Below are 144179 nucleotides of genomic sequence, written 5' to 3'. Positions count from 1 at the left end.
TGTACAGTACTGTGAGGGTTCTAGTTCTCATCAACATGTATAGTATAATCACTCATACTGTACAGTACTGTGAGGGTTCTAGTTCTCATCAACATGTATGGTATAATCACTCATACTGTACAGTACTGTGAGGGTTCTAGTTCTCATCAACATGTATAGTATAAATCACTCATACTGTACAGTACTGTGAGGGTTCTAGATCTCATCGACATGTATAGTATAATCACTCATACTGTACGGTACTGTGAGGGTTCTAGTTCTCATCAACATGTATAGTATAAATCACTCATACTGTACAGTACTGTGAGGGTTCTAGATCTCATCAAAATGTATAGTATAAATCACTCATACTGTACAGTACTGTGAGGGTTCTAGTTCTCATCAACATGTATAGTATAATCACTCATACTGTACAGTACTGTGAGGGTTCTAGTTCTCATCAACATGTATAGTATAATCACTCATACTGTACAGTACTGTGAGGGTTCTAGTTCTCATCAACATGTATAGTATAATCACTCATACTGTACAGTACTGTGAGGGTTCTAGATCTCATCAACATGTTATAATCACTCATACTGTACAGTACTGTGAGGGTTCTAGTTCTCATCAACATGTATAGTATACATCACTCATACTGTACAGTACTGTGAGGGTTCTAGTTCTCATCAACATGTATAGTATAAATCACTCATACTGTACAGTACTGAGAGGGTTCTAGTTCTCATCAACATGTATAGTATAATCACTTATACTGTACAGTACTGTGAGGGTTCTAGATCTCATCAACATATAATCACTCATACTGTACAGTACTGTGAGGGTTCTAGTTCTCATCAACATGTATAGTATAAATCACTCATACTGTACAGTACTGTGAGGGTTCTAGTTCTCATCAACATGTATAGTATAAATCACTCATACTGTACAGTACTGTGAGGGTTCTAGTTCTCATCAACATGTATAGTATAATCACTCATACTGTACAGTACTGTGAGGGTTCTAGATCTCATCAACATATAATCACTCATACTGTACAGTACTGTGAGGGTTCTAGATCTCATCAACATGTATAGTATAAATCACTCATACTGTACAGTACTGTGAGGGTTCTAGTTCTCATCAACATGTATAGTATAATCACTCATACTGTACAGTACTGTGAGGGTTCTAGTTCTCATCAACATGTATGGTATAATCACTCATACTGTACAGTACTGTGAGGGTTCTAGTTCTCATCAACATGTATAGTATAAATCACTCATACTGTACAGTACTGTGAGGGTTCTAGATCTCATCGATATGTATAGTATAATCACTCATACTGTACGGTACTGTGAGGGTTCTAGTTCTCATCAACATGTATAGTATAAATCACTCATACTGTACAGTACTGTGAGGGTTCTAGATCTCATCAAAATGTATAGTATAAATCACTCATACTGTACAGTACTGTGAGGGTTCTAGTTCTCATCAACATGTATAGTATAATCACTCATACTGTACAGTACTGTGAGGGTTCTAGTTCTCATCAACATGTATAGTATAATCACTCATACTGTACAGTACTGTGAGGGTTCTAGTTCTCATCAACATGTATAGTATAATCACTCATACTGTACAGTACTGTGAGGGTTCTAGATCTCATCAACATATAATCACTCATACTGTACAGTACTGTGAGGGTTCTAGTTCTCATCAACATGTATAGTATACATCACTCATACTGTACAGTACTGTGAGGGTTCTAGTTCTCATCAACATGTATAGTATAAATCACTCATACTGTACAGTACTGTGAGGGTTCTAGTTCTCATCAACATGTATAGTATAATCACTCATACTGTACAGTACTGTGAGGGTTCTAGTTCTCATCAACATGTATAGTATAAATCACTCATACTGTACAGTACTGTGAGGGTTCTAGATCTCATCAAAAATGTATAGTATAAATCACTCATACTGTACAGTACTGTGAGGGTTCTAGTTCTCATCAACATGTATAGTATAATCACTCATACTGTACAGTACTGTGAGGGTTCTAGATCTCATCAACAGTTATATAATCACTCATACTGTACAGTACTGTGAGGGTTCTAGTTCTCATCAACATGTATAGTATACATCACTCATACTGTACAGTACTGTGAGGGTTCTAGTTCTCATCAACATGTATAGTATAAATCACTCATACTGTACAGTACTGTGAGGGTTCTAGATCTCATCAACATGTATAGTATAATCACTCATACTGTACAGTACTGTGAGGGTTCTAGATCTCATCAACATATAATCACTCATACTGTACAGTACTGTGAGGGTTCTAGTTCTCATCAACATGTATAGTATAAATCACTCATACTGTACAGTACTGTGAGGGTTCTAGTTCTCATCAACATGTATAGTATAAATCACTCATACTGTACAGTACTGTGAGGGTTCTAGTTCTCATCAACATGTATAGTATAAATCACTCATACTGTACAGTACTGTGAGGGTTCTAGTTCTCATCAACATGTATGGTATAATCACTCATACTGTACAGTACTGTGAGGGTTCTAGTTCTCATCAACATGTATAGTATAAATCACTCATACTGTACAGTACTGTGAGGGTTCTAGATCTCATCAACATGTATAGTATAAATCACTCATACTGTACGGTACTGTGAGGGTTCTAGATCTCATCAACATGTATAGTATAAATCACTCATACTGTACAGTACTGTGAGGGTTCTAGTTCTCATCAACATGTATAGTATAATTCACTCATACTGTACAGTACTGTGAGGGTTCTAGTTCTCATCAACATGTATAGTATAATCACTCATACTGTACAGTACTGTGAGGGTTCTAGTTCTCATCAACACGTATAGTATAATCACTCATACTGTACAGTACTGTGAGGGTTCTAGATCTCATCAACATATAATCACTCATACTGTACAGTACTGTGAGGGTTCTAGTTCTCATCAACATGTATAGTATAAATCACTCATACTGTACAGTACTGTGAGGGTTCTAGTTCTCATCAACATGTATAGTATAAATCACTCATACTGTACAGTACTGTGAGGGTTCTAGTTCTCATCAACATGTATAGTATAATCACTCATACTGTACAGTACTGTGAGGGTTCTAGATCTCATCAACATGTATAATCACTCATACTGTACAGTACTGTGAGGGTTCTAGTTGTCATCAACATGTATAGTATAAATCACTCATACTGTACAGTACTGTGAGGGTTCTAGTTCTCATCAACATGTATAGTATAATCACTCATACTGTACAGTACTGTGAGGGTTCTAGTTCTCATCAACATGTATGGTATAATCACTCATACTGTACAGTACTGTGAGGGTTCTAGTTCTCATCAACATGTATAGTATAAATCACTCATACTGTACAGTACTGTGAGGGTTCTAGTTCTCATCAACATGTATAGTATAAATCACTCATACTGTACAGTACTGAGAGGGTTCTAGTTCTCATCAACATGTATAGTATAATCACTTATACTGTACAGTACTGTGAGAGTTCTAGATCTCATCAACATATAATCACTCATACTGTACAGTACTGTGAGGGTTCTAGTTCTCATCAACATGTATAGTATAAATCACTCATACTGTACAGTACTGTGAGGGTTCTAGTTCTCATCAACATGTATAGTATACATCACTCATACTGTACAGTACTGTGAGGGTTCTAGTTCTCATCAACATGTATAGTATAATCACTCATACTGTACAGTACTGTGAGGGTTCTAGTTCTCATCAACATGTATAGTATAAATCACTCATACTGTACAGTACTGTGAGGGTTCTAGTTCTCATCAACATGTATAGTATAAATCACTCATACTGTACAGTACTGTGAGGGTTCTAGTTCTCATCAACATGTATAGTATAAATCACTCATACTGTACAGTACTGTGAGGGTTCTAGTTCTCATCAACATGTATAGTATAATCACTCATACTGTACAGTACTGTGAGGGTTCTAGTTCTCATCAACATGTATAGTATAAATCACTCATACTGTACAGTACTGTGAGGGTTCTAGTTCTCATCAACATGTATAGTATAATTACTCATACTGTACAGTACTGTGAGGGTTCTAGATCTCATCAATATATAATCACTCATACTGTACAGTACTGTGAGGGTTCTAGTTCTCATCAACATGTATAGTATAAATCACTCATACTGTACAGTACTGTGAGGGTTCTAGTTCTCATCAACATGTATAGTATAATCACTCATACTGTACAGTACTGTGAGTGTTCTAGTTCTCATCAACATGTATGGTATAATCACTCATACTGTACAGTACTGTGAGGGTTCTAGTTCTCATCAACATGTATAGTATAAATCACTCATACTGTACAGTACTGAGAGGGTTCTAGATCTCATCGACATGTATAGTATAATCACTCATACTGTACAGTACTGTGAGGGTTCTAGATCTCATCAACATATAATCACTCATACTGTACAGTACTGTGAGGGTTCTAGTTCTCATCAACATGTATAGTATACATCACTCATACTGTACAGTACTGTGAGGGTTCTAGTTCTCATCAACATGTATAGTATAAATCACTCATACTGTACAGTACTGAGAGGGTTCTAGTTCTCATCAACATGTATAGTATAATCACTTATACTGTACAGTACTGTGAGGGTTCTAGATCTCATCAACATATAATCACTCATACTGTACAGTACTGTGAGGGTTCTAGTTCTCATCAACATGTATAGTATAAATCACTCATACTGTACAGTACTGTGAGGGTTCTAGTTCTCATCAACATGTAAAGTATAAATCACTCATACTGTACAGTACTGTGAGGGTTCTAGTTCTCATCAACATGTATAGTATAATTACTCATACTGTACAGTACTGTGAGGGTTCTAGATCTCATCAACATATAATCACTCATACTGTACAGTACTGTGAGGGTTCTAGTTGTCATCAACATGTATAGTATAAATCACTCATACTGTACAGTACTGTGAGGGTTCTAGTTCTCATCAACATGTATAGTATAATCACTCATACTGTACAGTACTGTGAGGGTTCTAGTTCTCATCAACATGTATGGTATAATCACTCATACTGTACAGTACTGTGAGGGTTCTAGTTCTCATCAACATGTATAGTATAAATCACTCATACTGTACAGTACTGTGAGGGTTCTAGATCTCATCGACATGTATAGTATAAACACTCATACTGTACGGTACTGTGAGGGTTCTAGATCTCATCAACATTTATAGTATAAATCACTCATACTGTACAGTACTGTGAGGGTTCTAGATCTCATCAACATGTATAGTATAAATCACTCATACTGTACAGTACTGTGAGGGTTCTAGTTCTCATCAACATGTATAGTATAATCACTCATACTGTACAGTACTGTGAGGGTTCTAGTTCTCATCAACATGTATAGTATAATCACTCATACTGTACAGTACTGTGAGTGTTCTAGTTCTCATCAACATGTATAGTATAATCACTCATACTGTACAGTACTGTGAGGGTTCTAGATCTCATCAACATATAATCACTCATACTGTACAGTACTGTGAGGGTTCTAGTTCTCATCAACATGTATAGTATAAATCACTCATACTGTACAGTACTGTGAGGGTTCTAGTTCTCATCAACATGTATAGTATAAATCACTCATACTGTACAGTACTGAGAGGGTTCTAGTTCTCATCAACATGTATAGTATAATCACTTATACTGTACAGTACTGTGAGAGTTCTAGATCTCATCAACATATAATCACTCATACTGTACAGTACTGTGAGGGTTCTAGTTCTCATCAACATGTATAGTATAAATCACTCATACTGTACAGTACTGTGAGGGTTCTAGTTCTCATCAACATGTATAGTATAAATCACTCATACTGTACAGTACTGTGAGGGTTCTAGTTCTCATCAACATGTATAGTATGATCACTCATACTGTACAGTACTGTGAGGGTTCTAGTTCTCATCAACATGTATAGTATAAATCACTCATACTGTACAGTACTGTGAGGGTTCTAGTTGTCATCAACATGTATAGTATAAATCACTCATACTGTACAGTACTGTGAGGGTTCTAGTTCTCATCAACATGTATAGTATAAATCACTCATACTGTACAGTACTGTGAGGGTTCTAGTTCTCATCAACATGTATAGTATAATTACTCATACTGTACAGTACTCTGAGGGTTCTAGATCTCATCAACATATAATCACTCATACTGTACAGTACTGTGAGGGTTCTAGTTCTCATCAACATGTAAAGTATAAATCACTCATACTGTACAGTACTGTGAGGGTTCTAGTTCTCATCAACATGTATAGTATAATTACTCATACTGTACAGTACTGTGAGGGTTCTAGATCTCATCAACATATAATCACTCATACTGTACAGTACTGTGAGGGTTCTAGTTGTCATCAACATGTATAGTATAAATCACTCATACTGTACAGTACTGTGAGGGTTCTAGTTCTCATCAACATGTATAGTATAATCACTCATACTGTACAGTACTGTGAGGGTTCTAGTTCTCATCAACATGTATGGTATAATCACTCATACTGTACAGTACTGTGAGGGTTCTAGTTCTCATCAACATGTATAGTATAAATCACTCATACTGTACAGTACTGTGAGGGTTCTAGATCTCATCGACATGTATAGTATAAACACTCATACTGTACGGTACTGTGAGGGTTCTAGTTCTCATCAACATGTATAGTATAAATCACTCATACTGTACAGTACTGTGAGGGTTCTAGTTCTCATCAACATGTATAGTATAAATCACTCATACTGTACAGTACTGAGAGGGTTCTAGTTCTCATCAACATGTATAGTATAATCACTTATACTGTACAGTACTGTGAGGGTTCTAGATCTCATCAACATGGTATAATCACTCATACTGTACAGTACTGTGAGGGTTCTAGTTCTCATCAACATGTATAGTATAAATCACTCATACTGTACAGTACTGTGAGGGTTCTAGTTCTCATCAACATGTATAGTATAAATCACTCATACTGTACAGTACTGTGAGGGTTCTAGTTCTCATCAACATGTATAGTATAAATCACTCATACTGTACAGTACTGTGAGGGTTCTAGTTGTCATCAACATGTATAGTATAAATCACTCATACTGTACAGTACTGTGAGGGTTCTAGTTCTCATCAACATGTATAGTATAAATCACTCATACTGTACAGTACTGTGAGGGTTCTAGTTCTCATCAACATGTATAGTATAATTACTCATACTGTACAGTACTGTGAGGGTTCTAGATCTCATCAACATATAATCACTCATACTGTACAGTACTGTGAGGGTTCTAGTTCTCATCAACATGTATAGTATAAATCACTCATACTGTACAGTACTGTGAGGGTTCTAGTTCTCATCAACATGTATAGTATAATCACTCATACTGTACAGTACTGTGAGGGTTCTAGTTCTCATCAACATGTATGGTATAATCACTCATACTGTACAGTACTGTGAGGGTTCTAGTTCTCATCAACATGTATAGTATAAATCACTCATACTGTACAGTACTGTGAGGGTTCTAGATCTCATCGACATGTATAGTATAATCACTCATACTGTACGGTACTGTGAGGGTTCTAGATCTCATCAACATGTATAGTATAAATCACTCATACTGTACAGTACTGTGAGGGTTCTAGTTCTCATCAACATGTATAGTATAATTCACTCATACTGTACAGTACTGTGAGGGTTCTAGTTCTCATCAACATGTATAGTATAAATCACTCATACTGTACAGTACTGTGAGGGTTCTAGTTCTCATCAACATGTATAGTATAATCACTCATACTGTACAGTACTGTGAGGGTTCTAGATCTCATCAACATATAATCACTCATACTGTACAGTACTGTGAGGGTTCTAGTTCTCATCAACATGTATAGTATAAATCACTCATACTGTACAGTACTGTGAGGGTTCTAGATCTCATCGACATGTATAGTATAATCACTCATACTGTACGGTACTGTGAGGGTTCTAGATCTCATCAACATGTATAGTATAAATCACTCATACTGTACAGTACTGTGAGGGTTCTAGATCTCATCAACATGTATAGTATAATTCACTCATACTGTACAGTACTGTGAGGGTTCTAGTTCTCATCAACATGTATAGTATAATCACTCATACTGTACAGTACTGTGAGGGTTCTAGATCTCATCAACATGTATAGTATAGTCACTCATACTGTACAGTACTGTGAGGGTTCTAGTTCTCATCAACATGTATAGTATAATCACTCATACTGTACAGTACTGTGAGTGTTCTAGTTCTCATCAACATGTATAGTATAATCACTCATACTGTACAGTACTGTGAGGGTTCTAGATCTCATCAACATATAATCACTCATACTCTACAGTACTGTGAGGGTTCTAGTTCTCATCAACATGTATAGTATAAATCACTCATACTGTACAGTACTGTGAGGGTTCTAGTTCTCATCAACATGTATAGTATAAATCACTCATACTGTACAGTACTGAGAGGGTTCTAGTTCTCATCAACATGTATAGTATAATCACTTATACTGTACAGTACTGTGAGGGTTCTAGATCTCATCAACATATAATCACTCATACTGTACAGTACTGTGAGGGTTCTAGTTCTCATCAACATGTATAGTATAAATCACTCATACTGTACAGTACTGTGAGGGTTCTAGTTCTCATCAACATGTATAGTATAAATCACTCATACTGTACAGTACTGTGAGGGTTCTAGTTCTCATCAACATGTATAGTATAAATCACTCATACTGTACAGTACTGTGAGGGTTCTAGTTCTCATCAACATGTATAGTATAAATCACTCATACTGTACAGTACTGGGAGGGTTCTAGTTCTCATCAACATGTATAGTATAAATCACTCATACTGTACAGTACTGTGAGGGTTCTAGTTCTCATCAACATGTATAGTATAATCACTCATACTGTACAGTACTGTGAGGGTTCTAGTTCTCATCAACATGTATAGTATAAATCACTCATACTGTACAGTACTGTGAGGGTTCTAGTTCTCATCAACATGTATAGTATAATTACTCATACTGTACAGTACTGTGAGGGTTCTAGATCTCATCAACATATAATCACTCATACTGTACAGTACTGTGAGGGTTCTAGTTCTCATCAACATGTATAGTATAAATCACTCATACTGTACAGTACTGTGAGGGTTCTAGTTCTCATCAACATGTATAGTATAATCACTCATACTGTACAGTACTGTGAGGGTTCTAGTTCTCATCAACATGTATGGTATAATCACTCATACTGTACAGTACTGTGAGGGTTCTAGTTCTCATCAACATGTATAGTATAAATCACTCATACTGTACAGTACTGTGAGGGTTCTAGATCTCATCGACATGTATAGTATAATCACTCATACTGTACGGTACTGTGAGGGTTCTAGATCTCATCAACATGTATAGTATAAATCACTCATACTGTACAGTACTGTGAGGGTTCTAGTTCTCATCAACATGTATAGTATAATTCACTCATACTGTAAAGTACTGTGAGGGTTCTAGTTCTCATCAACATGTATAGTATAAATCACTCATACTGTACAGTACTGTGAGGGTTCTAGTTCTCATTAACATGTATAGTATAATCACTCATACTGTACAGTACTGTGAGGGTTCTAGATCTCATCAACATATAATCACTCATACTGTACAGTACTGTGAGGGTTCTAGTTCTCATCAACATGTATAGTATAAATCACTCATACTGTACAGTACTGTGAGGGTTCTAGATCTCATCGACATGTATAGTATAATCACTCATACTGTACGGTACTGTGAGGGTTCTAGATCTCATCAACATGTATAGTATAAATCACTCATACTGTACAGTACTGTGAGGGTTCTAGATCTCATCAACATGTATAGTATAATTCACTCATACTGTACAGTACTGTGAGGGTTCTAGTTCTCATCAACATGTATAGTATAATCACTCATACTGTACAGTACTGTGAGGGTTCTAGATCTCATCAACATGTATAGTATAGTCAATCATACTGTACAGTACTGTGAGGGTTCTAGTTCTCATCAACATGTATAGTATAATCACTCATACAATACAGTACTGTGAGGGTTCTAGATCTCATCAACATATAATCACTCATACTGTACAGTACTGTGAGGGTTCTAGTTCTCATCAACATGTATAGTATAAATCACTCATACTGTACAGTACTGTGAGGGTTCTAGTTCTCATCAACATGTATAGTATAAATCACTCATACTGTACAGTACTGTGAGGGTTCTAGTTCTCATCAACATGTATAGTATAATCACTCATACTGTACAGTACTGTGAGGGTTCTAGATCTCATCAACATATAATCACTCATACTGTACAGTACTGTGAGGGTTCTAGTTCTCATCAACATGTATAGTATAAATCACTCATACTGTACAGTACTGTGAGGGTTCTAGTTCTCATCAACATGTATAGTATAATCACTCATACTGTACAGTACTGTGAGGGTTCTAGTTCTCATCAACATGTATGGTATAATCACTCATACTGTACAGTACTGTGAGTGTTCTAGTTCTCATCAACATGTATAGTATAAATCACTCATACTGTACAGTACTGTGAGGGTTCTAGATCTCATCGACATGTATAGTATAATCACTCATACTGTACGGTACTGTGAGGGTTCTAGATCTCATCAACATGTATAGTATAAATCACTCATACTGTACAGTACTGTGAGGGTTCTAGTTCTCATCAACATGTATAGTATAATTAACTCATACTGTACAGTACTGTGAGGGTTCTAGTTCTCATCAACATGTATGGTATAATCACTCATACTGTACAGTACTGTGAGGGTTCTAGTTCTCATCAACACGTATAGTATAATCACTCATACTGTACAGTACTGTGAGGGTTCTAGATCTCATCAACATATAATCACTCATACTGTACAGTACTGTGAGGGTTCTAGTTCTCATCAACATGTATAGTATAAATCACTCATACTGTACAGTACTGTGAGGGTTCTAGTTCTCATCAACATGTATAGTATAAATCACTCATACTGTACAGTACTGTGAGGGTTCTAGTTCTCATCAACATGTATAGTATAATCACTCATACTGTACAGTACTGTGAGGGTTCTAGATCTCATCAACATATAATCACTCATACTGTACAGTACTGTGAGGGTTCTAGTTGTCATCAACATGTATAGTATAAATCACTCATACTGTACAGTACTGTGAGGGTTCTAGCTCTCATCAACATGTATAGTATAATCACTCATACTGTACAGTACTGTGAGGGTTCTAGTTCTCATCAACATGTATAGTATAGTCAATCATACTGTACAGTACTGTGAGGGTTCTAGTTCTCATCAACATGTATAGTATAATCACTCATACTGTACAGTACTGTGAGGGTTCTAGATCTCATCAACATATAATCACTCATACTGTACAGTACTGTGAGGGTTCTAGTTCTCATCAACATGTATAGTATAAATCACTCATACTGTACAGTACTGTGAGGGTTCTAGTTCTCATCAACATGTATAGTATAAATCACTCATACTGTACAGTACTGTGAGGGTTCTAGTTCTCATCAACATGTATAGTATAATCACTCATACTGTACAGTACTGTGAGGGTTTCTAGATCTCATCAACATATAATCACTCATACTGTACAGTACTGTGAGGGTTCTAGTTCTCATCAACATGTATAGTATAAATCACTCATACTGTACAGTACTGTGAGGGTTCTAGTTCTCATCAACATGTATAGTATAATCACTCATACTGTACAGTACTGTGAGGGTTCTAGTTCTCATCAACATGTATGGTATAATCACTCATACTGTACAGTACTGTGAGTGTTCTAGTTCTCATCAACATGTATAGTATAAATCACTCATACTGTACAGTACTGTGAGGGTTCTAGATCTCATCGACATGTATAGTATAATCACTCATACTGTACGGTACTGTGAGGGTTCTAGATCTCATCAACATGTATAGTATAAATCACTCATACTGTACAGTACTGTGAGGGTTCTAGTTCTCATCAACATGTATAGTATAATTAACTCATACTGTACAGTACTGTGAGGGTTCTAGTTCTCATCAACATGTATAGTATAATCACTCATACTGTACAGTACTGTGAGGGTTCTAGTTCTCATCAACACGTATAGTATAATCACTCATACTGTACAGTACTGTGAGGGTTCTAGATCTCATCAACATATAATCACTCATACTGTACAGTACTGTGAGGGTTCTAGTTCTCATCAACATGTATAGTATAAATCACTCATACTGTACAGTACTGTGAGGGTTCTAGTTCTCATCAACATGTATAGTATAAATCACTCATACTGTACAGTACTGTGAGGGTTCTAGTTCTCATCAACATGTATAGTATAATCACTCATACTGTACAGTACTGTGAGGGTTCTAGATCTCATCAACATATAATCACTCATACTGTACAGTACTGTGAGGGTTCTAGTTGTCATCAACATGTATAGTATAAATCACTCATACTGTACAGTACTGTGAGGGTTCTAGCTCTCATCAACATGTATAGTATAATCACTCATACTGTACAGTACTGTGAGGGTTCTAGTTCTCATCAACATGTATGCTATAATCACTCATACTGTACAGTACTGTGAGGGTTCTAGTTCTCATCAACATGTATAGTATAAATCACTCATACTGTACAGTACTGTGAGGGTTCTAGATCTCATCGACATGTATAGTTTAATCACTCATACTGTACGGTACTGTGAGGGTTCTAGATCTCATCAACATGTATAGTATAAATCACTCATACTGTACAGTACTGTGAGGATTCTAGATCTCATCAACATGTATAGTATAAATCCCTCATACTGTACAGTAATGTGAGGGTTCTAGTTCTCATCAACATGTATAGTATAATCACTCATACTGTACAGTACTGTGAGGGTTCTAGTTCTCATCAACATGTATAGTATAATCACTCATACTGTACAGTACTGTGAGTGTTCTAGTTCTCATCAACATGTATAGTATAATCACTCATACTGTACAGTACTGTGAGGGTTCTAGATCTCATCAACATATAATCACTCATACTGTACAGTACTGTGAGGGTTCTAGTTCTCATCAACATGTATAGTATAAATCACTCATACTGTACAGTACTGTGAGGGTTCTAGTTCTCATCAACATGTATAGTATAAATCACTCATACTGTACAGTACTGAGAGGGTTCTAGTTCTCATCAACATGTATAGTATAATCACTTATACTGTACAGTACTGTGAGGGTTCTAGATCTCATCAACATATAATCACTCATACTGTACAGTACTGTGAGGGTTCTAGTTCTCATCAACATGTATAGTATAAATCACTCATACTGTACAGTACTGTGAGGGTTCTAGATCTCATCGACATGTATAGTATAATCACTCATACTGTACGGTACTGTGAGGGTTCTAGATCTCATCAACATGTATAGTATAAATCACTCATACTGTACAGTACTGTGAGGGTTCTAGTTCTCATCAACATGTATAGTATAATTAACTCATACTGTACAGTACTGTGAGGGTTCTAGTTCTCATCAACATGTATAGTATAATCACTCATACTGTACAGTACTGTGAGGGTTCTAGTTCTCATCAACACGTATAGTATAATCACTCATACTGTACAGTACTGTGAGGGTTCTAGATCTCATCAACATATAATCACTCATACTGTACAGTACTGTGAGGGTTCTAGTTCTCATCAACATGTATAGTATAAATCACTCATACTGTACAGTACTGTGAGGGTTCTAGTTCTCATCAACATGTATAGTATAAATCACTCATACTGTACAGTACTGTGAGGGTTCTAGTTCTCATCAACATGTATAGTATAATCACTCATACTGTACAGTACTGTGAGGGTTCTAGATCTCATCAACATTATAATCACTCATACTGTACAGTACTGTGAGGGTTCTAGTTGTCATCAACATGTATAGTATAAATCACTCATACTGTACAGTACTGTGAGGGTTCTAGCTCTCATCAACATGTATAGTATAATCACTCATACTGTACAGTACTGTGAGGGTTCTAGTTCTCATCAACATGTATAGTATAGTCAATCATACTGTACAGTACTGTGAGGGTTCTAGTTCTCATCAACATGTATAGTATAATCACTCATACTGTACAGTACTGTGAGGGTTCTAGATCTCATCAACATATAATCACTCATACTGTACAGTACTGTGAGGGTTCTAGTTCTCATCAACATGTATAGTATAAATCACTCATACTGTACAGTACTGTGAGGGTTCTAGTTCTCATCAACATGTATAGTATAAATCACTCATACTGTACAGTACTGTGAGGGTTCTAGTTCTCATCAACATGTATAGTATAATCACTCATACTGTACAGTACTGTGAGGTTTCTAGATCTCATCAACATATAATCACTCATACTGTACAGTACTGTGAGGGTTCTAGTTCTCATCAACATGTATAGTATAAATCACTCATACTGTACAGTACTGTGAGGGTTCTAGTTCTCATCAACATGTATAGTATAATCACTCATACTGTACAGTACTGTGAGGGTTCTAGTTCTCATCAACATGTATGGTATAATCACTCATACTGTACAGTACTGTGAGTGTTCTAGTTCTCATCAACATGTATAGTATAAATCACTCATACTGTACAGTACTGTGAGGGTTCTAGATCTCATCGACATGTATAGTATAATCACTCATACTGTACGGTACTGTGAGGGTTCTAGATCTCATCAACATGTATAGTATAAATCACTCATACTGTACAGTACTGTGAGGGTTCTAGTTCTCATCAACATGTATAGTATAATTAACTCATACTGTACAGTACTGTGAGGGTTCTAGTTCTCATCAACATGTATAGTATAATCACTCATACTGTACAGTACTGTGAGGGTTCTAGTTCTCATCAACACGTATAGTATAATCACTCATACTGTACAGTACTGTGAGGGTTCTAGATCTCATCAACATATAATCACTCATACTGTACAGTACTGTGAGGGTTCTAGTTCTCATCAACATGTATAGTATAAATCACTCATACTGTACAGTACTGTGAGGGTTCTAGTTCTCATCAACATGTATAGTATAAATCACTCATACTGTACAGTACTGTGAGGGTTCTAGTTCTCATCAACATGTATAGTATAATCACTCATACTGTACAGTACTGTGAGGGTTCTAGATCTCATCAACATATAATCACTCATACTGTACAGTACTGTGAGGGTTCTAGTTGTCATCAACATGTATAGTATAAATCACTCATACTGTACAGTACTGTGAGGGTTCTAGCTCTCATCAACATGTATAGTATAATCACTCATACTGTACAGTACTGTGAGGGTTCTAGTTCTCATCAACATGTATGCTATAATCACTCATACTGTACAGTACTGTGAGGGTTCTAGTTCTCATCAACATGTATAGTATAAATCACTCATACTGTACAGTACTGTGAGGGTTCTAGATCTCATCGATATGTATAGTATAATCACTCATACTGTACGGTACTGTGAGGGTTCTAGATCTCATCAACATGTATAGTATAAATCACTCATACTGTACAGTACTGTGAGGGTTCTAGATCTCATCAACATGTATAGTATAAATCACTCATACTGTACAGTAATGTGAGGGTTCTAGTTCTCATCAACATGTATAGTATAATCACTCATACTGTACAGTACTGTGAGTGTTCTAGTTCTCATCAACATGTATAGTATAATCACTCATACTGTACAGTACTGTGAGGGTTCTAGATCTCATCAACATGTATAGTATAATCACTCATACTGTACAGTACTGTGAGGGTTCTAGATCTCATCAACATATTATAAATCACTCATACTGTACAGTACTGTGAGGGTTCTAGTTCTCATCAACATGTATAGTATAAATCACTCATACTGTACAGTACTGAGAGGGTTCTAGTTCTCATCAACATGTATAGTATAATCACTTATACTGTACAGTACTGTGAGGGTTCTAGATCTCATCAACATATAATCACTCATACTGTACAGTACTGTGAGGGTTCTAGTTCTCATCAACATGTATAGTATAAATCACTCATACTGTACAGTACTGTGAGGGTTCTAGATCTCATCGACATGTATAGTATAATCACTCATACTGTACGGTACTGTGAGGGTTCTAGATCTCATCAACATGTATAGTATAAATCACTCATACTGTACAGTACTGTGAGGGTTCTAGTTCTCATCAACATGTATAGTATAAATCACTCATACTGTACAGTACTGAAAGGGTTCTAGTTCTCATCAACATGTATAGTATAATTACTCATACTGTACAGTACTGTGAGGGTTCTAGATCTCATCAACATATAATCACTCACACTGTACAGTACTGTGAGGGTTCTAGTTCTCATCAACATGTATAGTATAAATCACTCATACTGTACAGTGCTGTGAGGGTTCTAGTTCTCATCAACATGTATAGTATAATCACTCATACTGTACAGTACTGTGAGGGTTCTAGTTCTCATCAACATGTATGGTATAATCACTCATACTGTACAGTACTGTGAGGGTTCTAGTTCTCATCAACATGTATAGTATAAATCACTCATACTGTACAGTACTGTGAGGGTTCTAGATCTCATCGACATGTATAGTATAATCACTCATACTGTACGGTACTGTGAGGGTTCTAGATCTCATCAACATGTATAGTATAAATCACTCATACTGTACAGTACTGTGAGGGTTCTACTTCTCATCAACATGTATAGTATAATTCACTCATACTGTACAGTACTGTGAGGGTTCTAGTTCTCATCAACATGTATAGTATAATCACCCATACTGTACAGTACTGTGAGGGTTCTAGTTCTCATCAACATGTATAGTATAATCACTCATACTGTACAGTACTGTGAGGGTTCTAGATCTCATCAACATATAATCACTCATACTGTACAGTACTGTGAGGGTTCTAGTTCTCATCAACATGTATAGTATAAATCACTCATACTGTACAGTACTGTGAGGGTTCTAGTTCTCATCAACATGTATAGTATAATCACTCATACTGTACAGTACTGTGAGGGTTCTAGTTCTCATCAACATGTATGGTATAATCACTCATACTGTACAGTACTGTGAGGGTTCTAGTTCTCATCAACATGTATAGTATAAATCACTCATACTGTACAGTACTGTGAGGGTTCTAGATCTCATCGACATGTATAGTATAATCACTCATACTGTACGGTACTGTGAGGGTTCTAGATCTCATCAACATGTATAGTATAAATCACTCATACTGTACAGTACTGTGAGGGTTCTAGATCTCATCAACATGTATAGTATAAATCACTCATACTGTACAGTACTGTGAGGGTTCTAGTTCTCATCAACATGTATAGTATAATCACTCATACTGTACAGTACTGTGAGGGTTCTAGTTCTCATCAACATGTATAGTATAATCACTCATACTGTACAGTACTGTGAGGGTTCTAGTTCTCATCAACATGTATAGTACAATCACTCATACTGTACAGTACTGTGAGGGTTCTAGATCTCATCAACATATAATCACTCATACTGTACAGTACTGTGAGGGTTCTAGTTCTCATCAACATGTATAGTATAAATCACTCATACTGTACAGTACTGTGAGGGTTCTAGTTCTCATCAACATGTATAGTATAAATCACTCATACTGTACAGTACTGAGAGGGTTCTAGTTCTCATCAACATGTATAGTATAATCACTTATACTGTACAGTACTGTGAGGGTTCTAGATCTCATCAACATATAATCACTCATACTGTACAGTACTGTGAGGGTTCTAGTTCTCATCAACATGTATAGTATAAATCACTCATACTGTACAGTACTGTGAGGGTTCTAGTTCTCATCAACATGTATAGTATAAATCACTCATACTGTACAGTACTGTGAGGGTTCTAGTTCTAATCAACATGTATAGTATAATCACTCATACTGTACAGTACTGTGAGGGTTCTAGTTCTCATCAACATGTATAGTATAAATCACTCATACTGTACAGTACTGAAAGGGTTCTAGTTCTCATCAACATGTATAGTATAATTACTCATACTGTACAGTACTGTGAGGGTTCTAGATCTCATCAACATATAATCACTCATACTGTACAGTACTGTGAGGGTTCTAGTTCTCATCAACATGTATAGTATAAATCACTCATACTGTACAGTACTGTGAGGGTTCTAGTTCTCATCAACATGTATAGTATAATCACTCATACTGTACAGTACTGTGAGGGTTCTAGTTCTCATCAACATGTATGGTATAATCACTCATACTGTACAGTACTGTGAGGGTTCTAGTTCTCATCAACATGTATAGTATAAATCACTCATACTGTACAGTACTGTGAGGGTTCTAGATCTCATCGACATGTATAGTATAATCACTCATACTGTACGGTACTGTGAGGGTTCTAGATCTCATCAACATGTATAGTATAAATCACTCATACTGTACAGTACTGTGAGGGTTCTAGTTCTCATCAACATGTATAGTATAATTCACTCATACTGTACAGTACTGTGAGGGTTCTAGTTCCCATCAACATGTATAGTATAATCACCCATACTGTACAGTACTGTGAGGGTTCTAGTTCTCATCAACACGTATAGTATAATCACTCATACTGTACAGTACTGTGAGGGTTCTAGATCTCATCAACATATAATCACTCATACTGTACAGTACTGTGAGGGTTCTAGTTCTCATCAACATGTATAGTATAAATCACTCATACTGTACAGTACTGTGAGGGTTCTAGTTCTCATCAACATGTATAGTATAAATCACTCATACTGTACAGTACTGTGAGGGTTCTAGTTCTCATCAACATGTATAGTATAATCACTCATACTGTACAGTACTGTGAGGGTTCTAGATCTCATCAACATATAATCACTCATACTGTACAGTACTGTGAGGGTTCTAGTTCTCATCAACATGTATAGTATAAATCACTCATACTGTACAGTACTGTGAGGGTTCTAGTTCTCATCAACATGTAAAGTATAATCACTCATACTGTACAGTATTGTGAGGGTTCTAGTTCTCATCAACATGTATGGTATAATCACTCATACTGTACAGTACTGTGAGGGTTCTAGTTCTCATCAACATGTATAGTATAAATCACTCATACTGTACAGTACTGTGAGGGTTCTAGATCTCATCGACATGTATAGTATAATCACTCATACTGTACGGTACTGTGAGGGTTCTAGATCTCATCAACATGTATAGTATAAATCACTCATACTGTACAGTACTGTGAGGGTTCTAGATCTCATCAACATGTATAGTATAAATCACTCATACTGTAGAGTACTGTGAGGGTTCTAGTTCTCATCAACATGTATAGTATAATCACTCATACTGTACAGTACTGTGAGGGTTCTAGTTCTCATCAACATGTATAGTATAATCACTCATACTGTACAGTACTGTGAGGGTTCTAGTTCTCATCAACATGTATAGTACAATCACTCATACTGTACAGTACTGTGAGGGTTCTAGATCTCATCAACATATAATCACTCATACTGTACAGTACTGTGTGTGTTCTAGTTCTCATCAACATGTATAGTATAAATCACTCATACTGTACAGTACTGTGAGGGTTCTAGTTCTCATCAACATGTATAGTATAAATCACTCATACTGTACAGTACTGAGAGGGTTCTAGTTCTCATCAACATGTATAGTATAATCACTTATACTGTACAGTACTGTGAGGGTTCTAGATCTCATCAACATATAATCACTCATACTGTACAGTACTGTGAGGGTTCTAGTTCTCATCAACATGTATAGTATAAATCACTCATACTGTACAGTACTGTGAGGGTTCTAGTTCTCATCAACATGTATAGTATAAATCACTCATACTGTACAGTACTGTGAGGGTTCTAGTTCTAATCAACATGTATAGTATAATCACTCATACTGTACAGTACTGTGAGGGTTCTAGTTCTCATCAACATGTATAGTATAAATCACTCATACTGTACAGTACTGAAAGGGTTCTAGTTCTCATCAACATGTATAGTATAATTACTCATACTGTACAGTACTGTGAGGGTTCTAGATCTCATCAACATATAATCACTCATACTGTACAGTACTGTGAGGGTTCTAGTTCTCATCAACATGTATAGTATAAATCACTCATACTGTACAGTACTGTGAGGGTTCTAGTTCTCATCAACATGTATAGTATAATCACTCATACTGTACAGTACTGTGAGGGTTCTAGTTCTCATCAACATGTATGGTATAATCACTCATACTGTACAGTACTGTGAGGGTTCTAGTTCTCATCAACATGTATAGTATAAATCACTCATACTGTACAGTACTGTGAGGGTTCTAGATCTCATCGACATGTATAGTATAATCACTCATACTGTACGGTACTGTGAGGGTTCTAGATCTCATCAACATGTATAGTATAAATCACTCATACTGTACAGTACTGTGAGGGTTCTAGTTCTCATCAACATGTATAGTATAATTCACTCATACTGTACAGTACTGTGAGGGTTCTAGTTCTCATCAACATGTATAGTATAATCACCCATACTGTACAGTACTGTGAGGGTTCTAGTTCTCATCAACACGTATAGTATAATCACTCATACTGTACAGTACTGTGAGGGTTCTAGATCTCATCAACATATAATCACTCATACTGTACAGTACTGTGAGGGTTCTAGTTCTCATCAACATGTATAGTACAATCACTCATACTGTACAGTACTGTGAGGGTTCTAGATCTCATCAACATATAATCACTCATACTGTACAGTACTGTGAGGGTTCTAGTTCTCATCAACATGTATAGTATAAATCACTCATACTGTACAGTACTGTGAGGGTTCTAGTTCTCATCAACATGTATAGTATAAATCACTCATACTGTACAGTACTGAGAGGGTTCTAGTTCTCATCAACATGTATAGTATAATCACTTATACTGTACAGTACTGTGAGGGTTCTAGATCTCATCAACATATAATCACTCATACTGTACAGTACTGTGAGGGTTCTAGTTCTCATCAACATGTATAGTATAAATCACTCATACTGTACAGTACTGTGAGGGTTCTAGTTCTCATCAACATGTATAGTATAAGTCACTCATACTGTACAGTACTGTGAGGGTTCTAGTTCTAATCAACATGTATAGTATAATCACTCATACTGTACAGTACTGTGAGGGTTCTAGTTCTCATCAACATGTATAGTATAAATCACTCATACTGTACAGTACTGAAAGGGTTCTAGTTCTCATCAACATGTATAGTATAATTACTCATACTGTACAGTACTGTGAGGGTTCTAGATCTCATCAACATATAATCACTCATACTGTACAGTACTGTGAGGGTTCTAGTTCTCATCAACATGTATAGTATAAATCACTCATACTGTACAGTACTGTGAGGGTTCTAGTTCTCATCAACATGTATAGTATAATCACTCATACTGTACAGTACTGTGAGGGTTCTAGTTCTCATCAACATGTATGGTATAATCACTCATACTGTACAGTACTGTGAGGGTTCTAGTTCTCATCAACATGTATAGTATAAATCACTCATACTGTACAGTACTGTGAGGGTTCTAGATCTCATCGACATGTATAGTATAATCACTCATACTGTACGGTACTGTGAGGGTTCTAGATCTCATCAACATGTATAGTATAAATCACTCATTCTGTACAGTACTGTGAGGGTTCTAGTTCTCATCAACATGTATAGTATAATTCACTCATACTGTACAGTACTGTGAGGGTTCTAGTTCTCATCAACATGTATAGTATAATCACCCATACTGTACAGTACTGTGAGGGTTCTAGTTCTCATCAACACGTATAGTATAATCACTCATACTGTACAGTACTGTGAGGGTTCTAGATCTCATCAACATATAATCACTCATACTGTACAGTACTGTGAGGGTTCTAGTTCTCATCAACATGTATAGTATAAATCACTCATACTGTACAGTACTGTGAGGGTTCTAGTTCTCATCAACATGTATAGTATAATCACTCATACTGTACAGTATTGTGAGGGTTCTAGTTCTCATCAACATGTATGGTATAATCACTCATACTGTACAGTACTGTGAGGGTTCTAGTTCTCATCAACATGTATAGTATAAATCACTCATACTGTACAGTACTGTGAGGGTTCTAGATCTCATCGACATGTATAGTATAATCACTCATACTGTACGGTACTGTGAGGGTTCTAGATCTCATCAACATGTATAGTATAAATCACTCATACTGTACAGTACTGTGAGGGTTCTAGATCTCATCAACATGTATAGTATAAATCACTCATACTGTAGAGTACTGTGAGGGTTCTAGTTCTCATCAACATGTATAGTATAATCACTCATACTGTACAGTACTGTGAGGGTTCTAGTTCTCATCAACATGTATAGTATAATCACTCATACTGTACAGTACTGTGAGGGTTCTAGTTCTCATCAACATGTATAGTATAATTCACTCATACTGTACAGTACTGTGAGGGTTCTAGTTCTCATCAACATGTATAGTATAATCACCCATACTGTACAGTACTGTGAGGGTTCTAGTTCTCATCAACACGTATAGTATAATCACTCATACTGTACAGTACTGTGAGGGTTCTAGATCTCATCAACATATAATCACTCATACTGTACAGTACTGTGAGGGTTCTAGTTCTCATCAACATGTATAGTACAATCACTCATACTGTACAGTACTGTGAGGGTTCTAGATCTCATCAACATATAATCACTCATACTGTACAGTACTGTGAGGGTTCTAGTTCTCATCAACATGTATAGTATAAATCACTCATACTGTACAGTACTGTGAGGGTTCTAGTTCTCATCAACATGTATAGTATAAATCACTCATACTGTACAGTACTGAGAGGGTTCTAGTTCTCATCAACATGTATAGTATAATCACTTATACTGTACAGTACTGTGAGGGTTCTAGATCTCATCAACATATAATCACTCATACTGTACAGTACTGTGAGGGTTCTAGTTCTCATCAACATGTATAGTATAAATCACTCATACTGTACAGTACTGTGAGGGTTCTAGTTCTCATCAACATGTATAGTATAAGTCACTCATACTGTACAGTACTGTGAGGGTTCTAGTTCTAATCAACATGTATAGTATAATCACTCATACTGTACAGTACTGTGAGGGTTCTAGTTCTCATCAACATGTATAGTATAAATCACTCATACTGTACAGTACTGAAAGGGTTCTAGTTCTCATCAACATGTATAGTATAATTACTCATACTGTACAGTACTGTGAGGGTTCTAGATCTCATCAACATATAATCACTCATACTGTACAGTACTGTGAGGGTTCTAGATCTCATCAACATGTATAGTATAAATCACTCATACTGTACAGTACTGTGAGGGTTCTAGTTCTCATCAACATGTATAGTATAATCACTCATACTGTACAGTACTGTGAGGGTTCTAGTTCTCATCAACATGTATGGTATAATCACTCATACTGTACAGTACTGTGAGGGTTCTAGTTCTCATCAACATGTATAGTATAAATCACTCATACTGTACAGTACTGTGAGGGTTCTAGATCTCATCGACATGTATAGTATAATCACTCATACTGTACGGTACTGTGAGGGTTCTAGATCTCATCAACATGTATAGTATAAATCACTCATTCTGTACAGTACTGTGAGGGTTCTAGTTCTCATCAACATGTATAGTATAATTCACTCATACTGTACAGTACTGTGAGGGTTCTAGTTCTCATCAACATGTATAGTATAATCACCCATACTGTACAGTACTGTGAGGGTTCTAGTTCTCATCAACACGTATAGTATAATCACTCATACTGTACAGTACTGTGAGGGTTCTAGATCTCATCAACATATAATCACTCATACTGTACAGTACTGTGAGGGTTCTAGTTCTCATCAACATGTATAGTATAAATCACTCATACTGTACAGTACTGTGAGGGTTCTAGTTCTCATCAACATGTATAGTATAAGTCACTCATACTGTACAGTACTGTGAGGGTTCTAGTTCTCATCAACATGTATAGTATAATCACTCATACTGTACAGTACTGTGAGGGTTCTAGATCTCATCAACATATAATCACTCATACTGTACAGTACTGTGAGGGTTCTAGTTCTCATCAACATGTATAGTATAAATCACTCATACTGTACAGTACTGTGAGGGTTCTAGTTCTCATCAACATGTATAGTATAATCACTCATACTGTACAGTATTGTGAGGGTTCTAGTTCTCATCAACATGTATGGTATAATCACTCATACTGTACAGTACTGTGAGGGTTCTAGTTCTCATCAACATGTATAGTATAAATCACTCATACTGTACAGTACTGTGAGGGTTCTAGATCTCATCGACATGTATAGTATAATCACTCATACTGTACGGTACTGTGAGGGTTCTAGATCTCATCAACATGTATAGTATAAATCACTCATACTGTACAGTACTGTGAGGGTTCTAGATCTCATCAACATGTATAGTATAAATCACTCATACTGTAGAGTACTGTGAGGGTTCTAGTTCTCATCAACATGTATAGTATAATCACTCATACTGTACAGTACTGTGAGGGTTCTAGTTCTCATCAACATGTATAGTATAATCACTCATACTGTACAGTACTGTGAGGGTTCTAGTTCTCATCAACATGTATAGTACAATCACTCATACTGTACAGTACTGTGAGGGTTCTAGATCTCATCAACATATAATCACTCATACTGTACAGTACTGTGAGGGTTCTAGTTCTCATCAACATGTATAGTATAAATCACTCATACTGTACAGTACTGTGAGGGTTCTAGTTCTCATCAACATGTATAGTATAAATCACTCATACTGTACAGCACTGAGAGGGTTCTAGTTCTCATCAACATGTATAGTATAATCACTTATACTGTACAGTACTGTGAGGGTTCTAGATCTCATCAACATATAATCACTCATACTGTACAGTACTGTGAGGGTTCTAGTTCTCATCAACATGTATAGTATAAATCACTCATACTGTACAGTACTGTGAGGGTTCTAGTTCTCATCAACATGTATAGTATAAATCACTCATACTGTACAGTACTGTGAGGGTTCTAGTTCTCATCAACATGTATATTATAATCACTCATACTGTACAGTACTGTGAGGGTTCTAGTTCTCATCAACATGTATAGTATAAATCACTCATACTGTATAGTACTGTGAGGGTTCTAGTTCTCATCAACATGTATAGTATAAATCACTCATACTGTACAGTACTGTGAGGGTTCTAGTTCTCATCAACATGTATAGTATAAATCACTCATACTGTACAGTACTGTGAGGGTTCTAGTTCTCATCAACATGTATAGTATAATCACTCATACTGTACAGTACTGTGAGGTTTCTAGTTCTCATCAACATGTATAGTATAAATCACTCATACTGTACAGTACTGTGAGGGTTCTAGTTCTCATCAACATGTACAGTATAAATCACTCATACTGTACAGTACTGTGAGGGTTCTAGTTCTCATCAACATGTATGGTATAAATCACTCATACTGTACAGTACTGTGAGGGTTCTAGATCTCATCGACATGTATAGTATAATCACTCATACTGTACGGTACTGCGAAGGTTCTAGATCTCATCAACATGTATAGTATAAATCACTCATACTGTACAGTACAGTGAGGGTTCTAGATCTCATCAACATGTATAGTATAAATCACTCATACTGTACACTACTGTGAGGGTTCTAGTTCTCATCAACATGTATAGTATAATCACTCATACTGTACAGTACTGTGAGGGTTCTAGTTCTCATCAACATGTATAGTATAATCACTCATACTGTACAGTACTGTGAGGGCTCTAGTTCTCATCAACATGTATAGTATAATCACTCATACTGTACAGTACTGTGAGGGTTCTAGATCTCATCAACATATAATCACTCATACTGTACAGTACTGTGAGGGTTCTAGTTCTCATCAACATGTATAGTATAATCACTCATACTGTACAGTACTGTGAGGGTTCTAGATCTCATCAACATGTATAGTATAGTCACTCATACTGTACAGTACTGTGAGGGTTCTAGTTCTCATCAACATGTATAGTATAATCACTCATACTGTACAGTACTGTGAGGGTTCTAGATCTCATCAACATATAATCACTCATACTGTACAGTACTGTGAGGGTTCTAGTTCTCATCAACATGTATAGTATAAATCACTCATACTGTACAGTACTGTGAGGGTTCTAGTTCTCATCAACATGTACAGTATAAATCACTCATACTGTACAGTACTGTGAGGGTTCTAGTTCTCATCAACATGTATGGTATAAATCACTCATACTGTACAGTACTGTGAGGGTTCTAGATCTCATCGACATGTATAGTATACTCACTCATACTGTACGGTACTGCGAAGGTTCTAGATCTCATCAACATGTATAGTATAAATCACTCATACTGTACAGTACAGTGAGGGTTCTAGATCTCATCAACATGTATAGTATAAATCACTCATACTGTACAGTACTGTGAGGGTTCTAGTTCTCATCAACATGTATAGTATAATCACTCATACTGTACAGTACTGTGAGGGTTCTAGTTCTCATCAACACGTATAGTATAATCACTCATACTGTACAGTACAGTGAGGGTTCTAGATCTCATCAACATGTATAGTATAAATCACTCATACTGTACAGTACTGTGAGGGTTCTAGTTCTCATCAACATGTATAGTATAATCACTCATACTGTACAGTACTGTGAGGGTTCTAGTTCTCATCAACATATATGGTATGATCACTCATAATGTACAGTACTGTGAGGGTTCTAGTTCTCATCAACATGTATAGTATAAATCACTCATACTGTACAGTACTGTGAGGGTTCTAGTTCTCATCAACATGTATAGTATAAATCACTCATACTGTACAGTACTGTGAGGGTTCTAGTTCTCATCAACATGTATAGTATAATCACTCATACTGTACAGTACTGTGAGGGTTCTAGTTCTCATCGACATGTATAGTATAAATCACTCATACTGTACAGTACTGTGAGGGTTCTAGTTCTCATCAACATGTATAGTATAAATCACTCATACTGTACAGTACTGTGAGGGTTCTAGATCTCATCGACATGTATACTATAATCACTCATACTGTACGGTACTGTGAGGGTTCTAGATCTCATCAACATGTATAGTATAAATCACTCATACTGTACAGTACTGTGAGGGTTCTAGATCTCATCAACATGTATAGTATAAATCACTCATACTGTACAGTACTGTGAGGGTTCTAGTTCTCATCAACATGTATAGTATAATCACTCATACTGTACAGTACTGTGAGGGTTCTAGTTCTCATCAACATGTATAGTATAATCACTCATACTGTACAGTACTGTGAGGGTTCTAGTTCTCATCAACATGTATAGTATAATCACTCATACTGTACAGTACTGTGAGGGTTCTAGATCTCATCAACATATAATCACTCATACTGTACAGTACTGTGAGGGTTCTAGATCTCATCGACATGTATAGTATAATCACTCATACTGTACGGTACTGTGAGGGTTCTAGATCTCATCAACATGTATAGTATAAATCACTCATACTGTACAGTACTGTGAGGGTTCTAGATCTCATCAACATGTATAGTATAAATCACTCATACTGTACAGTACTGTGAGGGTTCTAGTTCTCATCAACATGTATAGTATAAATCACTCATACTGTACAGTACTGTGAGGGTTCTAGTTCTCATCAACATGTATAGTATAATCACTCATACTGTACAGTACTGTGAGGGTTCTAGTTCTCATCAACATGTATAGTATAAATCACTCATACTGTACAGTACTGTGAGGGTTCTAGTTCTCATCAACATGTATAGTATAAATCACTCATACCGTACAGTACTGTGAGGGTTCTAGTTCTCATCAACATGTATAGTATAAATCACTCATACTGTACAGTACTGTGAGGGTTCTAGTTCTCATCAACATGTATAGTATAAATCACTCATACTGTACAGTACTGTGAGGGTTCTAGTTCTCATCAACATGTATAATATAAATCACTCATACTGTACAGTACTGTGAGGGTTCTAGATCTCATCGACATGTATAGTATAATCACTCATACTGTACGGTACTGTGAGGGTTCGAGATCTCATCAACATGTATAGTATAAATCACTCATACTGTAAAGTACTGTGAGGGTTCTAGTTCTCATCAACATGCATAGTATAATTTTCTCATACTGTACAGTACTGTGAGGGTTCTAGTTCTCATCAACATGTATAGTATAATCACTCATACTGTACAGTACTGTGAGGGTTCTAGTTCTCATCAACACGTATAGTATAATCACTCATACTGTACAGTACTGTGAGGGTTCTAGATCTCATCAACATATAATCACTCATACTGTACAGTACTGTGAGGGTTCTAGTTCTCATCAACATGTATAGTATAAATCACTCATACTGTACAGTACTGTGAGGGTTCTAGTTCTCATCAACATGTTTAGTATAAATCACTCATACTGTACAGTACTGTGAGGGTTCTAGTTCTCATCAACATGTATAGTATAATCACTCATACTGTACAGTACTGTGAGGGTTCTAGTTCTCATCAACATGTATGGTATAATCACTCATACTGTACAGTACTGTGAGGGTTCTAGTTCTCATCAACATGTATAGTATAAATCACTCATACTGTACAGTACTGTGAGGGTTCTAGATCTCATCGACATGTATAGTATAATCACTCATACTGTACGGTACTGTGAGGGTTCTAGATCTCATCAACATGTATAGTATAAATCACTCATACTGTACAGTACTGTGAGGGTTCTAGATCTCATCAACATGTATAGTATAAATCCCTCATACTGTACAGTACTGTGAGTGTTCTAGTTCTCATCAACATGTATAGTATAATCACTCATACTGTACAGTACTGTGAGGGTTCTAGATCTCATCAACATATAATCACTCATACTGTACAGTACTGTGAGGGTTCTAGTTCTCATCAACATGTATAGTATAAATCACTCATACTGTACAGTACTGTGAGGGTTCTAGTTCTCATCAACATGTATAGTATAAATCACTCATACTGTACAGTACTGAGAGGGTTCTAGTTCTCATCAACATGTATAGTATAATCACTTATACTGTACAGTACTGTGAGGGTTCTAGATCTCATCAACATATAATCACTCATACTGTACAGTACTTTGAGGGTTCTAGTTCTCATCAACATGTATAGTATAAATCACTCATACTGTACAGTACTGTGAGGATTCTAGTTCTCATCAACATGTATAGTATAAATCACTCATACTGTACAGTACTGTGAGGGTTCTAGTTCTCATCAACATGTATAGTATAATCACTCATACTGTACAGTACTGTGAGGGTTCTAGTTCTCATCAACATGTATAGTATAAATCACTCATACTGTACAGTACTGAGAGGGTTCTAGTTCTCATCAACATGTATAGTATAATTACTCATACTGTACAGTACTGTGATGGTTCTAGATCTCATCAACATATAATCACTCATACTGTACAGTACTGTGAGGGTTCTAGTTCTCATCAACATGTATAGTATAAATCACTCATACTGTACAGTACTGTGAGGGTTCTAGTTCTCATCAACATGTATAGTATAATCACTCATACTGTACAGTACTGTGAGGGTTCTAGTTCTCATCAACATGTATGGTATAATCACTCATACTGTACAGTACTGTGAGGGTTCTAGTTCTCATCAACATGTATAGTATAAATCACTCATACTGTACAGTACTGTGAGGGTTCTAGATCTCATCGACATGTATAGTATAATCACTCATACTGTACGGTACTGTGAGGGTTCTAGATCTCATCAACATGTATAGTATAAATCACTCATACTGTACAGTACTGTGAGGGTTCTAGTTCTCATCAACATGTATAGTATAATTCACTCATACTGTACAGTACTGTGAGGGTTCTAGTTCTCATCAACATGTATAGTATAATCACTCATACTGTACAGTACTGTGAGGGTTCTAGTTCTCATCAACACGTATAGTATAATCACTCATACTGTACAGTACTGTGAGGGTTCTAGATCTCATCAACATATAATCACTCATACTGTACAGTACTGTGAGGGTTCTAGTTCTCATCAACATGTATAGTATAAATCACTCATACTGTACAGTACTGTGAGGGTTCTAGTTCTCATCAACATGTATAGTATAAATCACTCATACTGTACAGTACTGTGAGGGTTCTAGTTCTCATCAACATGTATAGTATAATCACTCATACTGTACAGTACTGTGAGGGTTCTAGATCTCATCAACATATAATCACTCATACTGTACAGTACTGTGAGGGTTCTAGTTCTCATCAACATGTATAGTATAAATCACTCATACTGTACAGTACTGTGAGGGTTCTAGTTCTCATCAACATGTATAGTATAATCACTCATACTGTACAGTACTGTGAGGGTTCTAGTTCTCATCAACATGTATGGTATAATCACTCATACTGTACAGTACTGTGAGGGTTCTAGTTCTCATCAACATGTATAGTATAAATCACTCATACTGTACAGTACTGTGAGGGTTCTAGATCTCATCGACATGTATAGTATAATCACTCATACTGTACGGTACTGTGAGGGTTCTAGATCTCATCAACATGTATAGTATAAATCACTCATACTGTACAGTACTGTGAGGGTTCTAGATCTCATCAACATGTATAGTATAAATCACTCATACTGTACAGTACTGTGAGGGTTCTAGTTCTCATCAACATGTATAGTATAATCACTCATACTGTACAGTACTGTGAGGGTTCTAGTTCTCATCAACATGTATAGTATAATCACTCATACTGTACAGTACTGTGAGGGTTCTAGTTCTCATCAACATGTATAGTATAATCACTCATACTGTACAGTACTGTGAGGGTTCTAGATCTCATCAACATATAATCACTCATACTGTACAGTACTGTGAGGGTTCTAGTTCTCATCAACATGTATAGTATAAATCACTCATACTGTACAGTACTGTGAGGGTTCTAGTTCTCATCAACATGTATAGTATAAATCACTCATACTGTACAGTACTGAGAGGGTTCTAGTTCTCATCAACATGTATAGTATAATCACTTATACTGTACAGTACTGTGAGGGTTCTAGATCTCATCAACATATAATCACTCATACTGTACAGTACTGTGAGGGTTCTAGTTCTCATCAACATGTATAGTATAAATCACTCATACTGTACAGTACTGTGAGGGTTCTAGTTCTCATCAACATGTATAGTATAAATCACTCATACTGTACAGTACTGTGAGGGTTCTAGTTCTCATCAACATGTATATTATAATCACTCATACTGTACAGTACTGTGAGGGTTCTAGTTCTCATCAACATGTATAGTATAAATCACTCATACTGTATAGTACTGTGAGGGTTCTAGTTCTCATCAACATGTATAGTATAAATCACTCATACTGTACAGTACTGTGAGGGTTCTAGTTCTCATCAACATGTATAGTATAAATCACTCATACTGTACAGTACTGTGAGGGTTCTAGTTCTCATCAACATGTATAGTATAATCACTCATACTGTACAGTACTGTGAGGGTTCTAGTTCTCATCAACATGTATAGTATAAATCACTCATACTGTACAGTACTGTGAGGGTTCTAGTTCTCATCAACATGTACAGTATAAATCACTCATACTGTACAGTACTGTGAGGGTTCTAGTTCTCATCAACATGTATGGTATAAATCACTCATACTGTACAGTACTGTGAGGGTTCTAGATCTCATCGACATGTATAGTATAATCACTCATACTGTACGGTACTGCGAAGGTTCTAGATCTCATCAACATGTATAGTATAAATCACTCATACTGTACAGTACAGTGAGGGTTCTAGATCTCATCAACATGTATAGTATAAATCACTCATACTGTACACTACTGTGAGGGTTCTAGTTCTCATCAACATGTATAGTATAATCACTCATACTGTACAGTACTGTGAGGGTTCTAGTTCTCATCAACATGTATAGTATAATCACTCATACTGTACAGTACTGTGAGGGCTCTAGTTCTCATCAACATGTATAGTATAATCACTCATACTGTACAGTACTGTGAGGGTTCTAGATCTCATCAACATATAATCACTCATACTGTACAGTACTGTGAGGGTTCTAGTTCTCATCAACATGTATAGTATAATCACTCATACTGTACAGTACTGTGAGGGTTCTAGATCTCATCAACATGTATAGTATAGTCACTCATACTGTACAGTACTGTGAGGGTTCTAGTTCTCATCAACATGTATAGTATAATCACTCATACTGTACAGTACTGTGAGGGTTCTAGATCTCATCAACATATAATCACTCATACTGTACAGTACTGTGAGGGTTCTAGTTCTCATCAACATGTATAGTATAAATCACTCATACTGTACAGTACTGTGAGGGTTCTAGTTCTCATCAACATGTACAGTATAAATCACTCATACTGTACAGTACTGTGAGGGTTCTAGTTCTCATCAACATGTATGGTATAAATCACTCATACTGTACAGTACTGTGAGGGTTCTAGATCTCATCGACATGTATAGTATACTCACTCATACTGTACGGTACTGCGAGGGTTCTAGATCTCATCAACATGTATAGTATAAATCACTCATACTGTACAGTACAGTGAGGGTTCTAGATCTCATCAACATGTATAGTATAAATCACTCATACTGTACAGTACTGTGAGGGTTCTAGTTCTCATCAACATGTATAGTATAATCACTCATACTGTACAGTACTGTGAGGGTTCTAGTTCTCATCAACACGTATAGTATAATCACTCATACTGTACAGTACAGTGAGGGTTCTAGATCTCATCAACATGTATAGTATAAATCACTCATACTGTACAGTACTGTGAGGGTTCTAGTTCTCATCAACATGTATAGTATAATCACTCATACTGTACAGTACTGTGAGGGTTCTAGTTCTCATCAACATATATGGTATGATCACTCATAATGTACAGTACTGTGAGGGTTCTAGTTCTCATCAACATGTATAGTATAAATCACTCATACTGTACAGTACTGTGAGGGTTCTAGTTCTCATCAACATGTATAGTATAAATCACTCATACTGTACAGTACTGTGAGGGTTCTAGTTCTCATCAACATGTATAGTATAATCACTCATACTGTACAGTACTGTGAGGGTTCTAGTTCTCATCGACATGTATAGTATAAATCACTCATACTGTACAGTACTGTGAGGGTTCTAGTTCTCATCAACATGTATAGTATAAATCACTCATACTGTACAGTACTGTGAGGGTTCTAGATCTCATCGACATGTATACTATAATCACTCATACTGTACGGTACTGTGAGGGTTCTAGATCTCATCAACATGTATAGTATAAATCACTCATACTGTACAGTACTGTGAGGGTTCTAGATCTCATCAACATGTATAGTATAAATCACTCATACTGTACAGTACTGTGAGGGTTCTAGTTCTCATCAACATGTATAGTATAATCACTCATACTGTACAGTACTGTGAGGGTTCTAGTTCTCATCAACATGTATAGTATAATCACTCATACTGTACAGTACTGTGAGGGTTCTAGTTCTCATCAACATGTATAGTATAATCACTCATACTGTACAGTACTGTGAGGGTTCTAGATCTCATCAACATATAATCACTCATACTGTACAGTACTGTGAGGGTTCTAGATCTCATCGACATGTATAGTATAATCACTCATACTGTACGGTACTGTGAGGGTTCTAGATCTCATCAACATGTATAGTATAAATCACTCATACTGTACAGTACTGTGAGGGTTCTAGATCTCATCAACATGTATAGTATAAATCACTCATACTGTACAGTACTGTGAGGGTTCTAGTTCTCATCAACATGTATAGTATAAATCACTCATACTGTACAGTACTGTGAGGGTTCTAGTTCTCATCAACATGTATAGTATAATCACTCATACTGTACAGTACTGTGAGGGTTCTAGTTCTCATCAACATGTATAGTATAAATCACTCATACTGTACAGTACTGTGAGGGTTCTAGTTCTCATCAACATGTATAGTATAAATCACTCATACCGTACAGTACTGTGAGGGTTCTAGTTCTCATCAACATGTATAGTATAAATCACTCATACTGTACAGTACTGTGAGGGTTCTAGTTCTCATCAACATGTATAGTATAAATCACTCATACTGTACAGTACTGTGAGGGTTCTAGTTCTCATCAACATGTATAATATAAATCACTCATACTGTACAGTACTGTGAGGGTTCTAGATCTCATCGACATGTATAGTATAATCACTCATACTGTACGGTACTGTGAGGGTTCGAGATCTCATCAACATGTATAGTATAAATCACTCATACTGTAAAGTACTGTGAGGGTTCTAGTTCTCATCAACATGCATAGTATAATTTTCTCATACTGTACAGTACTGTGAGGGTTCTAGTTCTCATCAACATGTATAGTATAATCACTCATACTGTACAGTACTGTGAGGGTTCTAGTTCTCATCAACACGTATAGTATAATCACTCATACTGTACAGTACTGTGAGGGTTCTAGATCTCATCAACATATAATCACTCATACTGTACAGTACTGTGAGGGTTCTAGTTCTCATCAACATGTATAGTATAAATCACTCATACTGTACAGTACTGTGAGGGTTCTAGTTCTCATCAACATGTTTAGTATAAATCACTCATACTGTACAGTACTGTGAGGGTTCTAGTTCTCATCAACATGTATAGTATAATCACTCATACTGTACAGTACTGTGAGGGTTCTAGTTCTCATCAACATGTATGGTATAATCACTCATACTGTACAGTACTGTGAGGGTTCTAGTTCTCATCAACATGTATAGTATAAATCACTCATACTGTACAGTACTGTGAGGGTTCTAGATCTCATCGACATGTATAGTATAATCACTCATACTGTACGGTACTGTGAGGGTTCTAGATCTCATCAACATGTATAGTATAAATCACTCATACTGTACAGTACTGTGAGGGTTCTAGATCTCATCAACATGTATAGTATAAATCCCTCATACTGTACAGTACTGTGAGTGTTCTAGTTCTCATCAACATGTATAGTATAATCACTCATACTGTACAGTACTGTGAGGGTTCTAGATCTCATCAACATATAATCACTCATACTGTACAGTACTGTGAGGGTTCTAGTTCTCATCAACATGTATAGTATAAATCACTCATACTGTACAGTACTGTGAGGGTTCTAGTTCTCATCAACATGTATAGTATAAATCACTCATACTGTACAGTACTGAGAGGGTTCTAGTTCTCATCAACATGTATAGTATAATCACTTATACTGTACAGTACTGTGAGGGTTCTAGATCTCATCAACATATAATCACTCATACTGTACAGTACTTTGAGGGTTCTAGTTCTCATCAACATGTATAGTATAAATCACTCATACTGTACAGTACTGTGAGGGTTCTAGTTCTCATCAACATGTATAGTATAAATCACTCATACTGTACAGTACTGTGAGGGTTCTAGTTCTCATCAACATGTATAGTATAATCACTCATACTGTACAGTACTGTGAGGGTTCTAGTTCTCATCAACATGTATAGTATAAATCACTCATACTGTACAGTACTGAGAGGGTTCTAGTTCTCATCAACATGTATAGTATAATTACTCATACTGTACAGTACTGTGATGGTTCTAGATCTCATCAACATATAATCACTCATACTGTACAGTACTGTGAGGGTTCTAGTTCTCATCAACATGTATAGTATAAATCACTCATACTGTACAGTACTGTGAGGGTTCTAGTTCTCATCAACATGTATAGTATAATCACTCATACTGTACAGTACTGTGAGGGTTCTAGTTCTCATCAACATGTATGGTATAATCACTCATACTGTACAGTACTGTGAGGGTTCTAGTTCTCATCAACATGTATAGTATAAATCACTCATACTGTACAGTACTGTGAGGGTTCTAGATCTCATCGACATGTATAGTATAATCACTCATACTGTACGGTACTGTGAGGGTTCTAGATCTCATCAACATGTATAGTATAAATCACTCATACTGTACAGTACTGTGAGGGTTCTAGTTCTCATCAACATGTATAGTATAATTCACTCATACTGTACAGTACTGTGAGGGTTCTAGTTCTCATCAACATGTATAGTATAATCACTCATACTGTACAGTACTGTGAGGGTTCTAGTTCTCATCAACAAGTATAGTATAATCACTAATACTGTACAGTACTGTGAGGGTTCTAGATCTCATCAACATATAATCACTCATACTGTACAGTACTGTGAGGGTTCTAGTTCTCATCAACATGTATAGTATAAATCACTCATACTGTACAGTACTGTGAGGGTTCTAGTTCTCATCAACATGTATGGTATAAATCACTCATACTGTACAGTACTGTGAGGGTTCTAGTTCTCATCAACATGTATAGTATAATCACTCATACTGTACAGTACTGTGAGGGTTCTAGATCTCATCAACATATAATCACTCATACTGTACAGTACTGTGAGGGTTCTAGTTCTCATCAACATGTATAGTATAAATCACTCATACTGTACAGTACTGTGAGGGTTCTAGTTCTCATCAACATGTATAGTATAATCACTCATACTGTACAGTACTGTGAGGGTTCTAGTTCTCATCAACATGTATGGTATAATCACTCATACTGTACAGTACTGTGAGGGTTCTAGTTCTCATCAACATGTATAGTATAAATCACTCATACTGTACAGTACTGTGAGGGTTCTAGATCTCATCGACATGTATAGTATAATCACTCATACTGTACGGTACTGTGAGGGTTCTAGATCTCATCAACATGTATAGTATAAATCACTCATACTGTACAGTACTGTGAGGGTTCTAGATCTCATCAACATGTATAGTATAAATCACTCATACTGTACAGTACTGTGAGGGTTCTAGTTCTCATCAACATGTATAGTATAATCACTCATACTGTACAGTACTGTGAGGGTTCTAGTTCTCATCAACATGTATAGTATAATCACTCATACTGTACAGTACTGTGAGGGTTCTAGTTCTCATCAACATGTATAGTATAATCACTCATACTGTACAGTACTGTGAGGGTTCTAGATCTCATCAACATATAATCACTCATACTGTACAGTACTGTGAGGGTTCTAGTTCTCATCAACATGTATAGTATAAATCACTCATACTGTACAGTACTGTGAGGGTTCTAGTTCTCATCAACATGTATAGTATAATCACTCATACTGTACAGTACTGTGAGGGTTCTAGATCTCATCAACAGTATAATCACTCATACTGTACAGTACTGTGAGGGTTCTAGATCTCATCAACATGTATAGTATAAATCACTCATACTGTACAGTACTGTGAGGGTTCTAGTTCTCATCAACATGTATAGTATAATCACTCATACTGTACAGTACTGTGAGGGTTCTAGTTCTCATCAACATGTATGGTATAATCACTCATACTGTACAGTACTGTGAGGGTTCTAGTTCTCATCAACATGTATAGTATAAATCACTCATACTGTACAGTACTGTGAGGGTTCTAGATCTCATCGACATGTATAGTATAATCACTCATACTGTACGGTACTGTGAGGGTTCTAGATCTCATCAACATGTATAGTATAAATCACTCATACTGTACAGTACTGTGAGGGTTCTAGATCTCATCAACATGTATAGTATAAATCACTCATACTGTACAGTACTGTGAGGGTTCTAGTTCTCATCAACATGTATAGTATAATCACTCATACTGTACAGTACTGTGAGGGTTCTAGTTCTCATCAACATGTATAGTATAATCACTCATACTGTACAGTACTGTGAGGGTTCTAGTTCTCATCAACATGTATAGTATAATCACTCATACTGTACAGTACTGTGAGGGTTCTAGATCTCATCAACATATTAATCACTCATACTGTACAGTACTGTGAGGGTTCTAGTTCTCATCAACATGTATAGTATAAATCACTCATACTGTACAGTACTGTGAGGGTTCTAGTTCTCATCAACATGTATAGTATAAATCACTCATACTGTACAGTACTGAGAGGGTTCTAGTTCTCATCAACATGTATAGTATAATCACTTATACTGTACAGTACTGTGAGGGTTCTAGATCTCATCAACATATAATCACTCATACTGTACAGTACTGTGAGGGTTCTAGTTCTCATCAACATGTATAGTATAAATCACTCATACTGTACAGTACTGTGAGGGTTCTAGTTCTCATCAACATGTATAGTATAAATCACTCATACTGTACAGTACTGTGAGGGTTCTAGTTCTCATCAACATGTATAGTATAAATCACTCATACTGTACAGTACTGTGAGGGTTCTAGTTCTCATCAACATGTATGGTATAATCACTCATACTGTACAGTACTGTGAGGGTTCTAGTTCTCATCAACATGTATGGTATAATCACTCATACTGTACAGTACTGTGAGGGTTCTAGTTCTCATCAACATGTATAGTATAAATCACTCATACTGTACAGTACTGTGAGGGTTCTAGATCTCATCGACATGTATAGTATAATCACTCATACTGTACGGTACTGTGAGGGTTCTAGATCTCATCAACATGTATAGTATAAATCACTCATACTGTACAGTACTGTGAGGGTTCTAGTTCTCATCAACATGTATAGTATAATTCACTCATACTGTACAGTACTGTGAGGGTTCTAGTTCTCATCAACATGTATAGTATAATCACTCATACTGTACAGTACTGTGAGGGTTCTAGTTCTCATCAACACGTATAGTATAATCACTCATACTGTACAGTACTGTGAGGGTTCTAGATCTCATCAACATATAATCACTCATACTGTACAGTACTGTGAGGGTTCTAGTTCTCATCAACATGTATAGTATAAATCACTCATACTGTACAGTACTGTGAGGGTTCTAGTTCTCATCAACATGTATAGTATAAATCACTCATACTGTACAGTACTGTGAGGGTTCTAGTTCTCATCAACATGTATAGTATAATCACTCATACTGTACAGTACTGTGAGGGTTCTAGATCTCATCAACATATAATCACTCATACTGTACAGTACTGTGAGGGTTCTAGTTCTCATCAACATGTATAGTATAAATCACTCATACTGTACAGTACTGTGAGGGTTCTAGTTCTCATCAACATGTATAGTATAATCACTCATACTGTACAGTACTGTGAGGGTTCTAGTTCTCATCAACATGTATGGTATAATCACTCATACTGTACAGTACTGTGAGGGTTCTAGTTCTCATCAACATGTATAGTATAAATCACTCATACTGTACAGTACTGTGAGGGTTCTAGATCTCATCGACATGTATAGTATAATCACTCATACTGTACGGTACTGTGAGGGTTCTAGATCTCATCAACATGTATAGTATAAATCACTCATACTGTACAGTACTGTGAGGGTTCTAGATCTCATCAACATGTATAGTATAAATCACTCATACTGTACAGTACTGTGAGGGTTCTAGTTCTCATCAACATGTATAGTATAATCACTCATACTGTACAGTACTGTGAGGGTTCTAGTTCTCATCAACATGTATAGTATAATCACTCATACTGTACAGTACTGTGAGGGTTCTAGTTCTCATCAACATGTATAGTATAATCACTCATACTGTACAGTACTGTGAGGGTTCTAGATCTCATCAACATATAATCACTCATACTGTACAGTACTGTGAGGGTTCTAGTTCTCATCAACATGTATAGTATAATTCACTCATACTGTACAGTACTGTGAGGGTTCTAGTTCTCATCAACATGTATAGTATAATCACTCATACTGTACAGTACTGTGAGGGTTCTAGTTCTCATCAACACGTATAGTATAATCACTCATACTGTACAGTACTGTGAGGGTTCTAGATCTCATCAACATGTATGTAATCTCTCATACTGTACAGTACTGTGAGGGTTCTAGTTCTCATCAACATGTATAGTATAAATCACTCATACTGTACAGTACTGTGAGGGTTCTAGTTCTCATCAACATGTATAGTATAAATCACTCATACTGTACAGTACTGTGAGGGTTCTAGTTCTCATCAACATGTATAGTATAATCACTCATACTGTACAGTACTGTGAGGGTTCTAGTTCTCATCAACATGTATGGTATAATCACTCATACTGTACAGTACTGTGAGGGTTCTAGTTCTCATCAACATGTATAGTATAAATCACTCATACTGTACAGTACTGTGAGGGTTCTAGATCTCATCGACATGTATAGTATAATCACTCATACTGTACGGTACTGTGAGGGTTCTAGATCTCATCAACATGTATAGTATAAATCACTCATACTGTACAGTACTGTGAGGGTTCTAGATCTCATCAACATGTATAGTATAAATCACTCATACTGTACAGTACTGTGAGGGTTCTAGTTCTCATCAACATGTATAGTATAATCACTCATACTGTACAGTACTGTGAGGGTTCTAGTTCTCATCAACATGTATAGTATAATCACTCATACTGTACAGTACTGTGAGGGTTCTAGTTCTCATCAACATGTATAGTATAATCACTCATACTGTACAGTACTGTGAGGGTTCTAGATCTCATCAACATATAATCACTCATACTGTACAGTACTGTGAGGGTTCTAGTTCTCATCAACATGTATAGTATAAATCACTCATACTGTACAGTACTGTGAGGGTTCTAGTTCTCATCAACATGTATAGTATAAATCACTCATACTGTACAGTACTGAGAGGGTTCTAGTTCTCATCAACATGTATAGTATAATCACTTATACTGTACAGTACTGTGAGGGTTCTAGATCTCATCAACATTATAATCACTCATACTGTACAGTACTGTGAGGGTTCTAGTTCTCATCAACATGTATAGTATAAATCACTCATACTGTACAGTACTGTGAGGGTTCTAGTTCTCATCAACATGTATAGTATAAATCACTCATACTGTACAGTACTGTGAGGGTTCTAGTTCTCATCAACATGTATAGTATAATCACTCATACTGTACAGTACTGTGAGGGTTCTAGTTCTCATCAACATGTATAGTATAAATCACTCATACTGTGCAGTACTGTGAGGGTTCTAGTTCTCATCAACATGTATAGTATAAATCACTCATACTGTACAGTACTGTGAGGGTTCTAGTTCTCATCAACATGTATAGTATAAATCACTCATACTGTACAGTACTGTGAGGGTTCTAGTTCTCATCAACATGTATAGTATAATCACTCATACTGTACAGTACTGTGAGGTTTCTAGTTCTCATCAACATGTATAGTATAAATCACTCATACTGTACAGTACTGTGAGGGTTCTAGTTCTCATCAACATGTACAGTATAAATCACTCATACTGTACAGTACTGTGAGGGTTCTAGTTCTCATCAACATGTATGGTATAAATCACTCATACTGTACAGTACTGTGAGGGTTCTAGATCTCATCGACATGTATAGTATAATCACTCATACTGTACGGTACTGCGAAGGTTCTAGATCTCATCAACATGTATAGTATAAATCACTCATACTGTACAGTACAGTGAGGGTTCTAGATCTCATCAACATGTAAAGTATAAATCACTCAAACTGTACAGTACTGTGAGGGTTCTAGTTCTCATCAACATGTATAGTATAATCACTCATACTGTACAGTACTGTGAGGGTTCTAGTTCTCATCAACATGTATAGTATAATCACTCATACTGTACAGTACTGTGAGGGTTCTAGTTCTCATCAACATGTATAGTATAATCACTCATACTGTACAGTACTGTGAGGGTTCTAGATCTCATCAACAGTAAGTATAATCACTCATACTGTACAGTACTGTGAGGGTTCTAGTTCTGATCAACATGTATAGTATAAATCACTCATACTGTACAGTACTGTGAGGGTTCTAGTTCTCATCAACATGTATAGTATAAATCACTCATACTGTACAGTACTGTGAGGGTTCTAGTTCTCATCAACATGTATAGTATAATCACTTATACTGTACAGTACTGTGAGGGTTCTAGATCTCATCAACATGTAAGTAATCACTCATACTGTACAGTACTGTGAGGGTTCTAGTTCTCATCAACATGTATAGTATAAATCACTCATACTGTACAGTACTGTGAGGGTTCTAGTTCTCATCAACATGTATAGTATAAATCACTCATACTGTACAGTACTGTGAGGGTTCTAGTTCTCATCAACATGTATAGTATAATCACTCATACTGTACAGTACTGTGAGGGTTCTAGTTCTCATCAACATGTATAGTATAAATCACTCATACTGTGCAGTACTGTGAGGGTTCTAGTTCTCATCAACATGTATAGTATAAATCACTCATACTGTACAGTACTGTGAGGGTTCTAGTTCTCATCAACATGTATAGTATAAATCACTCATACTGTACGGTACTGTGAGGGTTCTAGATCTCATCAACATGTATAGTATAATCACTCATACTGTACAGTACTGTGAGGGTTCTAGATCTCATCAACATGTATAGTATAAATCACTCATACTGTACAGTACTGTGAGGGTTCTAGTTCTCATCAACATGTATAGTATAAATCACTCATACTGTACAGTACTGTGAGGGTTCTAGTTCTCATCAACATGTATGGTATAAATCACTCATACTGTACAGTACTGTGAGGGTTCTAGATCTCATCGACATGTATAGTATAAATCACTCATACTGTACGGTACTGTGAGGGTTCTAGTTCTCATCAACATGTATAGTATAAATCACTCATACTGTACAGTACTGTGAGGGTTCTAGATCTCATCAACATGTATAGTATAAATCACTCATACTGTACAGTACTGTGAGGGTTCTAGTTCTCATCAACATGTATAGTATAATCACTCATACTGTACAGTACTGTGAGGGTTCTAGTTCTCATCAACACGTATAGTATAATCACTCATACTGTACAGTAAAGTGAGGGTTCTAGATCTCATCAACATGTATAGTATAAATCACTCATACTGTACAGTACTGTGAGGGTTCTAGTTCTCATCAACATGTATAGTATAATCACTCATACTGTACAGTACTGTGAGGGTTCTAGTTCTCATCAACATGTATGGTATAATCACTCATACTGTACAGTACTGTGAGGGTTCTAGTTCTCATCAACATGTATAGTATAAATCACTCATACTGTACAGTACTGTGAGGGTTCTAGTTCTCATCAACATGTATAGTATAAATCACTCATACTGTACAGTACTGTGAGGGTTCTAGTTCTCATCAACATGTATAGTATAATCACTCATACTGTACAGTACTGTGAGGGTTCTAGTTCTCATCAACATGTATAGTATAAATCACTCATACTGTACAGTACTGTGAGGGTTCTAGTTCTCATCAACATGTATAGTATAAATCACTCATACTGTACAGTACTGTGAGGGTTCTAGATCTCATCGACATGTATAGTATAATCACTCATACTGTACGGTACTGTGAGGGTTCTAGATCTCATCAACATGTATAGTATAAATCACTCATACTGTACAGTACTGTGAGGGTTCTAGATCTCATCAACATGTATAGTATAAATCACTCATACTGTACAGTACTGTGAGGGTTCTAGTTCTCATCAACATGTATAGTATAATCACTCATACTGTACAGTACTGTGAGGGTTCTAGTTCTCATCAACATGTATAGTATAATCACTCATAGTGTACAGTACTGTGAGGGTTCTAGTTCTCATCAACATGTATAGTATAATCACTCATACTGTACAGTACTGTGAGGGTTCTAGATCTCATCAACATATAATCACTCATACTGTACATTACTGTGAGGGTTCTAGATCTCATCGACATGTATAGTATAATCACTCATACTGTACGGTACTGTGAGGGTTCTAGATCTCATCAACATGTATAGTATAAATCACTCATACTGTACAGTACTGTGAGGGTTCTAGATCTCATCAACATGTATAGTATAAATCACTCATACTGTACAGTACTGTGAGGGTTCTAGTTCTCATCAACATGTATAGTATAAATCACTCATACTGTACAGTACTGTGAGGGTTCTAGTTCTCATCAACATGTATAGTATAATCACTCATACTGTACAGTACTGTGAGGGTTCTAGTTCTCATCAACATGTATAGTATAAATCACTCATACTGTACAGTACTGTGAGGGTTCTAGTTCTCATCAACATGTATAGTATAAATCACTCATACTGTACAGTACTGTGAGGGTTCTAGTTCTCATCAACATGTATAGTATAAATCACTCATACTGTACAGTACTGTGAGGGTTCTAGTTCTCATCAACATGTATAGTATAAATCACTCATACTGTACAGTACTGTGAGGGTTCTAGTTCTCATCAACATGTATAGTATAAATCACTCATACTGTACAGTACTGTGAGGGTTCTAGTTCTCATCAACATGTATAGTATAATCACTCATACTGTACGGTACTGTGAGCGTTCTAGTTCTCATCAACATGTATAGTATAAATCACTCATACTGTACAGTACTGTGAGGGTTCTAGTTCTCATCAACATGTATAGTATAACACTCATACTGTACAGTACTGTGAGGGTTCTAGTTCTCATCAACATGTATAGTATAAATCACTCATACTGTACAGTACTGTGAGGGTTCTAGTTCTCATCAACATGTATAGTATAACACTCATACTGTACAGTACTGTGAGGGTTCTAGTTCTCATCAACATGTATAGTATAATCACTCATACTGTACAGTACTGTGAGGGTTCTAGTTCTCATCAACATGTATAGTATAAATCACTCATACTGTACAGTACTGTGAGGGTTCTAGTTCTCATCAACATGTATAGTATAAATCACTCATACTGTACAGTACTGTGAGGGTTCTAGATCTCATCGACATGTATAGTATAATCACTCATACTGTACGGTACTGTGAGGGTTCTAGATCTCATCAACATGTATAGTATAAATCACTCATACTGTACAGTACTGTGAGGGTTCTAGATCTCATCAACATGTATAGTATAAATCACTCATACTGTACAGTACTGTGAGGGTTCTAGTTCTCATCAACATGTATAGTATAATCACTCATACTGTACAGTACTGTGAGGGTTCTAGTTCTCATCAACATGTATAGTATAATCACTCATACTGTACAGTACTGTGAGGGTTCTAGTTCTCATCAACATGTATAGTATAATCACTCATAGTGTACAGTACTGTGAGGGTTCTAGATCTCATCAACATATAATCACTCATACTGTACAGTACTGTGAGGGTTCTAGATCTCATCGACATGTATAGTATAATCACTCATACTGTACGGTACTGTGAGGGTTCTAGATCTCATCAACATGTATAGTATAAATCACTCATACTGTACAGTACTGTGAGGGTTCTAGATCTCATCAACATGTATAGTATAAATCACTCATACTGTACAGTACTGTGAGGGTTCTAGTTCTCATCAACATGTATAGTATAAATCACTCATACTGTACAGTACTGTGAGGGTTCTAGTTCTCATCAACATGTATAGTATAATCACTCATACTGTACAGTACTGTGAGGGTTCTAGTTCTCATCAACATGTATAGTATAAATCACTCATACTGTACAGTACTGTGAGGGTTCTAGTTCTCATCAACATGTATAGTATAAATCACTCATACTGTACAGTACTGTGAGGGTTCTAGTTCTCATCAACATGTATAGTATAATCACTCATACTGTACGGTACTGTGAGCGTTCTAGTTCTCATCAACATGTATAGTATAAATCACTCATACTGTACAGTACTGTGAGGGTTCTAGTTCTCATCAACATGTATAGTATAACACTCATACTGTACAGTACTGTGAGGGTTCTAGTTCTCATCAACATGTATAGTATAAATCACTCATACTGTACAGTACTATGAGGGTTCTAGTTCTCATCAACATGTATAGTATAACACTCATACTGTACAGTACTGTGAGGGTTCTAGTTCTCATCAACATGTATAGTATAATCACTCATACTGTACAGTACTGTGAGGGTTCTAGTTCTCATCAACATGTATAGTATAAATCACTCATACTGTACAGTACTGTGAGGGTTCTAGTTCTCCCTCTCTCCTGCATTTGGCCATAAGTTGTCATCAACATCACATCTTATGTCTTCTCTGGCGATGCGTCTTGGAAAGTATGTTCTGGAATGTCTAATCCAACCCTGGCAGTCTTCAGGAGAAGTGTCTCCACACCCCGCATTCATGGCCTCCAGTAAGGACATCTGGTCATGTGGATGGTGGTCATAAACCTTTCACCTCCAAGCAGAGAAAAACTCCTCTATGGGGTTTAGGAAGGAGTATGGAGGCAGGAATAGTACTGACATCCTGGGATGTGCAGTAAACTAGTCTGACTGCAGCAGAGTGGTGGAATGCCACATTATCCCACACAACAACGAAGGTAGGGGAGTTTCTTGCCCCTCTCTCCTCCGCTGCCACAAGTTGATTATGCAGGTCATCAAGAAAATAAATGAGCCTCTCTGTTGTAGGGGCTGTTTGTGTAACAGCAAACCATCATTGGACAGTGCAGCACACATTGTGATGTTAGCTCCTCTCTGGCCTGGGACATCCACGGTTGCTCTCTGTCCAATCACATTTCTTCCCCTGCGGCGCGTTTTTGCCAGGTTGAATCCAGCTTCATCCACAAAGATAAATGTATGTGCAGTTTGCCAGGCTTCCATCTCCATTACTCTCTAAAATACAGTAAATCCACAGTTGTACAGTACTTTACATTATGCATAGCTGTTTATGTACCCTGTTTGGTTACAGACATCTTACCTGGACATATTGATACCGGAGTTCTTTCACACGTTCCATGTTTCTCTCAAAGTGCTTTCACGTCATAGTCTTCGTAATGTTGAGCTACAGTTGGAGTGAATGCTATCGCTATGGCAGACTAGTATAAGAATACAGTCAGGTAACAACTCATAGAAGTACGGTTACTGTGAATGAGTCTAATGACAATCTGTTATGTGACTCACAGTGTGACTGGCTCCAACTACATTGAGGTTTCAAAGGCAAAGAGAACAGGAAAATAATGATTTTCTGTCCGTCCTCCATTTCCCTTTCATCAATCTGTAGAATCACATTAAGTCAATATTCTATATCTTACTAAGCCTTCCCTGTAGCTCAGTTGGTAGAGCATGGTGTTTGCAACGCCAGGGTTGTGGGTTCGATTCCCACGGGGGGCCAGCACAGGGAAAAAAATAAAAAAATGTATGAAATGAAGTGTATGCATTCACTACTGTAAGTCGCTCTGCATAAGAGCGTCTGCTAAATATGTAAAATGTACTAGGACACATGCAGTGGACGATTCTACAGGGGTTTTGCTGATAGAGGTATCAATTCACAGACATTGAATGATCTAATTTTGCATCAGTTATTCACACTTTTAAATTGTGAATTGAATTAGGTCTACTTTGACCATTCCTTTTTAACGTCTTGTCCAATCAAGAACATGTACTTGTAAGAGTAGGATAAGTCCATTGAAGAACTGATGTAGTATAGCGACCTCTTGTGGTCACAAGGGGCTCTCACAGCGTTGTTGTCTGCTTGAGTTAGATCAACGTCTCACCATTTGTGGCCTATTTTGGAATATTTAATATGTCATGATATTTTCACTTAATCTGACTGAAAAAGCAATGCAATCAAACTAGTTTAGCATAATGACTAGACATCATTATCTGATATAGGTTTAGTTTGTCTTTCATATTTACATACATTACATACACATTTAAATATACAGTTGAAGTCGGAAGTTTACATAAACTTAGGTTGGAGATATTAAAACTTGTTTTTCAACCACTCCACAAATTTCTTGTTAACAAACTATTGTTTTGGTAGGTGGGTTAGGACATCTACTTTGTGCATGACACAAGTCATTTTTCCAACAATTGTTTACAAACAGATTATTTCACTTATAATTCACTGTATCACAATTCCAGTGGGTCAGAAGTTTACATACACTAAGTTGACTGTGCCTTTAAACAGCTTGGAAAATTCCAGAAAATTATGTCATGGCTTTAGAAGATTCTGATAGGCTAATTGACATAATTTGCGTCAATTGGAGGTGTACCTGTGGATGTATTTCAAGGCCTACCTTCAAACTCATTGCCTCTTGGCTTGACATCATGGGAAAATCAAAAGAAATCAGCCAAGACCTCAGAAAAAAAATGTAGACCTCCACAAGTCTGGTTCATCCTTGGGAGCAATTTCCAAACGCCTGAAGGTACCACGTTCATCTGTACAAACAATAGTACGCAAGTATAAACACCATGGGACCACACAGTCGTCATACCGCTCAGGAAGGAGATGTGTTCTGTCTCCTAGAGATGAACGTACTTTGGTGTGAAAAGTGCAAATCAATCCCAGAACAACAGCAAACGACCTTGTGAAGATGCTGGAGGAAACCGGTACAAAAATATCTTTATCCACAGTAAAACAAGTCCTATATCAACATAACCTGAAAGGCCCTCAGCAAGGAAGAAGCCACTGCTCCAAAAGCGCCATAAAAAAGACAGATTACGGTTTGCAACTGCACATGGGGACAAAAATCGTACTTTTTGGAGAAATGTCCTCTGGTCTGATGAAACAAAAATAGAACTGTTTGGCCATAATGACCATCATTATGTTTGGAGGAAAAAGGTGGAGGCTTGCAAGCCGAAGAACACCATCCCAACCGTGAAGCACGGGGGTGGCAGCATCATGTTGTGGGGGTGCTTTGCTGCAGGAGGGACTGGTGCACTTCACAGAATAGATGGCATCATGAGGTAGGAAAATGATGTGGATATATTGAAGCAACATCTCAAGACATCAGTCAGGAAGTTAAAGCTTGGTGGCAAATGGGTCTTCCAAATGGACAATGAGACCAAGCATACTTCCAAAGTTATGGAAAAATTGCTTAAGGACAACAAAGTCAAGGTATTGGATTGGCCATCACAAAGCCCTAACCTCAATCCTATAGAAAATTTGTGGGCGGAACTGAAAAAGCGTGTGCGAGCAAGGAGGCCTACAAACCTGACTCAGTTACACCAGCTCTGTCAGGAGGAATGGGCCAAAATTCACCCAACTTATTGTGGGAAGATGGTGAAAGGCTACCTGAAATGTTTAACCCAAGTTAAATAATTTAAAGGCAATGCTAACAAATACTAATTGAGTGTATGTAAACTTCTGACCCACTGGGAATGTCATAAAAGAAGTAAAACTGAAATAAATCATACTCTCTACTATTATTCTGACATGTCACATTCTTAAAATAAAGTGGTGATCCTAACTGACCTAAGACAGGGAATTTTTACTAGGATTAAATGTCAGTAATTGTGAAAAACTGAGTTTAAATGTATTTGGTGTATGTAAACTTCCGACTTCAACTGTATATACTTTTTTTAAATGAAAAACTTCATACAACTTGATTAGAGATTTCACTTCTCCTGTGGAAATCCTTCACTTCTGCTGCATAAAAGTCACTGTGTTGCCATGGAGAGATGACTTCCTTTCGGAAGACAAAGCGGTCCAGCCGCTTTCTCTTCTTTATTTGATGCTCAAATAAAGAAATAAAAGACTGTCATGGTGCAATACTTTGGGATGACAAAAGAGGTTGCTACATGTACTTCCCTAATGAAATAGCATGCAGTATGGGTGCATCTCATACAGTGGGGGGAAAAAACGTATTTGATCCCCTGCTGATTTTGTACGTTTGCCCACTGACAAAGAAAGGATCAGTCTATAATTTTAATGGTAGGTTTATTTGAACAGTGAGAGACAGAATAACAACAAAAATATCCAGAAAAAAACGCATGTCAGAAATGTTATAAATTGATCTGCATTTTAATGAGGGAAATAAGTATTTGACCCCCTCTCAATCAGAATGATTTCTGGCTCTCAGGTGCCTTTTATACAGGTAACGAGCTGAGATTAGGAGCACACTCTTAAAGGGAGTGCTCCTAACCACAGCTTGTTACCTGTAAAAAAGACACCTGTCCACAGAAGCAATCAATCAATCAGATTCCAAACTCTCCACCATGGCCAAGACCAAAGAGCTCTCCAAGGATGTCAGGGACAAGATTGTAGACCTACACAAGGCTGGAATGGGCTACAAGACCATCGCCAAGCAGCTTGGTGAGAAGGTGACAACATTTGGTGCGATTATTCGCAAATGGAAGAAACACAAAAGAACTGTCAATATCCCTCGGCCTGGGGCTCCATGCAAGATCTCACCTCGTGGAGTTGCAATGATCATGAGAACGGTGAGGAATCAGCCCAGAACTACACGGGAGGATCTTGTCAATGATCTCAAGGCAGCTGTGACCATAGTCACCAAGAAAACAATTAGTAACACACTACGCCGTGAAGGACTGAAATCCTGCAGCGCCCGCAAGGTCCCCCTGCTCAAGAATACATATACATGCCCGTCTGAAGTTTGCCAATGAACATCTGAATGACTCAGAGGACAACTGGTGAAAGTGTTGAGGTCAGATGAGACCAAAATGGAGCTCTTTGACATCAACTCAACTCGCCGTGTTTGGAGGAGGAGGAATGCTGCCTATTACCCCAAGTACACCATCTCCACCGTCAAACATGGAGGTGGAAACATTATGCTTTGGGGGTGTTTTTCTGCTAAGGGGACAGGACAACTTCACCGCATCAAAGGGATGATGGACGGGGCCATGTACCGTCAAATCTTGGATGAGAACCTCCTTCCCTCAGCCAGGGCATTGAAAATGGGTCGTGGATGGGTATTCCAGCATGACAATGACCCAAAACACACGGCCAAGGCAACAAAGGAGTGGCTCAAGAAGAAGCACATTAAGGTCCTGGAGTGGCCTAGCCAGTCTCCAGACCTTAATCCCATAGAAAATCTGTGGAGGGAGCTGAAGGTTCGAGTTGCCAAACGTCAGCCTCGAAACCTTAATGACTTGGAGAAGATCTGCAAAGAGGAGTGGGACAAAATCCCTCCTGAGATGTGTGCAAACCTGGTGGCCAACTACAGGAAACGTCTGACCTCTGTGATTGCCAACAAGGGTTTTGCCACCAAATACTAAGTCATGTTTTGCAGAGGGGTCAAATACTTATTTCCCTCATTAAAATGCAAATCATTTTATAACATTTTTGACATGCGTTTTTCTGGATTTTTTTGTTGTTATTCTGTCTCTCACTGTTCAAATAAACCTACTATTAAAATTATAGACTGATAATTTCTTTGTAAGTGGGCAAACGTACAAAATCAGCAGGGGATCAAATACTTTTTCCCCCACTGTACTGAAGTGGCTTCCTTTCCTTTCCTCCTTTCCTTCATCCCTACTGGGCACACACTGGTTGAATCAACGCTGTTTCCATGTAATTTCAATTAACCAAAGTGGAATAGATGTTGAATTGACGTCTGTGCCCAGTGGGTCTGCACATATCTTGTTGGATAGAGTTGGACAGGTTAAAGCAAATACCTGCTAAATGTAATCACCATGTTGCTTTCACGTTTGCTTTATTTTCAGATCAGTGCAGATGAGGAAGTTGAGAAAAGAGGAAGCAGCGTTAGACTATTGAGAGTCACCCTCACTCACAGGGGTAGTGGTGGAAACCACATGTCCTGGTCTTTAGTGCAGTAGTCTATATAACTCAGCACATCACTGTCCCCCTTCCACTTTTCACTCTCTCTCGTTCTCTCTCTCTCTCACAAACACACACACACACACTCAATTATAATTTCACCATGGGCAACTTTGCTGCCAACGAGGGACTTTCGGTCTTTGTCATTGTAAGTCTGTCAAATTAAATTGTATAATTACTCTACATTTCTGTTTTGGGGTGTAATGTCCTATTGATCTAACCAGGTGAATTGGGTCTGTTTTAGCTGGTATGGCTGGGAATCAACGCTTACCTGTTTGTCCAGTTCTACATGAACTTCCTTACTGAGAGATGGTTCTACACACGGGTTCTTATTGGGGTAAGTTTGAGAACCAAAGTCCTTAGATTTTCTATTTAAGAAATTATTTAAGAAATGGAGGTCAGTTTAAGATTTCATACTCTGCTCTTAGTGTATTAGACATCTTGGCAACCCAGAACCAAATCTGGAGTGCTGGCCTCTGGCCAACTGTTGTGATCTGTCAGCAGGGCCTGCTGTATTACCGGTACATATTTAGCACGTAGACTTTTATTCTTATTTTATTTTATATTTATACATGTATATTGTACAGTTAGTAGGTCATTCATATTGAATATGTGTAGTCCATATTACGCCTAACCCCTCTTGTCTGACAGAGATTGAAACAAAAAAGATCACAAGTTGATGTGATATCTTTACTCTGTGGTCACAGCTGTGTGTACGGCTGACTACAGGTTCCTCACAGGAAGCCCAGGTGGCTAAACTAAAAGTAGTAATGACCAGAAGTGAAACTGAGTCTCCACTCTACTCTACGTCCCTCTCACTCCTGCTCAGTCCCTGAGGGCCCCTTTCAATTGAAACCAGTAACCAGAAGTAAAAAAAAAAACAGATTCAAACTGTAAAAAAAAAATTGTTTGACTAATTATTCCCACTTCATCTCTCTCTCCCCCTCTCTATCTAACCCTACCATCACTCCCCTCAGGATGCCCTCTCCTGGGCCAGGGCTCCTGCAGCCTGCCTTAACTTTAACTGCATGCTTATTCTGCTGCCAGTCTGCCGGAACCTTCTGTCCTTCCTCCGCGGCTCCATTCAGGTAACACAGACACACCCCGACCCTATTTAATTCAAATGTGTATGGGTAGCCATCTATAAATAATAGCTGGATCACATTTTTTCAAACGTTTCCTACACGATCAGTGTTGCAGTCGCACAGCTGCTCGACAACTGGACAGAAACATCACCTTTCACAAGCTGGTGGCTTACATGATAGCATTTCACACAGGTACCCTTCTCACTTACTTAGTTTGCTTTACATTGCCTTCGATCCTCTTCATTCATCTTCATTGTTCATCTTCATTGTTCATCAAACAGATGTCTCTGTACAGATTGTAATCTTTACTTTGCCTTTGTCCTTCCCTAGCGGTCCACATCATCGCCCACCTGTTTAACTTTGAGTGGTTCATGGGAGCCCAGCTGTACAGGAACAGCAGCTCTCTGCCCTTTGTGCTGTCCCAGATTGGCACCGGAGACAATGCCTCCTACCTAAACCCCATCAGGACTGACCAGACCGTGAGTATTCTATTAGCTACAGATTTTCATTGTTCATTATGTCTATGACTGCCTAGGACACTGTGTTCATTATGTTTATAACTGCCTAGGACACGTTCTAATGTCTTATGTTGTGTTATAAAGGCTTTAGGAATGCATAAAGTGTTACAGAGTATTCTGTATTTAATGTAGCTATGCCAAGAGGTCAGTTCTAACCTAGGACAGAATGTTGACACTTGATAGCAGATTATGACAGAGAGGAATCCCCCAGCATAGAAATAGAATGAATAGAATGATAATGTATTTCTATGTTCCTCAGCTCATAACACACTATGACTCCATTACTCATCGGCTGCCTCCTCTGAACAGAGAGAAATAATATATGACTAAAACAGATCGTAAAATGGTCAGCAAATGTCCCACCTCTTGTAATATTAAAGCAAGTTCATTATGCTGAATCAGAAGGAAGCATTTCTGAACATTACCGACTTCCCTGAATAGGTTGAGCAGATAGTCCCAAACACAGCCTCCACACTCCCTCCGAGGCAACAACATGACTGCATTACTCTGAAATCCCCCTTCTCTGATTGGGTCAGAACCCAACCATAGTGATGTTCACTACCATCGCGGGGTTAACGGGCGTGGTCATCACCTTGGCCCTGATCCTCATCATTACATCATCCATGGAGGTCATCCGCAGGTCATACTTCGAGGTTTTCTGGTACACCCATCACCTCTTCATCATCTTCTTCATCGGACTCGTCTTCCACGGCTTTGGGTGAGTCAGTTAAAACTCTCACAGAAATGTGTGCACATTCATTGTTTCTCCATAATACCCCTTTTGAGTCAGTTGAACATTTCCTACAGAGACATAACATATTATTAGCCTAATTTTAAGATATTAAAAGGGTTCATACATGCTTATAACAAGTAATAAAAGCATTATACCTGCAGGTAAAGCCCTACCGTTTTATGTTTAAATCTCTCTAAAACGGTTTGCCACAGGCGAATTGTCCGAGGGCAGACCGCTACAAGTCTCCTGGAGAACAAGCCATCGCAGTGTGCAGATCAGTTTGAGTCATGGGGAAAGAACGGGACCTTCTGCCCTAAGCCAGAGTTTGCTGGGAACCCTCCTATGGTGAGCTATGACAGTTCGGTTTTTTACATGACTTAAGTGTGCTGCTTCTTTTTTGTAAAGAACATTTTCTCTGTCGGTTTCCTCTTCAGACATGGAAGTGGGTGGTGGGGCCTATGATCTTGTATGTGTGTGAGAGACTGGTCCGATTCTACCGCTCCCAACAGAAGGTGGTCATCACCAAGGTCAGTACTGTCCTTCAAGCCAGTTTGTACACTTCCAACAGGCAATTTTTCTAACGGCCAATTTCTTTTAAATTCAAAGCCAGCGTGATTGAGACAGTCGTCCTTGTTGGAAGGCAGCCCTGGCCAAGAACCAGAATCATGCACTATGCAGTTCACGCGTCTACTCATCCAACAGTTAGTTGTCTCTTTTGGCCTCCATCTTGTTTTTCTCCCATCCTTCTCCTCTCCAGGTGGTGATGCACCCGTCCAAGACCCTGGAGCTCCAGATGAAGAGGAAGGGCTTCAGGATGGAGGTCGGCCAGTACGTCTTCATGCAGTGTCCCTGCGTCTCCCAGCTGGAGTGGCATCCCTTCACCCTCACCTCCGCCCCCGAGGAGGATCACTTCAGCGTCCACATCCGTATCGTGGGCGACTGGACCCAGGGCCTGTACGAGGCCTGCGGGGGGGACAAGAACGAAACCCAGGAGGCATGGAAACTGCCCAAGTACGTGCTTGAATGCAGAGAGCGAACATTTTCTACGACCCCATCCCCTTAACTAATCTTCGGTTAAATATCCATTAGGTTGAATGTCAATTAGGTTTTTATACGGCTATTTCTGCACTTAATGTCCCTACTTGACATCATAGTGTAGTTAGTGGGCTGTCATTTAGAACGTGAGGATGGGGTAGTAGTGTTTTCTTTTTACTGTGAAATAACGGTGAGGGGAAGTGCCATAAGAGAGGAAACGTGGTTTTCAGGAGTAGTACATTTCAATAACGGCAACATTGTGTAATTGTTTAACCAGAAAGTATCCAGTATATTAGATTCTTTCATGTTTTTACCATATAAATGTAATTAGAAAACTATTCAACTGTTATATGACTGTAACTCTCTCCCTGTATGCAGAATGGCGATAGATGGCCCGTTTGGTACGGCCAGTGAGGACGTGTTCGGCTATGAGGTGGTCATGCTGGTGGGTGCTGGCATCGGGGTCACCCCCTTCGCCTCCGTCCTCAAGTCAGTGTGGTACAAACACATCCAGGAGAACCAGAACGTCTTCACCAAGAAAGTGAGAGAGGGGCTTTGTCTGTCTGGTTTATTGTCTTTCTAAACTGCAGTGTAGGGTACTTCCCCATTTCATTCCAACAATATCTCAGCTGAAATGTTCTTCATTGCATTGTGATTTGCTTTTCTATTTAATTTCATCAAGTGAGAGAAAATCTCACTGCTATGAGTGCAATGTTCATTTATTTTCAACGTTTACATCGTTTCTTTAGTCTGCTCTTCACTCCTTGTTATATGTCCAATATGTGATTCAAAATTCAAAAGGGCACTCGCACATCTGAGCTATCTTTGTTGCAGGTGCACAGTAACTGTTGAATAAGATGAGGAAAAAGAAGAAACCTGCATACTGCTCGTGATAGTATCACTGCTCTTTATTAAGCTTTATGTTGCAGCCTCAAGGCCTTCGTCAGAGCTTTGTTTTGTCCAATATGTGAAACGGACAATCTTTCTTCCATCTCCTCCATGCCAGATCTACTTCTATTGGCTGTGTCCTGAGACCCAGGCGTTTGAGTGGTTTGCTGACCTGTTGCAGTCTCTGGAGGGACAGATGACAGAGAAAGGCATGGTGGACTTCCTCAGCTACAACATCTACCTGACCCGCTGGAAAGAGACCGAGGTCAGCACACCACACTTTTCAGCAGGGGCGCAACTTTGGTTTTAGAAGTGGGGGGGACAAAACACTCCAAACAGCCTACCCGACCGCTCGGACATGTCCGCGTGGTCCTAAAGCACACCTTCGCCTAATTTTGTATCATATTCCAATGATAAAACTGTGTGGGGACAAAAATGCAATTTCAGAATGTGGTCCTCCCCCCGTCCCCAGTGAAGGTTGTGCCCCTGCTTTTCAGAGTAATACTGATGAGAAATACAATTTTCTTCAACTCAAAAGACACACCGATGTACAGATACACAGCACTAACACACACATATTTATCTTGTATGTACAAGGATGAAAACTAAAGAAAATCTGCGTTGTCTCAAACTGAATAACTATTGCCCACAGATGAGAGTGGGACAATGCATAATCACAAAATGAATCTCAAAAAGTGATACTTTTTTTTTTTACAAAAGGCTGCTCACTTCAGAGTTCACCATGAGGCAGAGAATGACCCGATCACAGGGCTGAAGCAGAAGACTCTGTATGGGAAACCTAACTGGGACAATGAGTTTACTACTATTGGGACAAAGCATCCAGAGTGAGTGCCTTTCATCCTCTTCTAATCCAAATTACAGCCAACAGAAATTGCATATTCCAGAGAGACATATGAGTTAGATGTAAATTGTAAAATGTGTTACATGTATAGTTCACAACTTGTGGACTATTTGTAATTAATGTGTGTGTCCAGGAAAAAAGTAGGAGTGTTCCTGTGCGGTCCCACCCAGCTGGCTGACGTCTTGGAGAAGCAGTGCCTGTCTCACTCTGAGGCTGGCGTCAAGTTCATCTTCAACAAGGAAAACTTCTGAGACCCCAACACCCCTCCAAGAGCACCAATGAGGCAATAACAATATTCCTACTTTGTTACCAAAGTTAGCTTTCAATATTGCTCTGACCCAGAGTATCCTCTGGCTTGTAAGCCGTTTCACATTCCTAAACTGTTGTTATCCCCAACATAAACAATCAATGGTTTTTAATATGGATTCTTTGGGTGAATCAACATTTTTTTTTACTTAAGTGCCCTTATCTCACACAAGCTTATCAGATCATAGCACCAAAAATGGAAGTAAACTTCACTGTTCTAATGATCATGACCTTCTACACCTCTCCTCCTCAGTGATATTTCACAATGTGTTTCTTGCACAAATCTGTGAAGAAATGACCAAACCTACTCGCATTTACCACAGAGGCCAGAACGTTATTCTTGTTCTGCAATACAACACGCAAACACAGAAACTCCAGTGTCAAAACACTCTAGTTCCACTTCCTCCTGTTTCTGCTGTTGTATTTACAAGTTTGTATAAGCAAAATAGTATGCATAAAGCTTACTTCATTTAAAAAAATATTTTATTTTCACTGCACCAGGGATAGCCTACCAGACATTTTGCCTTTGCGGCTTTCTTCAGTGTGTAGGTACAGCAAAAGTTTGTCTAAAATGAAAATGAGCAGCAACAAAAAGCTGTTTGGGATGTGATATTCTACTTATCCCAGCTTCAGCTTCTCCTGCTGGACTCAATAGCAGCTGAGAGTTTCTGTAGGCTGGCCAAGTGAGTGATACATTTCAGTGACCACTGAGACATGTCAGTCCTGTGTGTGTACGTGTGCGAGTTCAGCTTCTCTTTTTACTGAGGTCAGAGTCAAATAAACCTAAAGTGCTGGTGAGGAAAAGTCTTGCAGCTTGTGGCTGATCAACTAGACTGCATAAAGTATTGTAATAACGCTTGGCTAGTTGTTAAATACCTATGGATCTGCATGGTGTTGTATTTGTGCTGCTTGATATAAGTTATACACGGACATTATACACGGACATCATAAAAAGGTTTAATTTGAACGTTTAATGACATTCAGCTATGGGTCCTACAGTCTATCGATGGCACCTTCCACCCCACAAAATTACAGGCATATTATTATTTCTATGGAAACTTGTTTTTTTATTCTTCATTTGTTTAAACAATGATTGCAACTTGAAATCGTGTCTGTATGCAATATCCTGTGATCTGTTTACATAGCATTTCCTAAAACAAGTTCATCTGCTCTATGATGTAAAATAATGTACATAAACACACTGCTTTTCCTCACCCTATATCAAAGGACAAATAAGCACCCCCCCAAAATAATGATTTATTCATTAAGTAAAGCCAACATTATAGTTGGAACATTGGTATCGTAAGGTAGCAGCTTTGAAGCCAAGCTGTCATAATAGGAACATTTCAACTGATGCATTTAAAGTCAATGAATAAAGTCTCTTCAGGGTAGACAGCACTTCAGCCCACCCAGAGCATTTCAATAGATGCAGTAAATAGGTCAATGGAACGCAGATCGTGGGGATAGAAGGACACAGGATTGGTGCACATTCAACATATCTGATCTAACAAAGTAGATTTGTCAAATCCGTCATGATTGATGTATTGTAACGGGCCCACAATTACATTTACATTTAAGTCATTTAGCAGACGCTCTTATCACAATGTGGTTACTAGAGTTCGATTTGGATATATTTGGCTGTTTTCACTGCATAACATCCAGAAGTAGTCCCTTTTCAGGTTTAGAAGAAGTGACTGCTAAATGCTAACTCCCATTCCTATAAGCTGGTAGCATAGCTAGCATACAGAAGTCAGTGGTCATCAGTTGTTTTTTTCCCTTCTAGTAGTACATTGTTTTTGATTATTGCATTGATGGATTTTGAGTTTGCAAGAAAGGCATTTTACTGTACTTGTGCATGTGACATTAAAAATGTGACACTTGATGGCATGAATATGTCTTGTCAAATACACAAACAATAACCTTATTTTTCTGGAGGGCAATTAGGAGAGTCGGGATCTTTCCTACACGCATTTCCATTGTTTTGGTCGAGTTCCATTGACCCCTTTACCACATCTATAGCCGTCTCATTGCTTGTCCCATTCATCATATAATCTACAGTGAGCTACTGAATACCTCCCCTGCAGGATGGGTGAAGCATTGCACCTTCTATAAGCAGTATCAGGGTTGGTCCTGGTCTAGGGGGTTAAGGCCACAGCAAACACACTGACTACACAGTACATGGTGCGGTTCTCCCATTTGACTGAGCAGCTCCCTGAGAGAAAGGAACAGACAGTGCATGAGTCAGTTTGATAAGCAGTGTTTCCTAGGCAGCTGGGGGAGGGCTGGTTTAGTGAAGAGACCGGTGGTTCCACCCCAAAGTGCCGCATGTCATGATGACACACCTGTTTTGTTGAATGAAAGAAGATTTGAAATAGACAAGATGGCGGCATACACATTGACGATTACTTCATGGAGTAAAAAAATATATTTCAATAACGGCGCAGTTTCTAAATTACCCCCTGCCACTGGTCATTTTATAATATACATGTTTGGCTGAATCAAGAAGTATTGCCAAGGTTGGTCGAAAATTCTCTGTGCTACCAAACAGTACTTAACCTGTAACTCCCAGTAATAGATACCAAAAGTATTTCGTTAAATATCATTATCTGGTGTAAGAATCTGTAGCTAGGAAACCCTTTGAACTGAGCAGTGGTGGATGTTATCTTACCATCAGTAACAGTGTCCCAGTAGCAGGAGTTAGCTGTGTGGAGACCAGCACCACTCTTCTGCATGACAGCACAGCTAACTGTAGAGAGGAACAGGCAAGGGTCAAATTATGATCATCGTTAACAAAATATCAGTAAGCAATTGTATTTTGTCACATATGTTTCACCATTGGCATCATAGAATAAGTTTGCATGCTGGATTTACAGTAAAATTAACAAGTCTGTGTTCAATAGGAGATGACGGCAGCCGTACCAATGTACTTGTATGACTTAGTCTGTTTGACCAGCAGGGTGAGGGCTTGCTCCACAATCTTGGCTGTCCACTGGTTCACAGTGTCCTGTCTGTAGCTCTCTTCTCCAATGATACTCTGAATACACTGCAAGACAGTCAGTTTGGACACACACACACACACATCTGAGAAGGCTGGCCCCTTTAGGCATGTGGGGAGCATGGGACCTGATGTGAACAGTGCTGTATTCAGAGTCACGTCTATACTGGGGATATGAATGTTTGTCTTGAGTAATCAGGGGACAAACAGACTGCGAGGCTGGATACTGTTTCACATGATACCTAAGTATTAGCTAGCTAAAACTATTTCAAAATCCATCTTAATGTCCATATTCCCATTTGGTTATTCAAACGTATTGATGCTGAATCAATAGATAGTTACCTCTTTCACGGAGTTACTGGCCTCTTCAGAGTTGAAAGAGCCCTAGAAACAATGAGTCAGAGACTTGCACTGGCATCTCTTCAGCTCATCACACCTTTCACTGCAGTTAGAATGGTCAAAACTCTAGGACTAAAAATGAAATGCGGTAATATCAAGGTAGTTTTATAAATGCTGTAACGCAGATTATGTCTAGGTAGTTTAAACTTTAAACAATAGCTAGCTAGTTGTCTTTTCCACTGTAATTGTATTGCTATTTGGCTAGTTAAGAAGATAACTCGGCTAGCTAACAGGCGTTGTTGGGCCAGCTAGTATAGCAACGAAATAGTTGGTAGCATATTCAGTACCTCTTCGCCAGAAAATTCCTCCATTCTCGCCTTCTTAAAAGTGATAGAAATAGCTGCTTTTCCAGTGAAAATCTGCTTGATAAATGTTTGAGAGATTTCCTGTTTGCCGTCACAGGTGGTTAACGAGTGGAGGGAAGCAGGTCACAGCACCAAGAAATGAACTGCGAGTCTGTGAACACTGCCACCTAGCGAACGAGCCTTAAATAACACAGGATAAAAGAGGACGGCGCTTTCCAGCAATCTCGTTACATTAAAGTGAAAAATGATCAAAGCTTTTACATAAAGTTGTTTTACTAGTATTCAAATCATGAGATGATTGTCACACCAGAACCAAGTTCAAACGGTTTATGAGACAATGAAAATAAAATATTAGAACTCACACAAACGTCATATTTCCCTGAAAAACAGACAATAAGGTTACATTTAAAGTGCAATTGTGCATTTAGGATATTTCAGTCAGCAATAAATACTATATCCTCACAGTTTATAACACACGACTACATTATAAAAACAAGATCAAAACACAGTGGTTAATTAAAGACATTTTTGTGCACGTTAAATACAGAAAATACAAGTATACATATTTATAATACACTTTTCGCATATGGGAAGTTTGGGAACTGAATGTCAATAAATAGGTCACTTTGTGAGAAGTTAACTAGTGTTCAAAGTGGAGTGGTTGTTTGTGGTGTACAGTCAATGTGCATCCTCTTCAATGGTTTATTGGTTGTTGGCGCTGCCAGTCCAGTTCTCCAACCCCCTGTGAGTGGTGTCACAGTAGGGTGCAGGTGGTAGAGCGGGGACCGCTACCACCAGGGTCCGAGGGTACTCTCAGAGGGGGCTGGGCACCACTAGCGCTGGTCTCTGATGGATCTCTGTTCTCCAGCGCTGCAAAGGGACCCTTGGCACTGGCAGGCAGCTCCCCCATGCCGGTGCCCTCTGTCTGCTTGGCTTTGGAGGAGGACAGGCGTTTGAATAGCGACAGCTGAGGGCAGTAGAGAGGAGAGAACACAGTGAGATCTGACCTACTCAATCACTGACGTTCACAGAGCTTTATGAAGTGGTTTTCTGTTGTTTAAATTCTACCTCTTTGTTCTAATGACTTTCTGTTATACCTTTCTGTTGGTCCTTGGTTGGTTCTTGGGTTTCTCCTCTGTTGTTTGATTCTGCAGCTGAGTGCTGGATGCAGAGCTCTCCTCTGTCGGAGCCAAAGGACTGGGCTGACCCGAGTCCTCTGCAACTATACACAACAGACACTTCATGATAATCCATCCACCCTTAGCACAGAAACAGTAAAGCATTAACCACATAAATAGTTCAAGACAAAGTTCACCTGTTGGTCAGACATTTCAGAAATTCTCTTTTATGCTCACCTTTCTGCACACCGTCTGGGAGTTTTTCTTCTTTCACACCCGCTGGTCCCTAGAAAGAGGGCATTCTGTTTTAGAAGTTAACAAACATACAGGTCCTAGATCTGTAGATTAGGGTCATCTGTAGGGTAGAGTACCTGGAGGGGTTCTGCTGTGGACTGGCTCTGACCCTGTAATGATTGTCCCTCCATGTCCTCAGATTTCTCTTTCTCCTCTGCTTTGTTGTTCTCCTCCTCCTCCTCCTCTTCATCATCCTTATGTCCTTCCCCCTCTTCAGCTCTTAAATCCTGCAAAAAGGGATGAGAGTGTGTGGGGCAGATTGGTTTAAACAAGCGATAGTAAGTTAGGTAACAGATACAACTTAGTCACAGGGGAGAAACTGCACACTGGCACACACACACACGGGGGAGAGTCAGCACTAAAGAGACTTGAGGAAGAGGTGGGTGCTTCACATTGGATATGGATAGTGGAGTCACAACAGGGAGCTAAGGGATTACAGACAGGGATAAAGGAAGGAAAGGGATCCCACCTGCCACTGGAAGGTTAATGCAAACAGCACTATGTATTCATGTGTAGAGAATGTGTTCAACACAAATGATATGATATGTGATGGGACTAGTTCTTGACACTGATTTTGATAGTTTTAGAACAAATATTTATTTAAACATAAATATTTGTAATATTCATTATATCAAACAAATCATGATTAAAAAAAAAAGTTGTCCAAATCGTTGGAGGGTATGCCTGGAAAATAGTAGCTACTATTAGTAAATCTGTCTTTACAGAAGAACAAAGTTGAAAAGGGGATTTAAAAAAGCATTTTAGCATCAAATCTTAACTGCCATGCATGTAAAATGGTAAAGGACTATACAAGGAGATTGAAAGACAAGGCGGTGGACATGCAGTTGATATAAAGTAAAACAAAATGGAAGTCGTGAATAAAAACAGTGAGACAGTAAAGGCAGTTGCTATAAAGGAAAACAAAATGGAAGTCATGAATAAAAACAGTAGGAGAAAAATCTAAAGTACACAAAAAGGTATAGGTTGTAAAAAGGCATTAAAATGCTCAATTAAGAGTGTTCCTGAGAGAAGTTGACAGACAGCACTGGTTAGGAACAGAACAGATAGGGCTATCATTTGAGATTGAGGCACTGAGGTAAAACATTGTCCCAGAACTCTTCCCCTGACCTCTGTTTGGACCTTTACCTCTGGCCGCAGCATTCTGATGACTCTCCTGGCCTTTATTAGCTTTTTTTTGGTCAACCACCTCCTCATCTTCCCTCTCCTGCTCCCCTCCAGCTTCTTCTTCTTCCTCACCTTCACTCTCCTCCTCCTCTCTGGCTTCATTTTCTTCTTTCTCCTCTTTTCCTTCTTCTTCCTCACCTTCACTCTCCTCCTCTCCAGCTTCTTCTTCTGCCTCATCTTTACTCTCCTCCTCCTCCTCTCAAGGTTCTTCTTCTTCCTCATCATCTTCACTCTCCTCCTCTCCAGCTTCTTCCTCATCTTCACTTTCCTTCTCTCTGGCTTCTTCTTCAGTCTCCTCCTCTTCACTCTTATCCTCTTCTTCCCTCTCCTCTGCAGTATTGCTCTCCTCTGCAGTACTGCTCTCATCCTCTTCCTCTTCCTCTCCTTCCTCTGCCTCTGTTCCACTGTCTGCCTCATTCTCATCTTCCTCCTCTAAAGATCCTACACTCTCAGCCTCTTCCTCACTTTCTTCTTCCTCTTTATCTCCATCTTCTTCATCCTTGTCTTCATAATTGGATTCCTTACTCTTAGTGTCACTGCGATACTTTCCCACTCTCTTCCTCCTTGCTCTCTCCCTCCCCTTCTTCTTCCTCCTCTCCCACACTCTCTCCCTCTCCTCCCACTGGGCTACTCGTCCCGTCACCCTCCTCCTCCAGTCCACTCTCCTCTTTCTCTGCATCCTCTAACTCACTCTTCTCCCTGATCTGTTTCAGTCTTACATTGCTCATCTCCTCCCTCGCTCTCCTCCCCTTTTTCAGAGATCCCTCCATCCTCATCCTCTCCTTCTGTTCTCTGTTGTCTGGGGGACCAGAGTAGGACCTGCCTTGCTCCTCCTCCACCCCCTGATCAGAGCTCCCCGGGGCAGGGATGATGTTGATGCGGACTGCTGTTCTCTAGCCTCCTGGTTCAGAGACCATGGATGCAGACGACTGGCTCCAGGAAGACTGGGTGTCCTCAGCACTCTGTCTGCTGAACCTTTGGGCCCTGCTCTGACTCCGGACTGACTCACTGTCTGAGGGAGAACCAAACTGCCTGGCTGCCACTAGCCCCACACCTGACCCCAGAGAGGACACTCCGGTCAGTAAGCTGCGCAGCGGTGTCCGTTCAGGTGGTTCAGTCTTTGGTTTGCTCTTTCCTCTTTCTGTGTTTTCATTTGTCGTTTTTTGTGGCACTTTAGACACCAGGTCTGGTTCAGTTGTCTTGCCCACAGGCAGCGCATCAGTTAGCTTAAGGCCTTGTGAATGTCTGCCACTCTATCTGGTGTCCCACTAACAGCTACATGTTGACTTTTCACCTTTGTAAATATAGGGTTGACCTCTAAGAGAGTCTTTTTGACCTCTGCACTTTGACCTTCGCTGCGCCCTTTATTTGGATTGCCTTAGAATCCACGACAAATCTCTCCCTCACTTTTCTCTCAACTGCTAACAGTTGTTTTTTCTGTGAGGACGGACAGGGTTTGAACTTGGCCTCGCTAATGTCCCCTATGCTGGAGGGCTTGGCAGGGCCAGCCTTCGGCTCAGCAGGCTTTATCGCCTCCAGAGCCACAACGAGGTTCTCCTTGCCACTGCCTTTGCCCTGGGCAGCCCTGTGGCGCGGTCTCTTCTCAACCACCAGAGGAGACCTGTCACTGGAGCTCCTCAGCAGCTCTGTGGGCAGTGCCCCCCACGGGGTGGAATCCACCCTCCTAGGGGTACAGAGTTCTGGCTGTTCCCCAGCCTTACCATGCCCTTTCACAAGCTTACCCTTCCTCTATCACCAGCGCCAGGAAGCAGAGGATGAAGAAAATATGAAAGAGTTAGAGGAAAATAGTAAAGATGCAGAGAAAACAGAGTGAAGAACACAACAGAGCTCAACGCTGAATGAAAACCACAGACAGATGGTAGATAGTCACTGTAAATGGTACAGGGAAGCAGAATGGCTAGCGTGACATAAATGGAAGTGTATGCCCTGAGTTCCTCAGTCAGACCGTCCCTTGTTCAGGAAGACTTATTGATCATGCTGAGTAATTTTGCAAGGAGCTTGCTGGTCGGTGCGCAGAAGCTACAAGAAAAATCTTTAGTTGACAGTTATGCTGTGTGTGGGTCTTACCTTCTGTACAGGGGACAACGTCAACGTCTTGTCACTGGGGTCCATTTTCATCACAAGTCTGCCACAAAGAAGAAGAGATTTTTGTTCAGAACTTTTGTGATAACTTCTGTATGAAAGCCTCACAGAATGTACAGGACAGAATTGGGTCAGAGTTGGTGACTCGCCATGTTGAGGAAGTCCGTGGTGTCTCCCAGATCTTTAACACTCTCGTTGTCCATCACGTTCTCCACAGCGCTGCTGTCTCCCTCATCTCTTCCCTTCTCAGCTGACCTCTTTTCTGCCATCAACAAAATATCACAAGAATCTTTTGACTTCTTAAAAAGGAATATATAGGCTCAAGAAAAGTTAGTAGAAATGTGAACAGTTGCATTGTGATGTGTTAATGAAAAAGGGATCATGCTAGCTGTTGAAAATGCAATCCTTCACCAAGAAATATGCGTGTTTTCTAAATAGTTCAACATTCAAAACAGATATGCCTGCAATGTAATGTAATGCAATGTAGTTCAGTGTAGATACCCTTATTGTTAGACCCAGTGATCCTGTGTTGGTGAATGCCGTTGTGCACCTTTTTGTTGGTTAGCTCGTCTGGCTGGACACGGGCAGGGGTGCGGAGGTATTGAGGTGTCCGGACATCAGGGGGGGCAGGGTCCGAAACATGAGCCCAAACTGCTCCGGGGAACGCTCCTGAAACACAGAACACAGAGTTAGTTAGCTGTGTTAGCTTAGCTAGCTTACTTATATCCACTACTTGTTAGGCCCATAATTAGGCTCCATGTTGTTACTTATATCCACTACTTGTTAGGCCCATAATTAGGCTCCACGTTGTTACTTATATCCACTACTTGTTAGGCCCATAATTAGGCTCCACGTTGTTACTTATATCCACTACTTGTTAGGCCCATGATTAGGCTCCATGTTGTTACTTATATCCACTACCTGTTAGGCCCATGATTAGGCTCCATGTTGTTACTTATATCCACTACCTGTTAGGCCCATGTTGTTACTTATATCCACTACTTGTTAGGCCCATAATTAGGCTCCACGTTGTTACTTATATCCACTACTTGTTAGGCCCATGATTAGGCTCCATGTTGTTACTTATATCCACTACTTGTTAGGCCCATAATTAGGCTCCACGTTGTTACTTATATCCACTACTTGTTAGGCCCATGATTAGGCTCCACGTTGTTACTTATATCCACTACTTGTTAGGCCCATGATTAGGCTCCATGTTGTTACTTATATCCACTACCTGTTAGGCCCATGATTAGGCTCCATGTTGTTACTTATATCCACTACCTGTTAGGCCCATAATTAGGCTCCATGTTGTTACTTATATCCACTACTTGTTAGGCCCATGATTAGGCTCCTTGTTGACAGTGCTAAAAGGTGGAGGATGTCTAGTTAGGGATTTCCTTAGAGAACCAGGCCGCTAACATTAAAACAAACACTGACTCAATAGTTTCAGGCAACTATCTGAGGAACTAGACCACAACATCCCAGGGACCTGTGGTGGTTCAGGGACTGGATGCTGAGACTCCCAACACTCCCACTTTTACATGTGTGGACCCCCAGGCCAGTACCCACCCTCTCTCTCCTCCTGACCCGGGCAGAGAGGCTACTGTTCAGGGTAGCAGGGGTGGAGGTGAGGGTGTCCCCTAAGAGCTCTGTGTAGGACGTCTCCAGGTAGTCCTCTGTGACATCATTCTCCTCCAGAGTCACTTCCTGACAGCTCTTGTCTCTGGGCTTGGCTAGAACCAGCATGTGACAACCTCCGCATGTCACCTGGAACAAAGACTAAATGTAATTGACCTGAATCTTGCACTAGACAAAATATGAGAAGAATGGATGTCCAACTACCGTCACTTTGTTACACTTTCAGGGAAAAATCTAAACTTCAGATAAATGTGCAGAACTTTAAATTTGGCATCAGTGAAATTCTCGAATTACAATTCAGCCTTCAGTTGAAAACATGAGGTACAGTTGAAGTCGGAAGTTTACATGCACGTAGGTTGGAGTCATTAAAACCCGTTTTTCAACCATTCCACAAATTTCATGTTAACAAACTATAGTTTTGGCAAGTCGGTTAGGACATCTACTTTGTGCATGACATAAGTCATTTTTCCAACAATTGTTTAACGACATTATTTCACTGTATCGCAATTCCAGTGGGTCAGAAGTTTACATACACTAAGTTGACTGTGCCTTTAAACAGCTTGGAAAATTCCAGAAAATTATGTCATGGCTTTAGAAGATTCTGATAGGCTAATTGACATCATTTGTGTCAATTGGAGGTGTACCTGTGGATGTATTTCAAGGCCTACCTTCAAACTCAGTGCCTCTTTGTTTGACATCATGGGAAAATCAAAAGAAATCAGCCAAGACCTCATAAAAAAAATTGAAGACCTCCACAAATCTGGTTCATCCTTGGGAGCAATTTCCAAACGCCTGAAGGTACAACGTTTATCTGTACAAACAATAGTACGCAAGTATAAACACCATGGGACAACGCAGCCATCATACCGCTCAGGAAGGAGATGTGTTCTGTCTCCTAGAGATGAACGTACTTGGGTGTGAAAAGTGCAAATCAATCCCAGAACAACAGCAAATGACCTTGTGAAGATGCTGGAGGAAACAGGTACAAAAGTATCTATATCCACAGTAAAACGAGTCCTATATCAACATAACCTGAAAGGCCGCTCAGCAAGGAAGAAACCCATTGCTCCAAAACCGCCATAAAAAAGCCAGACTACGGTTTGGAACTGTACATGGGGACAAAGATTGTACTTTTTGTAGAAATGTCCTCTGGTCTGATGAAACAAAAATAGAACTGTTTGGCCATAATGACCATTGTTATGTTTGGAGGAAAAAGGGGGAGGCTTGCAAACCAAAGAACACCATCCCAACCGTGAAGCACGGGTGTGGCAGCATCATGTTGTGGGGGTGCTTTGCTGCAGGAGGGACTGGTGCACTTCACAAAATAGATGGCATCATGAGGTATGGAAATTATGTGGATATATTGAAGCAACATCTCAAGACATCAGTCAGGAAGTTAAAGCTTGGTCACAAATGGGTCTTCCAAATGGACAATGACCCCAAGCATACTTCCAAAGTTGTGGCAAAATGGCTGAAGGACAACAAAGTCAAGGTATTGGAGTAGCCATCACAAAGCCTTGACCCCAATCCTATAGAAAATTTGTGGGCTGGACTGAAAAAGCATGTGCAAGCAAGGAGGCCTACAAACCTGACTCAGTTACACCAGCTCTGTCAGGAGGAACGGCCCAAAATTCACCCAACTTATTGTAGGAAGCTTGTGGAAAGCTACCCGAAACATTTGGCCCAAGTCAAACAATTTAAAGGCAATGCTACCAAATACTAATTGAGTGTATGTAAACTTCTGAACCACTGTAAATGTGATGAAAGAAATAAAAGCTTAAATAAATCATTCTCTCTACTATTATTCTGACATTTCACATTCTTAAAATAAAGTGGTGATCCTAACTGACCTAAGACAGGGAATTTTTACTAGGATTAAATGTCAGGAATTGTGAAAATCTGAGTTGAAATGTATTTGGCTAAGGTGTATGTAAACTTCCGACTTCAACTGTACATACCGCTTGGACATTGTATTTGAGGAAGCGTGGACAGAGAGTCGGCTTGAATTGATTGGTGAAGTTCTCCTCTCCCAGACCCAGCTTCCCATGTCTCCCGTCCCCAAAGGTATAGAGAAGACCATTGTCTGAAACCATGACAACTACATGTCAGTCAGCTGACGCAAGCAATGTTATCATGGCAAATGGCAATGGAGTTCATCCATAAAATGCTAGTACCACTGTTGTATAAAAGTTTGCACATTTTACAATGTCTTTGTAACATTTTCTGAATTATAACTGTTTTGGGGTGAAAATTGTGTCCGCTAAGCCTGTTTACCTGTGATGACAGCAGTGTGGTTCTCCCCACACATCACCTGTCGTACTCGGCCCTTCCTGAAGTGATCCACCGCTCTGGGCAGCCTCGCCTCAAAGATGAAGGTCCCCTGACCCAGCTGACCAAACTGACCCAGGCCAAAGGTGTACAGGTCCTCCTCTAGAGTCAAATCAAACCCAGCACTACATGGTTAACCCACTATCTCCTGATGCTTTGTGCCATAGAGAAAAACCCCAGACAGTTTCATTACGCATATAAAACATAAAAGTAATACACAGCTACAATCAGGTACATCAAAATCTTATAACAATGTGCATTTAGACTTTACACAACCTAACTTCACTATTTGGATAAATACGAGCATTTTAAGGACACTTTCAAAGTGGGACCAAAACTTGTTCATGGGACATGCTGAAAGCCACAGCCTTGTGAGAGTCAACTGTCCATTAGCTGACACCAAGCTGCCTACCTGTCACAGCCACGGTGTGCCCGCCTCCACATGCCACCTGGGTCACCTGGTCTGTGATGCCCTTTACCAGCTGCGGCACGCGGTGTCCATCCAGCTGACCCGTGGCCAGGCCCAGTTTGCCGCTGTCGCGCTCCCCAAATGCGCACAGGCTCCCGTCAACTGTGACAAAAGAGATTCCCTGTTGATTAATAGCATTAACATATTTACCTATTTTTAAATCTATACATTATTCTACCAACCCAAGAAAAATGACATGTTCAGACACGATGGGGTAACTCCCTATTCCTACAAAGTTGTGGAATCATGTGACCTGCCACACTGACAGTGCTGAAGTAGGCTATGTCATTGTCCTCTCACCAGTGACGAAGGCAGAGTGGTAGTACCCACAGGACACCCAGGCCACTGGCCGACCCACAGTGACCTCCTGGGGGGACAGGGCACTGCTCTCCTTCCCCCAGGCCGATCTGACCCTCAGTGTTGTCACCCCACATGAACAGCGTCCCACTCTCTAGAACAAGGACATCATCACCGTGATTATTTCCAGCAAAAACCAGGTGAGGAGGAGCAACAGAAATATAGACAGTTGATAGTAAATTAGTGCAACTCTGGCCCATGAAGTAAAAATTTAAAAATGTTTGTCATCAATATGAACCAGAAGACACTCAAAGTTGTAACTCAGAGATTGTGACTTATAACGGGAGAGTCTTACCTGTGAGGGCAGCAGAGGTGTTGGAGCCGGCAGCAAGCATTTTGATTGGTCCATGTGAACTGAAGTCCACCAATTGGAAGGCTGTCCTCTCCTCACAGTCCGCCAGACCTAGCTGACCTTCGTTGTTTCCACCGGTAGAGTACACGTTTCCCTGAGCTGTGGACAGGACACATACATGAATCAGTCTCAGCTCTACTACAACAAGGATTATAATATAAAACGTTAAAGGCAAAAACTTAACTTTCCTGTGTTTGTTTGTATATATATATATATATATATATATATCTATCTATCTATCTATCACACACGGTCCAATGTTTTAGAAAACCCCTCGAATGCATAGGTGTTCTTATTTTTTTTTTTTACTATTTTCTACATTGCTAAATAATTGTGAAGACATCAAAACTATGAAATAACACATATGGAATCATGTAGTAACCAAAAAAGTGTTAAAGACAATCAAAAATGTATTTTCTATTTTAGATTCTTCAAAGTAGCCACCCTATGCCTTGATGACAGCTTTGCACACTCTTGGCATTATCTCAACCAGCTTCATGAGGTAGTCACCTGGAATGCATTTCAATTAACAGGTGTGCCTTGTTAAAAGTTAATTTGTGGAATTTATGTCCTTCTTAATGCGCTTGAGCCAATCAGTTGTTTTGTGACAAGGTATGGGTGGTATACAGAAGATGGCCCTATTTTGTAAAATACAAAGTCCATATTAAGGCAAGAACAGCTCAAATAAGCAAAGAGAAACGACAGTCCATCATTACTTTAAGACATGAAAGTCAGTCAATACGGAAAATGTCAAGAACGTTGGAAGTTACTTAAAGTGCAGTGGCAATGCGTAGGTGTGTCCAAACTTTTGATTGGTACTGTATGTTATGTATGTACACTACCGTTCAAAAGTCTGGGGTCACTTAGAAATGTTCTTGTTTTTGAAAGAAAAGCACATTTTTTGTCCATTAAAATAACATCAAATTGATCAGAAATTCAGTGTATACATTGTTAATGTTGTAAATGACTATTGTAGCTGGAAATGGCTTATTTTTTATGGAATATCTACATAGGCGTACAGAGGCTCATTATCAGCAACCATCACTCCTGTGTTCCAATGGCACGTTGTGTTTGCTAATCCAAGTTTATCATTTTAAAAAGCTAATTGATCATTAGAAAACCCTTTTGCAATTATGTTAGCACAGCTGAAAACTGTTGTTCTGATTAAAGAAGCAATAAAACTGCCCTTCTTTAGACTTGTTGAGTATCTGGAGCAGTAAACTTTGTGGGTTCGATTACAGACTCAAAATGGCCAGAAACAAAGAACTTTCTTCTGAAACTCGGTAAAAGGCCTACTCCTTGCAGGACACAAAGAGTCAACTTTCACTTAGTAATATGATCATAATTTGGTACTTGTCATCATTTATATTGTACCTGTTGTCATAACTGTGTACTTACAAGTGTAAACTATAGTGTGATTTCTTCCACAGGCTGCAAGCCGCACATTTTCAGACTTCAAAGCTTACAGAAAGACAAGAATGAGAAAGACACCCATTTTCAGATTGCAATCAGCCACAATAGCAGTCCAACCCTCTCTTTCTCTCCTCTGCTGCCCTCCTGCTCAGGAGATTATTCCAGATTACAGACCCCTCCAGATTGGGATTACAGCAGTGACAAATCTCTCTGTCTCCTGCTACTAGTATACCCATTCACAATTTACAAAACAACAGCATCAACACTTAGTTTAAGCCACAGAAAATCCAACTAATTTTGTGGGGGAAAAACATCATGGGACATTTGATTTCAGTGGCTATATTGTCTGTCGTCGTCCCCCACTCCCTCTTGTCTAGTACATTCAAGGGGAGATAAGCAGCTGTGTATGACAGCAATACAAGAGAGTACTGTTTTTGAACCAAAACAAAGGGAGAGCAATTTAGACCCACCTTTCACACAAGTGGGCTTGTTCACCATGGTCTTTGATCCCAAACCCAGCTGATCCCAGTTGTTACTGCCAAACATGAAAAGCTTGCCATTCTCTGTTGAAAAATAAATAAATAAAACCACTTGAGAAAGCTACAGGAACAGCGACATTAATACTAATAGCAGCTGCAGTTGAGCAGCAGTTCATTTGCATACAAATTGATTTGAAACGTGTGATAGGGTGTGTTAGCAAATTCTTTTATCTTACTTCAGATGTTGCATGTTCTTCAGAATTGCAGGCCTATTTTCATATGACTCTGATCACTACTATCAATTTGAAAACGTAATCAGTCACTGACCTGTTATCAATGCAGTGTGTTCATCCCCACAGGCGATTTTCAGAGGTACATCATTTTTCAGCCAAAATTTACTAGGGATGTTATCTGCAAATTTGCTTTTTCCAAAGGTGAAGACTGCTCCCGTTTCTGTTAGAACAAAAACAACATCGATCACATTTCAAATAGCTAGCTAGCCAGCTAATAATATACAGTCATGGCTAGATGGGATACAAATGGACGTCAAATGATGCATTTTAGCTAACCCAACCTTTTATTTTATAAATTTAACTAGGCAAGTCAGTTAACTACAAATTCTTATTTACAATGACCACCTACCCCGGACGACGCTGGGCCAATTGTGCGCTGCCCTATGGGACTCCCAATCACGGCTGGACGTGATAGAGCCTGGATTCGAACCAGTGACTGTAGTGACGCCTCTTGCACTAAGATGCATTGCGTTAGGCCGCTGCACCACTCGGGAGCCCTAAAAGTTCCAATACAGCCATTTTATTTTTTATCTCAATATCAAATAATTTCTGGGTAACAATGAAGTACCATAATTAATGTGATTGTTTTCAATTAAAATAGTCAAAAATAAACAAAAATAGTTAGCAAATACTAGCAATTTCTCAAACAATTTTACTAGGACTGTCGGTGTGGTCTGAATGGGGAAGGGAAAACTGAAAACTAGCTGTTATTGGCAGAGGTTTGGAACTCTTTCTTATGGTCTTTGGTCTTTTAACTAATTTACCCGCAAACTCCATCCCACCAAAGCAAGCTGAAATTACAAGTGTACTTTTCCAAACAGCTAAAAGGGCATTGTCATAATTTCCACAATTTCACAGTATTATTGCAACCTCATAGTATGGAAATATACACTGCTCAAAAAAATAAAGGGAACACTTAAACAACACAATGTAACTCCAAGTCAATCACACTTCTGTGAAATCAAACTGTCCACTTAGGAAGCAACACTGATTGACAATAAATTTCACATGCTGTTGTGCAAATGGAATAGACAACAGGTGGAAATTATAGGCAATTAGCAAGACACCCCCAATAAAGGAGTGGTTCTGCAGGTGGGGACCACAGACCACTTCTCAGTTCCTATGCTTCCTGGCTGATGTTTTGGTCACTTTTGAATGCTGGCGGTGCTTTCACTCTAGTGGTAGCATGAGACTACAACCCACACAAGTGGCTCAGGTAGTGCAGCTCATCCAGGATGGCACATCAATGCGAGCTGTGGCAAGAAGGTTTGCTGTGTCTGTCAGCGTAGTGTCTAGAGCATGGAGGCGCTACCAGGAGACAGGCCAGTACATCAGGAGACGTGGAGGAGGCCGTAGGAGGGCAACAACCCAGCAGCAGGACCACTACCTCCGCCTTTGTGCAAGGAGGAGCAGGAGAAGCATTACATTTACATTTACATTTAAGTCATTTAGCAGACGCTCTTATCCAGAGCGACTTACAAAATGGACTGCCAGAGCCCTGCAAAATGACCTCCTGCAGGCCACAAATGTGCATGTGTCTGCTCAAACAGTCAGAAACAGACTCCATGAGGGTGGTATGAGGGCCCGACGTCCACAGGTGGGGGTTGTGCTTACAGCCCAACACCGTGCAGGACGTTTGGCATTTGCCAGAGAAGACCAAGATTGGCAAATTCGCCACTGGCGCCCTGTGCTCTTCACAGATGAAAGCAGGTTCACACTGAGCATGTGACAGACGTGACAGAGTCTGGAGACGCCGTGGAGAACGTTCTGCTGCCTGCAACATCCTCCAGCATGACCGGTTTGGCGGTGGGTCAGTCATGGTGTGGGGTGGCATTTCTTTGGGGGGCCGCACAGCCCTCCATGTGCTCGCCAGAGGTAGCTTGACAGCCATTAGGTACCGAGATGAGATCCTCAGACCCCTTGTGAGACCATATGCTGGTGCGGTTGGCCCTGGGTTCCTCCTAATGCAAGACAATGCTAGACCTCATGTGGCTGGAGTGTGTCAGCAGTTCCTGCAAGAGGAAGGCATTGATGCTATGGACTGGCCCGCCTGTTCCCCAGACCTGAATATATATTTATAAAACACTGGGAAATCAAGTTGTTGGCTGCACTGGCCCTTTAACCCAATTCTCATAACCTGCTACTCAAAGTTCACTCTGATATAAAATGTATCCCATCTAGTCCAAACAATAATACACCACTAGAAGCTAATTTAGCTAGCTTACTACCTGTTAACCACATTATCAAAGATACTGATAACTTTTCCCTTTTTCCTGTGACATTATTCTCCGTGACAGACGTAAACAACGGCGCACATGGAGGTTGTCCCGTGTTGCCAGCTAGTTAGCTAATTTTCACTAGTGTTATCTTGCCTGGCTACTTTGCTCATGCGTGATAGTTTATGTTAGCAAGCGATATATTTCATGTTCATTCCGAAACATTTTCAAACGGGTGAAATATGTTAACTAGTTAACGTTAGCTATATAGCAAGCTATCTTACCAGGTATCTCGTCTTCTGTCTCCCCTGCCATCATGTCAAATCGGCTTAGCAACTACACTACACAGAGTTAGCTGCTTCTATGCATGTTGTGTGTTGTTTTCGTCCGAAACAACCCGGATGTAAACAAAATTTCACCTGTAGCAACCAAGGCTACGTTTCATTTTGAATCGTGGACGCACCCTCCCCTGTGTCATTTGTTTAGTCCACCTCGCACATCTGGGGCGTCTGTTGAAAGCAAATGGCAGAAATAATGTTTACCTTTTGCTTACATTCATCCAGTGGCCTCAGATCTTAAGGGGAATGAGGCAGGGCAGAGGGGAAGAAGCATATTTTAAACTGAAACCCAGCCCAGGGATCAACTTCTATTGTGCAGCCATACGTTACGTTCCCTTACTCAACGAATGCTTACGTGCAACATCATCGATTGTGTCATCAACTGACAGATTGCTATAACATTATGATGTGGTTAGCTGATATGTTAAAAACCTATCCAGGCGTTGTAAGATGTGGCAGGCGTAAGGAACGCCTGGGCAGAGGAACGTGCCGACAGATAGCAGGGTTAGGTATTTACCGGTATCTTTGGTGCGGTCAGTGCCAGGGGTGTATTCATTAGTCGGATACCGTTTACTCCAAACGTAAAACCAATAGTTTTTATTGGAGAAATTCAGTTAGGCCACTCCCGGTTTCGTTCAAACCGGTTTTGCTACAGACAATCAAAGATGGTTTTAACCCATGGTCAAATATGGTTTTAACTCTGTGGCTAGGTTTCCCTTAGTCTGGTTATAACACCTAACTCTCGAAGTCCTCCTGACTTCACAGTTAGCCTGGACGAGGTTAACTGGCCTATTAGACTATGTTTGTGGAGCCTATGCCCCCTTTGGTTGCTAAGATCTTTCCCTTGCGGGTTCACGATAAGTTGCAATCTCAAGCATCTCACATGGAACACCTGCCTGTAAATTCTGTTACCAGTCTGTGAACTCTTTTCACACATTTTTACATTACATTTACATTTTAGTCATTTAGCAGACGCTCTTATCCAGAGCGACTTACAGTAGTGAATACATACATTTCATTTTCATTTCATGCATTTTATTATTTTTTTATTTATATATTTTTTTATTTTTTTGCACTGGCCCCCCGTGGGAATCGAACCCACAACCCTGGCGTTGCACACACCATGCTCTACCAACTGAGCCACAGGGAAGGAAGGCGCCTTCTCTGTGGCTCAACCTTGTCAGATGATCACATGAACTTTAGTCACACTCCAAAATCACAGGAAAACGAAGATATGTAAAAATATATATATATATATATTTTTTAAAGATGGCTTCGTCAGCATTAGCGAATGCTTGGCTTAATTTGTGGATTCATTTCTTTCCAATAGTTGTACCCCTAATAGTTAAAAAAAAAATTAAGTGCAATAAATAGGCTTTGTCTTTAGACCAGTATTATAATGTTTTTGTAACGACTTTCACATAAAATGCAACACGTATTTTAAAATGATTCATTGACTTTGTAACACCTGTTATATACACCGCATAATAATCATTGATCACGGTTTTCACAGTAACCCGTGAACCCCGCCAGACGGCGCATGGAGAGGTCCGAGGCCTGTAGAATCACCTGCAGCTCATTCATTTACCGCCAGTGAGGAGAGAGCGACTGCGCTGTGAAAGACTGCGGGTGGATCAACTGAACCAACGAAGCCCAGTGGAGAATCACAGCAACGCAGCCCCGCTGAAAACCCAGCGCCCCATTTTACTGGAGAATGGCATCAAGAAGAATGGAGACCAAACCAGTGATAACCTGCCTCAAAACGCTCCTCGTCGTCTATTCCTTCGTGTTTTGGGTAAGCAGACATGACAAAGCGATAGTTTATTGTCGTCCTAAATGTCATATGTAGGTAATAATCTAGTTTGTAAACGGTATGATTGAGTTTGTAAACGGTATGATTGAATAGTTTACGTTGAAAAAAACGGATGTTGTGCCGTGCGCACAGGCTGCTGCCTTGGAACAAGCGCATGTTTATTAGTGGGCGCGCTGTGTGGACCGTTATCTTTATTATAGGATAGCATTATTATAACGTTTGAGTTTTTTTTCTTCTGTAGGCTAGGAAATATATTTGTATCAAGTGGGCTATAAATATTGAAACAAATGTTGATTATGTGAAATGTCGTTAATATTTTTTCGCTAATGCTGACGAAGCCATCTTTTAAATGTTTGTATTTTTTATTTTTACATATCTTCGTTTTCCTGTGATTTTCTAAGTGGATAACATAACATTCGCATGCTATTGTAAGAATGTTAAGAATAGTCCAACAGGTAACCTAATCAACATCTGGTCACACTTTATTTGGATAGTCCGGATTTTCCATCTGTAGATGTTCTACAGATGCTCATACTATCAACAAACTATCTGTTGATAAGCAACTGCTTCATAAGGTTACGGTTAGGGATATGTTTAGAATAAGGGCTAAGGTTTATGGCTAGGATAAGGTTTAGGGCTAGTGCTAAGGTTAGGGTTAGTAGATAGTTAGTTGAAATGTTACTGATAGCCTGTAGATAATCTGTAGAGCATCTAAAGATGGACTATCCAAATAATGTGATACCCAACATCCTTGCATCTAATGGTGGCAGGTTCTCAAAGTACCATGATGGACACTGTGCACATTAAAGCAAATGTGTAAACTCTCCTGTAGCACCACCCCAATTGGTTGAATGATGTGTGTGAGACAGACAGAGTACTGTTTGGGTGTTATGCCTCTTATTTATTGAGATAGCCTATACTTGTCTCACTGTATTGGGTGAATGATCTTGTTGCTTTACAGGAAGGAAAGGGGTAAGTTACCCAGGTTGTAATCAAAGGCCAGTAGCCTACAGCTATTTTAGCACAGGGCTGGGCATGCCCTCTCTCTGCATTTACATACATGGGTCCATATGGAATATATGCTTGTGATGGATGAGAGTAGGCGTGGCTCAGTCAGTCCTATATGTTAGTGGGGCTGGAGTCCCTTACACAAGGCATAGCAGCATCGGTGAAAAAAGTACTCAATTGTCATACTTGAGTAAAAGTAAAGATACCCTAATAGAAAATGTCTCAAGTAAAGTGAAAGTCACTCAGTAAAAAAAGTATCAAAAGTAAAAGTATAAACCATTTCAAATTCCTTATTTTAAACAAACCAGACTGATAGCTAGAGGCAAACTCCAACATTCAGACATAATTTACAAATGAAGCATTTGGCGATAGAGATGACCAGGGATGTTCTCTTGAACAAGTGTGTGAATTGGAGCATTTTCCTGTCAAAATAAGTTATTTTGGGTGTCGGAAAATGTATGGAGTAAAAAGTACATTATTTTCTTTAGGAATGTAGTGAAGTAAAAGAAAAAGTTGGCAAAAATATAAATAGTAAAGTAAAGTACAGATACCCCCAAAAACGACTTGAGTAGTACTTTAAAGTATTTTTACTTAAGGACTTTACACCACTGCATAGCAGGGATGATCTACCTCAACAAGCTCCTGAGTGGCGCAGCGGTCTAATGCACTGCATCGCAGTGCTAGAGGCGTCACTACAAACCAGGGTTTGATCCCAGGCTGTATTACAACCGGCCGTGATCGGGAGTCCCACAGGGCGGCGCACAAATTGGCCCAGCATCTTCAGGGTTAGGGGAGGGTTTGGCCGGTTTGGCTTTACAAGTAGGCCGTTATTGTAAATAATAATTAGTTTTTAACTGACTTGCCTAGTTAAATAAATGCCTAGTTAAATAAATGCCTAGTTAAATAAATGCCTAGTTAAATAAATGCCTAGTTAAATAATGGTTACATTTAAAAAAGGTGCTACCGTACTTATTGGAGCATCAGTAAGGCAGTTAGGCAGAACCCACACCTCCCATCAGCGAACACATATTTCCAGCTCTAATCTCATCCATCCATCCATCCATCCATCCATCCATCCATCCATCCATCCATCCATCCATCCATCCATCCATCCATCCATCCATCCCATCTACTATGTCTGTGACCCACATTCTCTGTGTCTGCGTCCCAAATGGCACCCTATTCCCATATATAGTGCACTACTTTTAACCAGGACCAGTGTCCCTCAACCCCTTCTCCATCCGTGGCCATGGGGGTCTGACTAATATCTTGCTACCCTCTGTGCAGTCCATATCTGCAAGGGGACATACAGATGAAATAGGCTTTCACGTCATCTCACAGGATTACAGCATGTGTCGTCACAGGATCGACCATGATTTCTCGGGATGAGGTTTTTGTCACCTCCTATGTAGTGACTGAAAGGATGGTGATGGTGGTGGTGATTAGGGGGGAGGAGATTTGACAGACGCCTCACAAGTCCTCAACTGGCAGCTTCATTAAATAGTACCCGCAAAACACCAGTCTCAACGTCAACAGTGAAGAGGCGACTCCGGGATGCTGGCCTTCCAGGCAGAGTTGCAAAGAAAAAGACATATCTCAGACTGGCCAATAAAAAGAAAAGATTAAGGTCGGCAAAAGAACACAGACACTGGACAGAGGAACTCTGCCTAGAAGGCCAGCATCCCGGATTCTCCTCTTCAGTGTTGACACTGAGACTAGTGTTTTGCGGTACTATTTAATGAAGCTGCCAGTTGAGGACTTGTGAGGTGTCTGTTTCTCAAACTAGAAGAAAGTTCTTTGTTTCTGGCCATTTTGAGCCTGTAATCGAACCCACAAATGCTGGGGCTCCAGATACTCAACTAGTCTAAAGAAGGCCAGTTTTATTGCTTCTTCAATCAGCACAACAATTTTCAGCTGTGCTAATAATTGCAAAAGGGTTTTCTAATGATCAATTAGCCTTTTAAAATGATAAACTTGGATTAGCTAACACAATGTGCAATTGGAACACAGGAGTGATGGTTGCTGAAAATAAGCCTCTGTACGCCTATGTAGATATTCCATTAAAAATCAGCCATTTCCAGCTACAATAGTCCTTTACAACATTAACAATGTCTACACTGTATTTCTGATCAATTTGATGTTATTTTAATGGGCAAAAAATGTGCTTTTGTTTCAAAACAAGGACATTTCTAAGTGACCCCAAACTTTTGTTACTGTAGTGTATTCATACTTGGGTTATCACTTTTCAACAGAAAAATATAAAAAATCACTGGAGGACGTCTTTAAGGAGTACATCGACTACAGGGCATTACCACTTAGACTGTGATTGAACAGAAAGACCCACTCCAATGAGATGAATTGCTCAGATTATATGTTGTGGACCGATATTGTGTTCACTCTGGGATGCAACATTACAATACAAGAATGTGGAGGGAGTCGGATACAAATAAAATTGGCTCGTTCATCATGACACAATTGGACCTGTAATCGTAGTTCTGATCACATTTTCTCCCCATTCAATTTTGACATGCTATTCTCTGTGTTTATTGGCTTCTTGAAGTTGGGTTGGGCTTTGGAGGGATGTTTGATGTTATAGGTCCTATGCACAGCGTAACAGCAACAACCTACGTATGTATCTTATTGAATATTATAAACTGGGTGGTTTGAGCCCTGAATGCTGATTGTCTGAAACACCGTAAACCACGGGTATGACAAAAAAGTACATTTTACTGTTCTAATAAAGTTGGTAACCAGTTTATAATAGCAATAAGGCACCTCTGGGGTTTGTGGTATATGGCCAATATACCACGGCTAACGGCTGTATCCAGAACAGCCCTTACCCGTGGTATAATGGCCATATAACACACCCCATTGTGCCTTATTGCTTAAACAACCAAACCAGACCCACCCACCTTGACCCAGCCAGCCACCCTGACCCATCCGCCCTGACCCATCCACCCTGACCCATCCACCCTGACCCATCCACCTACCGTGACCCACCCTGACCCACCCGGCCTGACCCATCTGCCCTTACCCATCTGCCCTGACCCATCCACCCTGACCCATCCACCCTGACCCATCCACCTACCTTGACCCACCCTGACCCACCCGGCCTGACCCATCTGCCCTTACCCATCTGCCCTGACCCATCCACCCTGACCCACCCTGACCCACCCACCCACCTTGACCCACACTGACCCACCCGCCCTGATGCACCCGCCCTGACCGATCCGCCCTGACCCACCTGCCCTGATCCATCCGCCCTGACCCATTCGCCCTGATCCACCCAACCTGACCCAACCTGACCCATCCGCCCTGGCCCACCCACCCACTCACCCACCCTGACGCACCCACCCACCCACCCTGACCCATCCACCCTGACGCTCCCACCATGATGCACCCACCCACCCACCCTGACCCATCCACCCACCCTGACCCATCCACCCAGCCTGACGCACCCACCCACCCACCCTGAGCCATCCACCCTGGCCCAGCCACCCACCCACCCTACCTGACGCTCCCACCATGATGCACCCACCCACCCACCCTGACCCATCCACCCAGCCAGCCACCCGCTGCAGCTATACTTGTATTAAAATAGACCCGTTCCTTCTCCAACAAGCAGACTCCATTGATGTTGACCAGAGGGCCACTTAGACAAAGAAAGCCATATGGCCTGCTTAACTAAACATATTAGAGGCTGTTTTCCTCCCCAGCCAGACAGACAGATGTATGAGGATGGACTGCAGAGAGAGATAGATAAACAGAGACAGGAGGAGACAGGAGGAGACAGGAGGAGACAGGAGGAGACAGGAGGAGACAGGAGGATGACAGGAGGAGACAGGAGGAGACAGGATGAGACAGAGTGCCACTGCTCTGCTGTCTTACTTGTTTTGAGAGCTTACCAGGGGGAGGTTGTTTGAGAGCTTGGCAGGGGGAGGTTGTTTGAGAGCTTGGCAGGGGGAGGTTGTTTGAGGCAGCTCAGCTGTCATTCTACTCTGGGTGCCTACTCTTTTTGTCTCTAACTTCTATGCCAAGAGCTCCAACCCCAACAATGGTACACTCTTAGAAAAAAGTGTTCCAAAGGCGTTTTGTGGCTGTACCCACAGGAGAACCCTTTTTGGTTCCAGGTAGAACCCATTTTGGTTCCAGGTAGAACTATTTTGGGTTCCATGTAGATGGAACCTAAAAGGGTTCTATCTGGAACCAAAAGGGGTTCATCAAAAGGTTCTCTTATGGGGACAGCCGAATAACCTTTTTTGTTCTAGATAGAACCTTTATTTCTAAGAGTGTACCTAGAGCCTGGCTATCAATCTGTTATTTACTGCTGTTGCCTGGACCAGTACCAGAAAGGTTCTTTGCATGATTACTGTGAGATTATCTGACAAATTGGGCGTAATTACTCAGCACTTCTCACTCTGTTTGTCACATTGTAATAAACCAAGGGCTTAGCATTGTGTAACGTACAGGCCGGGAGTCAGCAAACAGGTGAAGAAGGTGATTTTAATAAAGAACCGAAGCAAATGAACAAACATGACGTGAGAGAAAACAATAACACCTAGTGACTGGAGACAACTGAGGGATAAATAAAGGGGGAGCAATCAAGGAGAAAACTATCAGCAGGTGTGCGCAATGTGGGTTGCCAGGACCGGTGGTTAGTAGACCGGTGACGTCGCCCGGCGGAGGGAGGGCATGACACATTATTAGATTTACTACTGTTATTTTGGAGAAATATCGTTTTGGGTACAAGACTGTCAGTGTCAAGACAACAAATAACTTTTATTTTGAAATAATGTTTTGCACAAGCACCTTTTAACCGTCTAATTAACCTGATAATAACGTGTAACTCTGCTCTCTAACATGGTAGCTGGTTCATAGGCTTCATTTAGGGCCAGGCTGCCTGTCATTTCCTCAATTAAGATTTCTGCAGGGACTAAAGATTGACCTAGTTGTCGTTAGGTTCGAGTTGTAAGTGTACACCGTCACCATTGGCCAGACTTATTTTTATGGGTTGGTTTTCAACTTGTACACTCTTAGAAAAAAATGTGCTATCTAGAACCAAAATGGGTTCTTCGGCTGTCCCCATAAGAGAACCCTTGGAAGAACTCATTTTGGTTCCAGGTAGAACCCTTTTGAGTTCCATGTAGAACTATTTCCACAAAGGGTTCTACATGGAACCCAAAAGAGTTCTCCCAGGAACCAAAAATGGTTCTCCTCTGGGGACAGCCGCAGAGCCCTTATGGAACCCTTCTTTCCAAGAGTGTAAAATGGTCTGATTTTATGGATAACATTTACGTTTTCAAATCCACTCAGGCCATACCCTTTTGCAGAGTTTCTCCCCTTCATATACACGTTTTCTATGAACTATAGCTTGAAGGTAGCTTGAAGACTGTGCGTATATTTGCTGAAACAAGCCTACAGATGCAGTACATTGATAGACAATCCCATAGCCTCTTGGTATTAGGCTTCTCTGTGTAGTAGGAACAGCAGCTTGTTCAGTAGGCTAAGAACAGACAGACGCCCTAAGACTTGGCGTAATTCATGCTGTGGATGCATATTATTAATGCCCAGATGGGAATTAGAAGCATAATGTATTGTGTGTTTTGTGTTCCCTCTGTAGCAGGCTTTTATTGGGGCTTATTCCTCTGAGAATGTGATTGTACGTCTTATTGTACAGCATTTAAATGACTGAGCTCAGCTAAAGTTATTTCTAAATAATCATAGGAAATTGGCTAGGCTGCCATCTGAGCAAAGACATCAGATCAATATTCAATTTTGGCTCATATATCATTGTCAACAAACGTGAATTAAACTTCAAATAAATACTTTTTTTTAAAAAACTAATGTTGATTCTGTGTTAAAATATGGGTTAAAATGTCTTCAAGAGAAGATGAAAAACAAGGAGTTAAAACTTTTACCCATCTACTTCAGCCAGCTAGAAGGATGGTTAACAGAGACAAACAGTTGCACAAGCCCAGCACACATCTCCCAGGCAACCGTATCAGTAGTCGCCTCCTTGTCCACTCTGTTAGTGCTGCTCATACAAATGTGGGTTCTTCATTTGAGCCAGTTTGATACAGCAGGATAATAATGCTGCAGCAAAAGGAAATGTGAATTATTATGTGGATTATAATTAATGGACATTTTTGTAGGGGTTAATCAATTTTTTCCTAAGGGAAAATTGGAAAAGTGGAAATTACAAACTTCAGAAGCCTTTTAACCCTGAAATTCACTACAAGAAAGGTGTCCTGCAACAGGTTAATCAAATTAAGATCCTCCATTTATCTGTTTCTCAGTATTCATTACAAATCCCCCTCAACGCTATCATCATCTCCACCGTCTGGTGGACTCCCTCCTCAGACCGACATTAGCCTAGCTAGCTCACCTCTGTCTGAATCCCATTACTGAAGGCCTCAAGAGGAAGAGGAAGCAACCTCTGGTCTCCAGGCTGAAAGCTAGGCCTTAGAAGCTCCAGCTAAAGCTTACAATGTGTAAGGCTTAGCCGCGGCTGTGTTAGCGAACGGGTAATGCATTAAATCTGTCTGATAGGAGCTGCCTGGATCTGATCTGGATCTGGCCTGGCACCGCTTAGTTACATTGGTTGCTTGGTGACAGCATTTACACTGGTCCAAAGGTCACTTATTTTCTTCTCAGAAAGGGAAAACAACGTAAATGGGGCAATCTGCAGTTGCAACATTCATTTTTTAACTCCTAAATTAATGATATGTACCCATTGATTCGTGAAAAATATAACTTATAAAAAGCCTCATGAGGTTCGTTCAACTGTCGTACCCCGTCAGAACCCGCAATAAAACCTTGTTTTACTCCAATGTTTATAAACAAAGTAAATGTAAACAAACACTGTAAAGCCTCAAAACATGGTTAAAATGATACTTTTGATATGAGTCATTTTGCATACATAGCTCTGTCTATTAATTTGAAAGTGGTTACATTTCTCCAGCAACACCCCCCGGCTTTTTACCGAAACAGTGGCGGGGTGGACACTTTGTTATTGTTTCAACTGCGGCTTGACCCTTTTAAAGGGTAAAACACAGGGAGAGTGAAGGTTACAGGGGAATAGAATGAATAAGACCTCGCCTCCCTTGCAGAAGAGATGATTAATAAAAGAGCCTAAGGCCTACAGTATCACTACACAAGAGACTGAAGAAAGTAAGGGATTTAGAGTGATGAACTCCTGGTCTCGGTGTGTATTGATCTCTCCAGGCAGCCGGCAAACTGCCCATCACTGAGGCAGCTAGAAAATATCTCATTAAGAACTTCCCTTCAGACTTCCAACCGAGTGGGGTTCAAAGGTGAAATAGCCACAGAGGTCATCCAGTGCCGGCCATCCAACCAATTAGTCTGTGATTGAGGAATTCCAAGGTGGCTGAAAATTCCAGTAATTGTGTGGTGTGTTAGATTTAGAACCAATAGACGTTGAACAAACAGTGTCTCTGACTCTTAGTCAGGGCTTTACATGTTGCTGGTAATGAAATATGGCCTAAAATTAGCCTGCAGCCAGGGAGGAGGTGCTGAATGCTTTGGATTGACTTTGATCGCTCGCCATAATTCCCTATGTGTGAGTGAACACAGTAGAGTGAGTAGGCAGCTGTTAGCATCTCAGCTATGTTCAGCATGGGGTGATTTGGACGCTCACCCAACAAACGCATTCTCAATGGCTAGGTCATTTGACTCTTTCACAGCGCTACTGATTGTCATTATGGGAAATGTACAGTAGTTTAACAGTTCGCTTGTCACAAATTAACACTCTGGATGAGCATTATATTGTAGACTAGTGATCACCTGTATAGATTCAGCTGTAGACCTACAGACAATATGCACTGCAGTGTTGTTGTAGCATATGTCCTTCATTGTTGACGATTTAAAGCCATATATCCAAATCTGTATTGCTTTGAAAGCAGACCTTTAAACCTCTTGCACCTGGCCTTTAATCCTTTGTTTTGCCTCTTTATCTTTTAAAACATGATGTGTTCCTTGTAGTAGATACACTATTTTTGCATGAATTTAGATCCATTTCAGAGATTGGGTTGTTTTTTGTCATACTCAACCAACTCCCAGAACTAGCCTCTAAGGCAAACTCAGAAGGCCATAGCTAATGCATGGCTGTGTGAGGTTAGGCAAGTCGCCGGCCAGGGTCAAGGCTAGCTATGGCTGGGGGTTGCTTGATCCCCCAATAAGTGATGTGGCATTCATAGGGGATCTTGCTATTCTTTGGTCTAGTAGGAAGGCTATATCCGACAGGAAGACATTAAACATGAGTCATTGTTGACCCGTGGACCAATGACAGTGAGCCGCTGGATCAGGGGGAATATTAAGTGCACTGATGTCTGTTTGCCTGTCTGATGGCGTGAGAGTGTTACCATGCTTCACGTCTTTAACATGCATGTAGTGCTCAGCTCACACATTAAGTTTGGCTTTCCTGCAAAGCCATCAGGTGACTGTAATATGTCATATGTAATATACCTTATGACTAATAATAATTGCAACAAACGAATCAATAAAGACTATAAGATGAATCATTATGGTGCCCTTCAAAAGACTTTTAAACAAGACGATATCTTCCTCCAGATAGGCCTACTGTCTTTCCAATGTTTCCGCCCGGTCCCTGAAAGCAAGAACCTCAGAAATGTTCAGTATGCTGTTTGTAAACATCTGGTACACATCTAGACGTTTCACTTCGCTCCCTGAAAGTGAGACCCTCCAGAATGTCCAGTATGTTTGTAAACACATAGGCCTGCAGAACCCAGAATGTGCTTCTGCGACCCTGTGTCAGCAAGGCCACTGTGGTATGGGCTACGACACCTCCACTGTGGTATGGGCTACGGCACCTCCACTGTGGTATGGGCTACGGCACCTCCACTGTGGTATGGGCTACGGCACCTCCACTGTGGTATGGGCTACGGCACCTCCACTGTGGTATGGGCTACGGCACCTCCACTGTGGTATGGGCTACGGCACCTCCACTGTGGTATGGGCTACGGCACCTCCACTGTGGTATGGGCTACGGCACCTCCACTGTGGTATGGGCTACGGCACCTCCACTGTGGTATGGGCTACGGCACCTCCACTGTGGTATGGGCTACGGCACCTCCACTGTGGTATGGGCTACGGCACCTCCACTGTGGTATGGGCTACGGCACCTCCACTGTGGTATGGGCTACGGCACCTCCACTGTGGCTACGGCACCTCCACTGTGGTATGGGCTACGGCACCTCCACTGTGGCTACGGCACCTCCACTTTGGTATGGACTACGGCACCTCCACTGTGGTATAGGCTACGGCACCTCCATTGTGGTATAGGCTACGGCACCTCAACTTTGGTATGGGCTACGGCACCTCCACTGTGAATTGTGTGCCAATAAAATGTCTCAGGGCCAACCGTTTGGGGGTCACACTGACAGCCACCTGACTCAGCAGGTGGAGGGGAACAGGCTCCTCACTGGCTGGCTTGTCACCTGTTGGGAAACATTTGTGTCGTGTTTGTGCTAGCTAGCGACTCACAAAGCCTAATGTCACGCTGGACTCCAGGTCAATAAAAACAGGCTTATTTCCAGACACCATGCCTCCACTGGAGATATGTAAACAATATGAAGTATATCTTATCTATCCCATCCCAGGAAGTCTCACAGGGCACAGGCAGAGGAGAAAATTGATGCTGCTAATCCCTCAGTGGGACTGGAGAGCCAGGCAGTGCAAAACCCAAACAACGCTGCTGCCTGTTATTACACCTATCCAATGACAACACTGCTGCCAGCCAGGCTACCTGTTATTACACCTATCCAATAACAACACTGCTGCCTGCCAGGCTGCCTGTTATTACACCTATCCAATAACAACACTGCTGCCTGCCAGGCTGCCTGTTATTACACCTATCCAATAACAACACTGCTGCCTGTTATTACACCTATCCAATAACAACACTCCTCCAGGCTGCCTGTTATTACACCTATCCAATAACAACACTGCTGCCTGTTATTACACCTATCCAATAACAACACTGCTGCCTGCCAGGCTGCCTGTTATTACACCTATCCAATAACAACACTGCTGCCTGTTATTACACCTATCCAATAACAACACTGCTGCCTGTTATTACACCTATCCAATAACAACACTGCTGCCTGTTATTACACCTATCCAATAACAACACTGCTGCCTGCCAGGCTGCCTGTTATTACACCTATCCAATAACAACACTGCTGCCTGTTATTACACCTATCCAATAACAACACTGCTGCCTGTTATTACACCTATCCAATGACAACACTGCTGCCTGTTATTACACCTATCCAATAACAACACTGCTGCCTGTTATTACACCTATCCAATAACAACACTGCTGCCTGTTATTACACCTATCCAATAACAACACTGCTGCCTGTTATTACACCTATCCAATAACAACACTGCGGGGCTGCCTGTTATTACACCTATCCAATAACAACACTGCTGCCTGTTATTACACCTATCCAATAACAACACTGCTGCCTGTTATTACACCTATCCAATAACAACACTGCTGCCTGTTATTACACCTATCCAATAACAACACTGCTGCCTGTTATTACACCTATCCAATGACAACACTGCTGCCTGCCAGGCTGCCTGTTATTACACCTATCCAATAACAACACTGGCGGCTGCCTGTTATTACACCTATCCAATAACAACACTGCTGCCTGTTATTACACCTATCCAATAACAACACTGCTGCCTGCCAGGCTGCCTGTTATCACACCTATCCAATGACAACACTGCTGCCTGTTATTACACCTATCCAATAACAACACTGCTGCCTGTTATTACACCTATCCAATAACAACACTCCGCTGCCTGTTATTACACCTATCCAATAACAACACTGCTGCCTGTTATTACACCTATCCAATAACAACACTTGCCTGCCAGGCTGCCTGTTATTACACCTATCCAATAACAACACTGCTGCCTGTTATTACACCTATCCAATAACAACACTGCTGCCTGTTATTACACCTATCCAATAACAACACTGCTGCCTGTTATTACACCTATCCAATAACAACACTCCGCCGCGGCTGCCTGTTATTACACCTATCCAATAACAACACTGCTGCCTGTTATTACACCTATCCAATAACAACACTGCTGCCTGTTATTACACCTATCCAATAACAACACTGCTGCCTGTTATTACACCTATCCAATAACAACACTGCTGCCTGTTATTACACCTATCCAATAACAACACTGCTGCCTGCCAGGCTGCCTGTTATTACACCTATCCAATAACAACATGGCGCAGAAGAAAAGTATTGGGTGTGAAAACAGGGACAATGGCAGGTTATAGTGAGACCAACACAGCACAATAGTAACTCTCATGGCCACACAGGCTGGCAGGCAGGCGGGCTGCTGAGACTGCCGTTGCCATGGAGATGAACTCCCCCGTTGGTTCTGTGTACTGCCTGGTTTAGTTTGGTTCCTTCACTGTAGAATGGACCCACAACTTTTCTGAGAGAGCAAGGGAGCCTTGTTGAGTTTATAGTTAAATTCCCAAACATCGTACTTTACTTGGCACCATTTTGAGCCTTTAATGAACTAATGATCAGTCCAACTCAGAAACCCTGCCAGCACCAGTGAATGATGTGAATCCCCCTCTTTCTCTCTATCCCCCTCGTTCTGCCTTCTCCGATTGTTTCTCTTTCACATTTTCTCTCCTTCTCTCTTTGTCTCTCTCCCTCTCTATTTTTGTCTCTCTCCCTCTCCTTCCCTCTCATTAATCAAAAGTGAACAGACATTTACATATAAACCATGGTTAAGAGGTACCCTTACCTTCAGTCTCTGCTAGCCGTTTCAGCTACTACTGTATAGCTCAGAGTAGTCAACCTTAATGTACAGTATAAATGCAATCATTTCCATCTTCCTTTTCCACTTCGGAAGCACTATCAATCCCTCTGGGTCTGAAGAGTAGTGCAGAGAAGGAGGCCTGTGGTGTGCTCAGCCAAGGATGCACAATATGGCTGTCGCTTTAAGGACCATTTTAGGATGTCATTATCCACCTTGACGAGCACAACACTTGTCTTCTTTGTCTGTGTTCATTACCTCCAATGATGTAGAGAAGTCTGTCGTTGACCCCCATCAACTTGCATTACAGAGTCATCTTGGAGTTCTATCATTGTTGTAGTTCTAGCTGGTTATATTAGAAGCACAGGTTCACTCTAGAAACACCAAAGTCCTCTGGAGTAGAATGTTTGTATTTCAGAGGTGAATGTTATTGATCACTCCCTACACAGACTAAGTGAATTTAATGGCCCGCAACAAAGCAATCATTGTAATACTGTTAGGGCTGCCATCAAGCGACATCAAACTTTCTGATCCATGCTGTCATGCACGCACACATTAATTACTGTAGTGTTTTTGCAGACATTACTGTAATATTTACTATAGTGTTTTTGCAGACATTGCTGTAGTATTTGCTATAGTGTTTTTGTTTTATCTTTTATTATCCTACTGGACAAATTCTAAAAGAGCAAATTTTCCATAACCTGTAGGTAGGTAGGACTGGAGTCTGAATGGATAGTTGAGAGCTTCAGTTCTTTTCTATAACACAATATATGGTCTACACTGTACTTGGCATGTAGGTTTCTCACTTTTGGCTGGCACAAATTGGGATATGGGGGAGGGGAATAGGCAGGTTATATGCAAATTAAATACTGTACTGTTACTATAGTTAAACAACTGTCGTGTTTTTACAGACTGTAGTGTTTTTGCAGACATTGTGCTTTTTGGGGTAATACTGTAGTATTAACTATAGTATTCTACAGTGTACTACACAATTCTATAGTAAGTACTACACATGATTGAGGGATACTACAGTGTGTAGTATAGTATTCTACAGTATACTACACAATTCTATAGTAAGTATTTATTCAGGTGGGCTGTCAGTTATGCAACATAACATTTCTTGAACACCACATTGGAGTTTCAATAAAACACAGTCAGATGTCAAGATTTCTGTAACAGAATTCAGATTGGGGTTTCATTTTCACTCTGATTCTAGTCCCCCCCCATCCTAAAGTAAACAAATAAATAACAAAAAAAAGCATTTTATTTGAACGAGATTGAACTATAAGAGCCTGGCTTTGAGAGCCCATAGAACAACAGTGCCTTTGATCATGTCTGTGGCGAGGGGAGAAGGAGGGGTGCGCTTCCCCTTTGAAATCAAATGTGCTCTTTTCATTTCTACATCACCCTCCCTGCCAATTCTCCCGCTCTGCCATCCACTGAGCGACTGTTCTGGGGACACACTGAGTCCCTGTATCTCCCACAGCTTATTTTGTCTGTCTGGTTTGATTGTAGCCGTGTTGTTGTTAAAGGAAAAAGCTGGATGAGACGGTGTGAGCCAGATGAGCGGCTTGTTGAAGGTGTCTGTTCTGTTGTTGTTGGTGGTTTCCTCCAGGCATCAGGTTCATCAGGTTCATGTGCTGTGTTTAATCTGTCAGGAAGTGGCTCAGTGTTGTTTAGCTGGCTCCCAGGGGAGGATGGAGTGTGACTGTAGTCCATCTGTGAGTGGCTGGAATCCTATAGGGAACATAGGGGTGTGGCTCCCCCTGCTTCCCTGCTCCAGGAACATCGGGATCCAAAGAAACAGAGCAGAACCAAACAGAACAGAACAGAGCAGAACAGAGCAGAACCGAGTAGTGCAGAAAAGAACCAAACAGAGCAGGAAAGAGCAGAACCGAACAGAACAGAACAGAGCAGAACAGAGCAGAACCGAGTAGTGCAGAAAAGAACCAAACAGAGCAGGAAAGAGCAGAACCGAACAGAGTAGAGCAGAGCAGAACAGAACAGAGCACAACAGAGCTGAACATAACAGAACAGAACAGGGCTGAACAGAGCAAAACAGAACAGAGCAGAACAGAGCAGCAATTCCTGTTGATGCAACACCAAGCAAACACAAGTGCCTTGCTTGGCTTTCAGATACAGAATAATAATGATCCAAGGGGGTCTCCTACCTAAATTCCTTGCGTGTGTGTCTCTTCATCATGTTCCCCTTACTGTATTTCTACCGAGACTAAAGCTCTATCTCAAAGGCTCTTCCTGCAGCTCACAGTGGCACAGCATAAAGGTGCGATGTCGTCTCATGTTTGCATGAGCATCAGTGCACCTGCCAGGGCAGATGGTCAGACCATTAGTCAGGCCTCGTCCCCAGCCGTCTCATTTATACATAGAGGCACCTCCAATCACAGTCCCTGCCCAGTGGTGGTGGATGACGTGTGTTTCCTCTTACACAATGTGTAGCGTCTAGTCTGAGCATCTGGAAAAGCTCTCTAAATCGAATCAATTATTCATTATTGTTTATCGACAAATCTCTTTCTGTTAGTGTTTTTCTGTGGATTGTTCCTGGTATCACGGGGCCACTCTTTTGAGGAGAGTCAGGAGAGTGCTTGAAGAGAGCAATAAGTAAGACAATCAAAACAGGTTGAACCGTTGTTGCTGTCGGCCCAGTACCTCAGCTCTAGGACAGGATTCTGACACCTCTACGTGTCACACTGTGAGATGTGAAAGTGAAATCACACTAGAGTACATATCGTGCCACCTCAGTTCTTGGAAGTCTAGTCTTGTCTAGAAAAGTTTGGGGTGAGCTGTGGATCTTTTTAATCTAGCTCGGCCAAATACGGCGCTACATTACATTTAATCTACATCAAAGTGTGTCTGGATATGAGCAATCCTGACCTGAAAAAACATTTAGAGCTCAACCTTTAAGTTACTAACTGCCCACTATAGTGATTATTAAGGGTTGACAACTGTCAGTGGCAACTCTGCTTGGAACAACGTCATGACATAAAAGTCCCCCACGGTTCATCCTAATCCTCTGAGTGGTGACAGTGGTGACCCCATGCTGTCCTGGCGTCTGCCTTACTCTGTTGTCACAGAAAACAACATGAATCTGCCCATCAGGACGGAACCTGTTCAAAGTCTGAGGAGTTGTCATGGTGCTCTTATTTCTAGTTCCTTTCTCGTTCTGTATATTAACAGCCACAAATGGTTTGCCATCGACCAGATGTATTGGGACTGCACACGGGTGCTGGTAGCTTGCCAAGAAATATTACCTCGAACCCATCGTCAGTAAAAAACAGCATGTGGTTGTACCACTATCTTCACAAACCTAATTTTGTATTTCTGCGAGGCCAGCAGCTGCAGTGATAGACGGATGAGGAGAATGTCCGGAGGGAAATTGCCATAGCTGACGAATTCCATTACCTCTGTCAGGCTGTGTGAAGACTCCAATCTGGTGTTGAAATGAAACTAGCTCCTGTGCACCATCCGCGACGGACTCTGATAAAAGTGGCTCACTTTAACAGACTGGGAACTTCAGCGTTTATAGGTAAAATGGCTGACTTACCTATTCCTGCTCTGCAAGCCCTAGTTCACTCAAAATCAACATAGGCTACACACAGTACATCACAGTGTAAAGGGACTTCGCCATCTAGCATCGTGTATACATTTGTGTTTCAGATGTTGAATTTATTTTTACTGTAACCGAAACACGTGCAGTGTAACTGGCATAAAGGGTTGAAACGCTATGACCATGTCTCATGACTGTGGTGTAACGTCCCAGCTGAGATAATATACAGTACACATAAATACTTAAACACATAGCCCTGCTGAGTTAACTGAGGCCAATATGGCCGCCGACTGCAACACACCCCACAGGGCCTCTGCTTCATTTTAGCGGGGCTCTTTTTGTCAGTCCCCTCACACACACACATACACACACACATACACACACATACACACACATACACACACACACACACACACACCATTTCCCCTTAATCCCTCCTGCCTAGGACGGTATCCCCTGCTGATGGAGCATGTAGGGGGCCCTTCGCTTGCTACAGCAGATGGCTCCATGAATCATTCATAGTGTCACGTTGAATAAGACATGAACACTGTAGAAGAGAGGAAACTGAGGACAGGGGAACGGTACATTACAGGGAAATGAACCTGCCGCTGCTCCCAGACATTACTAGAGAAGAGACAGTGGATGGGCATGAGATGGGGACAGAGAGAACTCATTCATATGCTATCTCTCAGATGTGTTCAACAGCGCTGTCTAAGTGTCATGCTACATGTCGGGCAGTGACTCATCTCTCGCTCTCTTTAATCTCTCTCTCTTGTATCTCTCACTAAATACACTCTCTCTTCCCTCCCTTTGTCTTCCTCTCTTTCGTGCTCTGTTTCTCACTCTACCTTTCTCTCCATCTCTCTCTCTCTCTCTCTCTCTCTGTCTCTCTCTCTCTCCATCTCTCTCTCCATCTCTCTCTCTCTCTTTCTCTCTCTCTCTCTCTCTCTCTCTCTCTCTCTCTCCATCTCTCTCTCTCTCTCTCTCTCTCTCCATTCTCTCTCTCTCTCTCTCTCTCTCTCTCTCTCTCTCTCTCTCTCTCTCTCTCTCTCTCTCTCTCTCTCTCTCTCTCTCTCTCTCTCTCTCTCTCTCTCTCTCTCTCTCCATCTCAACTCTCTCTCTCTCTCTCTCTCTCTATCTCTCTCTCTCCATCTCATCTCTCTCTCTCTCTCTCTCTCTCTCTCTCCATCTCTCTCTCTCTCTCTCTCTCTCTCTCTCTCTCCATCTCAACTCTCTCTCTCTCTCTCTCTCTCTCTCCATCTCTCTCTCTCTCTCTCTCTCCATCTCTCTCTCTCTCTCTCTCTCTCTCTCTCTCTCTCTCTCAGTGTCTGACTCACTCCATCTGTGAGAGTGTTGCTGTTCCTTCTCATGCTGTGTTCTTGGGTAATCAGGCAGACAGACAGACAGGGAGGGAGACAGGCAGGCAGGCAGGCAGGCAGGGAGGCAGGGAGGCAGGGAGGCAGGCAGGCAGGCAGGCAGGCAGGGAGGCAGGGAGGCAGGCAGGCAGGCAGACAGGGAGGGAGGGAGGGAGGGAGCCAGGGAGGGAGGGAGAATGGCAGACAGGGAGGGGGGGAGGGAGGCAGGCAGGCAGGCTGCTCTGTATGTGTCAGCGGGCCTCTGACGCACGGCCAGCACCAGACATGCTCAGAATCACAACAGCATTTCCCAACGCATGATGGCTACAGGGAGGTGATGCTATTTGCGTCCCAAATGGCACCCTCTTCCCTATATAGTGCACTACTTTTGACCAGAGCCCTATGGGAAGTGTACTATGTAGGGAATAGGGTGCCATTTGGGATGCATCCCCTGTTCCACTGCTCAAGGTAGATGTTGCCCTTTACCACAGAACTAGGATCAAATCTCTATAACTCCTATCCTAAACTTAACCATCAGGGGAATGACAAAATATCTGACCCTGTATCAGTGGTTAGGTAGCCTTTTTCCATGTGCTTCCTCTCTGCCGTGTTCGTTGTCATGTTAACCATGAGGCATAGCAATGATAAGGGAATTTCTTAGCTGTGCCACTACTACCATGCACTCCTTCCTGGTCTGAAACTGTGGTGATGCAGTTATTTCTGTGCCTCAGCAGCATGCAGCTCTGGTATCTGTGTCACACAGTCATTAGCATGGCCATGAGACACACCGATCTGGGGGGGAACTTTTTTCTGGTTCATATACAGTCAATGAACTAAGCCTACCAGACCCAGCTGCTAATGCATTGGGGCCTGTGGGAGAGCCACCCCTTAAGCAGACCAGAACTGTGACCATTTCTTTCAATGGCAAACGACCTGAGTGGGACCTCTTTATTTATACACCATCTTTGATATAGATCTCTCCGATAAAGTCTTCCTCTGCTGCTGTTCTGTGTGGGTTAGACACATATTGGTTTGGGGCGGCAGGTAGCCTAGTGGTTAGAGCATTGGGCCAGTAACCGAAAGGTTGCTAGATCAAATCCCTGAGCTGACAAGGTAAAAATCTGTCGTTCTGCCCCTGAACTAGGCAGTTAACCCACTGTTCCTAGGCCGTCATTGTAAATAAGAATTTGTTCTTAACTTACTTGACTGGTTAAATAAAATATTGAATAGGCTGATATTTATGGCAGATGGTGGACTAAGAGTCTTATGATACTGCGTTCACATCTCACACCAGCTGAGCCAACGCCTTCTGGCTTGTGTAAGGAAGGAGTGATCTTCTACCAGAGAAGCTATAAGGTGAGATAAGATAAGCATATTTAGTTATGGTTGAGGGCAGGGGTGAACGTTTCTTCAGTGATGTCACTGCTATGCTAGTAAGGGACGACTAGCCGCCTTAACTATGAAGAAAACCTTGACCCAACCCTGCAAACTGCTAACTGGTTTTACAAAGAAAGGAACTCCAGTTATTGTCATTTTAGATGTAATCCTGATTCCTGATCTTCCCTACCACACAGATGCTGTTAATTAATGACTGAAATATGCATATATTAATTATAATGGAGAGATATAGAGAGGAACTCCATGGAGAACCCAGTCCTTGAGTGGAACCCCTGCTTTGAACAAGGACCCCAAATCCCCAAAGTGAATACATTAACCCACTTTTCACTCCACATTCATTTAATGATATGGAGGAGGAGACCCATGTTTTTTGTGTATATGTGGGGCTCCGGAGTGGCGCAGCGGTCTAAGGCACTGCATCTCAGTGCTAGAGGTGTCACTACAGACCCTGGTTCAATTCCAGGCTGTATCACCATGGGCTGTGATTGGGAGTCCGATAGGACGGTGCACAATTGGCCCAGCGTCGTCCGGGTTAGGGTTTGGCCGACATTGTAAATAAGAATTTGTTCTTAACTGACTTGCCTAGTTAAATAAAGGTCAAATAATAATTTACCAGGTACATGTTGAGGTGAGATAGTACCAGTAGTAGCCTTCCTTTCTAGACCCACAATCTCACACTGTTCAGGACAGTTTTTATGATTTTTTTTTCCTCATCAAAGGGAATGGGATCTTCTGCTCTGGACAGGTGGACGTGCCACTGCTGTATTCCTTGAGCTGTTCTTGTCTAATAATGTTCTGTATTACGTCATTCTGTATTATGTTTCATGTTTTGTGTGGACCCCAGGAAGAGTAGCTGCTGCTTTTGCAACAGCTAATGGGGATCCTAATAAAATACCAAATTCCAGTCTTTACCAATACCCACAGCACCATCTGCTGGTTCAAGAACACACTACTAGAGGGCTCGACACAGTAGTCTGGTGCACACAATTATTTATTTATACACTAGATGACTGATAGGGGGCGCTGTGTTGGCACTCCCTCACAGTTGTAAAACATATTTTCTAAGCAATAGAAACGCATGTAATGTGTACATTTGTTTTTGCCTCGTTTATTCTGTTGCAGACACATTAATGCATACTATTATATTATGTGAGCTAAACATAAAATAACAATATATGAAAACATATTCCTTAAAGTATAATTTGTTTTATTGCTGATGTTACTGTCCCCACTTCAACAAAAAATACTTAAATACATGTTCTTGGAACATTTAACTGAAATACAGTAGCATTCCATGTATTCCTGTGAAGGACTGGTCCTACTGGGGAGTGCCAATATGGCCGACAGGTGGCTTCAAAGCCTCTCAATGGCCGATACATAGCATACACTTACATACATTTACAAAATAGCCTCCAACACCCTACTCAACAAATTGGATGCAGTCTATCACAGTGCCATCTGTTTTGTCACCAAAGCCCCATATACAACCCACCACTGCGACCTGTACGCTCTCGTTGGCTGGCCCTCGCTTCATACTTGTCGCCAAACCCACTGGTTCCAGGTCATCTACAAGACCCTGCTAGGTAAAGTCCCGCCTTATCTCAGCTCGCTGGTCACCATAGCAGCACCCACCCGTAGCACGCGCTCCAGCAGGTGTATTTCACTGGTCACCCCCAGGGCCAATTCCTCCTTTGGCCGCCTCTCCTTCCAGTTCTCTGCTACCAATGACTGGAACGAACTAAAAAAATCTCTGAAACTGGAAACACTTATCTCCCTCACCAGCTTTAAGCACCAGCTGTCAGAGCAGCTCACAGATCACTGCACCTGTACATAGCCCATCTATAATTTAGCCCAAACAACTACCTCTTCCCCTACTGTATTTATTTATTTATTTTGCTCCCTTGCACCCCAGCATTTCTACTTTGCACATTCACCTACTGCAAATCTACCATTCCAGTGTTTTTTAATTGCTATATTGTATTTACTTCGCCACCGTGGCCTTTTTATTGCCTTTACCCCCCTTATCTCACCTCATTTGCTCACATTGTATATAGACTTGTTTTTGTACTGTATTATTGACTGTATGTTTGTTTTACTCCATGTGTAACTCTGTGTTGTTGTATGTGTCGAACTGCTTTGCTTTATCTTGGCCAGGTCACAGTTGTAAATGAGAACTTGTTCTCAACTTGCCTACCTGGTTAAACAAAGGTAAAATAAATCTCAGTCTCCTAACCTGCTACATTAATTATCCTAACCTGTGGTGTAAGTTCTCCTAACCTTCTATGAAAAAATTCTTTTTCTCCTTATGAATATGGAGTTTTTCCTGGTCACGATACATGGTCAGGAACCAGTCATCATTCATGAGTAGGGCCAAAGATGATGGAAAAATCAAGATATCCCATGAAGGCTGTTTGCCATTGAAACAAATGTTCACAGTTCCCATCTACTTAATGGAATTTGTATTTGTTTCATAGACCCATTGTTGACATTGTCCCAAAAAATGTTGCTTGTCGGCGCTCAAGTTTTCAAGATATGTAACTTTCAAAATACAGAAATCATCATACGGTATGATTTCTGTATTTTGAAAGTGAAATATCTTGAAAACTTGACAGCAGCTGGGTCTGGTCTACTTAGTAAGTATTAGTTATTTTTAACCAGAAAAAAGGAGCCTATAAAATGTCTCGCTTTCTCTTCTGTCTCATGAGCCATGCAGTGAGGATTCAGATTCTTTCATTGGGTGGCAGCAAAGAGCTATCTCCAGTGCCACTAACAGCATTATAGTAGATCGGCAGTGTATCATTTATAGTGTAATCAATGGTTTATTACATAGAGAAATTGACTGGTTTTATGGACGACTGCTTAAACAGACCACTGACATTTCATATTATATGTAACGTGTCATTTAGCATGAAGCTGTGATGGCTGTGTTACAGTTGTGCCACCTATCATCTCTATGGGTCTGAAAACTCCAGGGATGCCCTTGATGACTTTTCAGTGACAGGGCTCTAATGCTCTTTCACCTTATCTCACCTCTCTCTCTCTCTCTCTCTCTCTCTCTGTCCAGATCACGGGGGCGATCCTCTTAGCTGTGGGACTATGGGGGAAGTTTATGCTGGGTGCGTACATATCTATCATCGCTGACAGCTCCACCAATGCTCCTTACGTTCTCATCGGCACCGGAACATGCATCATCGTGTTCGGACTGTTTGGATGCTTCGCTACCTGCCGCGGGAGCCCATGGATGCTCAAGCTGGTGAGAGCTAGGAGAAGTTGGTGAGAGCTAGGATAAGTTGGTGAAGGCTAGCAGAAGTTGATGAGAGCTAGGAGAAGTTGATGAGAGCTAGGAGAAGTTGATGAGAGCTAGGAGAAGTTGATGAGAGCTAGGAGAAGTTGATGAGAGCTAGGGGAAGTTGTTGAGAGCTAGGAGAAGTTGGTGAGAGCTAGGAGAAGTTGGTGAGAGCTAGGAGAAGTTGGTGAGAGCTAGGAGAAGTTGGTGAGAGCTAGGAGAAGTTGGTGAGAGCTAGGAGAAGTTGATGAGAGCTAGGAGAAGTTGATGAGAGCTAGGAGAAGTTGATGAGAGCTAGGAGAAGTTGATGAGAGCTAGGAGAAGTTGATGAGAGCTAGGAGAAGTTGGTGAGAGCTAGGAGAAGGTGGTGAGAGCTAGGAGAAGGTGGTGAGAGCTAGGAGAAGGTGGTGAGAGCTAGGAGAAGGTGGTGAGAGCTAGGAGAAGGTGGTGAGAGCAAGGAGAAGTTGGTGAGAGCTAGGAGAAGTTGATGAGCGCTAAGAGAAGTTGGTGAGAGCTAGGAGAAGCTGGTGAGAGCTAGAAGTTGATGAGAGCTATGAGAAGCTGGTGAGAGCTAGGAGAAGCTGGTGAGAGCTAGAAGAAGCTGGTGAGAGCTAGGAGAAGTTGGTGAGAGCTATGAGAAGTTGGTGAGAGCTAGGAGAAGTTGGTGAGAGCTAGGAGAAGTTGGTGAGAGCTAGGAGAAGTTGATGAGCGGTATGACAAGTTGGAGAAGATGATGAGAGCTAGGAGACGCTGGTGAGAGCTAGGAGAAGTTGGTGAGAGTTAGGAGAAATTGGTGAGAGCTAGGAGAAATTGGTGAGAGCTAGGAGAAGTTGGTGAGAGCTAGGAGAAGTTGGTGATAGCTAGGAGAAGTTGGTGAGAGCTAGGAGAAGTTGGTGAGAGCTAGGAGAAGTTGGTGAGAGCTAGGAGAAGTTGGTGAGAGCTAGGAGAAGTTGGTGAGAGCTAGGAGAAGTTGGTGAGCGCTAGGAGAAGTTGGTGAGAGCTAGGAGAAGCTGGTGAGAGCTAGAAGTTTATGAGAGCTATGACAAGTTGGAGAAGTTAGTGAGAGCTAGGAGAAGTTGGTGAGAGCTAGGAGAAGCTGGTGAGAGCTAGAAGAAGCTGGTGAGAGCTAGGAGAAGTTGATGAGAGCTAGGAGAAGTTGGTGAGAGGTAGGAGAAGTTGGTGAGAGCTAGGAGAAGTTGGTGAGAGCTAGGGGAAGTTGGTGAGAGCTAGGAGAAGTTGGTGAGCGCTAGAAGTTGGTGAGAGCTAGGAGAAGTTGGTGAGAGCTAGGAGAAGTTGGTTAGAGCTAGAGAAGTTGATGAGAGCTAGGAGAAGTTGATGAGAGGTATGACAAGTTGGAGAAGATGGTGAGAGCTAGGAGAAGCTGGTGAGAGCTAGGAGAAGTTGGTGAGAGTTAGGAGAAATTGGTGAGAGCTAGGAGAAATTGGTGAGAGCTAGGAGAAGTTGGTGAGAGCTAGGAGAAGTTGGTGAGAGCTAGGAGAAGTTGGTGAGAGCTAGGAGAAGTTGGTGAGAGCTAGGAGAAGTTGGTGAGCGCTAGGAGAAGTTGGTGAGAGCTAGGAGAAGCTGGTGAGAGCTAGGAGAAGCTGGTGAGAGCTAGGAGAAGCTGGTGAGAGCTAGGAGAAGTTGGTGAGAGCTAGGAGAATCTGGTGAGAGCTAGGATAAGTTGGTGAGAGCTAGAGGAGTTGGTGAGAGCTAGGAGAATCTGGTGAGAGCTAGAGGAGTTGGTGAGAGCTAGAGGAGTTGGTGAGAGCTTGGAGAAGTTGTCATCCGAGTAACTCAAATTTGTCTATTTCTTCCCAATGGGGAAGAAACAGAATTCAACATCTATTCCACATTGGTTCAACGTAATATCATTGAAATGATGTGGAAACAACATTAATTCTACCAGTTTGTTTGCCCACTGGGTTTGTTTATGTCTTTGTTTCGTTTTTGATTTAAAAAATGTCTTCCTTTCCTACTGTCATTCAACGTTCCTTGCAGTGTTTCGAGGATCTTATTGTGAGCAAAGGGTGAGAAAGTCTGCAAAATGTAACTCAGTGGCCGTTTTGTGGCGCCCTGTGTGCCCTCTCTCTGCAGTATGCCATGTTCCTGTCCTTGATCTTCCTGGCAGAGCTTGTGGCTGGCATCTCCGGCTTTGTCTTTCGTCATGAGGTAGGTGGCCCTGCCATACCTGCCTCTGGCACTCACCCACAAGATCATGAGTACCCACCCAGTGGGCACAGATGTCAATTCAACGTCTATTCCACGTTAGTTCAACGTAATTTTGTTGAACTGACGTGGAAACAATGTTGATTCAACCAGTGTGTGCCCAGTGGGCAGAATTCATGGGGATAAGAATTAATTCAATCAGTCAGAGTGTCCATCTGTTTCACAACAACAACTGAACACAACAAGAACTGTGTGTTTGTGTTCCCAGATAAAGGGAACCTTCCAGAGGACCTTCAGTGAGGCGGTGAAGAACTACAATTCCCAGGACGAGAGGAGCCTGGCCGTGGACAATGTGCAGCGCAGTGTGAGTGATGGTGATTTTGACAGCCAAATTAGGATTGTGATTAAAAACGGATTGTGATAAATCTCTCTCTCTCCACCCCCCCCTCTCTCTCTCTTGCTCTTTCTCCATCTCTCTCTCTTGCTCTCTCTCCCTCTCCATCTCTCTCCATCCCTCTCTCTCCCTCCAGTTGAAATGCTGTGGTGTGTTGAACTACACCAGCTGGTTGTCCAGTATCTGGTTCCCTAACAACGGCATCCCACCCAGCTGCTGTGCCAGCATCTCTGACTGTAACTCTTCTGACCTGCGCAATGTCACCATAGCCCCCAGCAAGGTCCACCAGCAGGTCAGACACACACACACACGGACAGACAGACACACACCGTACACACTGACAAACACACTCACTTGTCTTGTCTTCTACAGGGCTGTTATGAGCTGGTGACTGACTTCATTGAGACTAACATGGGGATCATTGCTGGAGTGACATTTGGAATAGCTGTCTCACAAGTAAGTAACAGTATGGACCAGCTGTTCTTCCACTCTCCTCCTGTGTGTGTGTGAGCGTGCGCCCAGTGCAGGTTATTAATGATTACACACGGCTGGGGCGATGTTCGCCGCGGCTCCTTCAGACCCAATCAGCTAGTCCGCCACTCAGAGCCTGTTCCATCACACACATACCATTCAGGCGCGCCTCGGGAACTATTATGCAGACCAGAGTACAAGAGCACACACACACGCTCTCCATCCCTCTCGCTTTTCCACATACGCATACAGACACACACACTCTCTCTCTCTCCCCTACCTCCTTCCTTCTCCAGATCCCTTTCTCTCCATTCCTCGTCTCTCTCCATTTCTCCTCTCTCTCCCTCTCTCATTTCTCCTCTCACTCCTTCGCTCTCTCTTTCTCTCTCTCTACTCTGCGCGAGTGTGGTCGTTACCTCCTGCTCGGGCTGACATGCTCGATTAGCCCCACAGCGCCGCTCGTCGTCACAGCGACCCCCTCCATTACCCTTAATGGGCCTGGGGGAGGTAGGTAGAGAGAGTGAGAGTGTGTGTGTGTCTCCGTGGATGCTGTGACCTGCGACGGCCTGCTCTTCTGCAGTCCCGAGCCCATTAATTGCACCGTAAACGTTATGGAGGGAAACGGCGAGGGGAGAAGGAGGGGTGGCAGAGAGATCAATGACACCTCTTAGAGGAGCAGCCACCCCTTTAATGCATCTTATCCCTATCCCTCCTCTCTTCCTTCCCTGATCCCTCCTCTCCTCCTTCCCTGATCCCTCATTGGCCCTCCATCCCCCGGCAATGAGGATGGATGGAAGAGGGAGAGGGTGGAGGGAAGAGGGGGAGGATAGAGGGAAGAGGGGGAGAATGGAGGGGGGAGGGAAGAGGGGAATGGTGGAGGGAAGACTGAGGAACTCTACGAGAGATGATTTATTGTGTGCTGTTGGAACTGACTCATTTTCATCACCACCCCTCTCTCTCTCTCTTCCTCCTCTCTCTACTCTCTCTCTCATCCCCATTATCTCACTCTCTCTTTCTGCCACTCCCTCTTTTTCACACTCTCTCTCTTTCTCTTCAGTCATTTGGTATGCTGTTGGCATGCTGTCTGTCGCGGCTTATCACTGCCAACCAATATGAGATGGTGTAGCAGTGAGGTGCAGGTGAGTCTGACACACACACAAATACTTTATTTGAATCCACCAATCAAATGTAAAAAAAAGGATCCAAACATTTCAAAGGTCCCTGTATGCATGGCACTCAAGGGTACAGAAAGCACCTCCTTCTCCAAACAGCTAGGCTGCCCACGACAGCTGAAACAGAGCAGTACCTAGCCAATTGCTTTGCCCTAGTTTTTGTCAGGCCCGCAATCTGGAGGCCACGCACTGCAAGCCTGTGTACGTGGCCCGAGACTGCCAAATATCAACCCCACCAGCTTGCACCTCCACCCCAGGCTGTCCCAGCATGCCACGAGGGGCTGGTATTTAAGCAGCTTCTCAGCAAGTCCTGCTCCATGTAGCCATCCAATGAGCAGCCCACTTCCAAAATGAACACCTCCCCCCACAACAACAACATCTGGCACACAGGAAAACCCATCGTCATCAATATCAAACGAGCTTCCCTCACACAAGAATGTTTATGCATACGTGCTGTTGGTGAGACCACTTGTCCCACCTTGCTGGCTATCAGGTCAACAAGGCGGTCATGTCTAGCAATGTATAAATCCTTGTATGATCAGCAGCCATTCACAACATGGGCAATGGACTCCATTTCATTTGACTCATGTAGAATACAAAATGGGTCATTATCTGCAGGGTACCAGAGTGCTACAAACACAAACACACACACACAAACGTGATCTCACTATGCAAGGTGGTTATCGCTAGCTCACACCTTCCCAGCAGGCCCCTCTAATTGGCCGTCCTCGACTGTGCTGCTGTGGATTATAAATAAAGCTGTTTGGCTCGCAATTAAACACTCTGATTTATACTGTGTTGGCAGGGCTGTGTGGCGTGATTATGCCTTAAAGAGTTAGAATCCCCCACTTCTCCCCCCTATGACACACTGGCTTAACCTCATAGGGTTTAGCCTGCTAGCAGTTAGCATGGCCGAGCTTCACCAGAGCGTCATTGTCAATTCGAAGCTTGCAGAAACTGTTACTGGCTCCTATCCACCAGACACTGGTTGGCTGTTTCGTCACTTCAGAAGCCTCAGGGCTCTAAATAGACCTAAAGCCTGGCACGGGAGGCTCCGGGAGGGTTAACCGACAGACTGCGTTCCACAGGTGCAGAGAGAGAGTGGCATTTAGGCTTCTTACACACATCACAGTCCAAAGGCTCCGCTCATTACAGCAGACAAATGGCTATCCCTCTGGCTGTGTGGCGGCCCCGCAGAGACTTCTCAGGGAGATCTGTCTTCCAAAAGCTTCAGGTGACAAGTTCCAAAAGAGAGGATCCCCTCGTTGTCACTGATTATGGGTGGTGGTGATGGTGTTTTCAGGGAATGTAGACACACATGCGCAGACACACACGTACACCACAATCATGTTGAGCCTCTCTGTGATTGTCGGCACCTTTGTTCTTGTTTCCTTCCAGGGAGACCAGGAGGAGGAGAGAGTACACGTCACCTTGGAAACTGGGGAGGAACACACCCAAACGCTGGCACACTCCATTCTTACTTTTCCACTCCTTATCTTTCTTACTTTATCGCTCTCTTTTTCTCTCTTTCATCTCTTTGAACACATTCCTTAATATGCCATCATTAAAAATGTTACCTTTCAAGACCTTAATTCTTCTAAAATGAATGGTTGTCGATTAGCACCTGCCTCAGCCATATGCTCCGATCCAGGCATGCCATGCCTAATTCAAACAGTATCAATCTTCACTTACACAAGTTGACAATATTCCTAAGAAATTGCCTTGATGCAACATAGCCGTCGAAAGAAGAGCTATCTCCCCCAGTGTAAATTTCCTGGAAATAATTTGAGAGATGCCATCAGAATTTCCAATATGAGGTCTTTGAAAGAAACTTGAGCCCACTCAGAAGGGACTGAGTTTCTCTAACTGACACACACACACACTCACGCACACAGCATCTGCTTTTTGCTTCTACATGGACAACAGTAAACCTACATCCTGCTTCTAATGACTATCACTCTAAATGACCTTGTACAAGTTGCTCTCTGTGGATGTGTATTTATGATGCGTTTAGATCCTCTGTATTCAGTTGAGTCCTGTACTTGGTGATCTCTGCCACTCCCTCCCCTGTGCCTTCTGTCTGTCAGTTAGTTAGTCATAATGTTGTTTTGTTGTTGTAATATTTAATTTCATTTTAAAAGTCTTAACTAGTCATGCGTGTTTCTATAACAGTAGTCTGAGACACAGCCATTTTTCTGGTTTAAACCCCAGTTTTGGTGTTCAAATGTTTTTACACATTCACCTTCTGCTTGAGATTACATTACATTTACATTTAAGTCATTTAGCAGACGCTCTTATCCAGAGCGACTTACAAAATGGTGCATTCACCTTATGATATCCAGTGGAACAACCACTTTACAATAGTGCATCTAAATCTTTTAAGGGGGGGGTTAGAAGGATTACTTTATCCTATCCTAGGTATTCCTTAAAGAGGTGGGGTTTCAGGTGTCTCCGGAAGGTGGTGATTGACTCCGCTGTCCTGGCGTCGTGAGGGAGCTTGTTCCACCATTGGGGTGCCAGAGCAGTGAACAGTTTTGACTGGGCTGAGCGGGAACTGTGCTTCCTCAGAGGTAGGGGGGCCAGCAGGCCAGTGGTGGATGAACGCAGTGCCGTTGTTTGGGTGTAGGGCCTGATCAGAGCCTGAAGGTATGGAGGTGCCGTTCCCTTCACAGCTCCGTAGGCAATCACCATGGTCTTGTAGCGGATGCGAGCTTCAACTGGAAGCCAGTGGAGAGAGCGGAGGAGCGGGGTGACGTGAGAGAACTTGGGAAGGTTGAACACCAGACGGCCTGCGGCGTTCTGGATGAGTTGTAGGGGTTTAATGGCACAGGCAGGGAGCCCAGCCAACAGCGAGTTGCAGTAATCCAGACGGGAGATGACAAGTGCCTGGATTAGGACCTGCGCCGCTTCCTGTGTGAGGCAGGGTCGTACTCTGCGAATGTTGTAGAGCATGAACCTACAGGATCGGGTCACCGCCTTGATGTTAGTGGAGAACGACAGGGTGTTGTCCAGGATCACGCCAAGGTTCTTAGCACTCTGGGAGGAGGACACAAGGGAGTTGTCAACCGTGATGGCGAGATCATGGAACGGGCAGTCCTTCCCCGGGAGGAAGAGCAGCTCCGTCTTGCCGAGGTTCAGCTTGAGCTGGTGATCCGTCATCCACACTGATATGTCTGACAGACATGCAGAGATGCGATTCGCCGCCTGGTTATCAGAAGGGGGAAAAGAGAAGATTAATTGTGTGTCGTCTGCATAGCAATGATAGGAGAGACCATGTGAGGATATGACAGAGCCAAGTGACTTGGTGTATAGCGAGAATAGGAGAGGGCCTAGAACAGAGCCCTGGGGGACACCAGTGGTGAGAGCACGTGGTGCGGAGACAGATTCTCGCCACGCCACCTGGTAGGAGCGACCTGTCAGGTAGGACGCAATCCAAGCGTGGGCCGCGCCGGAGATGCCCAACTCGGAGAGGGTGGAGAGGAGGATCTGATGGTTCACAGTATCAAAGGCAGCAGATAGGTCTAGAAGGATGAGAGCAGAGGAGAGAGAGTTAGCTTTAGCAGTGCGGAGAGCCTCCGTGACAGAGAAGAGCAGTCTCAGTTGAATGCCCAGTCTTGAAACCTGACTGATTAGGATCAAGAAGGTCATTCTGAGAGAGATAGCAGGAGAGCTGGCCAAGGACGGCACGTTCAAGAGTTTTGGAGAGAAAAGAAAGAAGGGATACTGGTCTGTAGTTGTTGACATCGGAGGGATCGAGTGTAGGTTTTTTCAGAAGGGGTGCAACTCTCGCTCTCTTGAAGACGGAAGGGACGTAGCCAGCGGTCAAGGATGAGTTGATGAGCGAGGTGAGGAAGGGGAGAAGGTCTCCGGATCGAGATCGAGATCCCACTCTATTTTACTATCCTTGTCCGTTCTCCAGCACATCCAGTTCTCTCTGTCTCTCTCTCTCCACCGCCACACCCCAGTACATTCGGTTCCAATTCCCTTCCCCCTGACGAGAGAGAGAGAGAGAGAGAACTGGATGTGCTGGAGAATGGACAAGGATAGTAAAATAGAGTGGGATCGCTGCACAAAAGTCCTACCACTGAGTCATTCTCAGTGGTAGGACTTGAGGTGTTCGAGCTCGATTCGGTCTGTCATTGCTCTGGCTTGGAACAATCAAATGAAATACCACTTTTTGAAGATTTGCCACTTTTGTGTATTGCTTAAATGGAGAATCAGTAATATGACAGCAACCTCTTAGATGGTAATGACTGTAGGAGTACTAAGCTTTAGTGGGGGCCTGGGGGTAGAATGGAGTGGGGCAGACCACCGAGGTCACTGACACTGTTACTGGTTTAATTCAACTGTCATGTGAGTACAGCAAGTTGGTTCCAAGATTCTATTTCTGTAATTACTAGGATTCTTTTAGGTTTTTGTTGTTTTGTTTTGGCGTTTTGACGCATTCTGAAGTTGCTCTTTGTTTTCGAAGGATCAGTATAAAACCAATGTACAAGATCAATTAATCTCTCAATCCAAAATTGGACAGATGAAATAAGACTTTGTATAAAAAAAAGAAAACGTTTTAAAATGCATCATCAGCTAGCATGCCAACAAATGTATGTTGATATTGTGATCTTGAATCTATTAATAAAATGGTCATTACATCGTTTCAGTTGTGAGCTTCTGTTGTGAGATATTTACTCTCTCTTTTGTTTCTATAACCGAGTATTTTGAATTTTTTTTGATAATAAGGTGGGTAGTTAATCATCAATAATTAATTCTGCACCTGATAGATCCAATATAATTTACAGGTAGCAATAATATTTTTTACCCCACGGTGTCACTATCACATCTATGAAAAACGTATTCGCGATCCCGTCTAGAAAGGGTGTTCGCGAGGCAGGCTTGACCACAGAATTAGCAATTAGAATAATTTAATTCGAGTAATTTAATAGGATTTTCATGGGCTTGACTGTAAAAAAAAAATTACGAACAAGAACAACATCCAATGAAATCCTTACCGTTTGTTACAATGTAATGTATTCACAATAGACATCCGTATTCGTGATCATTAATCAGTTACAGCATCAGAAACGATACTTTGTTGATACAGCATAAAACAACGAAGTACTTTGTTGATAGTGTATACATTGTTAAAATTGTCACTAGTACATCTACTACTTAAAATGTTTTTGTGGGCAGGAATGACGCAACCCCAGCCTGAATTAAACTCCTGCTTCAACACGTCGCTAGTTTCCTCAGACGAGCCTGCTCTATTTCACCACTCAAATTGCATAATTATGATTCCTTCCTCGCCTCCGTATTTCTTTGAAAGGATGTCATTTGAGACGCTCATATTCAAATGTACACGAGCCCTGGTTTTACTAAAACTGTGAACGCAAGTTTTTCACAGTACACATTTGAGTCATCAGTATTGAAGTGACATTATGTTATTTACTTCATAATCTCTCCAAAAGAGGAAGTATGGAAGGAAGGTAAAGATAAGTGTTTTTGTTTTTTGAAGGAAGTAAACATGTTCTAACCGGGAGCTGACTTGGCAGAAAATCAGCCGGGTTGGTGAGAAACCGGCTAAAATCTGATTGGCTGAAAACTGAGTTACGGTTTGTGGGCTGATGCAAGTACGCCACTCCTGCACATCACCGTCCTCCTGCTGGTGCTGAGGATTTATTCAACTAGCAAACTGCTATCGCTCACAACAAGCTGTCAAATTAAGACTTTATACCTTCCACAGAAGTTTAACAAGGAAGTGGTTATTCGGGAAAATACCAGGGACAATAACATCACGGTGAGTTTGTACTGCTTGAGCTCAATTTATTCTCCAAATATGGCTAGCTAGCTAATGTTAGCTGTTCATTCAGTTAGATGCTTCCGTTCTCAACTATTGGCTAGTGTAAGGATTTCTTCATTTTTGCTAAGCCTACTGTGCAACTAATGGTACTGAAATAACGTTACTTGAAAAAACTAACGGTATGGTGTCTCTTATTTCAGGTCGTTCGTCCGGTTACTTTGGCCTGAGGGGGAAAACATCCGACTGAAACAGATCCGGGAACGCCCTTAGAAAAAAGCCACTTGTTAGTCAATTAGTGTGTAACGTTAACGTTAGTACAGTTCTCACAAGGCAGACAAGACGTTTCCTCGGACCGAGTAAGCTTTTGCAGCAGCTAAATTTGTCGTTGTAATCCGATAAAAAGCATTAGCTAGTTAGCTTGCTAAGGTTGATTTCAGACTGACAGAAGCGTACAACGGTATTATCGGTGACGCGAGGTAACTAGATTGTCTGCACACGGTCAGGTCTCTCGCAAAAATGATGCAAATTTCGGATTCGTACAATCAAAAGAATTCATTGTTCAATGCAATGAACCGCTTTATTGGTGCCGTAAATAACATGGATCAGACGGTGATGCTTCCTAGTCTGCTAAGAGACGTGCCTCTAGACGAGGAAGAAGAGGTGAAAACGATATCACCGATTAGGACCGCCAGCAATGGGTCAGCCACCTATTTCCAGGACGGGGACATGTACAATTACTATGTGCTGTTAAAATCGATCAGGAATGACATCGAATGGGGGGTCCTACAAGCAGACGACAGGCGGAAAGAAAAAATGGGGGTGACCGCGTTGGACATATCCAGAATAGAATCCGATGATGATGACTTGGAGAAACAATTTCATTATCATTTGACCGGACTGCACACTGTTCTGTCCAAGCTTACCCGGAAAGCAAACACCCTCACGAACAGGTACAATCAGGAGATTGGAATAAGGGGCTGTGGACTGTGACTACTATAAAGTTGTGTGTCAGACGATAACATCAAAACGGTCATTGGTGAACAGTGGAATGGGGGGGGATGTCCTAGTGGTATCGTTTGTATTTATTCCCACAGTGGGAATGTAACCTACTAGACGTTTCATATGCATTGTTAAACATTTTCCATCAACTGTTTGAATGATTGTCTTATGTATTAATGGCTTGTTGTATGGATGGTCTATCCACGTTAAGATTTTGTTGTTGATTGGGCCACGTTGCATAATGCCAACTGACAGTGATTTCATGTTATGGTAGCAATGAGTCATTGCCATTAACTAAATCATATGCTTGATAATCTATGAACTGGAATCAAATGATTATTTTTAATTTGAGAGATTCCAAGAGATTAACACCAACTGTAAACCTTTCTTATTTAAGCAGCATTTTATTTTTCTAGAGAAATGACAGCTCAGTGATTAAACATCTACTTATTGTTATGTTGTGATCAGTTTATTTGACAGTCACTGGTTTATTGAGAGGTACACAACTTCGGCATGATAGTTTTGTGACTGATTAAACTGTAAGATTGTGATTAGTCTGTGAACTGATGCCTACAGTGGGTATAGAAAGTCACCACCCCCTTGAAAAATGTTCACCTTTTGTTGCCTAACAGCCCGAAATGAAAACACATACATTTAGACTTTTTCCAGCTTTATTTACACACCGTAACCCACAATATCCAAGGGAATCTTTCTCTTCTAAACTCAAAGTAAAACAACCCTATTTGGATAAGTGAACACCCCCCTTTAAAATTGCAAACTTGCTGGGGTATAACCAACCACCTTCCAGATCACAAGTCAAGCTAATTGTCTTCCATCTGTGATCCATTTTAGGACTTTGATTAGTTCAGAATAAAAGCAGTTGTTCATAGAGGACAACTGCTCAATAGTGCAATTCAAAGCAAAGAATCCACTATGGTAGGAAAGGTACTGTCAAAAGATCTACGAGATAAAGTTGTGAAAAGGCACAAGTCGGGATGGATATAAAAAGATTTCAAAATCTTTGTCTCTCGGAGCATAGTTAAGACCATTATTAACAAGTGGTTAAGGCGTATGGCACCACCCAGATCCCGCATAGATCAGGCCTTCCCTCCAAACTGGATGACCGGGCAAGGAGGAGACTGATCAGAGAGGCTACCAAGAAGCCATTGGTGACTTTGAAGGAGTTTCAGGCCTTTATGGCAAAGACTGGTCAATGTGTGCATGTGCCCACTATCACAAGCGCTCCACAAATCTGGCCTCTATGGTAGGGTGGCAAGAAAAGGAAAAAAAACACATCAAGTCTTGTTTGAGCTTTGCCAAAAAGCACATTGTAGATTCTGGGGCCAAGTGGCAAAAGATGCTGTGGTCAGATGAGACCAAAATTGAACCTTTTGGTCTGAATGCAAAGCAATATGTCTGGCGAAAACCCAATACATCTTTCCACCCAAAGAACACCAAGCCTACAGTAAAGAACACCATGCCTACAGTAAAGAACACCATGCCTACAGTAAAGAACACCATGCCTACAGTAAAGAACACCATGCCTACAATAAAACATGGCGGTGGCAGCATCCTATTGTGGTGTTTCTATTCAGCAGGGGCAGCATAGAAGGGAAAATGGACAGTGCAAAATACCAACAGATTCTTGAGGAGAACAGGCTGCCCTCTGCCAGGAAGATGGTTAACTTTTCAACATGACAATGACCCAAAGTACACTGCCAAAGCAACCGTACAGTGGCTGAAGGACAAGAAGGTGAATGTCCTTGAGTACCTAGTCAGCCCCGACCTAAATCCCATTGAGAATCTGTGGAATGACTTGAAGAGTGCAGTCCTTAAGCGGTCACCATGCAATTTGACTGAACTTCAACAATTCTGCAAGGAAGAATGGGCAAATATTGCGCAGTCTAGGTGTGCAAAGTCAGTAGAGACGTATCAAATATTGCGCAGTCTAGGTGTGCAAAGTCAGTAGAGACGTATCAAATATTGCGCAGTCTAGTTGTGCAAAGTCAGTAGAGACGTATTCAAAGAGACTCGTGACTAATTCAAGCAAAAGGGGGTTCAACCAAGTGTTAACTTGGGGGTGTTCACTTACCCAAATAGGGTATTTTGCAGTTTTAATTTTAGTACATATTTTGTACGTTTTTGTAAGAATTATAAAAATAATACTTGGATATTCTGGGTTACTGTGTGTAAATATAGCCGAAAAGTCATTTTATGTGTTTTCATTTCAGGCTGTAACAACATGCCCAAACCGGACGCGTGTGTGTGTGCCGCGTGCCACGTGCGCAAGTTGAGTTTGTCCCCCCACGCCAAACGCGATCACAACACGCAGGTTGAAATATTAAAACAAACTCAGAACCATTTATTATCTTAATTTGGGGACAGGTCGAAGAGCATTAAACATTTATGGCAATTTAGCTTGCAGTTGCTAGCTAATTTGTCCTATTTAGCGAGCTTGATGTTGCTAGCTAATTTGTCATATTTAGCTAGCTTGCTGTTGATAGCTAATTTGTCCTGGGATATAAACATTGGGTTGTTATTTTACCTGAAATGCGCAAGGTTCTCTACTCCTACAATTAATCCACACATAAAACGGTCAACCGAATCGTTTCTAGTCATCTCTCCTCCTTCCAGGCTTTTTCTTTTTGGGACTTTATACGGCGATTGGCATCTAACTTTCATAATAAGGTGTATTACCACAACCGACCGATCTCAGTTCATCTTTCAGTCACCTACGTGGGTATAACCAATGAGGAGATGGCATTGTGGGTAATGCTTCTTTAAAACAATGAGATGGGAGAGGCAGGACTTGCATTGTGTTCAGCATCACAAATAGAACGGATTTATATTTTAGTGCTTGGCAACGCAGATGCTTGTTGGTGCGCGTAAGCAGTGTTGGAGCAATGATTGAATAACATGTATGTGTACATTTATTTTGCAACGCTCGCGAATGCGACACGAGTGATGTGGTCAGCATGTAAGGCAACAAAAGGTGAACATTTTGAAAGGGGGTGGTGACTTTCTATACCCACTGTATATTCTGGGCAAATAGGAATTTGTCAATAAGGTCATCTGAGGTCACACAAAGGTCAGGCAATCAAACATTCACAGGAACTCAAACGGGTCCATTTCCAGTTGGCTAGAAATACCTCTTATGCAGCACTGTTGATTCCAAGATTCTTCTAGGTTGTGGGATTCCATGTATCCGGGATAAAACTATTAGATAGTCGACCTCTGAGGTACAAGATCCAAATCCTTCAGCCTTCCCTGTAGCTCAGTTGGTAGAGAGGGGTTTGTGAAAAGGGTGGGGGATACTTGATCTTCCTTGAACCCCTTTCCCTGTTGGGCTTATCTAAACAGTTGCCAACCACATATGGCCTGTGTTCTGATGTGGTGCTGGGACAATTATTAGGCCAGTGCAGTACTGTATGTCTGGACATGAGATTAAAGTCACTGGCCAGATTTGGACCTGGCTGTAATTTTATTTTACTAGGCAAGTCTGTTTAGAACAAATTCATATTTTCAATTACAGCCTAGGAACAGTGGGTTAGCTGCCTTGTTCAGGGGCAGAATGACAGATTTGTACCTTGTCAGCTTGGGGATTTGATCTTGCAACCTTTCGGTTACTAGTCCAACGCTCTAACCACTAGGCTGTGACACAACCTTTCTACTTGACTGTCTGCCATTCACAGCCAGCTCCCAAATATCTCACCAGCCTCTCATCTCCATCCACGTCAATCGTAAAAAATTAAAGAAATGAACACAAAGTGGAATTCTACACTGTTTAGGTCTAATACAGCTGTATTACATTCAGTAGGCCTTTAGTATTGTCATTTAGCAGGGGATTGTTTTGATTCACTAGGCCTTTGGATTTCTGTGTGTCCTGTGCTTAAAGTTATGGTACGCTATATTTTTTTTGTATTCTAAACCAAAGTCACGAGACGGCAATTTCATAACTCCTAGATGTAATTGCATCATCTACCTCTCAACTCCAGCGGATGCACTAATTCTGAAATAGACAAATTCCTTTGAGATGGAAAAGTGTTCCAACACCTATCCACTTACTCTCTCATTTCAAAGGTTGCCTTGACAACAGCTAAACCCCTTGACCCTCTCTGACAGCACAGATTATTCTGTATATCTAGTCAGACAGGTACAGTAAGTGACCTTCACCCTCGAAGGGAGAGATGTCACACCTGATAATCTTATATGAGGTGGCATTGTGCTGGCAAAGCATCTCTGCCAGTCACCAGGGATGACTGTCTGTTGCTGTGGAGAAATAAAATCTAGGCAGTACTTTGCCATCTATTATAGTCAATCACAACATTTCTGACTATATTTTCAGCTATTTTTTCCACATACAACACTGTCACCCCAGTTCACTCGAGTCTTGTTTGATCATATCACCCCAGTGAACCACAGTTCAACCTGTTTGTTTGATTGTCTCGGACGTGACCACAGATAATGCAGTAGTGGCCAACTGTGTTAAGTAGCAACGGAAAGGATTAAATGTTCACTGTTAATATAATAATAACCCGTGTCATTTAGCAGACGCTTTCATCCAAAGCAACTTACAGTCATGCGTGCATTCATTTTAAGTACGGGTGGTCCCGGGAATCAAACCCACTATCCTGGTGTTGCAATCGCCGTGTTTTACCAACTGAGAACCCTTTAGATCAAGGTCTTTGTCTTAAACATACATACAGTGGGTTTCTATACAGAAGGATCTGTTCAGGAGAGCAGCGCTACAGTACATGATGAATACAATGCTAGCGTTGAGCTGCATCCTCAGGTCAGTTTGGCTCACGTTCCAGACTGTATCAACTGACGTTGTCTTTGTGAGCAAACATCTGAAGGGATGTAAAAGGATAATTCACCCAAATTGCAAAATTAGGTATTGGTTTCCTTGTATGCAGTCTATGGACAAGGTATGACAGCAGACAGCTAGCTATCCATGCTTTGGTTTAGCTTCCCTGGCACTGTTTCCATGTGCAACAAAATACTAATATCGGTACCATGACTTGAATGCGATTTATGCCACAAATGCTAAAACATTAACATTTAGAAGCAGTGCCAGGGAAATAAAACCAAAGCATGAATTGCTGTCATACCTTTTCCGTAGACTGCTTATAGAGTAAGGAAACCAAATGTGTCATTTAGTAATCTGGGTGAACTATACCATTAAGACGTAATGTCCCTTGGATATTGTTATAGGATTGTGGTGAGATGCATCACTGTAGTCTTAACACCCACATGAGAGAAAAAGACAATGTTGCAGGAGTATGGAAGTCTATAGTGAAACTGTGTAAAGGGAAGCTGATAAAGCTCATGATTTGTAGCTAGCATGACTTGTACTGTACCTTTAAATGCCTGAGTTAAATTGGCCATGACAAATAAGAGTGTGATTAAACTCAGTCATAGAACGACAGACTGCCAGTCTGTAATTAAGTATACTGGTTTTTGGCACGTTCCTAACTTCCTCTTGAATTAGAAATCATTATAGGCCCTTTCCCATTTCAGCACATTAGCAATATTTCTGTGTCTGCATTCATTAAGGAAAGTGGAGCAGTAAGCAGTGGATGTAAGATATGTCATTAAGCTGATATTATCTCTTTCTCTCTCTCTGTCTTTCTCTCTCTTTCTCCCTTTCCCTCTCTCTTTCCCTCTCCCTTTCCCCCTCTCTCTCTTTCTCTCCCCTTCTCTCTCCCTTTCCCTCTCTCTCTCTCTCCCTCTCTCTTTCCCTCTCTCTCCATCCCCCCTCTCTTCTCAGGCACGATTTCCTGCTCTCTGAAATATGCATAAGTTGTTCATGTTACGATGCATTTTCCCTTTGAATGTGGCTAATTTGCATGATTTTTAAAAGAGCTGGCGAGTTAGAGAGCTGTGTGGGGAGTGCAGGAAATGAGAGAGCGAGGAGAATATGGATATTAAAAGAAGGGAGTAGGGTGAAGTGGGGAAGTGTATTGGTGTTTATCAAGCCTCATAATTGGTAATGTGTCTCTCCCATTGGACGCAGATAGTGCAAGTCTCTATCCAATTGGAAAATTGTGTTTGGCACAGCGGAAATGGAGATGCTGGCCTTTATTTTCTACCTAATTAGCTTTTAATTAACCCTTTACCTCTGGGGCTAGACTGGGTGGGTGGGGATCCTCTCCAGTGTCCCCTTGAGAGGCCCCCTCACACACACGCACGCAAACACACACGCACACACACAAATACACTCAGTCACATCACACACACACCTCGGCCAGCAGCTCAATCATGTCTATGAATGTTCATGTTTCCCAGTGCAGACAGCATTGATTTGTATTGACGCCATAATGAGAGGACTATTAGCTGTGTTCTTCCTGAGAGGCTGTGTGTGTGTGTGTGTGTGTGTGTGTGTGTGTGTGTGTGTGTGTGTGTGTGTGTGTGTGTGTGTGTGTGTGTGTGTGTGTGTGTGTGTGTGTGTGTGTGTGTGTGTGTGTGTGTGTTAACATAGTTGTGAAGGCCAGAGGACTGTGCAGTACAGTGTGATTGGGCCTCCTATCTCTCCAGGGGACACCATGCTGGTCTGCTTGGCTCCAGAAGATGAGCGATGGCAGCGATAACTCCACCGAGGCTCTGTGCTACAAGAGAGCAATCACTGGCCCTGTGTGTATCTGACAGTCTGGGGACATACCACCCTAGTCCTGAAACGAAAGAGGAAACAAGGTCTTTGAGGTTTCCGCTAGCTATGTGGGCTAACGCAGTCCATTCCTGCCACTGCAGACCTGGCATTCAAACCACTGGCTCTCTGAACAGAAAGGACTGCTGATGGGCTGCGGCTCCTGAGCACTGCATTTCTGTCCAATCAAAGCTGACCAGCTGACTCAGAGCCTCCACAACACTGGAGGGATGTCTCAGTTGGGTTATACAGAGTTGTCAGCATCTTATTTAGATTCACCCCTCCTCCCCTCCCTCTTGCCCCTGACACACACTCCAACCCTTCCACCTCCCCTCCCCTCCCTCGTGCCCCTGACACACACTCCAACCCTTCCACCTCCCCTCCCCTCTCTCGTGCCCCTGACACACACTCCAACCCTTCCACCTCCCCTCCCCTCCCTCGTGCCCCTGACACACACTCCAACCCTTCCACCCCCCTCCCCTCCCCTCCCTCATGCCCCTGACACACACTCCAACCCTCCCACCCCCCTCCCTCTTGCCCCTGACATACACTCCAACCCTCCCACCCCCCTCCCTCTTGCCCCTGACACACACTCCAACCCTTCCACCCCCCTCGTGCCCCTGACACACACTCCAACTCTCCCTCTTGCCCCTGACACACACTCCAACCCTTTCACCCCCTCCCCTCCCTCTTGCCCCTGACACACACTCCAACCCTTCCACCCCTCCCCCTCGTGCCCCTGACACACACTCCAACTCTCCCTCTTGCCCCTGACACACACTCCAACCCTCCCACCCCCCTCCCCTCCCTCTTGCCCCTGACACACACTCCAACCCTTTAACCCCCCCCCCCTCCCTCGTGCCCCTGACACACACTCCAACCCTTCCACCCCCCTCCCCTCCCTCTTGCCCCTGACACACACTCCAACCCTTTCACCCCCCTCCCCTCCCTCTTGCCCCTGACACACTCCATCCCTCCACCCTCTCCCTCTTGCCCCTGACACACTCCATCCCTCCCCCCTCTCCCTCTTGCCCCTGACACACTCCAACCCTCCCACCTTCCCCCTCCCTCTTGCCCCTGACACACACTCCATCCCTCCCCCTCGTATCATTTCTCATCCCACAAGCCTGTCTCTGGGGGTGGGTGTTGCTGTAAATCAAAGCCTTACTAATCAATTCTGCCCATCGCCGCTCTCTCTCTTCCCCTTTCTTTCTCTCTCTCTCTGTCTCTGTGTTGGTGCGGTGCGGCGTAATGATTATCTACAGTCCTTCATCAGCCAGCCAGTGAGTCAGCCAGCCAGCCAGCCAGGCCGATTGCCAGGACAGAAGTGGCTAATTAAATTAGTGCCGACCTTCTTTCCTGCGCTGGAGGCTCACGCGCACGGAAACATGCGCACGGAGCGGGCTTGAGAACATGACTCACACCGAGAGAGAAGTAGGGGATTGAACTGTGAGTCGCCATGACTACACACACACACACCAGTGGAGGGTGCTGAGGGGAGGACAGCTCATAATAATGCCTGGAACGGAGCAAATGGAATGGTATCAAACACCTGGAAACAATGGAAACCATGTGTTGATGTATTTGATACCATTACACTGATTCTGCTCCAGCCATTACCACGAGCCCGTCCTCCCCAATTAAGGTGCCACCAACCTCCTGTGGTACAAGCTGTAGCCAGACTCCTGCTGATGATAACCTCTCCTATAGGGATTATCATGTGTATTAATGCTAGAGGAACAAACTGAACAACATGTTTTACTGTGAGGGAGGTGTGAATGTACTGATGGCTTGTATAACATCTACACAGAGAGAGAGAGGGAGAGAGGGAGAGAGGGAAGGGTGGTTTAATTGGTGTTGTTCAGTGGAAAAGATAATGACTGTATACCTGTGTGTGTGTGTGTGTGTGTGTGTGTGTGTGTGTGTGTGTGTGTGTGTGTGTGTGTGTGTGTGTGTGTGTGTGTGTGTGTGTGTGTGTGTGTGTGTGTGTGTGTGTGTGTGTGTGTGTGTGTGTGTGCATGCATGTGTATATTGTTATACCAGTCTTTTAGTATTGGCACCAGGGTTGGGTTGTGATGATTTGAAATAAAATCTTAACAACTACAAAACTCCAGGTTGGGAAATAAGGGACCCTTTTCATCTCTTGAATTGGAATTCCAATTATTCCCAGTAATGGACAGCATCTGAATGGAACTGACCCCAACCCTGGAGGGCATTGGTTTTATATTCCACTTGACCACATGGTCAGAAGTGACATTTATCAGTGGCTGACAATCTGTGCCAAAAATCAATACATGGACCTAAAGATGTTACAATGTCATTTAGAGTGCAATCCATGGTGGGTCAAGCATTTTGACCTCTCTTGACCCCAACTGATTGTTATTGGAAATACAGTACCTCTAAGTGTATGGCTCCTTATTGGATGATTTCAACATCCGTTCGGTGATAATTAGATCTGGTAAACATTTAAGATTTAGCTGTGATGTGTGTGCAAAGGAGGCCATGTACGGTAGGTTAGCAGTCTGTGGATCGGCCTCTCTCTCTCTCTCTCTCTCTCTCTCTCTCTCTCTCTCTCTCTCTCTCTCTCTCTCTCTCTCTCTCTCCATCGCTGTCTGACGTCTGACAAGCTCTCTGCTCTCTGCCCCAACCACTCTACTGTGTCTGAGTGACTGACAGCAGAGAGAGCGGGAGAGCAGACCTGGGGGGAGAGAGGGGGAGCAGACCAGGGGAGAGAGGGGGAGCAGACCAGGGGAGAGAGAGGGGGAGCAGACCAGAGGAGAGTGGGGGAGCAGACCAGGGGAGAGAGAGGGGGAGTAGTCCAGGGGAGAGAGAGGGAGAGAGATATTTTCTCCATCCCTATAAGCCTATCCCCTCTGAAGTTATTTCCCTTGAGAGGGGACTGAGCATAAAAGCGAGGTTATATCTGAGCTAGCCGGTGTGAGAGGAGCACAAAGGGTTAAGTCTGAGTACCTCTCCCAGGGGAGGGAGGGAGAGAGAGGAATTGTCCCAGCTCCACCTCTCCTTCACCTCTCCTCCCTCGCTTTGTCCTCTGGCAGTTTGCTGGGAGGGTTGCTAAGTAACCACCAAACCTACTGTTAGAGAGAGAGAGAGAGAGAGAGAGAGAGAGAGACTGGTAGAGAGAGAGAGAGAGAGAGAGAGAGAGAGAGAGAGAGAGAGAGAGAGAGAGAGAGCGAGACGGACCACAGATAAAGAGAGATAGAGGAGTGAGAGAGGAGGGGAAAAGCAATTAGAAAGTTCTTGGTTTCAGATGGTTCATTACTATGTTAGTGAGAACATATTGGCTCCTTAGACAAAGTTACGCTGAAGCTTTTATATAAACATGTGGAGCCAGTGTCATATTGTTTAGAGAACTGATGAGAGAACTCTTCTGGTAACACACTAGGTGTTTGTCAGTGAAGGCTAATGGGAGGAGCTATAGGAGGACGGACTCATTGTAATGGCTGGAATGGAATTAACCTCTACGGGATCGGTGTCCCCCCGTGGGACGGTTGAGCTAATGTGATTAGCATGAAGTTGTAAGTAACAAGAACATTTCCCAGGACATAGACATATCTGATATGGGCAGAAAGCTTACATTCTTGTTAGTCTAACTGCACTGTCCAATTCACAGTAGCTATTACAGTGAAAGAATACCATGCTATTGTTTGAGGAGAGTCCACAGTTATGAATTTAAAATGTATCAATAAACCAATTAAGTACATTTGGGCTTGATACAACATTTTGAACAGAAATGCAGTGATTCATTGGATCAGTCTAAACTTTGCACATACACTGCTGCCAAAATCTAAATTGCACCTAACCTGGAAAAATACATGATGGCCTTTCTCTTGCATTTCAAAGATAATAAAAAAAATAAAAACCCATGTTTTTTGTCTTTGTATTATCTTTTACCAGATCTAATGTGTTATATTCTCCTACATGAATTGCTTCAGGTCCTGAGCTACAGGCATTTAGATTTGGGTGTCATTTTAGGCAAACACTGAAAAAAAGGGTCAAATCCTTAAGAGGATTTATTAGTGGAACAGAGTCAAAACATTTATTCCATTCCAGCCATTACAATGAGCCCGTCCTCCTATAGCTCCTCCCACCAGCCTCCACTGGGGTTTGTGTTGATAAGGACGCCATGTCATTGTGATTTATAAGGTTGTTTTCGTCATGCCTCGTAAAGCCATGTCAATGAAATATATATGCTAGTTATTCGCCTACCCTGTGTGTTTGTCCTGCCTTGCATTGGGTCAGTCATTGTGGAACACAAAGTGTCTAGCAGTGTTGCACAATAATCTGAAGGCTGGTGCATGGTGGGGGTGTGGGGCACAGTGGGTAGCATGGCAGTATGCTCATGTCTGTCACGTACCCTCACCTCTACATTACCCTCTGAGCAATATCAGCTACTGGCACCGTGACCTGAATGCTTTTGTCTTGATTTGGGATGCTGGGAGGGGGGTGGGGGTTAAAAATCAATGTAAAAAAATCTCCTTTTTAATAAAGCGTCTATAATCACATTTGTGTAGTGGCACACAGTTGAGCAGGATTTCCACACAGTATTTTTTGTTGTTGCAGGGTCTGGAAAAGGGTTTTGCCTTTTATGAACGCATTTCATGTAATTCTACGTCATTTACATGATAGAAGAATCTTTTGTAATACCACAAAATGAGTGGCTACTCTCAGTGACAAACTGATAGCAATGAAAACAATAGCCCAGGCCAATGAAGAGACACACTGATTGTACAATATTAGGAGGAATATACTGTGTCTATATATACTGTATAGTGGAGGCTATATATATATACATATATATACGGTACCAGTCAAAAGTTTGGACACACCTACTCATTCAAGGGTTTTCTTTATTTTTACTATTTTCAACATTGTAGAATAATAGTGAATACATCACAACTATGAAATAACACAAATATATTTTTGATTTTAGATTCTTCAAAGTAGCCACCCAGGTGACAGCTTTGCACACTCTTGGCATTCTCTCAACCAGCTTCATGAGGTAGTCACCTGGAATGCTTTTCCAACAGTCTTGAAGGAGTTCCTACATATGCTGAGCACTTGTTGGCTGGTTTTCCTTCACTCTACGGTCCAATTCATCCCAAACCATCTCAATTGGGTTGAGGTCAGGGGATTGTGGAGGCCAGGCCCATCACTCTCTTTCTTGGTCAAATAGCTCTTACACAGCCTGGAGGTGTGTTTTAGTCCCAATAAGCACAAACCAGAAGGGATGGCGTATCGCTGCAGAATGCTGTGGTAGACATGCTGGTTAAGTGTACCTTGAATTCTAAATAAATCACAGACAGTGTCACCAGCAAAGCACCCCCACACCATCACACCTCCTCCTCCATGCTTCACGGTGGGAACCACACATGCAGAGATCATCCGTTCCAACCGCCGTCTCACAAAGAGACGGCGGTTGGAACCAAAAATCTCAAATTTGGACTCATCAGACCAAAGAACAGATTTCCACTGGCCTAATGTCCATTGCTCGTGTTTCTTGGCCCAAGCAAGTCTCTTCTTCTTTTTGGTGTGCTTTAGTAGTAGTTTCTTTGCAGCAATTTGACCATAAAGGCCTAATTCACGCAGTCTCCTCTGAACAGTTGATGTTGAGATGTGTCTGTTACTTGAACTCTGTGAAGCATTTATTTGGGCTGCAATCTAAGGTGCAGTTAATTGCCGATTTCTGAGGCTGGTACTGTAATTCGAATGAACTTATCCTCTGCAGCAGAGGGAACTTCGGGTCTTCCTTTCCTGTGGCGGTCCTCATGAGAGACAGTTTCATCATAGCGCTTGATGGTTTTTGCGATTGCACTTCAAATTTTCCGGATTGACTGACCTTCATGTTTTAAAGTAATGATGGACTGTTGTTTATCTTTGCTTATTCGAGCTGTTCTTGCCATAATATGGAATTGGTCTTTTACCAAAAATGGCTATCTTCTGTATACCAACCCTACCTTGTCAAAACACAACTGATTGGTTCAAACGCACTAAGAAGGAAAGAAATTCTACAAATTAACTTTTAACAAGGCACACCTGTTAACTGAAATGAACTCCAGGTGACTACCTCATGAAGCTGGTTGAGAGAATCCCAAGAGTGTGCAAATCTGTCATCAAGGCAAAGAGTGGCTACTTTGAAGAATATCAAATATAAAATATATTTTGATTTATTTAAAACTTTTTTGATTACTGCATGATTCCATATGTGTTATTTCATAATTTTGATGTCTTCACTATTATTCCACAATGTAGAAAATAGTAAAAATAAAGAAAAACCTTTGAATGAGTATGTGTGTCCAAACATTTGACTGGTACTATATACACTGCTCAAAAAAATTAAGGGAACACTAAAATAACACATCCTAGATCTGAATGAATGAAATAATCTTATTAAATACTTTTTTCTTTACATAGTTGAATGTGCTGACAACAAAATCACACAAAAATAATCAATGGAATCCAATTTATCAACCCATGGAGGTCTGGATTTGGAGTCACACTCAAAATTAAAGTGGAAAACCACACTACAGGCTGATCCAACTTTGATGTAATGTCCTTAAAACAAGTCAAAATGAGGCTCAGTAGTGTGTGTGGCCTCCACGTGCCTGTATGACCTCCCTACAACGCCTGGGCATGCTCCTGATGAGGTGGCGGATGGTCTCCTGAGGGATCTCCTCCCAGACCTGGACTAAAGCATCCGCCAACTCCTGGACAGTCTGTGGTGCAACGTGGCGTTGGTGGATGGAGCGAGACATGATGTCCCAGATGTGCTCAATTGGACTCAGGTCTGGGGAACGGGCGGGCCAGTCCATAGCATCAATGCCTTCATCTTGCAGGAACTGCTGACACACTTCAGCCACATGAGGTCTAGCATTGTCTTGCATTAGGAGGAACCCAGGGCCAACCGCACCAGCATATGGTCTCACAAGGGGTCTGAGGATCTCATCTCGGTACCTAATGGCAGTCAGGCTACCTCTGGCGAGCACATGGAGGGCTGTGCGGCCCCCCAAAGAAATGCCACCCCACACCATGACTGACCCACAGCCAAACCGGTCATGCTGGAGGATGTTGCAGGCAGCAGAACGTTCTCCACGGCGTCTCCAGACTCTGTCACGTCTGTCACATGTGCTCAGTGTGAACCTGCTTTCATCTGTGAAGAGCACAGGGCGCCAGTGGCGAATTTGCCAATCTTGGTGTTCTCTGGCAAATGCCAAACGTCCTGCACGGTGTTGGGCTGTAAGCACAACCCCCACCTGTGGACGTCGGGCCCTCATACCACCCTCATGGAGTCTGTTTCTGACCGTTTGAGCAGACACATGCACATTTGTGGCCTGCTTGAGGTCATTTTGCAGGGCTCTGGCAGTGCTTCTCCTGCTCCTCCTTGCACAAAGGTGGAGGTAGCGGTCCTGCTGCTGGGTTGTTGCCCTCCTACGGCCTCCTCCACGTCTCCTGATGTACTGGCCTGTCTCCTGGTAGCGCCTCCATGCTCTGGACACTATGCTGACAGACACAGCAAACCTTCTTGCCACAGCTCGCATTGATGTGCCATCCTGGATGAGCTGCACTACCTGAGCCACTTGTGTGGATTGTAGACTCCGTCTCATGCTACCACTAGAGTGAAAGCACCGCCAGCATTCAAAAGTGACCAAAACATCAGCCAGGAAGCATAGGAACTCAGAAGTGGTCTGTGGTCACCACCTGCAGAACCACTCCTTTATTGGGGGTGTCTTGCTAATTGCCTATAATTTCCACCTGTTGTCTATTCCATTTGCACAACAGCATGTGAAATTTATTGTCAATCAGTGTTGCTTCCTAAGTGGACAGTTTGATTTCACAGAAGTGTGATTGACTTGGAGTTACATTGTGTTGTTTAAGTGTTCCTTTTATTTTTTTGAGCAGTATATTATAGGCTACAGTAGGCTACTAAATACACTTTACAGTTTGCCTGTGCAAAATTCAAAGTAGAATCGTGAAAAAAATATACAGTTTGTAAAGCAAATGCCTACTATTGAAAAGATGACACGAATCTGTCTGTTGAAGCTAACAATTTCTTTCTCAATGACTTTATAGCAATTCTGAGCGAACAGCACTGTTTTTCAGAGTAGCTTATCTTGAGATTGGCTGTTGGAACGAGCGCATCGGCCATCACCGGTGAGTAGCCCACGCTTCATCTTCATCGTCGGCCATCACCGGTGAGTAGCCCACGCTTCATCTTCATCGTCGGCCATCACCGGTGAGTAGCCCACGCTTCATCTTCATCGTCGGCCATCACCGGTGAGTAGCCCACGCTTCATCTTCATCGTCGGCCATCACCGGTGAGTAGCCCACGCTTCATCTTCATCGTCGGCCATCACCGGTGAGTAGCCCACGCTTCATCTTCATCGTCGGCCATCACCGGTGAGTAGCCCACGCTTCATCTTCATCGTCGGCCATCACCGGTGAGTAGCCCACGCTTCATCTTCATCGTCGGCCATCACCGGTGAGTAGCCCACGCTTCATCTTCATCATTGAGACAGTGTCTTTAGAAAGTTTATTTAGAAGCCTATCCCAAACCTTAACCAGTCGGAATTAATGCCTAAACTTAACTGTTGCAATTTGACGTTTTATCCCCCCTGGACAAACATTGAATACTGAAGAGGTCTTGTTGGTTAAATAGGATGTAAATATATTTTAGCCAAAGCCAAGAGGAAGGATAAGATACTCTTGTACGAAACAAGCGAGACAGTGTTTATTTTATTATTAAGGAGCCGATCAACAGTAACAGCTGTGCCCAGCTACCTCTGCCTTTTATCTGGCGCTGAGAGAGAGAGATTCAAGGACAACACAGGACAAAGAGAGTTGGCTGATAAATGAATAAAGGAATAAAGGTCTGGAATTAGATTTTCTGCAGCCAGGGTATCGATCCCATATGATCCTCAGATGCAGGATAACACAGTGGCCTGTGTGTGTGTGTGTTTCTCTCTCTCTCTCTCTCTCTCTCTCTCTCTCTCTCTCTCTCTCTCTCTCTCTCTCTCTCTCTCTCTCTCTAAACAAAAAACCTCACATACGGGGGGAGGGGTGGGGCGGAAGAGAGGCACTAGGACCTTTCTGTTTGCTCAGGGAACAGACGAGACAAGCCTTGTAGGATTCCTAGAAAATGGGGCTGAAAATATTCTCATTCTCCATGACACTCCTTCACTCCCTCTCTCCTTCTCGCCCTCCTGGGAAGGTGGGGGCATTCTATTTCTGCCAGTCCCCTCCTGACATCAGCATGGTTGTTTTCCAAAACAGGGTAGTGTGAAGACTTGTTTTATTACCGTATCCACAACTAACTAATAACGGGGGGGGGGGGGGGATCGATAGTTACATATCGCAATATTATGTTGGAAAATATTATATCGATACTTTCAACAAAAAAATCGATTTCCAAATAATAATATTGATATATGTATTTTTTGTTGTTGTTGCTATTTAGCTAGAGCTAATCGGCTATACCGGCGGAAAAACTGGTATTATCCATCCTATAGCTTGTTTTCTAGCTCCTTTTTAAATGGTGAGCCAACATGTTTTCAACACTTTTATTTCCATGACTGATAAAAATAAACATATTCTCTCTTGTCTCTCTGTAGCAGACATGTAGAGAGCAATATGTTTCGAACATCAAATCACAATAAAATCGCAGTATCGAATCACGATACATATAGAATCGTGAGAATCATGTGAATTGCAACACATATCGTATCGGCACCTAAGTATCATTATATAACCGTATTGTGAGGTCCCTGGAAATTCCCAGCCCTACAGCTGACAGTATTGAGTGCATATCCTTCTCCTTGGCTGAGGCAGACCTAAACCACTAACTGTTCCTGGCTGAGGCAGACCTAAACCACTAACTGTTCCTGGCTGAGGCAGACCTAAACCACTAACTGTTCCTGGCTGAGGCAGACCTAAACCACTAACTGTTCCTGGCTGAGGCAGACCTAAACCACTAGCTGTTCCTGGCTGAGGCAGACCTAAACCACTAACTGTTCCTGGCTGAGGCAGACCTAAACCACTAACTGTTCCTGGCTGAGGCGGACCTAAACCACTAGCTGTTCCTGGCTGAGGCAGACCTAAACCACTAACTGTTCCTGGCTGAGGCGGACCTGAACCACTAACGGTTCCTGGCTGAGGCAGACCTAAACCACTAGCTGTTCCTGGCTGAGGCAGACCTGAACCACTAGCTGTTCCTGGCTGAGGCAGACCTTAACCACTAGCTGTTCCTGGCTGAGGCAGACCTAAACCACTAGCTGTTCTTGGCTGAGGCAGACCTAAACCACTAGCTGTTCTTGGCTGAGGCAGACCTAAACCACTAACGGTTCCTGGCTGAGGCAGATCTAAACCACTAACGGTTCCTGGCTGAGGCAGACCTAAACCACTAACTGTTCCTCATCACTACAGGATAATCTATATTGAAGTATTGTATGGTATCTGGGCTCCTAGTCCACCAGTAATTCCACAGGCAGTTCTGATGTTATTGTTGAACAACGTAACTGTGTGTGCTGTGTGTATGCACACAAGCCATTTTCTTATCAAACATGCCAACCTGTTACGCAAAGACATAGGTGTTTTTGGCCTGCCTCGCGTGTGTGTGTGTGTGTGTGTGTGTGTGTGTGTGTGTGTGTGTGTGTGTGTGTGTGTGTGTGTGTGTGTGTGTGTGTGTGTGTGTGTGTGTGTGTGTGCAGGCAGTTAGATGGCTTCATAAATCAAGTAGACAGCTATTCTGTTGAGCTGAGAACATTTCAATGGGACCTCTGTCAAAGATCTACTGCCGGCACTGCTGCTATACTCTGACTCAGAGCTTCACCACACTATAGACGACAGAAAATAAATAGCACACTTTGACATGAAGGACTTTCTCTCTTTCTCTTTCCGTCTCTCACTCTCTCTCTCATGCCACACACATCCACACACGGTCACACACAAATGCACAAGGCCAACCATTCCTGAACTGTGTATGCGTGTGTGTGTGCGCACCCGTGTCTGCAGTTATGTGTGTGACCGCCCCAGTCTATTGAGCACACACAGTAACATGTGGCTCTCCCTAACTGAACATAATCAACATCAACCCGTCTCTGCCGTCACCACTCTGAGGAAATGATTCTATTAGAGAATGGATTAGGCCTGGGAGCTGGAAATCCCCATGAATCCACATGGCACTGGAGCTCCAAGCCTCATTTACCGGCTCCGCTATTGGACAGCACCGTAACCCTCCCCTCCCTCTCATTCGACAACCCTCCCACTCCCCCACTTGTCAATATCATCATACCGGCCCCAAGTCATCGAGCTAACGTCTGACTCAGTTGATGGAAACAGGAAGTGGGGAAGGTGGGGACTTTTTCATAATTAGTCATCCCAGGTCTGTTGTTTGCTTAATATAGCTGCTACATAGTGTGTGTGCTTTAGACAGTGCTCAGTTCAAAGCACTGATATGGAGTGGTATGGGGTTTCAGCCAACACAAAATAACCCAGGCCTATGAATAGATTCCATGTAAACAAAACACGGCAGACCACGACAAGAGAGCGTGGCTCAAGAGTGTACTGTGTGTGGTATGTTTGTGTGTGGTATGTTTGTGTGTGTGCGTGCCTGCCTGCCTGCCTGCTTTTGTGTGTGTGTGTGTGTGTGTGTGTGGCGAGAACAAGCTGCTTTTATCCAGCTTGGTACCGTTGATAAGCTGTCGTTTTATTGGCTAGCTAAATGCCACCTACTGACTGTGTGATATATCAGTCTTTTTTTATTTGATATATTTATTTATTTTTCTCCCGTTTTTCTCCCCAATTTCGTGGTATCCATTTGGTAGTTACAGTCTTGTCTCATCGCTGCAACTCCCGTACGGACTCGGGAGAGATGAAGGTCGAGAGCCGTGCATCCCCCGAAACACGACCCAACCAAGCCGCACTGCTTCTTGACACAATGCCCACTTAACCCAGAAGCCAGCCACACCAAATGTGTCGTCGGAAACCTGGCTACCGTGTCAAACTCTCTAGTGGCACAGCTAGCACTGCGATGCAGTGCCTTAGACCACTGCGCCACCCGGGAGGCGTGATATATCACTCTTGTCACTGAGACGCAGAAAAAAAACCTTTAGACAGAAACTATCCCCATCACGTAATGTAGAGGGCTGGGAAATATCACACTACTGCTGCTACTGGCCAGTCCAACATGCTATTCATATCTTACCCTTATGGGTTATCAGCTCACCAGCTGAAACTGCATGGTGATGATAAAGAATGTACTTTTAGGAGTTAAGTTACTGTATAGTTCAGCAGTACTGGCAAACATAATGTGAAAATCTTCATGTTTGAGAACCTGTTGCAGTGAAAGCAAATAACTGTAAAAATGGACTGTTGTTTACAGGATAGTACAGTGTACTAATGCTACATGCTACAGTACAGTACAACATTATACCACACCACTCTTATCTCACTGGTTAGATATTAGACAGAAATAGAGAGAGCTAAGGGGCCTCTGGTATGGGAGCCGTTACCCTCGGGCCCCTGGATACACAATACTGAGAGATCGACTGTATTGATGCAGCTCCTGTCTTTGTGTACACTAGCTAACCAGCTCAGACCCCTCTTACCTCACCTGTGGGAGAAAGGCCAGGTTGCTGACACAGACCATACAGATGCCCAGACATGTCACAATGTCCTCCAGCTGATCTACCGCGAGTTGCACTCTGGGCCGCTGCATGGCTGTGAGGGACTAAGTCAATGTTTTGGATGTGATCAACTTGTTCTCTCTGTCCAGAAGTCCTATCTAGGGTCAGGTCAAGAAGGAAGTTAGATTACTAGATGTACTAAGCAACTCTTTTAGAAGAATGTTAATTTCTATATTACCTCAACCTTTTACCTTATTTTGGGGTTTTGTTTACTCATGCTGCAGTAAAATGGGCCCAAGACAGACGTCATGGATTTTGCATCAAACCATATATTCTTTACACAAACTATCATACCAATCTGATTACAGTGTGCTGGAGTGGTTCCAAACCTTTTTCGGTTACTGTACCACCAACTGAATTTTGCCCTGCATGAAGAACCCCCTCATGTGCATTTTACCAGTAAAAACCTATGGTCTCATGAGTCTTCTCAAGTACCCCCTGATGATAAGCCAAGTACCCCAAGAGGTCCTAATACCCCTGGTTGGGAACCACTGGTATACTGGATAGGGTTGTAATGATACTGGTAATAGGTAACCACTGGTGTACTGGATAGGGTTGTAACGATACTGGTAATAGGTAACCACTGGTGTACTGGATAGGGTTGTAACAATACTGGTAATAGGGAACCACTGGTGTACTGGATAGGGTTGTAACGATACTGGTAATAGGTAACCACTGGTATACTGGATAGGGTTGTAACGATACTGGTAATAGGTAACCACTGGTGTACTGGATAGGGTTGTAATGATACTGGTAATAGGGAACCACTGGTGTACTGGATAGGGTTGTAACGATACTGGTAATAGGTAACCATTGGTATACTGGATAGGGTTGGAACGATACTGGTAATAGGGAACCACTGGTGTACTGGATAGGGTTGTAACAATACTGGTAATAGGTAACCATTGGTATACTGGATAGGGTTGTAACGATACTGGTAATAGGGAAACACTGGTGTACTGGATAGGGTTGTAATGATACTGGTAATAGGTAACCACTGGTATACTGGATAGGGTTGTAACGATACTGGTAATAGGTAACCACTGGTATACTGGATAGGGTTGTAACGATACTGGTAATAGGTAACCACTGGTATACTGGATAGGGTTGTAACGATACTGGTAATAGGTAACCACTGGTGTACTGGATAGGGTTGTAAGGATAGTGGTAATAGGTAACCACTGGTGTACTGGATAGGGTTGTAATGATACTGGTAATAGGTAACCACTGGTATACTGGATAGGGTTGTAACGATACTGGTAATAGGTAACCACTGGTGTACTGGATAGGGTTGTAACGATACTGGTAATAGGTAACCACTGGTGTACTGGATAGGGTTGTAACGATACTGGTAATAGGTAACCACTGGTGTACTGGATAGGGTTATAACGATACTGGTAATAGGTAACCACTGGTGTACTGGATAGGGTTGTAATGATACTGGTAATAGGTAACCACTGGTATACTGGATAGGGTTGTAACGATACTGGTAATAGGTAAGCACTGGTGTACTGGATAGGGTTATAACAATACTGGTAATAGGTAACCACTGGTGTACTGGATAGGGTTGTAATGATACTGGTAATAGGTAAGCACTGGTGTACTGGATAGGGTTATAACAATACTGGTAATAGGTAACCACTGGTGTACTGGATAGGGTTGTAATGATACTGGTAATAGGTAAGCACTGGTGTACTGGATAGGGTTGTAATGATACTGGTAATAGGGAACCACTGGTATACTGGATAGGGTTGTAACGATACTGGTAATAGGTAACCACTGGTGTACTGGATAGGGTTGTAACGATACTGGTAATAGGTAACCACTGGTGTACTGGATAGGGTTGTAACGATACTGGTAATAGGTAACCACTGGTGTACTGGATAGGGTTGTAACGATACTGGTAATAGGGAACCACTGGTATACTGGATAGGGTTGTAACGATACTGGTAATAGGGAACCACTGGTATACTGGATAGGGTTGTAACGATACTGGTAATAGGTAACCACTGGTGTACTGGATAGGGTTGTAACGATACTGGTAATAGGTAACCACTGGTGTACTGGATAGGGTTGTAATGATACTGGTAATAGGTAACCACTGGTGTACTGGATAGAGTTGTAACAATACTGGTAATAGGTAACCACTGGTGTACTGGATAGGGTTGTAACGATACTGGTAATAGGTAACCACTGGTGTACTGGATAGGGTTGTAATGATACTGGTAATAGGTAACCACTGGTGTACTGGATAGAGTTGTAACAATACTGGTAATAGGTAACCACTGGTATACTGGATAGGGTTGTAACAATACTGGTCATAGGGAACCACTGGTATACTGGATAGGGTTGTAACAATACTGGTAATAGGTAACCACTGGTGTACTGGATAGGGTTGTAATGATACTGGTAATAGGTAACCACTGGTGTACTGGATAGAGTTGTAACAATACTGGTAATAGGTAACCACTGGTATACTGGATAGGGTTGTAACAATACTGGTAATAGGTAACCACTGGTGTACTGGATAGGGTTGTAACGATACTGGTAATAGGTAACCACTGGTATACTGGATAGGGTTGTAATGATACTGGTAATAGGTAACCACTGGTGTACTGGATAGGGTTGTAATGATACTGGTAATAGGGAACCACTGGTATACTGGATAGGGTTGTAATGATACTGGTAATAGGTAACCACTGGTATACTGGATAGGGTTGTAACGATACTGGTAATAGGGAACCACTGGTGTACTGGATAGGGTTGTAACGATACTGGTAATAGGTAACCACTGGTATACTGGATAGGGTTGTAACGATACTGGTAATAGGTAACCACTGGTGTACTGGATAGGGTTGTAACGATACTGGTAATAGGTAACCACTGGTGTACTGGATAGGGTTGTAATGATACTGGTAATAGGTAACCACTGGTGTACTGGATAGAGTTGTAACAATACTGGTAATAGGTAACCACTGGTATACTGGATAGGGTTGTAACAATACTGGTAATAGGGAACCACTGGTATACTGGATAGGGTTGTAACAATACTGGTAATAGGTAACCACTGGTGTACTGGATAGGGTTGTAATGATACTGGTAATAGGTAACCACTGGTGTACTGGATAGAGTTGTAACAATACTGGTAATAGGTAACCACTGGTATACTGGATAGGGTTGTAACAATACTGGTAATAGGTAACCACTGGTGTACTGGATAGGGTTGTAACGATACTGGTAATAGGTAACCACTGGTATACTGGATAGGGTTGTAATGATACTGGTAATAGGTAACCACTGGTGTACTGGATAGGGTTGTAATGATACTGGTAATAGGGAACCACTGGTATACTGGATAGGGTTGTAATGATACTGGTAATAGGTAACCACTGGTATACTGGATAGGGTTGTAACGATACTGGTAATAGGGAACCACTGGTGTACTGGATAGGGATAGGGTTGTAACGATACTGGTTATAGGTAACCACTGGTGTACTGGATAGGGTTGTAACGATACTGGTAATAGGTAACCACTGGTGTACTGGATAGGGTTGTAACGATACTGGTAATAGGTAACCACTGGTGTACTGGATAGAGTTGTAATGATACTGGTAATAGGTAACCACTGGTGTACTGGATAGGGTTGTAACGATACTGGTAATAGGTAACCACTGGTATACTGGATAGGGTTGTAATGATACTGGCAATAGGTAACCACTGGTGTACTGGATAGGGTTGTAACGATACTGGTAATAGGTAACCACTGGTGTACTGGATAGGGTTGTAATGATACTGGTAATAGGTAACCACTGGTGTACTGGATAGGGTTGTAACGATACTGGTAATTGACCAAAGTTAATGGAATCTTCAGTCATTTTGGTAATTAACAGAATATCTATGGCAATCTATCGTCACTTTAGTAATTTATACTTGAATAACTTTAAAAAAATATATATTTGTATAGTATTCGTTTTTATATCTGTGTCCATATTGTCAATGAGTTTCTAGTAGAGAGACCATATGGTTCAAGAGAAAAGAGTGTATTTAATGAAAAAACCATCTCATCAACAATGTCATTATTTTCAATTACCTCTGCAACTGGTCAAACTATTGACTTTTTTTCACAACTGCCTCCAGTTTGACGCCAAAACATTTACAACAAAGACATATTGACATAGTAAAATAAAAATGCTAAGGATATTTCATGCTGAATCCTTCATATTAAACACCATTGGTATTCACTAAAATGATTGTTTTTATTTAGGATAATGTTTTACAGCTTTGTCATTCCATTTTAAAATCATCTTATTTCATTAGTTCATATATTTTACATGTGATAAGGCCACATGGAGGGCCAGAGATTATTAGACACGTGATAATCTGAAGTACCCAAAATAGCCGCTAATTGTTTTGTGATAGAAAAAAACATTAAATCCTTCAAAGATAAGAATTCTGGTAGTTTTCTGGTAAACTTTGAAAGTTTCCAGTAGTACACCTCCCTTGGTAACTCTAGTACTGAAGCCACAAGGTTATCTCCCAGGAAGTTTCTACCTTTTGTGTGCTCCCCTAGCCTGTGTATTATCAGTCAGGCCTCCAGTGTGGGTGGTAGGTGTTTAGTGGTGTGTGTTCGGTGGTGTGTGTTAGGTGGTGTGTACTGGGTGCCAATGTGAGTAGAGGGGGCGTGTGTTGGAACATGACTCCTGTTTAGTCTGACAGACCAGGAGGGGTGTGTTGGAACATGACTCCTGTTTAGTCTGACAGACCAGGAGGGGTGTGTTGGAACATGACTCCTGTTTAGTCTGACAGACCAGGAGGGGTGTGTTGGAACATGACTCCTGTTTAGTCTGACAGACCAGGAGGGGTGTGTTGGAACATGACTCCTGTTTAGTCTGACAGGCCAGGAGGGGTGTGTTGGAACATGACTCCTGTTTAGTCTGACAGACCAGGAGGGGTGTGTTGGAACATGACTCCTGTTTAGTCTGACAGGCCAGGAGGGGTGTGTTGGAACATGACTCCTGTTTAGTCTGACAGGCCAGGAGGGGTGTGTTGGAACATGACTCCTGTTTAGTCTGACAGGCCAGGAGGGGTGTGTTGTCAGAATGTGCTGCCTGCTCCCTGACAGCCAGCCTCAGCAGTGATAGATAACCAGCGAGAGAGAGAGCGAGAACACTCCCACACATCTGGAGTTTGTCCTTGACACAGGGTGAATTCATTCCTCTGCTCACGCCTCCACACAACTCACCATCCCTCCATCATAGGACAGAGAGAGAGAACAATAGAGAGATCCCTGCCCGCCCCCTTCCTCCCTCCTTCTCAGCCCCTTAATCTTCTGTCAGGCTCTCAAACTATTTCTGCTTGGAAGAAAAGTTACTGAGAGAGAGAAAGAGAGGAAGAAGTGGAGTTGCCAGGTTTATTTGTTTTCCCTCTCTCCTCTCAGTGTTGCGCTCTCTGTTGTCAGCAGCCTCTCAGGCTTCATTAAGTTGTTAAGGAGCCTGCTTTGCTGCCAGAATCACAAGGCTTCAACCCAAATGGCACCCTAGTCCCTTTTTAGTAAACAACAGCCCTGGTCAGAAGTAGTGCACTAAATATGGAATAGGGTGCCATTTGGGACACACTCAAGGGTTCTCTAAAAGCACTCAGGAGGAGATGGAATAGGACATTGAGGTACAATTCCTTCAGTGGTCATTTTCATTTTCCACCAGGTGTTTGTTTTGCTTCCATTTGTGTGAAAGGGGGGGACCATGTTCATGGAGGAACTGAGACAGTTTGTGCTTTCAGTTAGTGTACAACAACACTGTCTCACTCCCGGTTACTATACAACAACACTGTCTCACTCCCGGTTACTGTACAACAACACTGTCTCACTCCCGGTTACTGTACAACAACACAGTTTCACTCCCAGTTACTATACAACAACACTGTCTCACTCCCGGTTACTGTACAACAACACTGTTTCACTCCCGGTTACTATACAACAACACTGTCTCACTCCCGGTTACTGTACAACAACACTGTTTCACTCCCGGTTACTGTACAACAACACTGTCTCACTCCCGGTTACTATACAACAACACTGTCTCACTCCCGGTTACTGTACAACAACACTGTCTCACTCCCAGTTACTGTACAACAACACTGTCTCACTCCCAGTTACTGTACAACAACACTGTCTCACTCCCGGTTACTGTACAACAACACTGTCTCACTCCCAGTTACTGTACAACAACACTGTCTCACTCCCGGTTACTGTACAACAACACTGTCTCACTCCCGGTTACTATACAACAACACTGTTTCACTCCCGGTTACTGTACAACAACACTGTCTCACTCCCGGTTACTGTACAACAACACTGTTTCACTCCCGGTTACTATACAACAACACTGTCTCACTCCCGGTTACTGTACAACAACACTGTTTCACTCCCGGTTACTGTACAACAACACTGTTTCACTCCCGGTTACTATACAACAACACTGTTTCACTCCCGGTTACTGTACAACAACACTGTCTCACTCCCGGTTACTGTACAACAACACTGTCTCACTACCGGTTACTGTACAACAACACTGTTTCACTCCCGGTTACTGTACAACAACACTGTCTCACTCCCGGTTACTATACAACAACACTGTTTCACTCCCGGTTACTGTACAACAACACTGTCTCACTACCGGTTACTGTACAACAACACTGTCTCACTCCCGGTTACTGTACAACAACACTGTCTCACTACCGGTTACTGTACAACAACACTGTCTCACTACCGGTTACTGTACAACAACACTGTTTCACTACCGGTTACTGTACAACAACACTGTCTCACTGCTGGTGGTTGTGAAGTGAAGGAGTTGTTATAGTTTCTAATGTTTGATAATGTATGTACACTAGTTGGTGGGTGCGTCCATCTCTTTCGTATTTCCTTTAACTTCCACAGTGGATCTGTTTCATCTTCTCCCTGTGTTCTGTTCCGAGCCCTCCGATGACCTGGCCTTTCAGACAACACACAAAGGGATGTGGGAGAGTTGTGTATACCTGTGTGTGTGTCGCTCTTTCTGACTGACTGTGTGTATGTCCGTATTTGTTTCAGTCAGTCTCTGTCTGGGTGTTGGCTTGTGTGTGGTTGGTTCTTACATGTGTGCTGAGCTCTCCTCCATCCTGTGTGTGTGTGTGTGTGTGTGTGTGTTCAGGTGCCGCTCGGCATCGGCGCGGCGGATTAGGCAGGCTGTTATCTTGACACTTGCAGGCACTGAGCGAGAGGTAGACCGCACCGCTCCCGTTTACACACCTCCTCGACTGTGTCTGCCGCTCTCCTCCCTCATCCCCCCTCTGTCGCCACGATAATTGAAAGCAGAAAGAGAGCGAGCACGTGGAGAGACGTGCCCTGTGTGGATAACACACACACACACACACACACACACACACACACACACACACACACACACACACACACACACACACACACACAGACTGTGTACTGCCACTGTCTCCAGTCCCAGTCAGTCTTCACAACAGCTCAACAGTACTGCTATTTTGTTTTAAAAGCAGCCCTCTCTACTTATTTTCTTCCAGTGATGCCAGGATGTAAACACACAGCTGCTTCTCCTCTGGTTGCATTCTATAGTATATGTGTGTTTTGTCCGTTCGCCTGTCTGTTGGTCTGTCTGTTGGTCTGTATATCTGGCCGTCTGTTAGTCTGTGTGTATGTCCGTTGGTCTGGCCGTCTGTCTGTTAGTCTGTCACTCTGTCCGTCTGTTGGTCTGTTAGATTAACAGACTAATAGACTGTCTGTTAGTCTGTCTGTCGTTCTGTTGGTCTGTTAGTCTATCGGTCTGCAAAGTTGGACTCTGTTGTCTATATCCCCATTGGCTGAGACTGTGTGCGTGTGCGTGCGTGTAAATGATGAGGTCCCTGTGGCTTTAAGCTGGGTGACTTTACACCCTGAGCAGCATTACTCCAAACTCCAACACAAAGGAAGCTCTGGCTGTGTGTCATTTACGCAATAAGGCCCGAGGGGGTGTGGTATATGGCCAATATACCACGGCTCAGGGCTGTTCCCTAGCACGACGCGACGAGGAGTGCCTGGATACAGCCCTTAGCCGTGGTATATTGGCCATATACCACAAACCCCTGAGGTGCCTTATTGCTATTATAAACTGGTTACCAACGTAATTAGAGCAGTAAAAATACATTTTGTCATACCCGTGGTATACTACGACTGTCAGCCAATCAGCATTCAGGGCTCAAACCACCCAATTTTTAATAAAGAATATACAGCACCATGAAGCATTCACACCCCCCTGATTCTAATGCTGCTGTGTTGGTTTGGTCCTCTGTCTGTCTGATCTGGACCTGGTCCTGTGGGGTTCTGGAGATGCATTTCAGCCTATAAGATCAGCCAGTTCTAGATCAGCCAAGGCTAGACAGAATGCCCCATAGATCGGATAAATGGACTTACAAGCTGCCGTTGAAGAAAATAATTATTTCAGCAATCGTGGCTCCCACTGAAATGTATTCAGGATCTCTATGGTAGCCCCTTCCCACTACTGCAGATATGGTAATTAGGTAATTATATTGGAGCAGACTGGACTATGTCCTCCTGAACACTGATAGGTTTGTCTGAGTTTGACTGGTTGCTGACATTTGCTCTGCCTCTGCTTGACACCCACTCACTCAGTGTGAACAGTGCCAAGCTCTCAGCGCCCGCTCTGTGTGTGTCAGTGTCTCTCTCTCTCTTGGTTTCTGTATGTGTGTGTGTTTCTGTCTCTGTTTTCTGTGTCTGTCAGAGGGTCTTTGTAGGACCTGGCGGGCCTCCAACACAGTGCCTGAACAGAAAGCTGTGACAGAGAGAGAGAGGAACAGTGTCCGAGCCAGGGGTGAGAGGACCTGGTGATGGGAGCACCGGGTTCATCCATTGTTTGGGCTGGGTCGGATGGATGCTTACGATGTGACTGCTTTGTGTTTGTGTCTATGTGTGTATGAAGTAGCCCAAGGACAGGGGAGTCCACTGTCTGTACCATGAGCCTCCCTCCATCTCTATGACTGAGAGACTGGCATTGATCAAAAGCCCCTTAATGATTCAGTCTGCATGTGAAACAGGGCTGAGCTCAAGCAACCATGGTGACGATGAATGACAATGGTTTTATTTATTTAACTAGGCAAGTCTTTTAAGAATACATTCTTATTTACAATGATGGCGTATTTGTAACCCGGGTCTATAGTGACGCCTCAAGCACTGCAATGCACTGCCTTAGACCGCTGTGCCACTCGGGAGGCCAAATGCCACACAGGGTTTAAAACCATTTCATGCACTGGCCTTTTTGTGAGGTGTATGTGTGCATGTACCCTGGTGCATGTATGGTGGTTCATAGGGTTTTTACACAGAGAGATAGAGGGATAGTATCTGTGTTCTTAGGTAGGAGATTCAAGTGTGTGTGTGTGTTTAGACTGCTGCTGTGTGTATTGTGACATAGTTTGCGGTCTCCTCTCTCCGCTGTAGCCGTCACACTCTGCAAACAGCTGGTTTCCCCTGAAGACATATGAGACTGCCAGCTTTCTGGCACCACATGCTCACATCACACGGTGCCACGACACACTGCACCACACAAACAGGAAACACATCATCGCCACTCGCCTCCTTCTTACATAACCAACTGCCTCAAACACACACAAAAAAACTCTTCCCTCTATTGTTTGGGTTTAAGTCAGGACAGCCTCTGGGTTGCCATGGGTTACAACGCTTGTTTGGCTCCACAGAAGCTCTTTGTAGAGGATGGCGGTACATTGTGTGTGTCTTTTCATGCAAAAACTCTCCTAGCATTGAAGGGAGGCAGTAGTTCTTCTCAGTCTGCTGTCTTGAATGGCTTGAAGCAGCCCAAAGTAAAGTTTTACTTCACTTATTTCTTCAATTGAATCAATACTTGTATAGATGAAAACCAGGGGGGATTTTAGAATTCATGACAAGAACAGAGAGCGAGAGAGAGAGATTGAGAGAGAAATAGCTGGTGCAGAATGGAGCAGAGAGAAAAGGAGTGAGAATTTCAGTGTTCGGCAGCGAGTCAGGGTCTAGTCATTACAGGCAGGGGGAGCTGCTGTAACGCTGAGCTCCGTACCTCTGAGCTCCGTACCTCTGAGCTCCGTACTGCTCTCCTCTCATCTCTCTGCTCCGCTGTTCACAGACACACACTCCCATCCGCCACTCCGCTCCCCTCAGCGCAGGAGCCTCTCCCTCCCTTTCTCTATCGCTCTATAGCTTTGTCTCTCTGTCTCTCTCTCCTTCTGTCTGTCATCTTCAGCGGCACTAGAGCGAGGGAGCGTGACACTATCAGACAGGTGTGTGTGCGTGTGTGTGTGCGTGTGTGTGTGCGTGTGTGTGTGTGTGTGTGTGTGTGTGTGTGTGTGTGTGTGTGTGTGTGTGTGTGTGTGTGTGTGTGTGTGTGTGTGTGTGTGTGGCTCTCTGTTGAGCAGCGGAGCGGATGCCTGGCAGCTTTGTCTGGCCTTGTGTGTGTACAGGTGCACAGTGTGTGTGTGTGTGTGTGTGTCTTTCTCTGAGTGCACACTTGTCTGTGTGTGTGTGTGTGTGTGTGTGTGTCCGTAGTGAGTGTTGGATGCCCGGCAGCTAAGTGTGCTCTCAGCAGGGGGGCTTCAGTGCAGCATGGCAGGGGGCACAGCGCAGAGGGTGTGTGTGTCTGTGTGTGTGGCGAGCAGCATATCCCCTCTGGCTCAGCAGAGAATGGCAGAGGCTGTCCCAGTTCACTGACAAAGACCCATCTTTTCTCTGTTCGTTCTTTTCCTATTTTCTCTCTTTTTCCTCTCTTTCGCCTCTGCTCATTCCCCTCTACTCTCTTTCCATTATCCTCTCTCTCGCCTTTCTTCTATCTCTCCTCTACTCTCCCCCTTTCACTCTCTCCTCCTCTCTCCTTCCCTCTCTCCTCTTCACGGATCAATAAACCCATGATGAGAGGAAAGTGGAGCAGTGGAGTATAAATGAGACGTCCTTAGCCTTCCTTCCCCTCTCTCCTTTACCTCTGTCTTCACTGTCTCTCCATTCTACACCCCAGGAATGGAAACAGCATCCCAACACTGTTCTTGCCAATGCTGTAGAGTAGACAGGCTTTAGGTTCCTGGAGGTTAGGCTGTGCAGACACCTGATCGATGCTCTTCAGAGAGGGAGAGAACAGTCAGCCCATCCATATCGACTTCCTCTCGGCCAAGTATTGATGCATGCTGAGAGGCCCGCAGTTTAACGCACACACACAGAAACACACACACACTGACGCGCACACAGCTACACAGGCGTGCAGGCAGGAAGGAAGGCACGGACGCACCAACACTCCTTGTCTCTCGTCACTATTTCTCTCTCTACCACTTTTTCTTAGTCTCTTTCGCTCTCTCTCTCCCACGTGTTTTCTCTTTCTTATCTCTCTGCCTCGGTCTGTGTCGTGTCCGTGGAGAATAGGATAATAGGCATATAGGAGATGACTTACCCTAACCCTAGTTCAACCCTGTCCCTAGCTCCATGTCCACATCCAGGTTCAACCCTAACCCTAGCTCCATGTCCACGTCCTGGTTCAACCCTAACCCTAGCTTCATGTCCACATCCTCGCTCAACCCTGTCCCTAGCTTCATGTCCACATCCAGGTTCAACCCTAACCCTAGCTCCATGTCCACATCCAGGTTCAACCCTAACCCTAGCTCCATGTCCACATCCTGGTTCAACCCTAACCCTAGCTTCAAGTCTTCATCCTGGTTCAACCCTAATCCTAGCTTCATGTCTTCATCCTGGTTCAACCCTAACCCTAGCTTCATGTCCACATCCTGGTTCAACCCTAATCCTAGCTTCATGTCCACATCCTGGTTCAACCCTAACCCTAGCTCCATGTCCACGTCCTGGTTCAATCCTAACCCTAGCTTCATGTCCACGTCCTGGTTCAACCCTAATCTTAGCTTCATGTCCACATCCTGGTTCAACCCTAACCCCAATGCTAGCTTTATGTCCACATCCTGGTTCAAACCTAACCCTAGCTTCATGTCCACATCCTGGTTCAAGCCTACCTTCATGCCCAGATCCTGGTTCAACCCTACCTCCATGTCCGCATCCTGGTTCAACCCAAACCTAGCTTCATGTCCACGTCCTGTTTCAGGATGTCCACATCCGGGTACAACCCAAACCCTTGCTCCATGTCCACATTGTTGTTCAATTCTGCTTCCAACCTAGCTTCATGTCCACATCCTGGTTCAACCCTAGCTTCGTGTTAACATCCTGGTTCAATCGTAAGCCTAGCTTCATGTCCACATCCTGGTTCAACCCTACCTTCATGTCCACATCCTGTTTCAAACCTAGCTTCATGTCCATGTCCTGTTTCAACCATAGCGTAATGTCCATGTCCCTGTTCAACCTTAGCGTCATGTCAACATCCTGGTTCAACCCTAACCCTAGTTTCATGTCCACATTCTGGTTCAACCCTAGCTTCATGTCCACATCCTGGTTCCATCCTACCTTCATGTCCACATCCTGGTTTAACCTTAAACCTAGCCTCATGTCCACATCCTGGTTCAACCTTTATCCTAGCTTCATGTCCACATTCTTGTTCAAATCTAACTCTAGCTTCATGTCCACATCCTTGTTCAAACCTAGCTTCACACCCACATACTGGTTCAACTCTACATTCATGTCCAAATCCTGGTTCAACTGTAACCCTAGCTTAATGTTACATCCTGGTTCAACTCGAGCTTCATGTCCACGTCCTGTTTCAACCCTTCTCCTAGCTTCATCTCCACACCTTGGTTCATACCTAGCTCCATGTCCAAATCCTGGTTCAACCCTAACCCTAGCTCCATGTCCACATCCTGGTTCAACCCTAACCCTAGCTTCATGTCCACATCCTGTTTCAAGCCTAACCCTAGCTCCATATCCATGTCCTGGTTCAAGCCTAACCCTAGCTCCATGTCCACGTCCTGGTTCAACCCTAAACCTAGCTTCATGTCCACATCCTGGTTCAACCCTAAACCTAGCTTCATGTCCACATCCTGGTTCAACCCTTATCCTCGCTTCATGTCCACATTCTTGTTCAACCCTAATCCTAGCTTCATGTCCACATCCTTGTTCAAACCTAGCTTCACGCCCACATCCTGGTTCAACCCTAGCTTCATGTTCACATCCTGTTTCAACCCTAACCCTAGCTTCATATCCACATCATGGTTCCTACCTAGCTTCATGTCCAAATCCTGGTTCAACCCTAACCCTAGCTTCATGTCCACATCCTGGTTCAACCCAAACCTAGCTTCATGTCCACATCCTTGTTCAACCATATCCTAGCTTCATGTCCACATCCTGGTTCAACCCTACCTTCATGCCCAGATCCTGGTTCAACCCTACCTTCATATCCACATCCTGGTTCAACCCTAACCCTAGCTCCATGTCCAAATCCTGGTTCAACCCTATCCTAGCTTCATGTCCACATATGGTTTCAGGATGTCCACATCCGGGTACAACCCAAACCCTTGCTCCATGTCCACATTGTTGTTCAATTCTGCTTCCAACCTAGCTTCATGTCCACATCCTGGTTCAACCCTAGCTTCATGTTAACATCCTGGTTCAATCGTATGCCTTGCTTCATGTCCACATCCTGGTTCAACCCTACCTTCATGTCCA

The 144179-nt window shown here is 41.9% G+C and overlaps 5 protein-coding genes across 7 annotated transcripts; 3 read left to right on the top strand and 2 right to left on the bottom strand.

Annotated features, from left to right (window-relative positions):
• The first annotated feature begins 52093 nt into the window (after positions 1–52093).
• LOC106575674 (cytochrome b-245 heavy chain) lies at positions 52094–59516 on the top strand. Its single transcript, XM_014152306.2, has 13 exons — positions 52094–52355; positions 52452–52544; positions 53185–53295; positions 53400–53484; positions 53623–53771; positions 54347–54528; positions 54756–54888; positions 54978–55070; positions 55301–55554; positions 55957–56119; positions 56585–56731; positions 57187–57311; positions 57462–59516. The coding sequence occupies exons 1-13, from the start codon at positions 52311–52313 to the stop codon at positions 57577–57579; spliced, it is 1698 nt and encodes a 565-aa protein (XP_014007781.2). The 5' UTR covers positions 52094–52310; the 3' UTR covers positions 57580–59516.
• On the bottom strand, positions 58587–61492 carry LOC106575675 (dynein light chain Tctex-type 3). 3 transcript variants are annotated; one of them, XM_045699218.1, is made up of 5 exons: positions 61316–61492; positions 60972–61013; positions 60554–60677; positions 60303–60380; positions 58587–59846 (listed from the first exon to the last, which is right to left on the bottom strand). In XM_045699218.1, exons 1-5 carry the CDS (start codon positions 61337–61339, stop codon positions 59770–59772), a joined length of 345 nt encoding a protein of 114 aa, XP_045555174.1. In that variant the 5' UTR covers positions 61340–61492; the 3' UTR covers positions 58587–59769. The 3 variants fall into 3 exon arrangements, 2 of the variants coding, with proteins under 2 accessions (XP_045555174.1, XP_045555176.1); XM_045699220.1 differs by having other exon boundaries at positions 58587–59976; positions 61316–61468; XR_006760039.1 differs by having other exon boundaries at positions 59687–59976; positions 60972–61100; positions 61316–61482.
• A 1346-nt stretch (positions 61493–62838) lies between these two features.
• On the bottom strand, positions 62839–73631 carry LOC106575538 (X-linked retinitis pigmentosa GTPase regulator-like). Its single transcript, XM_045700391.1, is given in 16 exon segments — positions 62839–62972; positions 66019–66076; positions 66183–66295; positions 66535–66557; positions 66599–66702; positions 67606–67803; positions 69633–69757; positions 69949–70104; positions 70415–70573; positions 70772–70868; positions 70870–70922; positions 71124–71279; positions 72579–72641; positions 73064–73156; positions 73400–73525; positions 73574–73631. Coding segments are annotated over 15 exon segments (1551 nt in total). The 3' UTR covers positions 62839–62972; positions 66019–66049.
• Positions 73632–77437: 3806 nt separating this feature from the next.
• LOC106575677 (tetraspanin-7) lies at positions 77438–106767 on the top strand. The gene is made up of 8 exons (XM_014152310.2): positions 77438–77714; positions 99967–100155; positions 102283–102357; positions 102623–102718; positions 102885–103040; positions 103121–103204; positions 104277–104358; positions 105790–106767. The coding sequence occupies exons 1-7, from the start codon at positions 77634–77636 to the stop codon at positions 104343–104345; spliced, it is 750 nt and encodes a 249-aa protein (XP_014007785.2). The 5' UTR covers positions 77438–77633; the 3' UTR covers positions 104346–104358; positions 105790–106767.
• Positions 106768–109719: 2952 nt separating this feature from the next.
• LOC106575673 (mid1-interacting protein 1-B) lies at positions 109720–111637 on the top strand. The gene is made up of 2 exons (XM_014152305.2): positions 109720–110179; positions 110383–111637. The coding sequence occupies exon 2, from the start codon at positions 110699–110701 to the stop codon at positions 111170–111172; it is 474 nt and encodes a 157-aa protein (XP_014007780.1). The 5' UTR covers positions 109720–110179; positions 110383–110698; the 3' UTR covers positions 111173–111637.
• Positions 111638–144179: the final 32542 nt, after the last annotated feature.

Source organism: Salmo salar, chromosome ssa17 (assembly GCF_905237065.1).
Source record: "Salmo salar chromosome ssa17, Ssal_v3.1, whole genome shotgun sequence".
Taxonomy (NCBI): domain Eukaryota; kingdom Metazoa; phylum Chordata; class Actinopteri; order Salmoniformes; family Salmonidae; genus Salmo; species Salmo salar.
This window is presented reverse-complemented; position numbering and strand designations above follow the sequence as displayed.

Coding starts and splice junctions, on each gene's coding strand:
- LOC106575674 (XM_014152306.2), top strand. CDS start 52,311: ATGGGCAACTTTGCTGCCAACGAGGGACTTTCGGTCTTTGTCATT. Junction 55,071..55,300: donor AGAAGGTGGTCATCACCAAG/GTCAGTACTGTC, acceptor TCTCCTCTCCAG/GTGGTGATGCACCCGTCCAA. Junction 55,555..55,956: donor GAGGCATGGAAACTGCCCAA/GTACGTGCTTGA, acceptor CCCTGTATGCAG/AATGGCGATAGATGGCCCGT.
- LOC106575675 (XM_045699218.1), bottom strand. CDS start 61,339: ATGGAGGAATTTTCTGGCGAAGAG. Junction 60,678..60,971: donor CCAGTAACTCCGTGAAAGAG/GTAACTATCTAT, acceptor ACTGTCTTGCAG/TGTATTCAGAGTATCATTGG. Junction 59,847..60,302: donor CTGGGACACTGTTACTGATG/GTAAGATAACAT, acceptor CCTTTCTCTCAG/GGAGCTGCTCAGTCAAATGG.
- LOC106575677 (XM_014152310.2), top strand. CDS start 77,634: ATGGCATCAAGAAGAATGGAGACCAAACCAGTGATAACCTGCCTCAAA. Junction 100,156..102,282: donor GCCCATGGATGCTCAAGCTG/GTGAGAGCTAGG, acceptor CTCTCTCTGCAG/TATGCCATGTTCCTGTCCTT. Junction 103,205..104,276: donor TTGGAATAGCTGTCTCACAA/GTAAGTAACAGT, acceptor CTTTCTCTTCAG/TCATTTGGTATGCTGTTGGC.
- LOC106575673 (XM_014152305.2), top strand. CDS start 110,699: ATGATGCAAATTTCGGATTCGTACAATCAAAAGAATTCATTGTTCAAT.